We start from the raw sequence: 125,543 nt of genomic DNA, 5'->3' as shown, positions 1-125,543 counted from the left end.
AAGACTTAAAAAGTGGTCGGCGGCGCCCTCTGTTGGCTGCGGCTGCATCGGCTCGCTACAACGGGTCAGGTGCAATCGACATTTCGTTCTGTGTACATTGTTACACAGAATGACAATACAAGGAAATTATTATTATTATTATTATTATTATGGCCCATAGAAAATCAAGTTTCCCAGCGGTAATTGTAAATGAAAGAACTTCCTGCAACTGAAAATGTAAGCGACACATGTTTTTGACCCAGCTCCATACGTGGAGAGGGATTTGTTTTTAAAACGAATATTTTTGCGATTAAGATTTCAAAATCGTATGTCATACGTCAATTGCAGATTGGCAAAATACACGGATGGGCAAAATACACGATCTGTACCGGATTTCTTCTTTTAACGGTACTGGAGAAATTGAAAGAATTTGGCCATGATAACAACTCTTGATTTTGCAATTCTCCAAAATGAAAAGATAGGTAAGCAGACCTTTTTGATTTTCTTTCAGATGTTCATTTCTTGATTGCCCATTCATGCTTTTATTGTGAAACCTCTCAGGAAGTGCAAAGGGACCATTTCTGTCAGTCTGACAGATGGAGCTCCTATATAAACCTGGGTAGAGAGAAGGGGTCTCTGCAACTCTGATCTGATTCCAGAAACATGAAGAGCTCCAGGGGGACTTTCTTAACTTTATGCTTCGTTCCTGTTGTGAGTATCGTCTACATCATGCTTTTTTTGTTGTTGAAAATTGTGGATTTCTACTTCTTTTTGACGATAATTCTTTTAAGAGATAAGCTTCCTCTGACAAGGCTCACTCTAACAGTGAGTTAAATGACATCAAGTATTGGAATATATATTCATAAATATTAAATGAAAAGGATGGAAGGATAGGTCATTCCTGCAGTGCCGGGTTTCTCATGGTTCAGTTCAATTGGTTTCAAGGAGGATATGGCTTTTGGATGATTGATGAGGGAGTGGAAAGAAAAACATCCATTTTATTCCCTTTAGTCTTCCGATCCAAAAATCTCTTCAGGAGACACGCGCACTCTTTCGGTTTTCGACATGCTTTTATTTTTATCATAGACCGTGGCGCGACGGCCGTTTCTACTCTTTCGAGTCGATTTCGAAACTGTCGAAATCATGTTGCCAACGAAACGTAATCTTATACCATCCCAAAAAAAAGATGTGGTTTTAGTTTTTGCATGTGGATTTTAGAGAGACTGTTCAATCTTCGACAAGCCACAATACACAGGTTCTGAAATCATCAATTTCAAGTAAAAAAGTCAAGTCATGTTTATTTGCTTGGCCTTTAATCACAAAGAGTCTTAAAGAGCTGCACAGATCGTGGATTATTGCAAACCACAGACTATTATGACACAATCCCCTGATCTAAAACCTACATGAGGGCAAGGAAAAACTCAAAAACATGTCGAGTCAAGTTTATTTGGGACGCCCTTAATCACAAAGAATCTCAAAGGGCTGCACAGACCACAGATTATTGCAAACTGCAGATTATTATGACACCATTCCCTCATCTAAAACCTGCATGAGGGCAAGGGAAATCTCAAAAACCTCAAGTTAAGTTTACTTGTTTGGCCCTTAATCACAAAGTGTCTCAAAGGGCTGCACAGATCACGGATTAATGCAAACTACAGACTATTATGACACCATCACCTGATCTAAAACCGACATGAGGGCAAGGAAAAACTCAAAAACCTCAACATGTCAAGTCAAGTTATGTTTATTTGTGACGCCCTTAATTACAAAGAGTCTCAAAGGGCTGTGCAGACTATTATGACACCATCCCCTGATCTAAAACCGACATGAGGGCAAGGACAAACTCAAAAACCGCAAGTCAAGTCCTGTTTATTTGTTCGGCCCTTAATCACAGAGTCTCAAAGGGCTGAACAGACCACAGATTATTGCGAACCACAGACTATTATAACACCATCCCCTGATCTAAAACCAACATGAGGGCAAATAATACACATACTATCAACATAAAATATAGGTTATTCATATGCTATAGAGTAGAAGTGTGTCTTAAGCCTAGATTTAAACATTTCCACTGAGGTTGCAGATCCAATCTAATGGAAGCATGTCAATGCTGAAAAGAAGGGGGCCAAGAACTGAACCCTGCGGAACACCACAGGTAACACTAAAGGGATCAGATGTCATTTTGCCCTATTTAACACTGTGCCTCCTATCTGAGAGGTAAGAGGACGGTTCCTGAGAGACCAATCCATTTTTCCAACCGTTCTAGTAAGATATTATGGTCCACCGTGTCAAAGGCAGCAGCAAGAGTGATAAAGCGCCGGAGTCTAAAGCCAGTAGAAGATGATTGGTTACCTTAATCAGGGCCGTCTCAGTAGAGTGGTTAGCCCAGAATCCCGATGGCATGGATTCAAAAAGATTGTTCTGGGATATGAAATCATTCAGCTGCTGTGCCACTACTTTTTCAAGTACTTTAGAAAGAAACGGTAGCTTTGACACAGGTCTATAATTACATAATCTTTCTGCATCAAGGTTGGGTCGTGTCAGTGTAGGTTTAAGAACAGCGGACTTAAAAGACTTCCAGTGTGAACGAAATCACTCAAGTCAAGTATAATGCCACAGTGATACAACCTGTCAGGTTCAGACTTTTCAAATGTTTCACATTTTACAGTTGAGTCTGTTTTGAAGCTGCCAAAATATTTTCAAAGCAAATCGTGATCTCATACAATCCAAAATATTTCTTTGTAGGATTTTTAAAACTCTCTTTTCCTCAATAAAGGAAAGGATAGGCTTTAAGTGTCGGAACCAGAACAGAAACAGGACCCAATCGCGTCACGTTCTCACACGAGCCTTTTATTTTACGGCAAATGGGGAGTCATGCACGTTAGGAAGCCGGTCTGGCGTGGAAAGACAGGAAACCAGAGACCGACAAGTTCGATTCCGATTGCAAGAGTTGATATCGGACAGATGGGGTCGATGCCGGACAGGACAGGACAGACAGGATAGCTAACAAATTAGGATATTGATAATTAACAGGAGAAACTAGAGGGGAACAAAAACTGGAGAAAATAATAAACGGGACAAAAATAGACTGGAACAAAACTGGAAACCGATATGAAACAGGACAAAAATAAATGGGAACAATACCAAACAGGGATCACCAACAGGAAACAGTCAGTGGTGCCGGCTACAGCTTGTTGACCCTGTCCTGTCAATCCCCTTTTGTCAGTCCGTCTGTGAACCTCTGTTTTTCAAGGCAAGCCTTTTTTCGACCCTGACTCACGCCTGTCCCGTTTTTTGGTTCTGTTTGTGTCCCGCTTCGACCACGTCCGCTTTCCCGTCTCGAATTACGATCCGTTTTTTATACCGACCACGTCTGCTCTCCAGCCCCAATTTTCGATCCGTTTTTTGATCAGAACCCACGTCTTGTGGGGCAGAAGTATGTTTGACGGGCTGACAACCAAAGCAAGAGAGCGCTGTGCTTTATATAGACAGAAATCCAATCTCTCAACAAGCAGCAGCTGGCGCCCCACAGGCTGGGCCAATTGGGCACCATGGCAACTGTGACACACACGGGCACGGCCAATTGGGCGCCACGGCAACCATGAAACTAAGGTGTAGTGCTTGGTTTTAAATTCACTTTTGTCTCTATTAAGTATGTGTTTGCAATGCCCAACTGAGTTCAAAGAGCTTTTATATATTTTTTCTATTTCGCCCATCTCCTTCTATCTTACGTTTCCCCCTCGGTGTTTTGGCCACGGGGCGCGTTACGATAGAGTAATTGTAAGATGAAAAACGGATGTTAACACAAACTGGAGAATGCAAACGAGCGCCCCAAACCATGACACATTTCATTGCGTCCGCAATCACAGTTTCTAGTACGCTCGATTTGCTCGGCACGACTCGAGTACGCGAGACGGATTTACCCAGAAACGGACGTTCGCATGCGCGCGTGCTGTTCGTATCGCCATCCGCTACATTTGCTACGTCGCCGAGGTGAATAACGCTCCGCTTGAATTTTTCCCGCTCGCTACTCGGAACGTTGAAGAGCTATCCGGAGAAAAAGGCACGCTCCCGTCATAACAAACAGCCCCTGTGAAAAATGACCAGTCGTTTTGAGAACTCTCCTTTGCGAGTACCGTGTTTTCCGAAACACAGACACTTTCACTTTACCGTATTTTCCGCACTATAAGGCGCACCTAAAAGTCTTCATTTTTTTCAAAAGCTGACCATGCGCCTTATAATACAGTGCGCCTTATTTATGGATCAATATTAAATCGCAAGGTCTCGCAACTTACGCAACAGCCGCCGACTCGATTTTCCCCCGAACGTGGAGTAGTCTGCGGTGTATGCTGGGATTTATATACCGGCGTTTCATTGGCTAACTGATGTGTCAATCATCATTTGAATCGATCGCTATTGGCTAAAGTTATTCGGAGCCTCGGATTGGCTAGAGCGCCAAAAAACAAACAAACCTGAAATTGGCCGAAAAAGATGTGTCAATCATCCGTTAAATCGATCGCTATTGGCTGAAGTTATTCGGAGCCTCGGATAGGCTAGAGGGCCAAAACAAACCCTGCAATTGGCCGAAAAAGATGACTGAATAACATGTTTCATTAGTCTGTATTTGTAAATATTTGACTCTCCTGGATTTACTACACTCACGGATATAAGAGGACCATGGTTGCACATTATTATTGAACACAACGACTTCAGTGAGCTACTCCGGCTATATATTTTCCCAGTATCTTGTTTCAGAGTGATCTCGATGTTTCTGTGGTGGGTCTTTTTTTAAATTCAACTCAATTCCAAGTGTTTAGTGTCATATGCACAGTAAAGTTGCGAGCGAAAAAGAAAATAGAAACTAAGGAATGGTTGGCATTTCTTGAATCCCAAGACTTTAACCTTCCGAACGATATTTGGAAGGATGCATTTAAGTGACATCGTACAGACGCCGCATCCGCATGTGTTCTCGACACGTATTTGCTTCTTTGCAAGCTTTGGGAATGTTAAGGGGGTAAGAAGTTGGACTGAACCATCTGACTGTTTTGTCCACGTTCCCATTGTAGCGCCTTATAATCCGGTGCGCCTTATCTATGGAAGATATAGGACCAAAAACTATTTTTTTGGGGTGCGCCCTATAACCCGGTGCGCCCTATAGTGCGGAAAATACGGTACTTGCGCTGGTTAGAAGACAGAGGAAAAGACTGTGGTCTTAGCTGCCGGTTATCGTCGTGTTGTGTGTACGGGTGCCGGGATTGCAGAAAAAAAACACCTAGTGATTGTAAATTCATGTTTTACAACGGGGCTCTCCAACCTATTTCACACTGTGAGCTAGGTTTTGCCACTTATTAGCGCAAAAGGCACCCACTTTGATATACATTTCCAATATACTAACTCATTTTGTACTACTTACTATGTTATTAGCATAATTATTGGGAATAGAAAAAAAGGGAGATTAAGAAGGAAAAGGAGGATGAAGGCAAAAGAGGGAATGAGGGACAGAGATTGAGAGAGCAAAGGAGACAGAAAGTGAAACTGAGAGCAGGAAAGAAAAAGAAAGAGTGAAAGAGTAAATAAGAAATAGGCAAAAAGAGAAATTGAAAAAGAGAGAGAGAAAGAAGCGTCACCGCCCCCTACTCGTCACCCCCAAGGGGACAGCTCTATTTAGAAAACCAACTCTTTTTGTCCAAAAAAAAGACCTATTTAAAATAGTATTTTAACCAATTTAGATGATAAAAATGATAAAAACCAATAATGATAAACCAACCAAGAGCAATTCATATCATTATAATGAGTTCAAATACATAAACGACTTACTTTCTTTGTTTCGGTCTTCCTTATTCAACTCCATGATTACCCAATACCTCTAGAGCAGGGGTCGGGAACCTTTTGGACTCAAAGAGCCATAAAAGCAAAAAATATTAATTTTATTTTGGGAAAGAGCCACACCATATATTATGAGACAAATTTACTAAATTGCTAAACCCGCACCCCAGACAAAAGCTTAGTCTTCAGCACATTTATTTTTGATGATTTGATAAAAATGATGAAAAGAGAATAATGCCAGAGCCCCTGTCCCAAAATCAACAACCCACTTTAAACTTGTCTCTTTCTTGCAATTACTCAAGATCGGTTAAACTCCTTTTGACCCTTTTTTTCACACATATTGGTTTCAAAACCAGATGCAAGCAGTTATTGTGTAAAAACGTCACAACATTCTGCAAATAGGGAGCCTGATGAGCTGACTTTTGGCGCAGACGGCGTAGGGCGAGAGATGGGAGGGAGTGCTTGCACTTTTTGCATAGCTCCACCCATCCCTCCCACTCACCCAATCAAATGACTAAGTTCTCTTCCGGTGTTTTGGCGTATTTACAGTTCTGTGGATTCATCATAAGGTATCTGAACACTGAACACAGATTATATAGTGAACTTTTATATAAAGGATTCTTTAGCGTTGTACAGCGAACACGAGTTTTTTTTCCCCCTTTTTTTGTGTGACACCTTGACTGTAAATTGTAGTGAAAAACGTGCCCTATATATACTGCGAAGTAATACAGTGTTATTTAGCTTTGATTTGGCTTTGCGTGTACTTGAATAGGATAGACAACTCAAGTTTTGAACAAGATGGAGAAATTTTGCATGCAATCAAATTTGTCTCTGAGCCACAGATACTCATAGAAAGAGCCATATATGGCTCGCGAGCCATAGGTTCCCGACCCCTGCTCTAGAGCCTTGGACACACATTGTTGAAGCAGAACGGCAGAATTCATGTCAGTTTATAGCAGCCCATTCACACTACCAGCAGTATCATTGTGTTGAAAATGAAATAATAATAAGATAAAAGATGTAGAATACAAAAATACCCAATATAACATGTTATTTAAACAGTACTACAGAAAATACACACTTTCATAAAAATAGGGTAATATGTAAATGTGGGTTTGGGGTTTTAATGTGGGCTTTTACTCCCCCGGGTGGAGTTAAAGAGCCTCATGGCATGAGGAAGAAATGATCTCCTCAGTGCGTCCGTGGAACAAGACTGTGACAGCAGTCTGTCGCTGAAGCTGCTCTTCTGTCTGGAGATGATGCTGTGTAGTGGATGTGATGAATTGTCCATGAGTGACCGCAGCTTACTTAAAATAGCACAGAGTACGTGCTAGCAGCAAGATAGCCACTTTATTATAGTCAATAGAATCAACCACAATTTTAAAAAAAACGTATATTAATCGGTGATAGATAGTTTTCCTTTGAAGGTAGAGGAAAAATGGTGTACGAACCTCGGATATTCCTGAGGTCTGCTGAGAAGGCCTCGGAAGCCCCGACGGCCCACCGCTGCTATACGGATTCTCGTATTTCGTTTCGATATCTTGGAAAGGAGCTTACGATGGCGAGTACTCGTTCTCTTTGATTTTGTCGGTGAAAAGACGATCAAAGCTCACTGGTGGATATGTAGGAAGAGCCCAGTGGGGGGTGCACAAGTGCGTGTTCCACCTTTAGGCGGTTCTCTCTCTGTTTTTGTTTCTGCTTCTTGTTCTGATAATGAGTACCACCATGCCCAAGAATATACCCTACAGTCCGGGTTGCCCAAATATAGAAGAAGAGGCGTTTGTAACTGTGTGATTTTGAGCAAAATAAGAGGCCGCATACTGTGCCGGGGAAAAGGAGTTGCCCTTTCATGATTCATGTGGGGTTTTTTGCTTTTTAGCACTCGACAAACCAATTTGACGGATACACAGAGACAACCCAAGGAATAAATGCAAATCAAGGCCTTTTTGCCCCTATGTGAACATTTTTGTTTCCCCTCTTTCAAATCTGCCATTTTGGAGGGTTTTCGAGCATGAATTGCCCGTTTAAAGTCACACAAAAATGACTTCCACCTTCTTCTAAAATGAATGTTCTCACCGTTTGCAATGATGTCAATCGGAAGGACGTTCTCAAGGACAGAACATGATGCAAAATTCTCATTTCTTTGGCTTCCTAACAAGTTTAGCAATTTCAAACACCGTCACCTGATACTGAGAGTATCAGATATCTAGACCACGCCCATAGAGGCGCGATCTGGTCGAGCGTCACTGGTCCATATAAAAAGAATTGGCTGAGCGATAGCCGTCTTCTTTTTCTTTGGCCTGTCTGCCTGTCTGACTGCCTTGCTCGTCTCGAACGATGGCCAGGCCGAGCTGCCGTGTGAGCCTGCTCTGCGGCCTGGAGTTCAACATGGGACCAAATCTCTCCGCAACGCAAATTAGGTGAGGGCTATAGGTTTAACTCCATGTTGGCTGGTTCTTGGGAATGAGCGTTTTTTTTTCTGCACAAGGGAATCTCCCCAAATCGGCTAGTATTATAGCAGAAACTTTCTTTTTGTGCTAGTAACTTTTAGCGGGCGAAAACTCGCATAATCTTTGCCCCCCACCCCCCTTCTTTTTTCTATCATTGATTCTCTGTGTTGCTAAATTGTGTTTGCGGTTTCAAACGGCCTGGTTCATTGATTCAACTTTCTTGGGATTAGTCATTCATATCAGAACTCAAAGAACTCAAAGTAAAAACTTTTTATTATCATTTTAACATCCTTTAGAGTAAAAAAGATTGATGGTGGAGCACAAGCAACACCTAGAGGCACATTTGTTTACGGATTGCAGTAAAGAATAATTTCTTTCAATCCTAACGATTTTCAAAATTAAAGCTAGAAAGATCCATACAGTGGAGTCATTCATTAATTGAATGAATTTAGTTGATTAATTGAGATACTGTGGTGTGACCTGAAACAGGCAATTCTTACAAGAAAATTCTCCAATATGGCAGTTTTGAAACACTTTTGCAAAGAAGAATGGGCCAAAAATCCTTTGCAGCGGTGTGAAAGACGCATCACCAATATTCGTAAATTTTTATTTCTTTTGACGAGGATCAACAAAACTGTATTTTTTAAATGTTGATTCTTTTTATTAAGGCCTTATGTGAAAAAATTGCCCCCTTAATAGCGATAAAGCAATCCCCAAAGTAGGGTACATTTATTAAGGGTAAACTCTTTTTGTGTTTTTTCTGTTAAAAAAACTCAGAGTATTTCATTTTTATTTCATAACCATCCAAACTAAAAAACCAACCCAAGCTTATTTTGTCTTCAACTCATAACGGCAGGTTGTGTGTGAAAACCTAAACATCCGAAAAATGGGATCATTTTATTTAAAGAAAAAAACAATGTTTTTGTGTTTGCCTTAAACAAGCCCCAGTATTCAACATTTTGAGATTAGCCATTCATATCAGTACTCAAAGAACTCAAAGTAATAACGTTGTTTTTTTTTTTTTTTATCAGTGTAGGAAATTCTAGCATCCTTCAGAGAAAAAGGATTTTTGTGTTTGCTTGAAACAACCCCCAGTATTCAGCATTTTGAGATTAGTCATTCATATCAGAACTTAAAGAACTCAAAGTAATAACGTATTTTTTTTTTTATCAGTGTAGGACATTCTAGGATCCTTCAGAGGAAAAATAATTTTGTGTTTGCTTCGAACAACCCCCGAGTATTCAGCATTTTGGGTGTTCAAACTCCCAAACTGGTGGCGATTGTGCAAAGCCCCCCAATAGTAGTGGATAGAACCTCAATCAACCTGACAAAATGGGTCAACCCGGATATGTACTGTATTTTCCGCACTATAAGGCGCACATAAAATCTGATTTTTTTTTAAAAAGCGGACTATGCGCCTTATAATCCGGTGCGCCTTATATATGGATCAATATTTAATTGCCAGGTCTCGCAACTAAGAGAGGCAGCCGCCGACTCCATTTTTCGCGTAGAAGCAGAAGTGCGCTGTACATACTGGGAAATATTAAACAACGATTCTCTTTTATGTGCGTTTGTATAAAGACCCTGAAATGGCTTACAACGCAGAGAGACACGCTTACAACGCAGAGTTTAAACTCAAGGCGATCGGTCACGCAGTAGAACACGGGAATAGAGCAGCAGCGAGAGAGTTCAACATGAATGAATCGATGGCCAAGTAAGGAAGACTAAACAAAGTTTATAAAAGCGAGATGGCCACAGTTAGAGGACACACTTAAACAGTGGGTTGTTGAACAAAGAGCAGCAAATAGAAGTGTCAGTACAATAACTATTCGAATGAAGGCAACAGCGCTGGCACGGGAATTTAACATTAAAGAATTCAGAGGTGGTCCTACTTGGTGTGTGTTTACGTTTTACATTTTACAGTTATTAAGTTATTGCTTTATTGTTATTCTTTTGCACTTGTTATTGTTTTTACGAGTGTCACTATATTGCGATTGCACTAACGTTTCATTTACCATAACAGTATCGGACGTTTTTTTGCGTGTTGACTAAATGGAGGAAAAGTAAAATGTTATGCCTTGCTGTTGTTCAAAGATGTGTCACGAAAATGCTTTACCTCAGTGAAAATACTAAAACGGCTGTTTATTCATTTTGGGAGTGAATGGAGTTGTGAAAAGCTTGTTTGTTATCTATTAATAAAGTTTGACCTATCTGACTGTTTTGTTGCCATTCCCTTTAGCGCGGCACCATCTAATGGTTGCATAACGTAACTACATCTTCTACTGTAGCCAAGTCATGTCACGTTTATTTATGACGCCCTTAATCACAAAAATGTCTCGAAGGACTGCACAGGATTACAATTACAAAATTGCACAATGACCTGATCTTAAACCAGCATGCACTTATAGCGCCTTATAATGGGGTGCGCCTTATGTATGGAAAAAGTTTAGAAATATATCATTCATTGAAGGTGTGCCTTATAACACGGTGCGCCTTATAGTGCGAAAAATACAGTACATACAAATTGACCCAATCTGGGTTATTTTTCCGAAGCACTAGCGAAGTGTATTTTTTTTTTTTTTAAACAGTATTCCAGGGGGAGTCACTAAACCATGGCGTTAAAGAAATTCTGTCTACAGCTTTCATCCATTTCGAAGGCGCCGATCTCGTCTGACATCGGGTAAAAGGACAACGTCCGCCGATTTTCGAGAGACAAAAAGCAATAAAAAAGGAAAAATTCTCTTAAGATTTGGCATCCGTGGATTTTGTACAAAAAAAGTCATTAGTAGATACTTGACGATTCCATTGAAGGGCCCTCGTGACACAAATACTCAGAAGTACTTCGACGTTTCCATTTTGCCTGCAAAAGAATATACTATTCCCTCCATTTCATTCTTCCCAAAACTATCCGGATTCAATACAGATTCCTTCAAGTCGATACGGTTAGAGACCGTCTCCAGTCGATCCGGCTCAATGTCGATTTAGTCAGAAACAAAATCCGATTCCGATTCAGATCTACTTTAATGTCATTCTTGTACACGTGTATGTGATACATCTGACCCGTACAGTTTCCTTGAATGTACAGATATACATAAAATGTTGTATTGAGTTGGAGTAGTGAAGTACTAATAATCTCATCTCATCTCATCAGCCGTACCGCTTATCCTCATTAGGGTCGCGGGGGGGCTGGAGCCCATCCCAGCCATCTCCGGGCAGTGGGCAGGGGACACCCTGAACTGGTTGTCAGCCAATCGCAGGGCACACAGGGACAGACAACTCATTCGCTCATTCACAGCTAGGGACAATTTGGACCGGCCAATTCACCTGAAATGCATGTTTTTGGAACGTGGGAGGAAACCGGAGTGCCCGGAGGAAACCCACGCAAACACGGGGAGAACATACAAACTCCGCACAGGAAGTCTGGAGCTGGATTTGAACCCACGACAGGTTCCCATGACATGAACTGTGCCGCACAACCGCTAACCACTGCGCCGCCGTGCTGCCTAAGTACTAATAATATACCAAATAATTATAGCTATGTACAGTATTATACAGTAGTGCAAAGAGTGCAAGAGGAGCAGCTCACCAGATGTGCAAAATGGGCAGTCAGGTAAACAAGTCACTATACAATAACGTATTTGACGTCTATGGCGTTCAACAGCATCAAATGACTCGGGTTCGATAAAATACTCTCACTTCTATCTATGTGTCACCGCGCTGTACCTGTCCCACCATAGATCCACATTCACGCTGGACTGGATGATGAAATGAAAATGAAATGATGTGCATTTCTATAGCGCTTTTCAAGTCAATGACTTCCCAAAGCGCTTTACATTGTGCTTCACATTTCCCAATAGCGGCCGTGATCTGTGCAGCCATGTAAGGCGCTAACCTGCCCTTGACCTCCGAATAACTTTAGCCAATAGTGACTGATTCAAATGATGATTGACACATTGGTTAGGAAATGAAACGCCGGTATATCAATCCCAGCATACACCGCGGATCACTTTGCCTTCGGGGGAAAATCGAGTCGGCGGCTGCAAGTTAGTTGCAAGACTTTGCGACTTCATATTGATCCATATATAAGGTGCACTGTATTATAAGGCGCATGGTCAGCTTTTGAAAAAAATGAAGACTTTTAGGTGCGCCTTATAGTGCAGAAAATACGGTACAATGAATTCAACATATTTTTCTTTAGTCTGAATTTTAACCAACATCATCCTTTTTATAGTTATGAGAAAATAGAAACAATAACAATAACAAGTATAAAAAGGGGTACAATTTACCTGTAAATGAATGAGTCACAACACAACACGTGGTAAGCTACTCTGCTGGCTTCGATCTCTATAAGGGGAATTAGCATTTTAGCACAACATGCAACGTCCGGCAAAACTAACACAAAAGGCGACAGAAACAAAACGAAAATCAATCCAAACAGCTTGACAACATCAATCACATTACTGTGCATGTTGAGAGATTCGTCAGCTGTGGTTTTAATGTTTAAAATTCACTTTTTGCGGATCGTGTCTTACCGTTGGCAGCGCGTTGTAGACTGCCAAAACCCCCCACTTTCCCGGTCACATGTCAAAAGCCAAACCAAACCTTACCCCATACCAGCAGGTGGCACTGGGAGGTGGGAGTGGATGCAAAATGTTGGTGATGTAGATAGATAGATAGATGGATACTTTATTCATCCCCGTCGGGAAATTCACACTTCCAGCAGTATCCTTGTGTTGTTTATGAACAGGATGGCCTCGGGGTGCTGTGTTAGTAGTTTAGCAACAGCGGAGTGGATGAGGTCACACGCTAGGCCAAAAGTTGGACGTCCCTGCGGCAGATGGAAATCTTTTTGCCCAGGGTGACACCACCTCGGGTTTCACCTAGATAGCGAGTCCGCCTCCTCTCCGCTTCCCGCAGGCTTTTTTGTCTGTCTGTCCTAACAGCGCTGAAGCCGGGTAGCTCCGCGTTAGCATCCCGGATGCTAGCCAGGTTTCCGTAAAACACAGCAAACTGCACTCCCTGTGAAATGCATTATCTCGTAAAATGATTGGAATATATCGATGACATATATAGAGATATTACGCAAAATATTTTTGGGAATCTCCTTCAATCCGTCTTTTCTGAGTCCCGAGGATTCTTCGACAACAGCCGGATCTGGTCCGGAAGGATCCCGGGGCCCACCGATGGTTTAAATCCGGCCCACAGGACAACAGTGAGAGAAGCGCAAGAGGAAAATGAGCTGTAGTTTTATATATCTCCACTGCATGGCACCAAAGCCAGTTAACACATGCAAAACAATTGTGGTAGTATTTCTCAATTTCTCTCTGACCCCCTTTTTTTTTTTATTCCTCCCTCTTTTTCTTTCTCCTGTTCACTCTCTCTTTCTCTCTCTTTTTCTCTTTTCTCTATTTCTCTCTTACTCTCTAACTCTTTCTTTTTCTCTGTCTTACTCTCTATTTTCTCTCTCTAATTTACACTTTAATTCTCTTTCTTTTTATTTTTCTCTTTCTTTCTCACTTTCGTTCCCTTTTTCGACTTCTTTCTCTCTCTCTCACCTCACTTCGTCTCTTTTTCTCCTGCCGACTCTTGCTTTCTGTCGTTTCACTTCTCTTATTCTTTTTATCTTTCTCTTTTTTCACTTTCTTTTTCTCTCTCTATTCATTTCCCCCTTCTTCTCCATTCATATCTCTATTCTCTATCTCCCTTGTTCTCCTGTTCTCTCTTTTTCTCCCTCTCTCTTTCTCTTAAACTTACTAGTCCGGGCCCCGTGAGATTTCTTTATAGCGTTTGTGGCCCCCGGCTAAAACGAATTTGACACCCCTGGGCTAATGGATAGCAACGCCGACAGCAAATCTACATGTCACTCGTCCGTCTTCGTATGGGGCGTTCTTTCGGAGTCACGGAAGTTATTTATTCGGCGCCACCGTCTCTTTGATGGAGCGCAAACTTGCCGGAAGCAATCATGGATTTTCTCCTCTGGGACGAGTCGCTGGGAATGCATTAGGAGGGTGGCCGCGGAGGAAAGAGAAATGAGACATTTCTGAATAAGTGGCGACCGGGGAAAAAAGAACAGAAACATTCCCCCAACCGCTTCCTCTTTTAATGCTGTGAACGAATTGATTCGGTCCTCCAGGCGCTGACCATGTTGCACCCGGAATGCGAGTTCATCTTCCAATTAGAGAAGGACGAGCGCCGATGCCTGAGCTCCATCGCCCAGGAGGGGAACTCCACGGCGCAAGGTGCGTTATCTCTCCAGAAGAATGGTAAAAAGGGACAGTGTGTAGTATTTCGCCTCAAGGGCGGATACAAACTAATTTACTTTCTTTGTTTTCTTTTATCCTCACTGTTAAATGTGAAACTGGAGTGCCACACCCAATTTCGTTGTCAATATGTTCAACCCATTTCGTAACAATGACAATAAAGGTCTATTCTATTCTTATCTTGATTTAGGCCCAGCATTTTTGAGGTTTTGGGGGTACCCCGTAGCAGCAAGGTGGCCAACAATTGAACCAACTCCCACTGGGAGAGACTCGTCCATTTTTTTTCAATCTAAAAGTACTTAAAAATCATGGAATATCTTGGAAACTCTTAAGGAAATCAAAACACCACAGGTCAAATCGGAAAGCTTGTCATCTCAATTCTGTGGAAAAGTACTTGCCCCTGTCAGGTTTTCACATTTATTCAACTGAAATCTGACACCGAAGACACTTCATGTGTCTCGTCTAAACCCTTACAGTTGGAGCATTCGCAGAAGCCGTAGAAATTTAATTAGCCGAACGACGAGTGTCAATTTATTTAGCCCAATGAAAGAGTTGAACAAATCGGAACTTTCTGCCGTGCCAAAATTATAATCGTGTGCAGAGAAAGACAAGGGGGTTCCAGCATTGTCCTATGTTATAACCCATGCTGATGAAATGTTCACGCCCCATGACCAAGCCCTTTGCTGATTGGTTGGCGCCCTTGTTGATGCAAATTTCCCAACCATGATTTGAAGAATGGGAGGAGGCGACATGATAAGTCATTGATATCTGCACAGAATGGAAGCAAAGGCATATTCCAACGCAAAACGCGGTTTACGGTACCCTTCTCTCAGAGTTTGCCCTCAAACACTGAAGTCAGATTTTAGAACAAGTATATTTGAGATTACATAAGATAAAACAGTGTATGAAATAGTATATAACTTCAGAAAGTATTAAGGAAATCAAAATGCAACAGTTAAAATCAGAAAGCTTGTAATCTCAATGCTTCCGCAGAATGTTCCAAGACGTTCAATGTGAGCACTTCGCGACACACATCAAGCCGATGGTCAAGTCCAATTTTACTTACCTACTTACGCCCTTCATCATAAAATTTCTCAAAGGACTGCCACAATGACACCACCCCCTGACCTGAAACCGACATGAGGGCAAGGAAAAACTCAAAAACCTTGAGTCAAGTAAAGTCATGTTTATTTGTGACGCCCTAATCACAAGGAGTCTCAAAGGGCTGCACAGACCACAGATTATTGCAAATCACAGACTATTTTGACACCATCCCCTGATCTGAAACCTACATGAGGGCAAGGAAAACCTCAAAAACCTCAACATGAGGAAAACAAGAAACGTTGAGAAGGGGCCATCACCCTTCCAGGAGGACCAGGTTGCAATACACAAAACACAGTCAAGATCAACAAAAAAACATAGGTAATATGAAAAAATGTCCAAAAAGTGCTTCAGGTCCAGGTCCTGGTCCTCTGACTCATAGTTCCTTCTCCTTCATTCCACCTTTAAGCAGGCAGCTGGAAAAGGACAAAAGAAGAAAAGTATGAGGTCGGCATCAATCATTCGCTATAGAATAGAAATGCGTCTTAAGTCCTGGATGGAGAACAGTCTTGAGCCTGCAGATTTCTTCTTGGCTCTTGGAGTCTCAAGCAGACCAGGATTTTCCGAGTATGAGTTGGAAAATTAAACCATCTCACAAAACGATTTCACCCAAAAATGTTTGAAATCTTGACTCGGCCCAGGCTCGAACTTGTAACCTCCCAGTGTCTGGGGCGAGCGCCCAACCCTAAAATAATAAAATAGCACAACTTTTATCTTACTTCTATTTATTGCTAATAATACACGATAGTTCGTGTATTTTTGGTTAGTATTCGAATCAATTTATTTTTTTTAAACGAATGAAGATCGTTCTACCAACAGGAGGCGCTAAATCATACACACTGTCAAAATGCGCCTTCAATTTCTGTAGACAAAAAGTCTTCCCGGTTGTCCACTTTTATGCAACATGGGATGAACTGTACACGCCCCACGATCGAGCTTCTGGCTGATTGGTCCGTCCCGTCATCGATGACTGAACTGTCATAAAAAAGGGGGTTGTTGAAGTTGTATTGGGATGACAATCAGGCCTAGAACTGACTAGGTCTCCTCATGAGCTAAATATTAACGTCTCTTGTATCTTTGGTGTGTAACTTTGCCAATGGCTAAAATCCCATGGTTTGCAATCAATCTCCAGAAATGTGAAAATACCGACCTACTGTTTTCCCGACGCGTCAGGTTGCGGTGCATTCTGGGACGCGGTGGTGTGCTGGCCCCCCGCCTCCGTCGGGGAAACCGTTCACAGCGCTTGCCCTGATGTCTTTTTCCTTTTCGCAAACAACACAGGTACGTTTTGGGGCTGTTTTCACGTGAATTTTTGACCCCTCGATAATACTCCTGCTCTCCGCGTCGCCGTAAGCTCATTACGAATTCTCTTCTATTCGTTCTATTCGGAAGTCAGCAACTTCAAGTGTGGTCCAAAAGTGGCACCTGGGCCAGCCAAGAAAGGAGAGTTCGTATCGCTCGATCAGCGAGCGGAAACGACGCTAATTATCTTCCCCTGCGCTCATTTGCATATCGTTTGCTTATTAGTTTTGGGATCCAAAAATACCCGCAGCAGTCATTAACATAGAAAGATGGAGGATGACACATGCGTTAGGCCAATTTTGCAAAAATTGAGTAATCCATCTCGTGTCATCGTACAGAAGAGTAATTAATAGGGACAATGATAGGATTATTGTTCATTTATAACTCGTTAACAACATATGTTGAAGCATTACAGAGACCCCTATAGTTGAGTAGTGTTTTCCTTTATTGAGCCGAATCAAAGGGTTGAACAAACCGGGTCTCCGCCTGTGCCAATTTTACAATCGTGTGCAGGAGACATGACGGGGTCTTCCGGGTTGTCCACTTTTATGCCACATGGGATGAACTGTACACGCCCCATGATCGAGCCTCTGGCTGATTGATCCGCTCCGTGTCGATGCAATTATCCCAATCGTTCTTTGAAGCATGGAGAGAAGGGTGATAGGTCATCGCCCTTGCCCCCAGGCCAGGTGATGAGTCATTGTTATCTACACAAACAGAAACCAAAGACACATTCTAAAGAAATCTACTCAAGTCTGAGGTCGAAGTATTTTTGAGTATAAGTGGAATAAAACAGCATATAAAATAGTATATATATATATATATATATATATATATATATATATATAATATGGATATAATGGAGTGTCCCTTTGTTCCCTCCTAGCCATTCTGTGACTAAACTGTCATAAAAAAGGGGGTTGTTGAAGTTGTATTCGGATGACAATCAGGCCTAGAACTGACTAGGTCTCCTCATGAGCTCAATATAAATGTCTCTCGTATCTTTGGTGTATTTTATCCAGAGATGTAAGGTGATAGACCTACAAGATAAAAGTACAGTAACCTTCACTCAAATGATTCAATTTTCAATGTTTTCAGCATTTCATCTAAAAGACTTCTTAACTATAAGAGAAATGTATCGGTCCAGCTCAGGATATAAGAAACAATAAAGCGTCCGGGAAGAAGTTTTTCTCTCCTTTTCGTGGGCTTACGCAAATCTCCGAGTGCCGGCCCGTTTTATAATCTCCTTTTTTTTCACGTAAGGACAAGTGAGCCGAAATTGCACCGACGGAGGTTGGTCCGCACCTTTTCCGCCCTATCGTATCGCCTGCAGCGTGGATGATGACCTACCGGAGGTAAGAACTCTTTTAGTTCGGGATTTGATAACATTATCCGTATCGTACTTAACCTAATAGTTTTTCCCGTTTGTCCCGATAAAAAAAGGAGAAAAAACAACAAAGACCCTCAGAAAACATAGAAAAAAAAACCTGCCTAGAACCATGTTCAAAAACACACTGAAAACGGCTCCGCGGCCCACTTTTGGGTCCCGACCCACAACTTGAGGAACACTGCAGTAGAGTAAATGGAAATGAATGAGAGTGAGAGAGAGAGAGCGATAGAGAGAGGGAGGGAGAGAGTGAACGAGAGAAAGAAAGAGGAGAAAAAGAATGAAAAAAGAAAGAGGGAGAAAGGGAGAGAGACACAGAAAATATGAAAGAGCGAGAGAGACACAGAAGCAGAAAAGAGGACAAAAAAGAGATAAAGATAGGAAATAAAGGTAAGACACATTAAGACAATGAGAGAGAGAGAGAGAAAGAGAACCAAAGACAGGATGGGAAGAGCAAGAGAAAAGTTGAAAGAGAATAAAAATGAGAGATGAAGAGAGAAATAAAGAAAAGAGGCAAAGAAAGGGAGAAAGATAGAAAAAAGAGAAAAAGAGAGTGACACAGAGAAAGTCAAAGAGAGACATGGGAGCAAAAAAAGAGAGAGTGGAAAAAGGAGGGGAGGGAGAGAGGGAGAAAGAAAGGTTTAAAGAGAATAAAAATGAGATAAAGAGAAAAATAAAGAAAAGAGGCAAAGAAAGAGAGAAAGATATAAAAAAAGAGAGAGACACAGATAAAGTCAAAGAGAGACACAGGAGCAGGGAAAAAAGAGAGAAGAAAAAAAGAGGAGAGAGAGAGAGAGAGAGAGAATGAAAAAAGAAAGAGAGAAAGGGAGAGAGACATAGAACATATGAATGAGAGAGAGATACATGAGCAGGTAAAATTAAAAGAGAGACAGGAAAAGAGAGGGGAGACGATGAAAGAGAGAGGGAGAGAGAGACATAAAACAGAGACAGAGTTAAGAAAAGAGTGAGAAATAGAAAAAAGACAGACAGAGAAAAGGAAAGAGTGAGAAATATAAAAAAGGGAGAGAGAGAGAGAGAGAGAGAGAGAGAGAAGAGAGAAAAAAGGGAGACAAATAGAGAACGACAAAAGAGAGAGTAAAAAGGGCAGAAAGAGAAAAGAGAGGAAAGGAAAAGAAAGAATAAAAGAGAAAGAGATGAGAGAGAAATAGCAGAGTGAGACAGAAAGAGAGAGAGAGAGAGAGAGAAAAGAGGTAGAGAAGCAAGAAAGATAAAAGGGTGCCCGGCTTCGGCGACATCAACCGGTCATATTCAAAAGCACAGCTCGTTTTTCTCTCTCCTCAGTGCGGTCTTGCGGGCCCGTTCCGTACCGCCGGCCGCATGATTGACACTCCCACCCCAAGGGATCACAAAGTCTCATTAGCACGAATTAACACCGGGACGAAGAACCCGAAAATGGATTGTCTTTCCTTTGTGTGCAGACGGAACAGACTTACTTTGCCACCGTGAAAGTCATCTACACCGTCGGCTACAGCTTTTCTCTTGTACTCCTCGTGGCGGCCGTGCTCATCCTGCTATTTTTTAGGTACTACACTCCTCAACACACACCACACTTCAGGACCACTTGAAACCAAATCATATTCAATATCTACCGTAAATTCCGGACTATAAGTCGCTACTTTTTTTGGGATGAAAGTTATAATATTATTATTAAAGCTTTGAAAACTCTCTCGGTGTACCGTCTTTCTTTGTAAATATGTGTAACCATGTATAATATGTGTTTGCAACTGTATATTTTTGTCATGTATTTATTTGAGACCCTTGTTCTGATATGTTTTGCACGGGCGAATCAAAAAGAAGGGGCGAAACAAATGCGGGCTGACGGGAAGTGGAGTAAAGATGAGACCTGTTTGTGGACGCGGCGGACAATAGTGGATATATATTTTTCCCACCCTTACCTTTGAAAATATACACTCTTTTCCTTGGATTACTTTCAACGGGACCCGGACTCTGCAGGTCTGCATCACACCTTAAGTACCGGTATCATTTTCCGTTCATTTTGCCGGCTGTGACGTTTGGACTGTGTACTTTGATGAAGGACATTCAGTTTCAATCGCGGGACTTGAAGTCGGGTTTGGGTTAATTTTGTGTTTGTGTTACATGTTTAAATGTGGGCGCATGCGGCTTATATACAGGTGCGGCTTGTGTAAGTACAAAATCTGTTTTCCTCTTAAAACGTGGTGGGTGCGGCTTATAATCAGGTGCGCTCTACAGTCCGGAATTTACAGTAAATCGATATTGACAGTGGTACCTCTACTCTCAAATGTCTCTACACGTCAAAGTTTCAGGTTGCAAAATACTCGAAAGGGAAAATATTAGGATACAAAGTCCAAAATACAGTACAGTACGCGAAACTACCCGGCAACCGGTGCTTATGCATGAATCCCAGCATGCTTTTCGTGTCCCCTACCCGCTCTGTAAACTCTCTACTGTATGGTACTGTTGCGAAGAGCTATCATACAGAACGGACCTCACCAAAGACATGCAGAAGAGAGTCAGAGAGAGAGAAAGAATGAGAAAGAAAGAAGAAAGGAAAGAAAAACAGATAAAGAAAGGAAGAAAGAAAGCAACAAAGCATAGAAAGAAAACGAAAAAGAGAAAAATAGACACAGAAAGAGAGGCAGAGACAGAGTAAGAAAATGGAGTAAGAGAGAGAAAGAGTAAAAGAGACTTAAAAAGACCCCACGAAAGACATGCAGAAGAGTGGACAAGGGGAAAAAACAGAGGAAGAGACTTTTTCTGGTCGTTGAAAAGAAGCGAGAGATAATAGAAAGGGATAAAAACACACAGCTGTGTTTCCATGAGCCCAAATTCAACACATCTATCTATCTATCTATCTATCTCTCCATCAATCAATCAGTCTATCTATCTATCTAGACATCTATCTATCTATATCTATCTATATCTATCTATATCTATCTATCTATCTCTCTCTCTCTCTCTCTCTCTCTCTCTCTGTCTGTCTGTCTGTCTGTCTGTCTGTCTGTCTGTCTAGACATCTATCTATCTACTCCTTGCCTGCTTCCTGTCACACATGCTTTGCACCATCTGAGCCAAATCAATTCATCTTTTTCTCATCAGACCACAGTCAGTCATGGCCTTTGTTGATGGACTTCTTTTCATTGTGTCAAAGTTTTTTTTCTTTCTTGTAACAAACATCATAAAATCTCTGCAGAAAATGAGTTTTTTTTCTCACATTTGTGACATACTCTATTTATAAAACACTGCTTTTTCTTTGTCACTCAACATCTTGTAGTCACTGTAGATGTTGAGACTTGTGTTTTGTGGGTACTGTTGTAGATTAATGGAGTCGGAGCTTGACAAAATGAGGACACATTTGTTTAAGACAGGAAATTCTAGGCTTGTTTCTCCCGAGTTTAGATGTCAGCGAGTGTTATTAATAATAACACATTAATAATAACACCTTTAAGGAGTCTATATCTCAAACTAGAGACTGCCGTGTACTTGTCATCTTGTCACTATCATATATATATTTTCTTCCCCTAGGAGGCTCCGTTGCGCCAGGAACTTCATCCACATCCAACTTTTCCTCACATTCATCTTGAAAGCGGCAGCGGTTTTCATCAAGGACGCCGCCCTCTTCTCCAGCGAAGACACCAATCACTGCACTCTGTCCACCGTTAAGACAAGAGACGACCTTCTCAAACCCCGGACACCAGGAACTGACTTTTTCTGTTTTTTTTTCCCGTCCTCCCAGTTGGCCTGCAAGGCGGCCGTGGTCTTCTGTCACTATTGCGTCATGGCCAATTTCTTCTGGCTCCTGGTGGAGGCGCTCTACCTGACTTCTCTCATGCTCTCTTCATTTTATCGCAGTCGCAGGTTCCTGTGGGGATTCAGCTTACTGGGATGGGGTAAGAAACTAAAATATCTTATCAAATCTGCTAAGATGGAACGTAGGAGTCAACAAACCCTCGCCCCGGTGGCCGACCACTTTTTCAAGAAAAAACCCAAATGTTTGTATTATTCCAATTCCGAAATCTTTGTTCAATTTGGAAATTCCGGAATTTTGGTTTGCAATTTGCCAATCAGAAGCCTGCATCGAATAAATTCGTGCTTCCGTTACAAGGTCGCGCATTTTTATATTATTTTCCAAAGTAGACGCACAGAGAACACAAGAAAAATGGAGAAGTGGTTAGGAATCAAGCCAAAACCTCAGCCCCAGAAGAAAGATTCAAAAGAAGCTAACAAAACTGATGATGCTCCAAAACGTAAACGTACATGAAAAGCATGGTGGAAAGAGGAGTTCACGTGGCTTGTAGCAGATGCACAGAAAACACAAGAAAAATGGAGAAGTGGTTAGGAATCAATAAGAAACTTCCGCCCCAGAAGAAAGAGTCAAAAGAAGCTAACAAAACGGATGACGCTCCAAAACGTAAACGTACATTAAAAGCATGGAGAAAACAGGAGTTCACGTGGCTTGTAGCAGACGCACAGAAAACACAAGAAAAATGGAGAAGTGGTTAGGAATCAAGCCTCAGCCCCAGAAGAAAGATTCAAAAGAAGCTAACAAAACTGATGACGCTCCAAAATGTAAACGTACATTAAAGCATGGTGGAAAGAGGAGTTCACGTGGCTTGGAGCAAACATTGCATGAATGAAAATGAGTTAATTCAGGTACATACTGATGGCAGATGGAAAACAGCAATGAATGTTCTAAGTAGATTTATAATAAACTTCATTTTAGAGTGTTGTTCTGTTCTATATTCTGATGATCAATCCTTAATACTTTGCAACAAGGTTTTTTTTTTTGATGAGTTGTCTTATTGTGTTTCAAGTTGTGAAAAATGGGGCTGGCAAGAATAAGCTAGTATGCGATGCTTTTCAAAATGAGCCCAAAATATTGGTTACAACTATAAATAAGCACAACGGGGTGGATGTGTTATCAGGGTTGGGTAGGGTTACTTTAACTGGATTACTTTCAACTACTTTTGGATGACTCCAATACCAAATATGCTCATAAAAGACAAAAGAAGCTAAATATGAATCAAATGATAACTCACAACACGTGGTAAGCTTTCTCTCCTGGCTTTGATCTCTTTGACAAAACGAACATCAAATGCCACAGAAACAAAATGAAAATCAATCCAAAAAGCTTTTTGCCGTTCCATGTGTTCCGTTACTCCCCAAGCCTGCACAAAATTTACTCATTTTATTCCTATTTAGTTTCTTTTGTCTTTGATTAGCATATTTGCTATTGGAGTCATCCAAAAGTCATTGAAAGTAATCCAGTTAAAGTAACCCTACCCAACCCTGTAGATAGATATACTATATTCATCCCCGTAGGGAAATTCACACTTCCAGCAGTATCCTTTTCTTGTTAATTAACAGATCAACAGGATGGCCTCAGGGTGCTGTGTTGTAGTTTAGCCACAGCGGAGTGGATGACATCACACGCTAGGCCAAAGGTTCGACGTCCCTGCGGCAGATGGAAATCTTTGTGCCCAGGGTGACGCTACCTCGTGTTCACGTAGATAGCGAGTCCGCCTCTTCTCCGCATCCCGCAGGCTATTGTGTCTCTGTCTGTCTCCGGGTACCCAACCCTGCGTGTTATGCTCTCCCTCGTCGGTCAAGCATCCTAAAACATTGGAAAAGGGTTCATTAAAGAGTCGTGATACTTACTCTTCTTCTCCTTGAATGTTTTCCATCCCAAAAATATGATTAAATCAGAGAGTCTTGTGACTAAAACGATAGCTAGTAGATGATTTTTATAGAACTTGTCATGGTTGCCAGGGCGCCCAATTGGCCCTGCCCATCGACACCCGCTAAAACGCATTGACAGATTGCTCCCTGTCACTACTTAAACGCTGTCCTGCGAGTCGCCTTTGGTCGGAGCGTCTGCGAAACTCTGTTTGAATCTCCATTTTTCCTGTGTTTTTTTGCTCTTGTTTTGCTCTCGCCCTGCGAATCTCTATTTTTCCCGCGTTTTGCTCCTGTTTTGTTCTCGCCCCGATCTGTTTGATTTCGACCACTTCCTCGTTCCGATCGATCTACTTCCGCGAGCGACGATCTCCGGATCGATCCTTATGACATTTCTTCTTGCCGGCCATAAAGGTGTAATAGCGCTACGCTGCTTCTGCCGCTAGTGGTAGAAACGCGGTATTGCACTTTTGTCCTCGAGGCGTTAAAACAGTTAATTTCCCGACCTCTATATGACAGTTAGCTTGGATGCTAACTAAACCCGTGTATATATCAAGTTGTGAAAAAAATGTACAGTATGTTCCTTCAGAAGGAAAACACCCGTGTCCAGTTTAAGAATAAGAGATAATGGCGTTCCGCGCCGGGATAAAAGCTAAAGAGGAGTGGAGATTTCGTCGTTCCTCGGAGTGACCGGGAAAGAAGATTACTTCCGAGAGATGGAAGGAAAAAGGGAGAAATTCGCAGTTGCGTTAGGATTAGAGCTACAAAAGACACGGAGGTCTTTTGTGATTTTAAAGGCCGTCGAGAATGGAGGGAAAAAAATCGGAAAATCTCATAGGTAGATTTTAAACGGAGCCCGGAAAAATACCATAAATAGATACCATAGAAAGATAGATAGATAGATAGATAGATACCATAGATACCATAGATAGATACCAACCATAGATATATAGATACTATAGATACCATAGATAGATAGTATCTATATCGATAGATAAATGGATAAATACCATAGATAGATTGATAGATACCATAGAGAGATACCATGGATATATAGATACCATAGATAGATACTATAGATACCATAGATAGATACCATGGATAGATAGATACCATAGATATATACCATAGATAGATATATAGATACTATAGATAGACACCATAGATAGATAGATAGATGGATACCATAGATGGATACCATACATGGATACCATAGGTGGATACCATAGATAGATAGATACCATAGATAGATACCATAGATAGATAGATAGATACCATAGATACCATGGATAGATATATAGATACCATAGATAGATACCATGGATGTATAGATACCATAGATAGATACTATAGATAGATACCATAGATAGATATATAGATACTATAGATAGACGCCATAGATAGATAGATAGATGGATACCATAGATGGATACCATATATAGATACCATAGATAGATAGATACCATAGATGGATACCGTAGATGGATACCATAGATATATACCATAGATATATACCATAGATGGATACCATAGACAGATACCATAGATATATACCATAGATGGATACCATAGATAGATACCATGGATATATAGATACCATAGATAGATACTATAGATAGATACCATAGATATATACCATAGATGGATACCATAGATAGATTGATAGATACCATGGATAGATACCATGGAGAGATAGATAGATACCATAGATACCACAGACTCTGTGGTCTTTTGTGATTTGAAAGGCCATCCAGGATGGAGGAAAAAAATCGGTAAATATCATACGTGGATCTTAAACGGAGTCTGGAAAAATTTTATTTTCTCGGTCGAGTCACGAAATATCGACGTGATCTGAAATTTTCTTTGGCGTTGTGAAAGAAAGGAATCAATAAGAGCCGTTCAAAAAACGGATGTGTGTTTTGAAATGTTGGGGCACAATCGATCGTTTCACCAAGTTTTCCCATTTTTTGGACTCCGCAGGAGTTCCTGTGTTTTTCATCGGATTGTGGATCGGATCCAGGGTGTATTTCGAAGACACAGAGTAAGTTTATTATCCTTCATGTCTAACACATCAAACCTTCCTGTGTGGAGTGTGCATGTTCTCCCCGTGCTTGCGTGGGTTTAGATTAAGGGTTCTATTTTTGTCCTGTTTCTTATTCTCTCCAGTTTTCGTTCCCGTTTGGTTTGTCCTGTTTATTTCGATAGCCTGTTTCATTATGATTCCTGTCTGTCCCGTCCTGTCCGGTATTCTGCTTTTTCGGTCTTTGGCTTCCTGTCTTTCCACGCCAGACCGCTACCTAACATACATGACTCCCCATTTCCCGTAAAATAAAAGGCTTGTGTGAGAACGTCACGCATTTCGGTCCTTTTCCTGTTCCGGTTCTTGACCAATATCACAACTAGATTTATACTACAAAAGAGAGGTGCTAGGAATCAAATGGATTGAACAATTTCAAGGCTGTGGAGTATTTCCAACACTGCATAGTTCACAAAAAAAAAAAAATATATATATATATATATATATATATATATATATATAACACAGTTATAAATTGTTTCTTGTTACAAAACTCTTATCTGTCGTCTAATTTCTGGCATATTGAAGTTGCACGTGGATTGTTAAACCAGAATGACAGAAATCATATCAGTTTATAGCGGCCAGCTGACACAAAAGGTCATAAAAAGTAACGTCTCAAAGTATGTGCTAGTAGCAAGACAGTGACATTATTTGAGCCATCCAAGTCAACAAAAACAAAACATGATTTTGATGACTGTGAGCTGTACAAATCGTTTGGCCCTTGCTGGGGATAATAGTTCAACAAAAATTGACTTTAAGTCGTGTATATATGAGTAGAGGGGTAGGACTTGATACGTTTTCTTCGTCCCGCTCCCTTTCTAGCCATCCTGTTCCGCTTTAAGTTCTATTTCCACCGTCACCGTCTGAAATAGAGAAAGGAAATGAATTCAATTGGAGTGACCTGACCACGTCCGCGGATGTTTCTTCTTCTTGCATCCAGATGTTGGGACATCAACGAGGACTCCCTCTACTGGTGGATCATCAAGGGCCCCATCGTGGCGTCCATTGTGGTAAACGCGGCTCATTGCACACGGACAACACACCTCGCAAACCATGGCGAGATGACTTCATGCCGACTCATTTCCCCATCCGATGAAAGGAATGCAAACAAAGGCTCTTTTGTGGGCGGCAGATGAGCGCCTCCTACGCTCCGTTGCGCGTATTGTGGCGGCCGACCCGCGACCCTCCGGCCTCACCTTCCTTTTTTCGTCTCAGGTCAATTTCGTCCTCTTCGTCAACATCGTCCGGATTCTGGTTCAGAAGCTGAGCCCTCGTCTCATCCAATTCAACAACTCTTCGCAGTACAGGTGACTTCCCTGTCTCATTTCGTCTCTTTCGCTCGAGCGATCGCTGCGGATTGATGCCCGGTAATCGATATGCTCCACATGATGCGGGGTTGGTACGGGTGCTTAAAATCCTTGAGAACGGTTGGATTTGGAGGATTGTGTTTTCAAAATCAGGTGAACTCCTTGAAAATGCTTGATATTGTTGCCATTTTCAAGGAAGTCCCACTCCTGTTTTAATTGTGAGCCTCCACCTAGCACGTTTCATGCTATCCATTTACTAATCCAGCCCCCTGTCAGAATAGATTCTCGACCCTGTTGCCAATAATTGAAAATGAATTTAACACCCAAACATGAACAAAAACGGTTAGCAACACCAGATAATCTCATTACACTCCTGGGCATCGATTCTTAAACATTTGGACTATGGCTCCAATTCTGCATCTGGATATTTAATCTTCATACTCATTAACTCATTAAATGCCAGATGTCCTACTCCAAAGAGAAGTGCCGGTACCAGCCAATTTTTTTCCCATTTTGACTCATTTTTGAAGGCCCTCGCTGAACATTTAGATCTGGAACGTGGTCAGCTTTTTTTATAAAGTTAAAAATCTCTGTTGAAATATTAACTACTCTTCCATATCTTCACTGGCCTACGCGCCATATGGGCTGCCGACACACTCTCAATCACTGGATACAGGAAACAGTACTAGGTAGTAGGGGCTCCCTCGATGTGTGGACAAAGATCTGATGAAAGTCATTCCTGCCGTCTAATAGTGGTGTTTTATACTGAAATCATTACCAGAGGGTTGATCCTTACCAATGAGCTGCACCAAACCCTTTATGGATCCAGTATAATACATGCCGCTTGGAATTATTTTTTCATTTTGGCCATAAAAGTGTCAGGACCAGAACGGAAACAGGACCCTGTCTGCTTCTGTGTTTTTCGTCCCGTTTTTCGTCCCGTTCGACAACTACATTTTAAATGACTTTCTATCCTATGGTTATGGGTTTTAACGCACAAAAATGCGTTTATTGGAGGAATCGACTCCTTGCCCTGAAGAATTCTCGTGCCGGCGTGATGAGGGGGCCCTATCGTGGATGCAGAGCCGGAGCTAAGGTGAAGGCTAAGCGGCTAGCGGCGTTATAAGCCTTCGGTACTGTCCGTAATCATGGAAAATGTGAACTCTCTACCAAATAAGACTGATGAACTGTGCCGGTGAAAAGCATCAAAGCGTACAGGGAGTGCGGTTTGCTGTGTTTTACAGAAACGTGGCTCACATCTAGCATCCCGGACGCTAACGAGGAGCTACCCGGAGACAGACAGAGACACAATAGCCTGCGGGAAGCGGAGAACAGGCGGACTCGCTATCTAGGTGAACACGAGGTGGCGTAACCCTGGGCACAAAGATTTCCATCTGCCGCAGGGACGTCGAACCTGCGTGTGACGTCATCCACTCCACTGTGGCTAAACTACAACGCAGCACCCCGAGGCCATCCTGTTGATCTGTTAATAAACAACAAAAGGATACTGCTGGAAGTGTGAATTACCCTACGGGGATGAATATAGTATATCTATCTACAGGGTTGGCTAGGGTTACTTTAACTGGATGACTTTCAATGACTTTTGGATGACTCCAATACCAAATATGCTCATTAAAGACAAAAGAAACTAAATGGGAATCAAATGACTCCATTTTGTGCAGGCTTGGGGAGTAACGGAACACATGGAACGGCAAAAAGCTGTTTGGATTGATTTTCATTTTGTTTCGGTGGCATTTGATGTTCGTTTTGCCGGAGATCAAAGAGATCAAAGCCAGGAGAGAAAGCTTACTGCGTGTTGTGAGTCATCATTTTATTCCTATTTAGTTTCTTTTGTCTTTTATTAGCATATTTGGTATTGGAGTCATCCAAAAGTCATTGAAAGTAATCCAGTTCAAGTAACCCTACCCAACCCTGTCTATCTATCTATCTAGTTACCGTCATTTCAATAGCGCTTCTAAAAAAAACTCTTTATGTTTTGGCACTCAGGGAGAAGGTTTCTGAAAACGTGTTTATACGTCGTGGCACTGAAGGAGTTAAGCCAATTTGGAATGCAAATGGCGTGCAAATGGATGCTTCCGTCCGATAAATTCACCCGTGTCCCGGTCCGCTTCAGAGAGGCCGAATCGGAATACTTAATGGAAAGGAGCATTAGGGGAAAGTGTTTGGGCACACGGCGTCCATTCTGACAACGGGAACACCGGCACCGGGCCTGTTGAACTGAGCCCCCGTCAACTACTTTTTCCTCTTTGCGCTCCCGTTCCCTTCCCGTCATCCGTATCGGCGGAACGGAACACGTCCTAATAGGGAGGAAGTGTTCCCGGAATACAAATGTAGCACCACATGCTGCTACGCGTCGTAAGCTAACAAGGATATTTGACTAAGTGCGGCGTCCGTGATCCCTTGTTTGTCTATTTTTTTTTCAGTTCTCTTTAAGAAAATCTCATTGCATCATTTATATCGTTAATGAAAGTATTAGGCTCCCGAAAATGTCATGGATTATATTCGATGTTTAGAAATACCGTATTTTCCGCACTATAAGGCGCACCTTAAAGTCTTCATTTTTTTCAAAAGCTGACCATGCGCCTTATAATACAGTGCGCCTTATTTATGGATCAATATTAATTCGCAAGGTCTCGCAACTTACGCAACAGCCGCCGACTCGATTTTACCCCGAACGCCAAGTAGTCCGCGGTGTATGCTGGGATTTATATACCGGCGTTTCATTGGCTAACCAATGTGTCAATCATCATTTGAATCGATCGCTATTGGCTAAAGTTATTCGGAGCCTCGGATAGGCTAGAGGGCCAAAACAAACCCTGCAATTGGCCGATAAAGATGACTGAATAGCAAGCTTGCTAAACTACACCATAAAGAAACATGTTTCATTAGTCTGTATTTGTAAATGTTTTACTCTCCTGGATTGACTTCACTCACGGTTGTAAGAAAACCATGGTTGCGTATCATTATTGAATGTGAGAACTGCGGCTTTATATTTTCCCGGTATCATGTTTTAGAACGATCTTGATGTTGCTGTGATGAGTTGAGTGAATTCAACTCAATTCCAAGTGTTGATTGTCATATGCGCAGTAAAGTTGCGAGCGAAAAAGAAAATAGAAACTAAGGAATGGTTGGCATTTCTTGAATCCCAAGACTTTAACCTTCCGAATGATGGAACGATGCATTTGAGTGACATCGTGCAGACACTGCATCCGCACGTGTTCTCGACACGTATTTGCGTCTTTGCAAGCTTTGGGAATGTTAAGGGGGTAAGAAGTTGGACTCAACTATCTGACTGTTTTGTCCACGTTCCCATTGTAGCGCCTTATAATCCGGTGCGCCTTATGTATGGAAAATATAGGACCAAAAACTATTTTTTGGGGGTGCGCCCTATAACCCGGTGCGACCTATAGTGCGGAAAATACGGTAATCGTCAGTTTACTGCCTGTAAAATCCACAATTGTTCAGAACAGAAAAGTGCCCTTTATTATTTTACCCATGTTTAGCCACGTTAGCTCCCGTTTACAAAACGTCATGCCGGTATTTAAGTTTTTGGACCAGATTTCCTATCCCGACCTCTAAGCTTCAGTTCTTTCGGGTTTCCGATGTCGGTGCTATCGTGACGGTTGTGTCAAAAAAACGAAAAAATTGTTTTTCGTTGACTGTCGAGACAATAAAAATCAAATATTCTTTAGCATCGGAAGGCACTTTAATGGGTACTTGAGATTTGAAATATATACAGTGCCTAGCGAAAGTATTGACCCCCCTGAGAACCTTTAAGGGAATCACCCACCCATATTGTATTGACAATAAAAAAAGTCAAAATTTGGTGTTGCCCCCCCAGTCCTCTCAGCTCCGCCAACTGACTCCAAAATGATCCAATGTGGACCTAAATGACTAACGGTGACAATAACAGAGTTAAACCGTGTGTCATTAAGTCTCAGTTTAAATGAACCTTCTCTGTAATGGGCTCAAAGTTTTCTAGAAACGGACCCTAAAGAGGAAACAGCATTATAAATACTGAAGAACACACCAGGCAGGTCTGGGATAGATTTATAGAAAAGTTCAAAGCAGGAATGGCATACAAGAAGATTTTGCAACATTTGCGCATCTCTCGGATCACTGCGAAAGCAATAATATCAAAATGGAGAGAGCATAAAACCACTGCAACCCTACCAAGACCTGGCAATCCCTTGAAACTTTTGCCTCAAACAAGAAGAAAACTAATCAGAGAAGCAACCAAGAGGCCCATAATCACATTGGATGACCTTCGGGCATACACAGCTGAGGTGGGACAATCTCTGCATAAGACAACTACTGGTATTCGTTGTACTCTGCATAAATCTGCCCTTTATGGAAAAGTGTCAAGGAGAAAGCCCTTTTTGATAGAATACCGTAAAAAGACCCTTATAGAGTTTGCAAGAAGCCACATAGGAGACACATATGACATTCAGAACGAGATACTCTGGTCAGATGAGACCACAATTGAACTTTTTGATCAGAATGCAAGCTATAAGTTGGTGTAAAAATACCACTGTAAAAGACCCTGAAAACACCATCTGCACTGTCAAACATGGTGGTGGTAGCATCAAGCTCTGGGGTTGCTTGTCTTCATCAGGGAATGGGAAGAGAGTTGATGGGAAGATGGACGGCGCTAAATGTGGGGCCATTCTGGCAGAAAATCTGTTAAAGTCTACAAGAAACATGAGATGAGGGTGCAGGTTCACATTGCAACGGGAAAACGACCCTAAACGTAAAGCAAAATATGCCATGGAATGGTTTCAAACTAATCCTATTGGGTATTTGTGGAAAGATCTGAAAAATGCTGTGCAAAACCCATTACCATCAAACCTCAAGGAACTTGGTTGCCATGGCGCCCATTTGGTCTTCGCCATGTGGCGCCAGCTTCTGTCACGGTTGCCACGGCGCCCAATTGGCCCCGTCCATAGACACCAGCTGAAACGTGTTGACAGATTGCTCCCTGTGACTACTTAAACGCAGTCCTGTGAGTCGCCGTTTGTCGGAGCGTCTGCTGAACTCTGTTTTGACACGTCAAGCCCAGAGAATCCCCGTTTTGCCTGTATTTTGCTCTGGTTTTAAGCCCTGCGAATCTCTGTTTTTGCCTGTGTTTTGCTCCTGTTATGTTCTCGCCTTGATCTGTTTGATTTTGACCACTTCCTCGTTCCGAGCAATCTACTTCCGCGACCAACGATCCCCAGATCGAGTGTGCGCTCATTTCTACGTTACGCGATTGGGTTCTGCTTCCTGTTTGCTGTTCTGGTACGTGACACTGTTTTGTAAGGAAGAACGGGAAAAACATTCTCTACCAAGATGTGTAAAACCTCTAGAGACATACCTCTAGAGAATTGCGGCTGTAATCGTAGCAATAGGCGCTTGTACAAAGGGGGCCAACATTTTTGCAACTTTTAATTTTTTACTTTGTCAGCACAATATCAAATGTTGATTGAATGTATTATTTTCTTCATGATCGTGTCTCACATGTTGTTGATTCTTAGAGAATATTTTGTGCCTCAAATATGGCAATATCACCAAAATTTCTTTTGGGGGTCTTGGGGGGGGTCAATCCTTTTGCAAGACAGTATAACTACTCCGTCAATTGCTTTTCGTGTTAGCAAGCTGAACGTTCGGGCTGTCGTTGGGCAACGCGGACTTTCAACTCTCTCCAAAGATTTTCTATGGGGTTGAGATCTGGAGACTGGCTAGGCCACTCCAAGAACTTGAAATGCTTCTTTTGAATCCACTCCTTTGTGTTTGGGATCATTGTCATCATCAAAGCCCCAGCCACATCTCTTCTTCAACACCCTGCTGATGGAAAATGTTCCCCCCAAATCGCTCGATACATGTTCCTTTACACGGAAAAACAGCCCTAAAGTATGATATTTCCACCCCCATGCTCCACAGTGGGTATGGTGTTATTCGGATGCATTTGTTGATTTCACTGGCTAACTGTGGCATTTCCTCGCCAGACGGCTGACCAAGTCCACCCTGTTACTCATCCCTTTGTTCGGCACTCACTACATGCTCTTCAATTTCCTGCCCGACTACTTTAACGTCAATCTTCGCCTCTGCGTCGAACTTTGCATCGGATCTTTCCAGGTACAGTCATCGCTCGTTTTTCGCCGAGGTCACGTTCCGAAAAGGACCAGCGATAGTCCAGACCCGTTAAGTAGGAACCTTTATTTATTTTTTATACAGTAAAACCAAAGAACAAACCCTATTTACAGGCTCAATCATTTGTTTATAGTACAGTATTATCAGTACTATCAGTCGGACCCCAAAATTGCCAGAAATTTGAATGTACACCTTATAATCTCCAGCATCAGACGGTGGATAAAATTGGAAATTCGCGGCTGCAGTCTAACAATACTGCATATGATAACTGTTCTGCCTTTGAGAAACATAGAGTGGTCTTCTAGTGCCCTCTAGTGGTTAACATCTTAAAGTTTGTTGCCAAAATATTTTTAGTGCCGAAACCAGATGTCATAATGTTCATTTATTTTCTGTGAAATATATTTTGATATAAATCTATTCATGTATTTTTTTATACAATCCGTGAGCCTTATAGTCCAGTGCGGCTTATGTATAAAAACATATTTTATAGGTGTACGGATGAGGTTAAATCGGGATTTCCAGAAAACCTCTGATATGAAATATTGCACCGGTGTGTTTTAATAAAGAATGCGACACAAAATAAGATCGGAAACAAAAAAAAGTGCTACAAAGCAAAAGGAAGAACACAAACTAGGGAGACTCAAAGTGGCTAAATAGCACCATTTTTACTCCCATTTTTTCCAAGCCTTACAGGGAGGAAGAAGGAGAAGGGTTAAAAAAAAAGAGGAAAAGAAGAGAAAAGGGGAAAGGGAAGGAAACAAAGCAAAAAAAGTCCATGAAAAAAAAGGAAAAACGAGAAAAAGAAAGAATAAAAGAAACTCAAACTGTCAACTAGCAGGGCGCAAAACTGCTAGTTTAAGTCCCCTGTCTTAAAGGTACGTTGATTTATATTTGACCACTAGATGGCACTGTAACTAACGCAAAAAACAGTGCCAAATGACTTGATAGCATGTAGTTGTTAGCATAACTAGTTAGCATGTAGCTGTTAGCATGACTAGTTAGCATGTAGTAGTCAGCGTGTAGCTGTTGGCATGACTTGTTAGCATGTAGCCATTAGCATGACTCGTCAGCATGTTGCTGTTGGCATGACCTGTTGGCATCTACTCGTGAGCCAGTAGTTGTTAACATGACTCGTTAGCATTAAGTCTTTAGCATGTAGTTATTAGCATCCACTCATAAGCATGTAGCTGTTAGAATGACTCATTAGTATGTAGCAGTTAGCATGACTAGTTAACATGTAGTAGTCAGCGTGTAGCTGTTGGCATGACTTGTTAGCATGTAGCCATTAGTATGAATCGTTAACAAGTAGCTATTGGCATGACCTGTTGGCATCTACTCGTTAGCCAGTAGCTGTTAAGATGACTCGTTAGCATTCAGTCTTTAGCATGTGGTTGATAGCATGACTCTGTTAGCATTTGCTCATAAGCATGTAGCTGTTGGAATGATTTGTTAGCATGTAGCCGTTGGAATGACCTGTTGGCATGTAGTCACTAGCATGAAGTTGTTAGCATGACTCGTTAGCATGTAGCTCTTAATAAATGTATTTTTTGAAATACATTTGTTTATATGTGTTGTCTCACTCGCATCTGCGACGGACTTCTATTTCAGGGTCTGCTTGTCGCCGTTCTCTACTGCTTCCTCAATCAAGAGGTGAGTGCCAGCAGCACCTAGTGGCGACACAAAAAAGGTACAAAAAATGAATCTCTAGGCTCCTGTTCATTTCAATGATCTGTTGTAAGGAATTCGGTCGGAATCACTCTCCACAATTTAAAATCGAATTCCGGGTCTTCCTTTGTTGCCGATGAAATGTTCCCGCCCCATGACCAAGCCTCTGGCTGATTGATCCGCGCCGTGTCGATGCAAATTTCTCAATCCTCCTTTGAAGAATGGGAGGAGGGGTGATAGGTCATTTCCCTCCGGACAGAATGGGGCAAGACACACACTCCAACCCCCCAGGCGAGGTGAGAAGTCATTGTTATCTGCACAGAATGGAACAAAAGGCACATTCCAACGCAAAGTGCGGTTTACGACACCCTTCTGCCCCAGTTCGCACTCAAACACTGAAGTCAGATTTTAGGACAAGTATATTTGACTTTACGTAAGATAAAACAGTGCATAAAATAGTCGTTAACTTGATTGTAGAAATTCATGTTCAGAAACGCCAGCCCAGGCACAGGAAGGGTCTATTAATGTTTATATTTATATTCGGGAATACCTTTAATCGCGGCCCGGGGTCCAACAGCCGCCTCCAGGTTGATCGTTCGAGGCCCCCGCCTTCATATGAAAGTAAAAGGGACAGTAATTCATTAATTGTTCGCCATATGTCGCGGTATTCTGTAATGCCGCCAAAAAAAGAGCGCTAAAAGCACAAAAAAAGAAGACAAAATACAGAGCTTCAAAGTGACCGAAACACACTGTAACTTTTGAAAGAAGAGAAATCAGAAAAAAAAAGAAATGAAAAAGGACACTAAAGGAATAGAACACAAAGTAAAACAAGAAATAAGGGATGTTAAAGAAAATAATTTTCTTTTAAAACAAGTTTTTTTTCCCCTGTCTTTGTCCTTTTTCCCTTGAATTCCTTTCTTTTCTTTTGTTTTTTTCTTTCTTTTTTTCACGGTTGCCATGGCGCCCAATTGGTCCCGCCTGTGTGGCGCCAGCTGCACCTCATTGACAGATTGGCTTTCCTTCTATTTAAGCTCAGTGCCCTCATTTTTCCTTTGTCAGTCCGTCAACGAACCTCGGCCCGGCAAGACATAGGTTCTGACTCGGTCCTGTTTTCCTGTTGGTATTTCCTGTGCGGTATTGTTCCTGTTTTTTTTTGTCCTGTTTAATATCGATTTCCAGTTTTGTTCCCCTCTATTTTTGTCCTGTTTATTATTCTCTCCTGTTTTCGCTCGCGTCTTGTTTGTCCTGTTTATTTTTGATATCCTGTTTCATTATCAATCTTGTCTGTCCGTCCTGTCCGGTATCGACCCCATCTGTCCGATATCTACTCGGGCAATTGGCATCAATCTCGTCGGCCTCTGGCTTCCCGTCATTCCACGCCAGACCGCTGCCTAACGTGCATGACTCCCGATTTCCCATCAAATAAAGGGCTTGTGTGAGAACGACACGCGTTTGGGTCCTGATCCTGTTCTTCGGTTCTTGAGACTTTTGGCCTGTGTTCCTTTTTTGGTTTCTGTTACCCTACTTTTCTTTTTCTTCCCATTTTCCTTTTTTTCCTCTTGTTTATTCTTCTCTATTGTCCATCCCTTTGTATAAAAGCAACTCTTTTCCCGTCTTTTTGCTTTTCTTTGGGTAAAAATGTCTCCGGTCTCCTCGGACCCCGCATGACAGCGCCGCCTACTGGTCAAATATAAAACACTGTCCCTCAACCCAACCTTTGTGGTGTTTGTGTTGCAGGTACAAAAAGAAGTGCAGGCGCATTGGCTCAGGTGGCAGGAAGGGAGTTACGGTGTGGTGTCACCTGTTGCTAAGGGAAGCATGATGGACACACCTTTATAAAAGGACACCCAAAGAACATTGGCTCTGGAAGGTGTTTGTTACTTTGTACTCGTTCTCGCTCTCTGTTTTTCACTAGAAGCGTGACGAGATCGAGAAAAACAACATAGGAAACGGTTAATTTGTTCCGAGGTGAGGAAGTGAAAGTTCCGTATTGCGAGGAACAAAAACCTATGTTAATTGCCCTGAAGATATTTGTTACTTTGTACTCTTTCTCAGTCTCTGCTTTTCACCTGTTTCGAAGGGTGACGAGATCGAGAAAAACAACAAAGGAAACGGTTAATTTGTTCCGAGGTGAGGAGGTGACATTTCCGCATAGCGAGGAACAAAAATCTATTTTAATTGCCCTGCAGATGTTTGTTACTTTGTACTTTTTCTCAGTCTCTGTTTTTCACTTATTTTCAAGCGTGACGAGATTGAGAAAAACAACATAGGAAACGGTTAAATTGTTCCGAGGTGAGGAAGTGAAATTTCCGCATAGCGAGGAACAAAAACCTATGTTAATTGCGCTGAAGATGTTTGTCACTTTGTACTCTTTCTCAGTCTCTGTTTTTCACTTGTTTAGAATCGTAACGAGATCGAGAAAAACAACATAGGAAACGGTTAATTTGTTCCGAGGTGAGGAAGTGAAAGTTCTGTATAGCGAGGAACAAAAACCTATATTAATTGCCCTGAAGATATTTGTTACTTTGTACTCTTTCCCACTCTCTGTTTTTCACTTGTTTCGAAGCGTGACGAGATCAAGAATAACAACATAGGAAACGGTAGACGGTAAACCCCCAGGATATGGCTTTAATTTGATCTGAGGTGAGGAAGTGAAATTTCCGTCTAGCGAAAATCGATGTTAATTGCCCTGAAGATGTTTGTTACTTTGTACTCTTTCTCAGTCTCTGTTCTTAAGCTGTTCAGACTCCTACAGATTTTCATCCAGAATCGCCCTCTTTCGGCTCCATCCATTTCCCATTAACTCTAACGATCTTCCCACTTCCTGCTGAAGAAAAACAACCCAAGGGCATGATGCTGCCACCACCATGTTTGACGGTGGGGATGAGGATTTCAGTGTAAAGTGCTATGTTCCTCATACGCCAAATGTTGCGCTTTGCATTCGGCCCAAAAAGATTTACTTTTGCTCTCGTTTGATCAGAGCACCTTGTTCCACATGTCATTTGTGTCTTTTTTGGCAAACCCTAAGATGAGGAAAATTGGCAAAATGAATTTTTTATTTTAATTTTTTGGGGTCTACCGATGCATTCTTAAATCCGATACCTCACAAATACATGAAGAAAATATATTGTAGTGCGATCCCATTTTTTACTACCGTTGCTGCTTTTTCAAAATAAAATCTCTCCATTTTGAAGCTTTTTTGAGTTGTTTTCAACATTCCGTGTATGCACAAAAGAAAAGAATAAATAAACATGTTGATCAGTACATTTACACTTGTTTTTTCTGTCTCTTAATATACAATTTGATGATTTGGTTTTTAATGACCCAGAATTAATAGAAAATTATATACTACGTCCCTTTTTATAAGCACTTATAGTTTTTATTTCTTTATTTCTGACAAAACTGTCTAATATTCTTGGGTGTGCAAAAGGCGCTTTGAAAGGATTTATTTGCACATATTTTGAATAAAACGATGATATTCTTTTTTGGATGATCGGTTTTGTCGTTCAATATTTTCAAAATCACGTCACGTGATGGATGTTTTGCCACGTGATAAGATGAGTCCGTGAGTAGTCGCTTGGCGCCCTCTCGCGGCTCATTTTGTAGCCATTAAACGCGAATTTCGACGATTACGATCTCTAAAAAGAATTCACTCTTCCATCTTCTGCTTTAAAACAATTTCCAAGATTTAAAGAACAAAAAGCTGCCTCTCTTTTCTTCCCCCTTCATCCCAGCGACCAACTCCATGTCGGGATACCGGTGTTGGGAAGTCTGGTTTTTTGGGGGGGGAATTGGCTTTTTCGGCTCGGCTCCAAAAACGGCTCTTCTGATTCTACTAGAAACACTATCAAGACGACAAAAAGATCAGGCCACTCGTATCCACCGGTGTCCTTGAAAAAGAGAAAGAAACAAAATGAAAAGAGAGAAAAAAAACTAAAAAGGGAGAGTGGGAAAGAGGGTAGAAGAAAAACAAAGAGGAAAAAAAGAAATAGTGAAAAAGAAGAGAGAGAACAAGAAAGAATGTGAGAGGGGCATAAAAAGAGAGGAAGAAATAGAGAGGGGAAAAGAGAAAAAACGAAAAAGGGAGAGTGGGAAAGAGGGTAAAAGAAAAAAACAAAGAGAAAAAAAGAAATAATGAGAAAAAAAGAGAGAAAGAGAGAACAAGAAAGAATGTGAGGGAGGCACAAAGAGAAAGGGAGAAAGAGAGAAGGGAAAGAGTGAAAAAAACGAAAAAGGGAGAGTGAGAAAGGGGGTAAAAGAAAAACAAAGAGGAAAAAAAGAAATAGTGAAAAAGAAGAGAAAGAACAAGAAAGAATGTGAGAGGGGCATAAAAAGAGAGGAAGAAATAGAGAGGGGAAAAGAGAAAAAAACGAAAAAGGGAGAGTGGGAAAGAGTGTAAAAGAAAAGAGAAAGAAAGAAATAGTGAGAAAAATAAAAGAGATAAAGAGAGAACAAGAAAGAATGTGAGCGAGGCATAAAGAGAAAGGGAGAAAGAGAGAAGGTAAAAGAGTGAAAAAACGAAAAAGGGAGAGTGGGAAAGAAAAACAAAGAGAAAAAAGGAGATAGTGAGAAAGATAACGAGACCAAGAAAGAATGTGAGTGAGGCATAAAGAGAGAGGGAGAAAGAGAGAAGGGAAAAGAGAGAAAATAACGAAAAGGCGAGAGTGGGAAAGAGGGTAAAAGAGAAATAGAGAAAAAAAACGAAATAGTGAGAAAGATAAAAGAAAGCGAGAAAGAATGTGAGAGAGGCATAAAGAGAGAATAAAAAAGAGAGAAAACGATGAAAAGGCGAGAGTGGGAAAGAGGGTAAAAGAGAAACTGAGAAAAAAAGAAATAGTGAAGAAGATAAAAGAGAGAGAAAGAACAAAAAAGAATGTGAGAGAGGCACGAAAAGAGACGGAGAAAGAAAGAAGGGAAAAAAGAGAAAAAAATGAAAAAGGGAGCGTGGGAAAGAGGGTAACAGAAACAAGGAGTAAAAAAAAGAAATAGTGAGAAAGATGAGAGAGAGCAAGAGAGAACAAGAAAGACTGTGAGAGAGGCATAAAGAGAAAGAGAGAAGGGAAAATAGAGCGCTATAAATACAGAACTATTAATTGTTAGAGGAATACAAAGAGAGAGAGAGAGAGAGAGAGAGAGCAATAGACAGGGGGGAGAAGAAAGAGAAAAATAAAGATAAATATCAGAAGGAGACAAGGAGAGAGAGGGAGGGGAGAAAGAGTTATAGAGATAAATACAGAAAGGGAGAAAGAACAGTAGAGAAAGAGAGGAAAAAAGAGGCAAAGGGAAACAAAAGTGATAGAGAAAGTGAAATATAGAGAGAGGAAAAAAGTAAGAAAGAGGGAGGAGGAAATAAAGAGTCTGAGATAGAAATAAAGCATGAGAGAGAGGGGAGAAAGAAAGACAGTGACAAAGAAAGAGAAAGAGTGAGAGAAAAAGAGAGAGAGAGAAGGAGAGATAAAAAGATGAAAATGAGAGAGAAAGATTGATAAAGAGAAGGGAGAAAACAGAGAAAAGCGAAGGGACCCGGTTCCTTATTGACGGGGAGCCATTTTCTGTCGTTCACTTCAAAGAGCCGGTTGAAAGAGCCGTTACGTTTGCAAACGACACCTCACCACGGTCTTCTACCCTGAGGCCCGGATGTTACTTCCCCCCCTCGTCGTCGTTCATAAAAGTAGTAAAAAAATCGCTAGCCGCTTCACATTTAAAGGCCAACTTTCGAACATCCTCAAAGCCACAAAATGCACTTTTAAACACATTCACCAGGTAAGTGTGATACGCTCAAATCCTTTTTAGTCGCGTTAACGCTAAAAGATGTCATATTCGTGGCGGTCGCCGCGCTAAACACTCACTCGTTGAATTGAATTGATTGGAAAAAGAAGAAAAACACAAGTCAGAAATGGAAACAGTTTCATTCCGGTCAATCGGGAAAAGAACCCATTTTTAAATGCTCAACTTTGTGTTCCTCCGCTTGTCCGGACATGTTCACTATTATGATTGGGACCAGGGGCGAAAACTACAGCTCGCGGGCCACATGCGGCCCACCAAACGATAATGGTCAATATATCACGAGGAAAGATGGCGGGGAGGAGGATGAAGCCGTCATGAAATCAGCCTAAATTGAAGACATTTTAGCAAAATTCTGCAAAATTGGTGTAAACGAATCACCCAAAGAAGTCTTGAGAAGTGGAGCTTTTGCTCATTTTAATGTCTGCCTCTCACATTTCCGACAGATGGTCAAAAGCGGACGTCATTGGATCGGTTTTATCAAGAAACGCTAGGCATAAAAGTCAATTCATATTTTCATTATTTCTTTTATCTTTGTTTTTTATCTTATGTTTATTGTGCGGTAATTAAAGTGTACCATGTATTAGTTTTATGTTCACATGCTCTTTAATGACGTCTTCAAAAATATGATGCTGTCTGTGGTTTGCAATAGTCTGTGATCTGTGCAGCCCTTTAAGACTCTTTGTGATTAAGGGCCAAACAAATAAACAGGACTTGACTTGATAATATCTTATTCGTACTAATAATACACAAAAAATATTTTGGGGGGTGCCATTTTGGTCCCCGCTGTCCTTTTGTATGTCTGTCACACAAATACTATGACAGAAATACAGCAAAATGATTACAAAACGAAATATCGAATGTTGTGCGTAAAAATAGGGATTTCGTTTATGATTTGGTTTTCGTTCTGATCATTAAAAATACTACAAAAATACTACTACACTAATACTATGATACAACATTACTATTACAGCAGAAATGCTATAAAAATAAAACCATAGTAAGAGTAAACAATACTAGAAAGATACCAGTAAGGAAATACTTCAAAAATACTTTGGGTCACTTTCCTAGAACCAAGGGCGAAGAAAAAGAGCAGGGGTTGCCGCCTCCACTTTGAAATGCCGATGAGGTCATCAATCACCGGAGGCGTGTCCCGTGACCGGCCCAAGCTTCCCGTTGATGCTTTTCAAAATAAAATACTCCGATGGACTGACTGATTAGGAAGCGTGACAAAATAATTCTCGTGACAACATATATACAAAGGCACCTCATGAATCTTTTGATTTGGGAAATGTCTTTTTTTCTGCAGATAAGGTTTTCACCTCCTCGGCATGCTCCTGCCAATCCTGCTGTTGGTTGCCGCGGCAACCGAATCGCCAAACAACACCGAGGGAGTTGAAAATAAAGTCCTCAAAATCCTAAAAGGAGACCATCTTATTGATCAGGTAAGTGATGAACTTTCTTTTTCTCTTTCTGGCTCTCTTTCTCTTGCTCTCTATCTCCCTCTATCTATCTCTCTTTTGCTCTCTCACTTTCTGTTTCTCTCTTCCTGTCCTGCTCTCTGTCACTCCTCTGTCTTTCTTACACTCTTCTTTCTTTTACTCTTTCCTTTTTGCTTCTTTCTTCTTTCTTTCTTTTTTTCTTTCTATCTATCTCTCGATCTCCCTTTTCTCGTTCCCCATTCTCTCTCTCTCTCATTCTTTTACTCTTTCTTTTTCGCTTTCTTTCTTTCTCTCTGTCTTTTTCTGTTTCTTTCTTTCTTGCTTTTTTGCTCTCTCTTTTACGCTTCTGTCTTTCTTACACTCTTCTATCTTTTACTCTTGATTTTTTTCTTCTTTCTTCTTTCATGTATCCTCTCTATCTATCTCTCGTTCTCCCTTTTCTCGTTCCCCATTCTCTCTCTCATTCTTTTACTCTTTCTTTTTCACTTCTTTCTTTCTCTCTTTCTTATGTCTTTATTTTTTATTCTCTTCTATCTTACTCTCTTTCTCTTTCCATCCCTGTCTTTATTTCTGTCTCTCTTTCTACTTCCAATAACTGGTAATAACATGGTAACAACATGGAGATCAGTTCTTTTAGAAGTCATATTAAACTGCTCGAAAAAGGTTGGAGACCCTGGATTAACGTTTCTGGACATTGTTCCAAAACTGAACTATAGATTCAAGTCAAGTCATTTGTATAGCCCTTAAGCACTTCAATGCTGAAAAGAAGGGGGCCAAGTACTGAACCCTGCGGAACACCACAGGTAAGTGGCAGTTGACAGTGAGGCACAGGCTCGCTCGCCTCCCCTGACTCCTCGTCACCGGTTATAATGAAGGCAGCGAGTTTAAAGAACGTAATACTTGAAGCATACTAAATCATTTTCTACCTCTTTTTTTTACAGATTGAGAATCTCATCATGAATTTCAGCACCCCCGCACCGAGCCCCAAGTCTACTACCGGTGAGTAAAAAAACAACCTTTCGTTTATTTACATTCATACTGCATATTAGTGCTGCAACAAGCAAGTCGTCATTGACTATCGAATCAATTAGTCCAATCATTGGATACTGGCGATGTCGGGGACCAGGACAGAAACAGGACCCAATCGCGTTACGTTCCTCACGTTTTATTAAAGGAAAGAGGAAGGGCTGCGTCCGCAATCCGGTGATTGCTGGACGTGGGAAGCAGGTCATTCTGTCATGTCTAGCATGGTCGCCGTGGCGACCAACTGGCCCCGCCCCCTTGGCACCGGCTGTAGCAGATTTTCTAATTTGCGTGTGTGCCTTTTAAGGGCTGGTTTTGGGGATTGCCGGTTTCGGGTTCATTGCATTACTTTGCATTATTCTGTTCTGTTTGACTTGAGGAAACCTGTACTTGCCCGTTCTGAGTAAAAGCCTGTTTTGTGAGTATTCCTAGTCTGAGTTCCTGTTTGCCTGTAAGCCTGTTTTTGTTTTTGGTCCCTGAGTGTTGGATGACTTTTATTTCCTTAATAAAAGTAACTGATCGTTAACGCGAATGAGTTCACACTTCCTGCCTCCCGGTCCGGTCCGTGACACGCTCTGAACACGGAAGCGGAACTTCCGCGGCAAGGGATGGTGGGGTCGGGAACAGCAGTAGCCGGGACAGGAGAGCTCAAGCGGGGTCGGGGTCAGAAACGAGTCGTAAGCCAGAAGAGGAGAGTAGACATGGTCAGGATCAAAAACGGCTCAAAGCTGGGGGACAGACGGGAACAAAAAACAGGCGGGAGGGTCTGAGGTTCACAGACAGACTGACAACAGGGGACAGACAGGACTGGGGGAACCAGAACCCGCAACAGTTTTTTTCTCTGAAATTTAGCATGACGTTATTTTGATGATGTGGCGAATGATAAACACAATAAAATTGGTACATTGAAAAATGCTTCCTTCTATTATGCAACCTGTGAATTTGTCAAATAAATCTCATAAAAATGCCTTATCCAAAACCAATTAGGCACAGTGCTTTGTCAGTAGTGACATAATTCCACAAATACATTTCTGTCCGTTTTTAGGAACTGGAAAACAAATCAGAAACTCAAATCAAGTCAACTCTATTTAATCCCTCTAAACCAAGAACAGGCTGATGAGCAGCAGTCGAACAGCAATGAAACTAAAACGATGTGACTTTTGTGAAGTACGTCTACTTCTGGAAAGAAGTCAAACATTTACAACTCTTTCACAATGTCAAAAAAATTGGCCAATTTGCAAAACGTTTTAGTGTAGTAAAATGGTCGTGTCCAAATGGCCACTTTTGGAAACGCCTAAACATACCCATTAAAAAATGTGTAAAATCCAATATTTACTTTTTCAGATTGGGATGAAATTTGACATGGTACCAGTTAAGGCCTTAAGCTATTGTCTCGCCTATTTTCCAGCTAGGATGCCCATTCCACACTCATCTGCAGGCATTTAATTACAAAAACAATTGCAGGCTTGGCAATTTGCCTCGCGACCTAGTACCTCAGCTTTGTAGCGGGACAGACAGAACTGATAATGAAACAGGTTATCGAAATTAAACAGGACAAACTAGACGGGAACGAAAACTGGAAAGAATAATGAACAGGACAAAAATAGACAGGAACGAAACTGGAAACCGATATTAAACAGGACAAGATAAACGGGAACAATACCGGACAGGAAATACCAACAGGAACCAGGACGGAGTCAGAACCCACGTCTTGCGAAGCAGAGGTTCGTTCACAGACTGACCAAGGAAGAGTGAGAGCACCGAGCTTAAATAGAAGGAAAGCCAATCTGTCAACGGAGGGTCTCGTGAAAAAGCGCTGCTGTGCCATTTAAACGGCTTCCAGTTGCTTTACCTTTTCACATTCCCTTTACAATGGACCACTGGGAAACACTACTTTCATTTTTTTGCACGGACCTCAATAAATGTCCATAATTGATTGGTAATTGTTGAACCAATACAAATTTATAGTACCCTGTTTTGGGGCTAGAACTGAAATACAATTCAATGTATGTGTAGATTTTTTTATACGCAAAAGAATAGATGCAAAATATAAACAACCCCACTTTTTAAAATTTTGTCAACAGTTTTTTGGAGGGGGTTAAATTTGCATATGAAAATGGTATATGCTCAAGAATTTGGCCCTAAGGTAGAGTTGAACACATCATTTTTTTCTTTTTCTTTTTAGTTTATCTTATTTTCTTATTTTATTTAATCTCAGTATTTCTGCAGTCTGTTCCCTTGAAAATAGTTAACTTTGTTTCATGATGAAACAGTCAAAGTTGAAACTTTCATGCCAAACTCTATAGTAAACGGTCTTGGCGCCCTCTGTCAGACCAAAGCGGTACTACAAATCCCAGCGACGCAACGGAATGGTGTGCACTCTTATTTGCATCGATTTAACGTACTAGGTGTCTCATAAATTACTCGATACAACGTATCGATGACCGAATTAGTTGTCAACGCTTTATTTATCGGCTTTATCGATTAGTTGTTGCAGCCCTGCTACAATTCCTCGGTACAAAAAACGCCGTTGCTTGCTATTACACAATCACATTACGTGACATCGATTCGATTTCAATAAATCGTGCGGCCCTATCGCTGACTATTTGGATTTTTCTCGAGATTGTCGACTAATTGTTGCAGTCCCTTCTGTGCATGCTAACATGTTTCCTTTCCGTTAGCCTCTTCTATCACCGTTCCCGAGCTAGCAGCCTCGACAGAGCTCGCCCAATCGGCAACGACGGCTGACACCGAATCGCTCGATACTGCTACGGTGTGTCCCGGCGGCCCGGTCACGCCCGGAGACGGCGCGGATTGCGGGTGCACGCTGTGCATGCCCAAGGCCGGCTGCCCACTTGGCTTCAGTCTTCAGGGAGACGAAGGATGCAAAGGTAAATGTGGCTAAAAGACATTTATGTTCGTCTGGTATCCTGGGTTCACAAGGGGGTTTGAAATGAAACATTTTGGGTGAAGTGCTTGTAAATGCTTGAAATTGTTGCCAAGTTTTTCAACAAGTCTACTTAATATTGATGGCTACACTGCTGTCTGGGGGCTTGACATTGCCATTGCATTTCTTCCCTCGTGATTAACGGCAGCTGGCGTTCGTTCAAACACCATCACCCCCTACGGGTCACAACCAATAGGACAGGTGCATGCTACACCTAAACAGGGTAGGGCGGCAACAACTAAATGATACCGTGATACCGATTGTCAGTCCGTCTGCGAACCTCAGCTTACGCTAGGCAAGCTTTTCGACCCTGACTCTCTCCTGTTCCGGCTCCCGTCTGTTTCCCGGCTCCGACCCATTTTCTGATATCGACCAGGATTTTTGCTCCCCTTTCCCGGCAACTGACCTGTTTTTTCCCGCTCTTGACACCGCCATTGCTCGCCATTTCCGCGTCTGAGCAACCTGCTCCCCGCAATCAGCGATCTACGGATCGTGTGTACTATATTTTCCCTTTCTCCCAATAAAATGAAGAGAAACGCCCGCAGGTGGGTCCTGTCTCCGTTCTGGTCCTGACAAATTGATTATGAAGCGTTAACAACTAATTAGATCACGAGTGTACATGACACTGAATGTTGTAGTACCACTTTAGTCCAGTAGAGGGCGCCAAGGCGATTTTCTACAAAGTTATCTTACATTAAAAAAAATATTTTATTGTTTTCATTTCATCATTGCAAACCAAAAAATATGCATGAAAGTTTCAACTTTGCAGTGTTTCACTCTTTCATTATGAACAAAGTTGTTAGCATGTTGCCGTTAGCATGTAGCTGTTAGCATTACTAGTTAGCATAACTTGTTAGCATTAGCAGTTAACATTCAGCCATTAGCTTAACTCGTTAGCATGCAGCCGTTAGCATAAGTTGTTAGCATATAAGTGTTAGCGTTTATCCGTTAGCAAAATTATTTTTAGCATCTAGCTGTTAGCATTTGGACATTAGCATAACTTGTTAGCATCAAGCTGTTATAACTCATTAACACGTATCCGTTAGCATAATTTGTTAACATGTAGCCGTTAGTATGCTAGCATTAGCATAACTTTTTAGCATGAAGCAGTTAGCATTTAGCAGTTGGCATCACTTTTGAGCATGTATTCATTAGCATTACTCATTAGCATGTAACCGTTAGCATAATTTGTAAACAAGTAGCCGTTAACATGTTACCATTAGCATGGCTGCATGGCCGCTATTGGTGTGTGAGTGTGTGAGTGAATGGGTAAGTGTTAAGCACATTGTAAAGCACTTTGACTTGAAAAGCGCCATATAAATGTAGACCATTTACTGTTTACCATTGATGGGAAAAGAAGTACAGGGATAAAGAAACTAAAATTAAGTCGATAAAATAAATAAAGTAAGACGGAAAATATTGATAGTAGCCATATGTTTGATGCTGGTGGCACGGCGGATGAGTGGTTAGGTCCGCGTCCGCAGCACAGTTCTGAGGTCACGGGATCGAATCCAGCGACCGGCCTTCCTGTGCGGAGTTTGCATGTTCTCCCCGTACTGGAAAATTTAAAAAAAATGGCCTGAAAAGTGCTTGAAAACTTCTTGAATTTGGCCATGAAAAAGGTGTACAAATCTTGGATAAATTGTATATAATGATATCAAATTATGTCTTAAAAAAATTATGTTTTATATTATGTATAAAATTATGTCATATAAAATAATGTGATAGCGACGGACTGCTGTCACAGTCTTGTTCCACGGACAGACTGAGGGGATCATTTCTTCCTCATGCCATGAGGCTCTTGAACCCCACCTGGGGGAGTAAAAGCCCACATGAAACCCCAACCCCACATTTGCATATGACCCTATTTTTATTACAGTGTGTTTTTTATGTAGCACTATCTTAATACTCTATAGATAACCATTATATTGGGTATTTCTGTATTCTATTCCTTTTACTTTATTATTGTTTTATTTTCAACACAAGGATACTGCTGGAAGTGGGAATTTCCCTACGGGGATGAATTAAGTATCTACCTATCTATCCATCTATCTAGACATCTATCTAGATATCTATCTATCTAGACATCTATCTAGATATCCATCTATCTAGACATCTATCTAGATATCTATCTATCTAGACATCTATCTAGATATCCATCTATCTAGACATCTATCTATCTAGACATCTATCTATCTATCTATACATCTAGACATCTATCTATACATCTATTTATCTATACATCTTTACATCTATACATCTATCTAGACATTTATCTAGACATCTATCTATCTAGACATCTATCTATCTAGACATCTATACATCTATCTATCTATACATCTTTACATCTATACATCTATCTAGACATTTATCTAGACATCTATCTATCTAGACATCTATCTATCTAGACAGCTATCTATCTAGACATCTATCCATCTATCTATCTAGATATCTATCTAGATATCTATCTATCTAGATATCTATCTAGACATCTACCTAGACATCTATCTATCTAGACATCTATCTATCTATCTAGACACCTATCTATCTATACATCCATCTTTCTAGACATCTATCTATCTATCTATCTAGACATCTATCTAGACATCTATCTATCTAGACATTTATCTATCCAGACATTCATCTATCTAGACATCTTTCTATCTAGACATCTATCTATCAAGACATCTATCCATCTATACATCTATCTATCTAGACATCTATACATCTTTCTAGACATCTATACATCTATCTATCTATCTAGACATCTATCTATTTATCTAGACATCTATCTATCTATATCTATTAAGCTCGCCAGTACTGTCCTCCAGACTGGGCAGAGAGCAGTCGATGATTTCCTAGGATGTGCTGATGACCCTCTGTTTCGGTGTTTAAAAAAACCCGGATGCAAACGGTATAGATTTCTAAGGCGTGTCCCCTCCGCAGATATCGACGAATGCGCCGGAGAGCCCCCTTGTGGCCCCCACGCCGACTGCAGCAACGTCCCCGGCTCCTTCGCTTGCCGATGTCACCGCGGCTTCTTATTGGCGGCGGGAAGGTGCCAGGGTCCGTCTGCAGAGATGCTGTTTGTGTGTGTCGGAGCGTGATGACCAAGAATTGCCCCGGGCGTTCGGGGTCGCCTGCTAAGCATCGTGATTTCCTGGGTTCGCAGATGCGGACGAGTGCGCCGTCGCCGCGGCGACCGGCCCGAGAGCCTGCCGGGGCATCGCCGAGTGCCATAATACCATCGGCTCCTTCGGGTGCTCCTGTCCTGCCGGATACCTCCTTGACCCGGATGGAGAAAACTGCCAGGGTCAGTGTCTTGCAAAAGTATTGACCCCCCCTTCCCTTTTTCGTTGTTTTGCCTATATCCCAAAATCCCTGAAAATACTAAACAAAATATTTATATTTATGAAAAATATAAACTGTAATTAATTATTGCGATTGGCTAAAAAGAAGAAGACGCTTTCTATTGCCTACAAAGTCGGACCTCGACACCCTCTGCAGCTCTGGAGTCTCTTTGGCGTTTTTTCAAAAATGTACGATCATGGAAAAATATCAGATTCCTGTAGACCAGAACCAGAAGGTAGATACAGTTTTCTGAAATGTCTGCAGAGAATCATGTAATTAAATCATAAAATGCAAACTATCTACATTTATATTTTAAACAAGTGACGTAACTAAGCTGCCCATGCATTGTTGAAGAAGAATGGCAGAATTCATGTCAGTTTATAAAATAACCTATAATGTCCCCTGGGAGTCAACTCATTATACGACCGTGTAAAATATTTACTCCAAAACACATGATAATGCTGACAGATTAAAAAAAAAAAATCGCCTAAAAGCATTCCCGCATCATTTGACGATCCTTATCGTTATTCGCCTGTTTGGCTTCATTACTTCCCTTTAAAAATAAACCGACTCGTCAGATGACTTCCGATCTAGCCTCTGTCCTTTTGATTGACACTGCTCTGTGCCAATTGCTAGCTTTTTTTTACGGTCCTTTGTCTGTCACAACTTATAAGGGCCTGTATTGAAAACAACGTCATGACCCATTCGACTTCAAAAATATTTTGCCAATTTTGACCGATTCGAATTTGGATTGACATATTGGTTAGCCAATGAATTTACAACGTAAATATCCATCCATCCATTCATTATCTGCATCGCTTATCCTCAGTAGGGTCGCGGGGGTGCTGGAGCCCATCCCAGCTGTCTTCGGGCAGTGGGCAGGGGACACCCTCGACTGGTTGCCAGCCAGTCGCAGGGCACACAAGGACGGACAACTCACTCATTCCCACCTAGGGACAATTTGGACCGACCGATTAACCTGACATGCATGTTTTTGGAATATGGGAGGAAAGCGGAGTACCCGGAGGAAACTCACGCAAGCACGGGGAGAACATGCAAACTTCACACAGGAGGTTCGATCTCATGACCTCAGAACTGTGCCGCACACGCGCTAACCACTGCGCCGCCGTGCTGCCCCAACGTAAATATATACGCAAAAAATCAAAATTTGCTAACCTTTTTAGTGTTGTAAACTGGTCGTCTGGAAATGGCCACTTTTGTAAACGCCTTAACATATCTTTGGAAAAATGTGTAAAATACAATGTTTTGATCACAATGTCTCTGTGTCTCCAGACGTGGACGAATGTCTGTCCCTGAACGGAAACTGCTCGCACTTTTGCGTCAACGCCCCGGGATCTTTCCGTTGCCGGTGCCGGTCCGGATACCGGCTCCACGTCGACGGCCGTACCTGCACGGGTAAGTACAGCCCTCGACTCTACCGTGAGTTCCGGACTGCAGGGCGCGCCCCGTGATAAGCCGCGTGCTCAAATGGAAGGATTTTGTCTTCGTACCAGCCGCCGAGCCGTACTTGCCCAAGACACACCACGGGAATTGGTTCCCCGTGCACCAGAGCTTAGCCGCTTAGGGTTAAAGAGAAGAAGGAGGGAGAAGGCCCGACAAATCATTTTAAGAAAGAAAATGAGAGAGGAAGAGCGAGATAATTCCAAGGAAGCGAGAACGTTTGAAGAGAAAGAGAGTTTTGAGAAGGAACGAGAGAGAAAGAGAGAGACAATTTTGAGAAAGAACATCTTGCGAGAGTATTTCGAGAAAGACAGAATAAGAGGGAGAAAATTTCAAGAGATAGAATGTGGGTGAGAGACGAAGAGCAAGATTGGGAGGAGAATATGGAGAAAAAGAATGAGAGAGAAAAGAGATTGTGATAGAATAAGAGCCAGAGAATGAGTAAGACATTTGAGAGATTGAAAGAGAGAGAAAGAGAGAGAGAGAGATGATGCGCTAACTAAAAACTAAGGCTTAAACAGCCATAAAAATGAACTAATTCACATCAATTTCCCACATTTGACAGTGCACACCCATTTGTGTTTTCAATCATCCCCTGAGTTGTTTACGTCACTTGTTTTCAGATCATGTGGCTGTTATTTTTTCCTTTTTATTTGCCAATATTTTTGTCTTTTGGGTTGTTTTTGTTCAGTTGTTTTTTTCCATTTTTGTCTGATTTTGGGGGGTCTTTTTGTCATTTTTGGGGTTCTCGCTGTTTTCCTCGGCGTTGCCTAGAAATAAAAGACAATGGGGCGCACTATATCTAAGCAAAAAAGTAGCGGCTTATAGTCTAGAACAGGGGTCAGCAAGCTTTTCGGTGTGGAGTGCCACTTTCAAATGTCCTTGTAAATCAGTGTGCCACACCAAGATTGATGACTCGCATAATAATTTTTTTAATATCCAACGGAGCTGTCATTTCTCACCAGTCCGAATATACAACATGGATATACATTGAAATAGTATAACTGACCAATTTATCTTCCACTATTCTTGTTCATCATCAAACTAAAAAATGTGGAAAGGTCTGTAGACACCCATGACTCTTCTTCATCAAAAATGAACTACAATCAAAAACAAGTGATAAGGACAGCTAGCATACCATTCATCAATAAAATCTTATTGTAGAAAATATTAGAAATAACAGCAGCAAAGCAGAAGGCTACTTGAATATAAGTGCAGAAATAACAGCTGATTTGGTCGCAGATATCAAATGGTTTTCCGTGCTTTGCAGTGAGCAATGTGATAACTTGGTGGTGGTTTTAGCATTGACAAAGGTCTCCATGGTCTGTGTTTGTTTGCCGTACCTGGACACTGCGTGCTTTAATGTCTCCGCCTGGTCAGCCTTATCTTTGAATTCATGTTTCGTCTCATAATGACGTTTAACACTTGCTGTGCGAGGAGCAGCGCTCCCGAGGCATAATGCGCAAAACAGCACGATCATTTTTTTGCACAAAGCCTCAGTCGTCTGTCCACGCTGGCCGGAAAGAACGAGATGTTTTCGCTAGAGGAGCCGTCACGATTCGTTCATTTATCGCACACGTGTGTTTCGTTGGCTGGGTTAAAACACGGATCCTTCCTCCTCTGCGAGGCGCCGCGCAAACACGCACTGACACACGGAGGGACGCTAATGTAAAGCCTCTAAATAACACGGCGCGCAACGTAAGATATCTAAATTTCTGGTAAAAATGCACATTTTTAAAATATAATCATTATTTTTTTGCCGTGCGCTCGGGTGCCACTGGTTAACCCCTTGCCTGCCACTGCTGGCACGCGTGTCATAGGTTGCTGACCCCCGCTCTAAAATGTTGTGCACCCAGATGTGGACGAATGTCAACTGGAGAACGGGGGCTGCTCCCACACCTGTACCAACTCGCCAGGTGGGCACCAATGCCACTGCCCGCCTGCTCTGCTCCTCGCCTCCGACAACCTCACCTGCATCAGTGAGTGACCTCCCGACATTTTGGAGAAAATAATCTTTTAACTCTTTGACTTTTTACGGTCGGTGCAGACGCGACATCTTGTAAACTGGGAAACGGAGGCTGCCAACAGGAATGCGGCGCTGGAGTCGGAGGCCACGTGCGCTGTAGCTGTCGCCCTGGCTGGAAACTGAAGCAAGACCTCCGAAGTTGTGACGGTAAGACGGGGAATTGGATCGGGGCTGCGGCAACCCACCGATTCAAATCGATTATTTAAAGCGTCGGCAAGGGATGTTTTCGGGGATTCGCGTCGCACGAGTTGGAAAAAGACGTGGATTACATTTCGTCGTGATGATGTGAGGACGGGAGAGAGCAAATTTCAAGAGGGAGAAGGGGAGAGAATTAGCGAGAGAGAGATTTTTAAGGGGATAATTTCAAGAGAGAAAATTTTGAGAGGGGGAAAGATTGAGAGAGAGAGAGAGAGAGAGAGAGAGAGAGAGAGAGAGAGAGAGAGAGAGAGAGAGAGAGAGAGAGAGAGAGAGAGAGTTAGAAGAGAAGGAAACGGAATTAGCAAGAGAGAATTTCGAAGGTGAGGAATTAAGAGAGAGATAAAGAGAGACAGAGAATTTTGAGAGAGGGTGAGAGAGAGAGAATTTCAAGAGAAGGAAAGAGAATTAGCGAGAGAGAATTTCAAGGGTGAGAAATTGAGAGAGAGAGAGAGAGAGAGAGAATCTTTTAAAAGGGGTAAAGAGTGAAAAATAATTGGGAGTGAAATTGAGAACAAATTTTGGGAGATAATTTCAAGAGAGCGAGAGAGAGAGAGAATGGGTGTGAGAATAAGAGAGATAGTGAGATTGAGAGGATGAAAGAGAATGACTGACAAAGGAAGATTGAGAGCACTGAGCTTAAATAGACAGAAGGCAGCAGTCTGGCGTGGAAAGACAGGAAGCCAGAGGCCGACGAGATCGATACCAATTGCCCGAGCAGCTATCGGACAGATGGGGTCGATACCGGACAGGACGGGACAGACAGGTTTGAAATCAAAACTGGATATTGACATTAAACAGGACAAACTAGACGGTAACGAAAGCTGGAGAGAATAATAAACAGGACAAAAATAGACGGTAACGAAACTGGAAAAACAATATTAAATAGGACAAAATAAACAGGAACAATACCATACAGGAAATACCAACAGGAAACAGAACCGAGTCAGAACCCACGTCTTGCGGGGAAGAGGTTCGTTGACGGACTGACAAAGGGAGATTGAGAGCACTGAGCTTAAATACACATAAGGCAGCAGTCTGGCGTGGAAAGACAGGAAGCCAGAGGCCGACGAGATCGATACCAATTGCCCGAGCAGATATCGGACAGGTGGGACGGGACAGACAGGATTGATATCAAAACACTTTGTAACTTACGGAAAGTAAGTTTAAACTGTTCTCTCCTTTTCTCAGCCTCGTGCGCCCCCGTCTGTCGAAACGGCGGCCGGTGTGTAGATGTCAATACCTGCTCGTGTGTCGGAGGGTGGCGGGGGTCTCGCTGCCAAATAGGTAAGATTCCCAGGGGTTCAATCGCTCCTACCAGAGTCTCATAACTTGTACTATTAACCCCTTAACGTTCCTGTTCGATTGGCCTAAAATCCCAATCCAAGACGTAACCGAAGGTAATTGAAAAGCCTGCTATTGGCCAAGAGGGGTGTCAATCAAAAGGTCAGAGGCTAACAACCATATTGGGAATCATTGTACAAGTCTCTTTATTTGCAAAAGGGAATTATGTGGCAAAACAGACGGATTGCAACCAGGAACGTCCGATGATGCAGAAATTCTTTTAGGCGGATTTTTATGTATCATTATAGTGTGTTTTGGAGTCACTATTTTACACTGGGATTCACTGAGCAGTCCTGAATGTTAACAAGTCCATCTCATTACCAGGGAATTTATTGGTGAGCTATCCAGGATTTATAGTTTTGGGGGTATCTCGTGGCGATGTTTCTGTGCTGAATGGATTTTGAAAACATATTTTAAATCCCAAGAGTTTGTACTTGTGGGGTCTTAAAGGTAGACCACTGACGTGCGGGAGAGATATAAATTGGCTAACGGTAGAAAAAACATCAGGCAAAGACTAGTTAAGTTTTTAACCAGCTGCAGCTGGAGGGGGGTGGGGGAGGAGCGGACAATTTACTCGCTCTCGGTTCGCCGGTCACACTCACACTGGGTTACTCCCCGCCTGCTCTGTGTTTTATTGAAATCACAAGATGTGGAAAAGTTCTGGTATGTTAAGACAAAAGACCACCCTCATTATTTTCCCATTTTCCATTATCGTACATTTTTGAAAACAAAAAACAAAAAACGCCAAAGGGACTCCAGAGCCGCAGAGGGTGTAGAGGTCCCGCTTTGTTGGCAATAGAAAGCGTCTTCCTCTGTTTAGCCAATCGCAATGCAGAACACATTGCACGATGGAAATCTACAAAGTAGCCAAATTTGTTATACAGCATGGCATTACTGTAACTCATTTTCATAAATTAAGCATAAATTAAGATATATTTGTTTGAGTATTCATTATTTAAAGTATTATTACCCAAAGTAGTTTGTCACTTTCCATGTGAAAAACACGTATTTTTCAGGATAATGAAAAGAAACAGCAAAAAGATTTATTAAGATTTTTTTTGACATAAAAGCGTTTAAAAATGACAGATTTAGGAAATAACTAAAGTGTCAGGACCAGAACGGAAACAGGACCCAATTGCGTTTCTCACAAGTTTTATTGGAGGAAAGAGAAACGGCTGCGCCCACGATCCGTAGCGAGCGATGGCAGTGTCACGGACGGAAAAAACGGGTCGGTAGCCGAGACTGGAAGAGCAAGGCGTGGTCGGGGTCGGAAGCGAGTCATACGCCAGAACGGGAGAGTAGACGTAGTCTGGGACAAAAAGAGGTCGTAAGCCGGGACAGGAGAGCAGACGTGGGCGGGGTTTAAAACGTGTCGAAGCTGGAGACAAACGGGAGCAAAATACGGGACAGGTGGGAGTCAGGGTCGAAAAAGGCTTGCCTAGTGTTCACTGAGGTTCGCAGATGGACTGACAAAAGGGGACGGACAGGACTGGGTTCAAATACTGACAAGGAGCCAATCAGAACCCGCGGGCACAGCTGAGTCACATCAGTAATCATGACATAAAGAATAACCATTGAGGAGATCATGAACTCATAAATATAGAACAACGATATTTTGCCGTCAGCGTATTGATTTGATTTTCTCTGAAAAGAACAGTTCTTGTCAGAACCAGAACAAATGGTAGACCCAATCGCGTAACGTTTCTCACAAATTTAATGAAATATAGAGGAAAGGCAGCGCCTGCGATGTGGTGCTTGCTGGATGCGGGAGGCGAGCTTCTCACGGAATCAAAACATGTTCTGAATTCGGAAGTGGATCTTCCGGAGCTGGAGATAGTAGTCTAGTAGATGGAAAAACAGGTTAGCCAGGACAGGAGAACAGAGCGTGATTCGGGGTCAAAAAACGAGTCATTAGTTGGGACGGGAGACCAAGACGTGGTCGGGGTCAAAAAAACAGGTCGTAGCAGCCGGAGACAAACGGGGAAATCAGGAACGGACGAGTGGAAAACGGGTGAAAAAGCGGGACCGACGGGAGTCAGAGTCAAAAATGCTTGCCTTGTGAAAACAGAGGTTCTCTGACGGACTGACCACAGGTGAGAGAAAGAACGGAGCTTAAATAGGACGGGGAACCAATCAGGGCTGGCCTCAAACGAGCGGGCACAGGTGAAATGTAATGAGTAATCCTGACGGTTCTTTTATCCCTCGAAATCTCTTTCATTCAGAACCCGTCCGGTGTCAGAAAACGTGTAAAAACGGCGGCGTGTGCGAAGGCCTCAATAGGTGCCGCTGTGCCCAAGGGTTCCACGGAAGTCTCTGCGAAACGGGTGAGTGCACTCTTGGACCGCAACATTCCCGCAACGCGGCACTCTCGGTGTTTCCCATAGCCGGAACAGAAGCAGGACCCAAATGCGTGACGTTTCTCACACAAGCCTTTATTTTATGGGAAATGGGGCAGTCATGCACGTTAAACCAAAACGCCAGTGATTCGGCGATCGTTAGATAGCTGGGATTTGCTCCAGTACCCCCGGGACCCTACTGAGGATAAGCGGTGTAGATAACGCATGGATGGAAATGTTTTTTGTGCGCAGCGGTGATCCCGTCTTGTACTCCTCCCTGCCGGCACGGAGCCACTTGCGGTCCTCTCAACACTTGCTCCTGCCCCGAAGGCACTGCGGGTCCTCGCTGTGAAAAACTGTACGTGCTCTACCCAAGGATACCCTCTGAAAAGCCCCCCCCCCCTTTATTCAGACGAGGTTTTGTTTACGTGCAGGACCTGCCCCGTGGTCACCGCCGTGGTCGGTACGGCCCGAGCTGTGAGAAAGGCGTTCCTAGGAAGTTACGTCGAACGTTGCGGACCTTTTGGGATTCGGCTCTGCACCAAATACAGGTAGGTGTGAAAAAACCAGATCGAAACCTCAATATTAGCAATGTCTGAAACTCGTGAGAAAAAGTTAGCAGACACCAGGGCAGACAACTCTGAAAAGTTGCCTGCCCAACCATAAAAGCTGGAGAGAGGAAGAGAAAGGCCTTGATTTATTTTTGGATAGGACGTCGTTGGGCTTGGCCCCAAAATATGCGCAGAGACGAAATATGGCAGAGAGGGAACGCTCCTTATTGCATCCGCGTTCGAAATTCGTCCGAGAGAGGCTTTTATACTGTGTTCAACAAGATAACGGAATGTTTTTCTCGGAACCGAAAGTATTTTTTCTCGGAATCCAAAGTGTTTTTTCCAACTTGTGATTTCTTATATCAAGATTATCTCATACATCCTGCCAGATGTCTGTTGTCAGCTTGAAGCTGACTTACAGTTAATCCACAACAGTATCTGAGCCTGAATAATGGGCCTGTCAAACAGATACAAATGCTATCTAAAATAAAATAAAATGATAAAAATATATAATAAATAAAAATAATATATAATAAAAATAATATCTATAAAAAAAATGATAACTGTCGAATCCCTCAATATCAATGCCAATAACTGGTCCACCCGCTAACGAATCCACACCTAACAATAAATAGATAACGGCAAATGATGACGTCACGGTTGTCAACCTGATAAAAAAATAAAAGACCTCATGATCATTCCGCATCATGCCAACGGATGAAAAAAAATCCGCCTATAAGCATTCCTGCATTATTTAACGATCATTGTCAAAATCCTTCAGTATGGCTTCATTTCTCCCCTTTGAAAATAAACAGACTCGTCATATTAACTTCACTACTTCCGTTATCCTCCGACCTTTTGATTGATTGATTATTTTTTGCGGCTTTTTGAATCCAAAAGGTTTTCCGACAACTGGTCTAAGATTCTGTTTGTTCCCAACAGGATGAACCAGGCACGTGTGTACCTGCAAGCCTACAGGGTCGGCTACAAAATCCAGTGTCCGGAAAGGAAAGGAAGATGATCAACTTGGATTTCAGAACAAAAACATTCCGAGAATCTCGTGATGGCGGCAAGATGTGGCTTAACACTATAGGTTTTGCCTCTACAATGATATTTTTCTAAAAGGATTAAAAGCTAGTTTTTTATTATGACTACTTTTTTACCACTAAAGCGAGACTATCCGTGGATCAGGCCCGCCAAGGGTTTTAACATGGCCCGCCAGAATACGCTGAGAGAAGCACAAGGGAAAAATGACTTGCGGGTTGCCACCAAAGCCAGACAACACTAGCATAGCAGCTCTATTTCTTTCTCACTCTCTTTTTCTGCCTCTCTCTATTTCTCACTAAAGTTAGTTTTATAGTTTTGTCCCTATTTTTTCTTTCACTCTCTATATGTCTCTCTATTTCTTTACATTCTCTCATTCTTTCTCTACCTGACAATTTTCCTCTTTCTTTTTTTCCCATTTTCTGTGTTTTTCTTTCTTTTCCTCTCAATTGCTCTTCTGTCTCTCTTTCTCTCCTTTCTCTATCATTGTTTTTCAATTCTCTTTCCATCCCTTTCTCACTTTCTCTCTCTGTCTACCTGTCTCTCTATTTCTTTTCATTCTCTCCTTCTTCCTCGCAATTTTTTTCCTCTTTTCTCCTTTTTTCTCTGTTTTTTTCTCTCCCCCTCAGTCTCTCTTTCTTGTTTCTCTCTCTCTTTTCCTCCTTTCTCACTCATTCTTTTTCAATTCTCTTTCCATCTCTTTCTCGCCTTCTCTCTGTCTTTCTTTTTCACTCTTTCATTGTCTCTTTCTGTATTTTTATCTTCCTTTCTGTCGCTCTATATCTTCTTCTGTCTTCCATTATCTCTTCATTTCGTTCTTTCTCTCTTTTGCTCTCTTTCTTACTCTTTCTGTCTTTTTTTCTTTTTTTGCCCTCCCCCTTTCTCTCATTTTCTTAAATCTACTCGTCTGGCCCCCGAGCTTAAACGAGTTTGACGCCCCGTATCCGTGCTGATTTTCGAACGGTCCTACAAACGGAAAACATTTCAAACAGTTAATGATGTTTAGAAATGTTTGGGAGATTACGGTTTTGAATGGCCTGAATACATTAAACGTACTTTGTAAAAGATGCTCGTTGCAAATTCTGGAAAACTTCAGGGTTGCCAGCGTCATCTCCCCCTTCTGTCTTCATCAAAAAGGAATTCCAAATCGGGCTTACAACCTTGCCCTCGGGAATAAATAACCACGGTCAAATTCTTCCGTCGTCGTTATTGATATTTGTTCAACTCAACTCCTAATTCAAGTGCTGACCGCTAGGGTGTTCTGCTGTCCATCATGGATCTCATTCTTCCGCAGAAGCGACGTGACGTCACGTGCAAAAGGTCGAACAAGGCGGTTATTCCCAACAATATTTTTCTGTTTTCTTCTTCTGTTTTTTTATGTTATGTGTTTTTATTTGTGGTTGTTGAAAAGAAAGAAAGAATCACAATAAAATGGAAGTTACAAAAAACAAATGGCGCCTTTGAATGTTTATGTAATACTACTTTGAACCACACGGGAGCAGTAAAAACTTCCGGTTCGCTTCGTGTTACCGGCGTGACCTGAAGCGTCCTCCAAAGAAACCAGACGATTCGCGTTGTATTTACATTAAAAATACAAATATGCTCCTTGAAGACAAAATTATCATGGACGGGGAACCAGACGATGTAAGTAAATGTTTTTTCTTTAATATTTAATCGAATGTGTTATGTTAGGTGAAGCTAGCTTGAGGCTAAGCTTAAGATGTGCTAAGCTAGCTTCATCTTTTCCTTTCGTCCACCTTAAAGTGTATTCGTTTATCTATTTATGAGGGTACAACCGTAATAACTTATCTTTTATTGATTAAAAACAACGATGTAAATATCAAGTGTCAACAAGATGATAAGGAAAGGACGCCAAGTACAGGAATAGTGAACTGAACAATATTAGCTTGAAATTCTTCTTTTCGTGTCACATTAAATAAAATTGGAATCTTGACAAACATTTCTTTCTCACACTCTCTCTTTCTGTCTCTCTCTCTATGTCCCTATTTCTTCGTTCTGACTCTGTCTATCTGTGACTATTTCTATTCATTCTCTCCTTCTTTCTCTCCATCACCATCTCTCCATTTCTTCTCTTCCTTTTTTCATCTTTCTCTTTTTCCTTCTTTGTTGTCCTCTCTTTCTTTCTCAATTCCTCTCTCTTTCTCTCTGTCTATCTGTCTCTCTATTTCTTTTCATTCTCTCATTCTTTCTCTCCATCACCATCTCTCCATTTCTTCTTCCTTTTTTCCTCTTTCTCTCTGTCCTTCTTTCTCTGTTTCCCTCTCTTATTTCTTTCTCAATTTCTCTCTCTTTCTCTCTCTCTGTCTATCTGCCTCTCCATTTCTTTTCATTCTCTCATTTCTCTCCATCACCATCTCTCAATTTCTTCTCTTCCTTTTTTCATCTTTCTCTTTTTCCTTCTTTGTTGTCCTCTCTCTTTCTTTCTCAATTTCTCTCTCTTTCTCTCTGTCTATCTTTCTCTCTATTTCTTTTCATTCTCTCATTCTTTCTCTCATCACCATCTCTCCATTTCTTCTTCCCTTTTTTCTCTTTCTCTCTATTTCCTTCTTTCTCTGTTTCCCTCTATTTCTTTCTCAATTTCTCTCTCTTTCTCTCTCTCTCTGTCTATCTGTCCCTCTATTTCGTTTCATTCTCTCATTTCTCTCCATCACCATCTCTCAATTTCTTCTCTTCCCTTTTTTCCCTCTTTTTCTTCTTTCTCGGTTTCCCTCTATTTCTTTGTCAATTTCTCTCTCTCTCTGTCTGTCTATTTATTTTCCTTCTCTCATTATTTCTCTCCCTCACTTTTTCCTTTTTTCTCTGTTTTTCTTTCTCTCCCTTCTCCCTCTCAGTCTCTCTTCTTTATCTCTCTCTTCCTCCTTTCTCTCATTCCTTTTCAATTCTCTTTCCATCTCTTTCTCACTTTCTCTGTCCGTCTTTTTCACTCTTTCATTGTCTCTCTATATTTTTATCCTCCTTTCTTTCTATTTTCTACTCTCTCTTACTTTAACTCTTCATTTTGTTCTCTTTTGCCCACTTTCTTGCTCTGTCTGTCTTTTTCTCTCTGGCCCCTGCCCCTTTCTCTTTTTCTTCAATCTCCTAGTCCGGCCCCCGAGCTGAAACGAGTTTTGATCCTGTGCAATCTACTCCCAATAATATTTGTGAATTTTCGTTATTTATTGACATCAACTTGACTGAAAACGATGCAGGAAGCTCACTCATGTTCTGCACGGATGCTTGAAATCCTTGAATTTGAATGTTGCGTTTTCAAGATATTAAAAGGGGCTTGAATTTTAGGTGGAGTGCTTGTAAATGCTTGAAATTGTTGCCATCCTTCTTAGATAAGGTGCTAGGGTTAGAAGCCATGTTTTGGGCTTGAAATAAGGGTTTTAAACGTATTTGATGGTTTCACTAGGGTGGGAAATCAAGGTTTAAGCTCCTTATTATGATATAAAACTGAATATAGGGTTACAAAATAGATATAGAGCAATGGTTACGAAGTTAAGGCTAGGAATCGGGGTTTAAGATATGTCAGGGTTAGGGTTGTTAAGCATGTTAGGGTTGTGAACTGAATGTAGGGTTCTAAATTAGATTTAGAGCAAGGGTAACGATTTGAAACGGGGTTAGATATAGAGCTAGGGTGAGGAGCGACGGCAAGTTAGGGTTTTAAACCCTTTTTAGGGCTCCAAAATAAGGTTGGGGCTGGAGTTGGGGTTTGAAACGAAGGTTTTGCTCATTATTCTTTGAACCGGCGCTGGATTTCTTCAATTATTCAGAATAAAATAGAATAGAATAGAATATACCGTTATTGTCATTGTTACAAAATGGGTTAACATATTGTGACAACGAAATTGGGCATGACACTCCAGTTTCACACATTCACAGTGAGGTAAAAAAAACAAGAAATAAACATAGAAGATAAGGTTATAAAACAAGGAGGATTTCAGATCTATTTGTGGCTCTGCAACATACACGATCCCCACAATTCCTTCTTTTGATGGTACTGGAGAAATTGAACAAAAATGCTTAAAAGTGCTTGAATTCGGTGATCCAAAAGGCGACGAACTAGATTACAGGTCGCCAACTTTTTAGAAACTGAGAGTTACCTTTTTGTTACTGATTAGTGCGAAGAGTTACCAATTAGGTATGCATTTCTAAAATGGCAATTTGTATTAGTACTGTTTTATTATTGTTATGTTACTATTGATAGGCTGAGTCAACGGCTTTGCTTAAAGGCACTGACTGAATAACATATATGACAAATTGGCTTGATAGAGAAATGGAAGAATTGATTGTGTATTCAAAGACACTGACTGTGTCACTGACTGCTCATGCAAGTTCGTAATAACCTTTACTAGAAAATCGCAATGACCCATCACTGCCTTTTACTACCCTGATCACCTGTTTTTTTTTTTCAGGAGGAAGAAGAAGAGGCTGAAGATTTGGTGGTATGCAAGACCGGCGATATTGGCGGAAAATGAGACTAGAGCTGTACACAACGAGTGGAATTTTACAATAATTATTAGTATTATTAGTACGGAGGGGAGACCGATAACCGATATTTGGAGCCGATATTCATTTGCTGTAAAAGCTCAAAAATTGGCAAAACACCTTTTTAATAATGCAAAAAAAGGAACGAGGAATATTTGTTATAATGTCAAATAAAACTTGCAGTAAGGAAATTGAACTAACTTTCCCAATCTTTCACTAAAAAACAAACAGCGCAGGAAATGAAATCAGGCTTAGCGGCAACTCACGTAAAGGTACATAAAACCTTAAATAGCTCCTTGATTATGATTCTGTTTATTATTTACAATCAATAAATACAAATTTCAATACAACCCACATGACTTAAATGAACTTTAAACCAAAATTGCATCTGAATTTTAACTGTGAATTGAAAAGTGTGGGCTCTCCTCTTTTAGAGCCAAATTGACAAACATGTTATGGTAACAGCTAATCACTCATCTTCCCACTTGAGTGTGCTTTCTATGCTTTATCAATCACTTACACACACACTTGATTGATGGACTATCGTTATGATAAGAGCTAATATATCGGTCTGCACACGTTTTCCCACCACGGACACAGGCATGACGGGCAAGCTAGCTGAGCTGCCGCTTTAATGTTGTTTTTCCTGCTTCTGTGGCTCCGCCCTGGGTCGCTTATCCAATCGGAAGGCGTAGGGTGGGTAAGGAAGGAGAGAGAGTCTGGGCTGCAACCGAGACTGAATTATTAGCCTGGCGGATAAATGCAGATGTAGTCAGCCGTCAAATTTCCCAAATACCCGTGCTGGTAAACGTGCCCGATAACTAATAAGTGATAATAAGCGAGTGATAATTCTCACTTATTATCACTTAGGTGTCACCAGCTTTGGTCCTCAACTCCTGTTTAGGGTGTTTTGAATGTTTCTGCCCTCTGACACACCCGAATGATAGGATCATTTTAGCAGCAAAAAAACATCCAAAACAGGCTTCATAAGTGGCCCGCAAGGACAAAAGTTGGTGATCCAGTAATACTTCATTACAGGTTGATATTGTTGGAATAAGCCTGTGTGTAATTAAACGATTAATGTCCCAAGTGCTAGTCATAATAGTGTTCCTGCAGATCCTTAAAAAGCCTTCCAAGGCATTCAATTCATCATTAAATCCACTTTTTAAAAGTCTTAAAAATGTAAACACATTCGTAAGATTTATATTCGTTTGAAACTATATACTGAAGAGGGCAGCACGGTGGCGCAGTGGTTAGTGCGTGTGTGGCACAATTCTGAGGTCATGGGTTCAAATCCAGCTACCGGACTTCCTGTGCGGAGTTTGTATGTTCTCCCTGTGGGTTTCCTCCGGGCACTGCGGTTCAGGTCAGGTTGATTGGCCTAACCAAAATGTCCTAGGTGTGAATGAGTGAGTGGATTGTCTGTGTGCCCTGGGACTGGCTGGCAACCATTTTAGGGTTTCCCCTCCCCACTGGTAGCTGGCAACCAGTTCAGGGTTTCCCCTCCCCACTGGTAGCTGGGATGGGCTCCCGCCTCCCTGCAACCCTACTGAGGATAAGCGGATAGTGGGAGTTGGCAAGAGTCCAGAACACGCTCACATTCTCCTTTGCTCTTCCCAACCTGACACCACGAAACAGCAAGGGTTGAGGTTCTCTGCCATGCAACCCAACACCGGTTTACCCCCGCCGCATTATATGAGGTGATATCAGCCGTTTTCTTTTAAATATATAATTTCCTGATTTACTTTCGTGGCAACGTGGCGTGACAACGATAACAGAACTATCAAACCGATGATATGGTTTCGGTCAGACCTTACAAAGCAGACACTTGTCTTGGGTCTACATACAATACACCTAGCAATTTGGATGGAAACATTGACTTTGGACCATGCCCGAAAATGGTCCATTTCATGAGACATGAAGGTTTTTCTCCATGGCTTAAAGCGGTCATGTGTATGAGACACAATGTATTAAGTGCAAGCAATGGTAGTGTTTTTTTTTTTGTTCTATGTGTTTCTTTGTCAACTTCTTCTTAAATTTGATTTAAAAAGTCTTATATTGAACTTGCCTTAAGCTATAGAAACCTCATTAAACTCTATGAATGTTGATGTTAGATAAATGATCCAAGAGATATAACATTTCAAAGCATATCCATCCATCCAATATCTGCACTGCTCATCCTCAGTAGGGTTGCGGGGGTGCTGGAGCCCATCTCAGCTGTCTTCGGGCAGTGGGCAGGGGACATCCTCCACTGGCTGAGGGCACACAGGGACACACTAGCACACCTAGGGACAATTCGGACCGGCCAATCAACCTGACATGCATGTTTTTAGAAACCGGAGTGCCCGGAGGAAACCCACGCAAGCACGGGGAGAACATGCAAACTCCACACAGGAGGTTCGATCTCATGACCTCAGAACTGTGCCGCGCACGCGCTAACCACTGCGCCGCCTTGCTGCCCATTTCAAAGCATATTTGGTGTCAAAAGAGCAATTACCGGAACAAAACCCCCCATCAAATTTCTGTTTGCAGGACCCCCTGGAAAGCATGCGGGAGAAGTGTGCGGAGATCGAGCACTGCGTCCATACTCAGGCTCGCCTGGAGAAATGCGAAGGTCGCGTGAACGCTCGTTCCTCCACCACCGAAGAGTGTACCGAGGAGCTTTTCGATTTTCTCCACGCCCGAGACCACTGCGTAAGTTCAAAAGTCGGGGCTCACCTAGACACGAAATGTAGTCAACGCAAAATATAGGTTAGATAGATACTTGATTCATCCCCGTAGGGAAATTCACACTTCCAGCAGTATCCTTTTGTTGTTTATGAACAGATGAACAGGATGGCCTCGGGGTGCTTTGTTGTCGTTTAGCCACAGCGGAGTGGATGACGTCACACGATAGGCCAAAAGTTCAGCGTCCCTGCAGCAGATGGAAATCTTTGTGCCCAGGGTGACACCGCCTCGTGTTCACCTAGATAGCGAGTCCTCTTCCTCTCCGCTTCCCGCAGGCTTTTTTCTGTCTGCTCTAAAAGCGCTAAAGCCGGGTTGCTCCAGGTATCTCCACGTTAGCGTCTGGGATGCCAGGTTATTCATAAGCTACAGAAAATAAGAGTGTTTAAAGACTAGATTCAATCAGTTCAGCTGATGTCGCATATCTAATCTCAGTGGGCAAAGCATTCCACAGCACCAGGGCCTGAATGGAGAATGCTCTTGAACCAGCAGATTTCTTCTTGGCTCTTGGAATTTTTAGTAGACCAGCATTTTTGGAGTGAAAAGTCAAGTCTTTATTACTTGTTTGGCCCTTAATCACAAGGAGTCTCAGTGGGCTGCAGAGACTACCGACTATGACACCATCCCCTGATCTAAAACCTACATGAGGGCAAGAAAAAACTTAAGCATTAGGAAAATGAAGAAACCTGGACTTTTTCTTTCAAATTAGTCTGTTCTTCTGCCCATTTTATCTCCCTCTTTTGTTGGGCAGTCTCAGATAGGACTCTTTCTTTGCAACCCTTTAAGGCCAGCTTCCCGAAGTCGCCTTTTTACGGTAGATTTTGACACTGGAAGTATTTTAACTGAGCTGTTAGTTGAAGATCCCTTAATAGCAGGGTTTGTACAGGGGCTTGAAATCTTTGAAAATGCTTGGATTTTAATGTTGTGCTTTCAAGGTCAGGAAAAATGCTTGAATTTTTGGCGAAGTGCTCGAAAATGCTTTAAACTGTTGCCATTGCCTTGTGTCTTGGGAGTCTGACTCTAACGACCACGCAATTTTTGAAGAAAAATGAAAAAATAAAGTGCGTGAAAATGACAACGACACGCCTGCTTTAGGGGCTTGTCATTATGGCATTGTCATGTGAAGCGTCACTGACCCCTACTGGTCGTTTTTTAAAATCTCATCTCATTCTATTCTATTCTATTAGCTGCATTGCTTATCCTCAGTAGGGTCGCGGGGGTGCTGGAGCCCATCCCAGCAATCATCGGGCAGTGGGCAGGGGACACCCTGAACTGGTTGCCAGCCAATCGCTGGGTGTTTTTTTCAAATATACAATATTATTAATAGAAAACAAATTATTTAGTCATTAGTAATTACATGTTTTGCAGGGAATCCCAGAAAAACACATGAAATAGAAATTAAAATATTCACAACAGAGATTGAAGAGGTGGGGGGTCAGCCTGTAAGTACTCGGACTATACGCTTCACACTTCATCAAATTGGTGTTTATGGTTGTCGCACCAGAAAGACCCCTCATCCCAATGTTTACTGAAGATACGTCAACAAAGTCTGTTGAGACTTGGATGAATTGATTTGGCTGAGATGGTGTGAATCATGTGTGGCGGCAACCTGGTGAGGGGCACAAACATATGTTTTTGTCACGCCTACTGTCAGGCATGGTGTTGGGAATGTCATGGTTTGGAACTGCATGAGTGGAACTGAAGTTGAGGAGTTGCATTTCATCGAGGGAAACATGAACTCAAGCATATACTGTGAAATAATGGAGCAGAGAATGATCCCCTTCCCCACGGGGAAGTGTTCCAGCATGACAATGAGTCCAAACAGACCTCAAAGATTATCACAGCTTTTCTGAAGGGGCTAAGGGTAAAGGGGATGGACTGTCTCCGATCCAAACCCAAAAGAACATCTTTGTGGCATCCTTGGTGAAATCCATGGCCAGAAAGATGAAGGTCGTTCTGCAAAATCATATTGGTCACACAAATTATTGAACTTCAGGAACTTTCACTTCAGGGTGTACTCACTTTTGTACTCATGGCTATATTTTGAGTTTTTTGAAGGGGGAAATCAATTGACACCTCTATATAAGATTGACACATTTCAGTGTGTAAAAGCGACGTTCCTTCAGTGTTGTTCAAGTCAACATTATGATTAAATCTCTGCAGAAATGCGAGGGCTGAACTCACTTTTGTGACCGAGTGTATATCGCTGGCAGTGTTTTGTTTCGGATCGGTCGCTCTCACTGCCGCAACCCGGGTTGGATTCCTGTTGCTAGGTCTGCTTTGCCACCTTTGCAAGTCGTCTTTTTATTGGCTGTCACTTGAGAAGTTGCTGTTGCGCAGGAGATACTCTCTATTTCAGTTTGTTGGAAAAACGGGTCTGGCGACAACAGTCGACAATGGGACGGATTGATGTCGACTATTTCTATTGAGCCTTATTTCAATCAGGCCTGCGAGACAATGCTGAGAGAAGCACAAGAAAAAAAATAGTTGTAGTTTAAAATATCTCCACTTGATATTGCCAAAGCAACAGGGGCTCTTCTATTTCTCTCTCTCACTCCCATACTCTGTGTCCCTCTCCTTTTTTTTTCTTTCTCTCGAATTTTTTTTTTCTCTTACTCTTTGTTCCTCTCTCTTTTTCCATCTGTTTCTTTCTTCCTTTCTCACTCAATTGTACTCTCTCTTTCTATTGTGCTCTCTCTTTTCCTCTCTTTCTAGTCAAGTCATGATTATTTGTGACGCCTTTAATCACAAAGAGTCTCAAAGGGCTGCACAGGTTATTACACAGACTATTTTTTCAGACTATTATGACATCATCCCCTGATCTGGAACCAACATGAGGGCAAGGAAAAACTCAAAAACCTCAACATGAGGAAAATGAAGAAACCTTGAGAAGGGACCGCACATGTGGCATCCCCTTTTCAGGATTACCTGTAATCATTTACATTTGTTTTACTTCTTTCTCTTTCCATATGTTTTTCTCTCTTTCTCTTGAATCTACTGGTCTGGCCGCCGCAAAAGTTATTTTTCTAGCATGTGGCCCCCAAGCTAAAATAAGTGACACCCTTGATATAAAGTTTATTTAGCGTTTATTACATTAAATGGAAAAAAGTTCAATAACAAAGGAAATAAACATTTTATATCAACGCATTAACACTGAGGAGCGCAGGAAATAACAATGAAATGTACCGTAAATTCCAGACTATAGAGCGCACCTGATTATAAGCCGCACCCACCGCATTTTGGGGGGAAAACCGATTTTGTACATACACAAGCCGCACCTGTATATTAGCCGCAGGCACCCACTTTGAAAAAACGCAATACAAACACAAAATTAATCCATACCCGATACAGTTTAAAAACACAGCCGGCAAAATGAATGCAAAATGATACCGGTACTTAAGATTTAATGCAGACCTGCAGAGTCTGGGTGCCCGTCAAAAGTAATCCAAAGAAAAAGTGTATATTTCCAGAGGTAAGGGTGGGAAAAATATATATCCACTATTGTTGGCCTTGTCCACAAACACGTCTCACCTTTACTCCACTTCCCGCCCCTTCTTTCTCATTTGCTCGTACAAAACATATCAGAATAAGTTTCTAAAATAAATACATGACAAAAATATACAGTTGCAAATACATATTATACATGGTTACACATATTTACAAAGAAAGACGGTTCACCGAGAGAGTTTTCAAAGCTTTAATAATAATATTATAACTTTCATCCCGAACCGTGCCTGTGAAGGGTAGCAAAACGCTACTAGAAACACGCTCGCAACTCAGCAAACAGTTCTGTTAAATAAACATACCGTACTTGTAGTGAGCACGGTAAGCCGTTCTGATGTTCTTCCTTATAGCCGACGTCATCAATATCCTCTTCCTTTAGTCTGGGAAAGAGACTGTCATATAGACGTCGTCCCACGCTCCCTTACTCTAAAACACGCTCGCAAAGTGAAGTTTGCACGCGATAGCTCTGTTTCCTTCTATATCGGACTGCCCGATTGCGTTTAGCTTGAATGTTGCGTCATGTGCCTTTCTTTTTGCAATTTGCATGTTGAGGATATGTCTTTGCTCAATTAATTTGTGCACAAGCTAAAAAGTTGCAGTCTAACTCTTACCTTTTGTACTGGAGCGTTAGAAAAATGACATCAATTGGCCGCATCACTGAATAAGCCGCAGGGTTGAAAGTTTGGGAAAAAAGTAGCGGCTTATAGTCCGGAATTTACGGTATATAATTCTACAAAAGATAAAATGCAAAACAAGTTTAACCTTTTTATATGCTCAACACATTTCAAGTCAACAACACAGAATCCCCCCAAAATGCATATTGACCAATCATAAAGAAAAAATGGGGTTCTCGGAGGTACCCGGCTTTTGAACGGTGGGCAGCTGGCCCCCCTCTCTTTACTTCCAAGAGTCCACCTCAAAGACTCTGCACCCCTAAATGTCCAAACAAAGCATTTGTTTTACCTTTTTCCTCCAAAATACCAGGTGCCTTGTTACTCTTACTAGGTCTCAGGTGGGAATAGGGAGCAGGTGTGTTCAAAATCTGGTCACTGAAAATCCCAAGATGGCACACCATGGCAATGAACTCTCTGGGGAATTGTGGCACTGCATAAGGCTGTCAGTTTACAGTTGTGATTTTAGACGGGGACTTGATCTGAAAAGGCGTAAACAACTGAGAGAAAGCCGAAAACGGCATTAGGTTTGCTTAGGGGATCGTGCCGCTTTTAACTGTCAATAACGGTAACGGCAAAAAAATAATGAGTAACTGACAAAAAAGACCGATTGTCCATCGATTCTTTTATCCTGTTGTGGGTCACCACGGGGCAAAAAGCAGACTTTAACCCCGAACTGTTCACCAAGTGTCTCTCGAGACGGAAAATAATTCACATCGCGTCACGCGACGGGAACCGAACGTACCCTACCTGTAAAAGAATTGTCCGTGACTTCACCTTTTCCATTTTTTGTTTCCAGGTGGCGCACAAACTCTTCCATTCAGTAAAGTGAAGCTCCTCTGCCGATCGGCCGAAGAACAAGACGACTCTCGGCCCGTTTGAAATATTTATTGTATGTATATGAGTACGCTGAAGGTTCCATCTGTATAAAAGAGCAACCGGAAATCGTTATTAAAATGGAAAAATAATGACATTTCATGCGTGTCTTTTGATTTTGAATCCAGAAAAGTCACATTCCAGGTTTTGGGAAATAGGCTTATTGTAACCCGGTGAAACTGGCCTCCAATCCAAAGTCAATGGAATGCTGTCCTTAACCCGTTCGGAGAATAGGGTCTCTTTTGAAAGGTAAGACCCTGAAGTTTTGTCCCAAACTCAAATAATTACTGCAAGTGCTACCCATATTGAGTAATATGAAGGTGTTTTTATTCTCGTCCGATTTTACTTTTTGCAATTAAAGGATTTTATATATTTTGACTATAAAGGATTTTATACGATTGACTAATGCAATGAAGATTTTCACTGAGTGGGCTTTAGTTCAATGTACAAGGTCAGGGCAGGCTGTTCCAAACACATCATATTTTTTCTAGGAAATTTTGATAACAGGACTCTGACGGAGGACGGCAGGCGTTGTTTTGAGAAGCCAGCGGCAGCCTTTCCAGCAGCTCCGTGTTATTGCGCACTTTTTGTGATTTATGGTTTTACGTGTCTGCTTCTATCTTCTGTGTTTTTCGTCTCATTTCACAACTACACTTTGGATGACTTTCTATCCTATCGCACAAAAATGCGTTTATTCGAGGAATCGACTCCTTGCCCTGAAGAATTCTCGCGCCGGCGTGATGAGGGGGCCCTATCGTGGATGCAGAGCTGGAGATAGCTAAGCAGCTAGCAGCGTGATAAGCCCTCGATACTGTCCGTAATCATGGGAAATGTGAACTCTCTACCAAAAAAGACCGACGAACTGGCGTACAGGGAGTGCAGTTTACAGAAACGTGGCTCACGTCTAGCATCCCGAACGCTAACGTGGAGCTATCCGGAGCTAGCTCAGGAGGTAGAGCGCTCGTCTTGGGATCAAGGGATCCCAGTTTGAATCCCGGCTTGTCTGTGTCACATGTCGAAGTGTCCTTGGGTAAGACACTGAACCCCTAATACCCCCAATAAGCAGGTTAGCGCCTTACATGGCTGCAAGGCCGCTATTGGGAAATGTGGAGCACATTGTAAAGCGCTTTGGAAGGTCATTGACTTGAAAAGCGCTATATAAATGCAGATCATTTCATTTACCCGCCTTCAGCGGACAGAGACGCAAAAGCCTGCGGGAAGCGGAGAGGAGACGGACTCGCTATCTACGTGAACACGAGGCGGTGTAACCCTGGGCACAAAGATTTCCATCTGCTGCGGGGACGTTGAACTTTTGGCCTAGCGTGTGACCTCATCCACTCTGCTGTTGCTAAACTACAACACAGCACCCCGAGGCCATCCTGTTCATCTGTTAATAAACAACATAAGGATACTGCTGGAAGTGTGAATTTCCCTACGGGGATGAATAAGGGATCTAGATATAATCCAAACTCAAATAATCACTGCAAGTGCTCCCCATATTGAGTAATATGTAGGTGTTCTCATTCTCGTCCGACTTTTTGCAATCAAATGTCGGCAAATTGAGTTGTTTTTTTGTTGTTGTTGTACATTGAAGTGTTAAACTAACACATTCTAATCTTATTCGAAAATAACTGGGGAAAAAACATCGAAAATAGTAGGAGGCATCAAACGACGCCCTCTAGCGGGGGCCCTTGTATGGCAAGGATGTGCGCATGCGCAGACGTGACTATCCCGTCTCCATGCTAATAATTGACTTTTCTTTTGTAGAAGCGAGGCTTATAAAGTGACACCTTTATTCCGACACCATTTCGTCTTTCTCCGAGCTAAAAGCGGCGCGAAGAGAACGCTGTCCTCCTCTTTTCCTTCGAACTTAACGGAGCGACGAAAATGGAGGCGGTCAGGCAGTTGTTCCCGTGGCCGGAGCTGGACGAGCGCTCGGTGTCCGCCTTCCTCGCCGCCGCCGCCGCTTGCCTCGCCGGGGCTCTGGCGCTCCGCTTTGCCCGCTTCGTCGACGGCCGTCTGGAGGCCAGAAAGAAGAGCGAAAAAGCCAGAAAGTTGAGGGAAAAGAACTTGGGCGAAGCGCAAGAGGCTCTGCTCAACTATAAGAAGATGGTGAGTGGAAAGGCGATGCGGTCGACCCTCGTTTATCGCGGGGGATACGTACCGTGAAGGACCGTAATGTCCATCATTATCCATCCATCCATTAGCTGCACCGCTTATCATCAGTAGGGTCGCCGGGGTGCTGGAGCCCATGCCAGCCATCTTCGGGAAGTGGGAAGGGGACATCCTGCAATGGCAGGGCACACAGGGACAGACAACTCGATCATTCCCTCTTAGGGACAATTTGGACCGGCCAATTCACCTGAAATATTTTTGAAATGTGGGAGGAAACCGGAGTGCCCGGAGGAAACCCACGCAAGCACGGGGAGAACATGCCTGATCTCAGGAGGCTCGATCTCATGACCTCAGAACTGTGCCGCACACGCGCTAACCACTGCGCCGCCGTGCTGCCCCAACGTAAATATGTACGCGAAAAATCAAAATTTGCTAACGTTTTAGTGTTGTAAACTGGTCGTCTGGAAATGACTTTTTTAAACGCCTTAACATACCTTTGGAAAAATGTGTAAAATACAATGTTAAGTTTTGATGGGGAGAACATACAAACTCCGCACAGGAAGTCTGGTAGCTGGATTTGAACCCATGAACTGTGCCACACACGCGCTAACCACTGCGCCACCGTGTCGCCCATCCGTAAAGTTTTTTTTTTTTAAACAGTCATGACACAACGAAATAATAGAATAGAATATACCTTTGTTATCATTGTTCCAAAATGGGTTGAACATATTGTGACAACGAAATTGGACGTGGCACTCCAGTTTCACATTTAAACGTAAGGATTAAAAAAAACAATTTAAAAAGAAAATTTACACAAGAAAGTGTGGGCAAAAGATATTTACATCGGGTTGCATTATACTCTGACTAAAACACAGATTTTACAAGCTTATAAGAATTAGAATCATCTTTATTGTTATCGAAATCAACCTTGTTAGGATTAGACATGGCATTCAGGGTAATCTATGTACTTTCAAGACTTTGAAGAGAAAAAAGACAAATAAATATTAGGATGAATAGGCAAAAAAACCAACAACATAGCGCCTAGAAAAAATGGTCCAAGTTATAAGAATATTAAGAAGAAGCCATGTAAGACGCTATCCTGCTTATTGGGGGTATTAGGGGTTCAGTGTCTTACCCAAGGACACTTCGACATGTAACACGGACGAGCCGGGATTCGAACTGGGATCCCTTGAACCCAAGACGAGCGCTCTACCTCCTGAGCTACTGCCGCCCCATCAATGATGGTAAAACTTTATGCACCAAATGATTTGGTAAATATCTGGCAAGGGACCCCTGAGAAACACATCAACTACAATAAATGTGTAAAACACAAATTAATTTGAGCTTTTTACATACTGAGCACATTTAAATTCGGACAACAACATAATGTGCCTGAAAATGCAAAACAATAAAGTAGAAATGAAAACTACTAACTCTTTAGTGCTATGAATACATTTCTTCCTCATGCCATGAGGCTCTTGAACTCCACCCGGGGAAGTAAAAGCCCACATGAGACCCCAACCCCACATTTGCATATTACCCTATTTTTATTACAGTGTAGCACTATTTAAATACTCTATATCAACACGTTATATTGGGTATTTCTGTATTCTACTTCTTTTATTTTATTATTTTATTTTTCAACACAAGGATACTGCTGGATGTGTGAATTTCCCAAAGGGGATGAATCAAGTTCCTACCTACCTACCTACCTATTCCCCTATTGGCTATGTGTCATCTGCAGCTAACTTTAGCTTTCTCTTATTGGTTATCCTCTTCCCGCATGATGGCGTGTCGGCTCCTCCCTTGGGCGTGCCAAGGTAGTTGTTTTGTGGCCAACAATCTCTGGTCGTCCTGCGTCAGCACACCCAGGCCTCCTGTTATCAGAAATGTCCTAGACAAAACATCTTCCACACAGCCGGCCTTGACCTTTTATTGTACATTGAACTAAAGCACAGTCAGTGAATATCTTTATCGCATCAAACTGAATACATGTAACTTGTAGTCAATCGTATAAAATCCTTTATAGTCAAATGTATGAAATCCTTTAAGCTAGCTATCATCCTACATTTTTAGCTATTTAGCAAGCTAGATACCTCGCTTTTTACATTTTTTTGCATGCAATCAAGCTAATATTTTCTTTTTCTGCTAGTTATCCCGCTAAATTTTGGCCTTCTTTCTAGCTAGCTAGCTTTGGTCTGGCTATTTAGATGTATTTCACTCTTAGCTAGCTAGCTCCTTTATAGTTCTTTACCTGAGTATGAATTTTACATTATTTTAATTTTTCATGTTTGGCAGTTGGATTCTATGTAAACCAAGTTACATATTTACCTTTTCCATATTTAGCTTAAAATATTCCCAATCCCACAAAATAAATAGCTGATGATATATTTGACTTATTCTTTGAGCTCTGTGCAGCCCTTTGAGACTTTTTGTGATAAAGGGCGTCACAAATAAATGACTTGACTACTTTCTTATTTATCTACCGTATTGAACTCCATTATCAGCCAACAGCTTTAAAGCCGTTTCCTGGAATTTCCTGTCCAAACATATGTGTCCTCATGATGTCGATAAGCTCCGACTTCATTATTCTACAACAGTTTTGAGTAGGTTTGGCGTAGCCAATTGTTAAAGCAGAACGGTTTACTGCACCAGATAGGAACAGCTCTAGATGGCCCAAATGATGTGCTAGCAGCAAGATTTCAGTCATCAAAGCCAACGATTGATTCCGTCTTGTTTTCCCCGCAGCATCCCCAAACGGATTCCTCGCTGATTCTCTCGTTGTCCCTGACGGAACTGCGCCAAAAACTGCAAGAAGGGCTGCTCTTACCAGAAGAGGTTTTTTATTCCTACCTGGAAAAGGTCCGGTATGCCGCCCCCACACTCTTTTTTTCGTTTTTTTGAACCCGAAGAGTCTGGATGGCGAGTGCCGTCGATTCCCCAAAAACAGTCTCCTATTTCGTAGCGGCACCGGGGATATACAATACAACTTTTACTTATATCTGTACATTCGAGGAAACTCTCGCACTTTCTGTCTCTCTCTTTCTCTCGCTCTGGCTCTCTTGCTTTCTCTTACTCTGGGTATCTCTCCTTTTATTTTCTCAATTTTTTTCTCTGCCTCTTCTTTCTTTTTCTCTCACTCACTCTCTTTCATTTCTCTCTTTGTTTCTCTCACTTTTCTTTCTTGTATTCCTTTATTTATCTCTCATTTCTTTCTCTCTTTTTTCTCCTTTTCATTCTCCCTTTCTATGTATTTCTCTCTCTTCTTTGCTCTTTCTTTTTTTCTCTCCACTTTTCTATCCCTCTTTATCTTTCACACATTTTTTTATTTCTCTCTGGTTTTTAAGTTTCTCTTTCGCTCTTTCCTTCTTTTATCTCACTATCTCTCTCACTTTCTCATTCTCTTTTTCTTTCTTTCTCTCTCTCTCTCTCTTATCTCACTCCTTTTCTCTCTCTTTCTGTCTGTGATTTTCTCTTCCTTCATTAGTTGGAGCTTTCTCTTTTTCTCACTTTCTTTCTCTTTATTTTGTTTTTTTGTTTCTGTCCTTTTCTCTTTCTTTCTCTCTCTCATTTTTTCACCCTTTCTCCTTCTATTGCTCTCTCTTTTTCAATTGTGCTCTTTCTATTTCTCTCATTCTTCTGCCTTTTTCTGTCCCCTACCCTCTATATTTCTTCCTCAGTCTGCCTTGATCCCTCTATCTTTTTCTCTCTCTTTTTCTAGCATGAGGCGCTCGTTGACTCTCGAGTTGTTTCTGTGTGCTATTTCAATCGGCTCGATGATCTGAACCCTTTGCGAGTGATACATGTGCCAAACAAACACAGAAACCAGGAAGTGGGCAAATGCTTTTTTTTTACGGCAGATTCATTATTGCTAGTAAAAGGAGAAAGAGAGAAAGCAACAGAGAGAGAGAGAAAGGGGAGAAAGAAAGAGATAAATAGAGAGAAGGAGAAGAAAGGGAAAAGAGAAAGACAACTAAAGGAAGGAGATAGAAATAGAAAGAAATGGAAAAAGAAACAGAAAGCAGAAGAAAGTATAGAAAAAAAAAATTGGAGCAAGAAAAAAAGAGAAGTAAGAATAGGGTTAAATAGACTTAGACGAAGAATGAAAGAGAAACAGAATAAAAAGGATAGAGACTGTAAAAATCGAGAGTGAGAGAGAAATAGAGGTGGTAAGAAAGAAGCAAAAAGAGTAAGTAAGAAAGAGAGAGATAAGAAGCGCAAAACAGTGAGTGAGAGTGACAGAGAGAGAATGAGAGAGATAATGAGAGAGAGAGAGAGAAATAGAGGTGGTAAGAAATGAAAAAGACTAAGTTAGAGAGGGAGAGGTAAGAAGCACAAAACAGTGAGTGAGAGAGTGAGAGAGAGAGAGAGAGAGGTGGTAAGAAAGAAATGAAAAAGACTAAGTAAGAGAGGGAGAGGTAAGAAGCGCAAAACAGTGAGTGAGAGAGAGAGACAGAGAGAGAGAGAGAGAGAGAGAGAGAGGGAGGGGTGGTAAGAAAGAAATGAAAAAGGCTAAGTAAGAGGGAGAGGTAAGAAGCACAAAACAGTGAGTGAGAGAGATAATGAGAGAGAGAGAGAGAGAGGGGTGGTAAGAAAGAAATGAAAAAGACTAAGTAAGAGAGGGAGAGATAAGAAGCGCAAAGCAGTGAGTGAGAGAGTTAATGAGAGAAAGAGAGAGAGAGATAAATAGAGGTGGTAAGAAATAAACAAAAAAGACTAAGAGAGGGAGAGGTAAGAAGCACGAGAGAGAGAGAGAGAGAGAGAGAAGGGGGGTGGTAAGAAATAAATGAAAAAGACTAACTAAGAGAGGGAGAGGTAAGAAGCGCAAAACGGTGAGTGAGAGCGATAATTAGAGAAGGAGAGAGAGAGAGAGAAAGAAACAGTACAAAAAAGAAAGAATACAAGAAAAGAAATAGAGGTGGTAATAAAGAAACGAAAAAGAGTAAGCTGGAAAGAGAGGGATAAGAAGCGCAAAACAGTGAGTGAGAGAGAGATAATGAGAAAGAGAGAGAGAGACAGAAATAGAGGTGGTAAGAAAGAAAGAGAGAGAAGTAGGGATAAAAAAACTAAGAAAAATCATCCGACTAGAAGATCCTATTACGGCCACCTAAGCTGCCCTCGGGCGGCAGTTTGGAGACCCCCGATGATGTCATCCGACAACTGTTTCCAGGCTATCCTGGTGGACAAAGATGTGAACTGCTGCGCCACCTTCCTGTCGGAGAGTTTGGAGCAGGTGAAGAGGCCCCGCCCCTTCCGGCCGGGACCCTTGTACGGCCTTCCCGTCAGCATCAAGGATTGCCTCGCCTACAAGGTAAACTCCCGGTCGGGACGCCTGCTCGATATCCGGGCAACCTCGGGGTGTCCGGCTCCAAAACGAGCAAAGGGGTCGTCGTTACCGTCTTGCTCGCCCGTCTCGCTCTAGGACACGGGTGTCGAACGGGCGGCCCGCGGGCCGGATCAGGCCCGCTAAGGGATTGAATCTGGCCCACCAGACAACACTCAGAGAAGCGCAAGAGAAAAAAAAGAATATGTCGACTTGATGTTGCCAAAGCCAGGTGCCTCAAACAAAGACACTGTACTTGGATTTATTTCTCTCTCTCTCTCTTTCTTTTCCACCCCTTTTCCCCCACTCTCTCTTTCACTCTCTGTGTCTCTCTTTTTCTCTTCCTTTGTTGCTCTTTGTCTCTTTCTCTCTCTTTTAACCTCTTTTGCTCTAACTTCCTTTTTTACTTTTCTCTCTTCCTACCCTTCGTGCTTTCTTTTCTCTTTCCTCTCCTTCTGTCTTTCTATTTCTCTTTGGAATTCTTTCTTCCTCTCCCTTTCTTTTTCTCCTCTCTCATGACTTTTTATCTTTTGTTTCTCGCGCTCTCTCCCTCTCTCTTTTTATTTGTCCGGCCCTCTCTCCTTTTCCCTCCCTCTTTCTCTTATTTCTTTATCTCCCTTTTTCTTTCTCTTGAATCTACTTGTCTGGCCCCCGACAGAATGTTTGTTCTATCGTGTGGCCCCCCGAGTTAAAATGAGTTTGACACCCCTGCTTTAGGAAGTTGTCATGGGGTTGTCACCGCCCCCTAGCGGTCACGAATGAGAAGACAACTCTATTTAGAAAAACGGCTCACTGCCAGCTCCTCTGATTATTAGTTTTTTTTAGTGATATATTATCAATAATAGTAAAACATGATGCATTCAGTCATTGGTAAAAAAAAAGACTTTCTTGTCAATCACTTTCAATACGACTCGCAAGAAAACACTGGGAGAAGCGCAAGAGAAAAATGAGCTGCACTTTAAAATAGGACCACTTGATATGTCACACAGACTAGGCAGCAGTAGTCGTATTTCTCTCTCTCTCGCTCTTTCTTTTTCCCCCTCACTGACTGGGCTTTTTCACTCTTTCTTTTTCTCTCCATTTTCTCTCTCCCATTCTCTACCTTTATTCTGTTTCTTTCTCACCCTCTCTCTCTTTTCTCCTTTTGTTTTTCTTTCTTTTTTCTCTTTCTCCTACACTCGTTCCTTCTTTTTTCTCTCTTTCTCCCTTGAATCATTATTTGTCATTCTTTTCTCTCATTCTTTTGATCTTTCTCTCACTCTTTCTCATTTTCTTTCCCTCTTTCTTCTTCTGTCCCTTTCTTTCCCTCTCCTTTTTCCTCCGTCTCTCTCTTTTGTGCTCTCTCTATTGTGCTCTTTTTTTCTCTCACTCTTTCTCCCCTTTTCTGTAGCTCTTACATTTTCACTCTCTCTCTCTCGCACTCTTTCTTTTTGCCCTCACTAACTGGTCTCTTTCACTCTTTCTTTTTCTCTCCATTTTCTTTTTCTCTCATTCTCTCCCTTTCTTCTGTTTCTTTCTCACCCTCTCTCTCTTTTCTCTTTTTGTGTTTCTTTCTTTTTTTTCTATCTCCTATACTTGTTCCTTCTTTTTTCTCTCTTCCTCACTTCCTTTGTATCTCTCTTTATCTGTCATTCTTTTCTCTCATTCTTTTGATCTTTCTCTCCCTTTTTCTCATTTTTTTCCCTCCATCTCTCTTTTGTGCTCTCTATATTGTGCTCTTTTTTTCTCTCTCACTCTTTCTCCCCTTTTCTCTAGCTCTTACATTTTCACTCTCTCTCTCTTACTCCGTCTCCGTCGTTCTCCCTCTCTCTTTCTCTTAAAGTCCGGCCCCTGTGAGATTTATTTTTCCTAGCATGTGGCCTCTGAGCAGCTTAAATGACTTTGACGCCCCTGTTTTTGTTAAAAGCCTAGCTGCAGGAATTTTCACCAGCCACAGGCTCTTGATGCCAGACTTGGGGAGACCGGAGAGCAGGGCATCACAGTAACAGAGACGGGAGGTCACAAAGGAACAAATTCTAATCCCCGCATCAGACTGGGACAACACAGGGCGAATGTTACCAAGATGGAGTAAAGCTACTGTTTCTAAAACATCCAAATCTGTATTTGTAAGTAGTTTTCGAAAGATTGATTGTAATTATTAACAAACTACGTTTTATTTGCCGACTACAATGAGTTTATGAGCACATACCTCCGTTGGAACTCGGCAAGATGAAGTCCAATTGGACGCTGACCTTTTTAGTGAGCGAGAGTTTTATAAAGCGTAACAGCCATCAAAGTGATGACAACAGTCAAGTTACTCATTGACAGATTGCTTTGAAATCTCTTTGTAGCCAAAATGAATCCGTTATCGCCTTATCTATCGTAAATTCCGGACTACCGGGCGCACCCGGTTAAAAGCGGCGAATTTAAGGAAGAAACTCGACGCGCCGGATTTGAAGACGCAGGCTTAATAAAAAATGGATTTGTTTACGTCCATTTCCCAAAAATCCCTGGGGAAATGTCTAGCACGCTAAAGTAACACGCGAAAAAGACACGCGTCGCTGTCCATCTCAGTCAACTAGCACAGCAGTCAAAATGAATGAAGACTGGCATTGGCCTATATGACGAAAAACCTACTCAAAACTGTAGCAGGATAATGAAGTCGGAGCTTATCGACATAATGAGGACACATTCGTTTAGACAGGAAATTCCAGGCTTGTTTCTCCAGATTTTAAATGTCAGCGATTAAATTACTTGTATTAAGTTAGTAACTATGGGACAGCACCCTCCACCTTTGCTATTTCTCCCCCTGCTGGTAAACAATCATAAAACTGCTCATCTGAGTCCACGAAAAACTTATAATAGCGTTCTGTTTTGCGATGTCATAAACAGGATGAAACAATGTACATCGAATACTATGTTGGAATGCGATCGTTCAAAGTGATGATTAGTCGGACGCGGCACTGGGCGTGAATCGAAACGAAGGACCTTCCAGGTTGCCTTGACAATCATTTGAGTCGCGTTGATTTTTATAGCCCTTAATCACAAAATGTCTCCCATTTTTAAGCTCTCTCATCCCTCGCACTCATGACAAAGTGATAGAGAGGAGACCAAGTAGTGATACTACATAAAAACATTATTCACGCACTAGATACTCACAAAGGATAACGGCTTCAGTTTTCCGCTCGATAATTTGTCTCCTGCTGCCACGCTAACATTTTCGATCAACCGACACTAATTGATTCCAAGCATTTTTTTTTCATTTTCCTTACGCTGAGGTTTTGGAGTTTTCCCTTGCCCTGATGAAGGTTTTAGATCGGGGGATTGTGTCATGGTGGTCTATGCTGCCCTTTGAGATATTTTGTGATGAAGAGTGTCTCAAATAAGCAGGACTTGACTTACAGTGGCTTGCGAAACTATTCGGCCCCCTGGAACTTTTTCCACATTTCGGACTTCAAACATTGAGATATAAAAGTGGAATTTCTTGCAAGCGTCAACAATAAGTGGGACACAATCAAGAAGCGGAACACACTTTATTGGATATTTTCATCTTTTGTAGCAAATAAAAAACGAAAAAAGTGCAAAATGATTTATCTCCTTTACTTTCAGTGCAGCAAACTCTGTCCAGAAGTTCAGTGAGGATCTCTGAATGATTCAATGTTGATCTAAATGACCGACGATGATAAATGGAATCCTCCCATGTGTTATCAAGTCTCTGTATAAATGCTCCTGCACTGTGATGGTCTCAGAGGTCTGTTTAAAGCGCAGAGAGCATCGTGAAGAACGAGGAACACACCAGGCAGGTCCGAGATACTGTTGTGGAGAGGTTTGCAGCTGGATTTGGATCCTAAAATATTTCCCAAGCTTTAAACATCCCAAGGAGCACTGTGCAAGCAAAAATATTGAAATGGAAGGAGTATCAGACCACTGCAAATCGACCAAGATCGGGCTGTCCCCCTAAATTTTCAGCTCAAGGAGAAAACTAATCAGAGGTGCAGCCAAGAGGCCCATGATCACTCTGGATGAACTGCAGAGGTCTACAGCTGAGGTGGGAGAATCGGTCCATAGGACAACAATCGGCCGTATACTGCAGAAATCTGGCCTTTATGGAAGAGTGGCAAGAAGGAAGCCATTTCTTAAAGCTATCCATAAAAAGTCTTGTTTAAAGTTTGCCACCGGTCACCTGGGAGACACACCAAACATGTGGAAGAAGGTGCTCTGGTCAGAGGAGACCAAAATCCAACTTTTTGGCAATAATGCAAGACGTTATGTTTGGCGTAGAGGCAGCACAGCTCATCACCACTGTCAAACATGGTGGTGGCAGCATCATGGTTCGGGCCTGCTCTTCTTCAGCAGGGACAGGGAAGATGGTTAAAATTGATGAGAAGATGGATGGAGCCAAATACAGGACCATTCTGGAAGAAAACCTGATTGAGTCCGCAAAAGACCTGAGGCTGGGACGGAGATTTGTCTTCCAACAAGACAATGATCCAAAACATAAAGCAAAAGCTTCAACGAAATGGTTCACCAAAAAACATATCAAGGTGTTAGAATGGCCAAGTCAAAAGTCCAGACCTCAATCCAATTGAGGATCTGTGGAAAAGAACTGAAAACTGCTGTTCCATCCAACCTCACTGTTTTGCAAGGAGGAATGGGCCAAAATATAAGTTTCTCCATGTGCAAAATCGATAGAGACAGCTGTCATCGCAGCAAAAGGTGGCGCTACAAAGTATGAACTCAATGGGGCTGAATTATTTTGCACACCCATTTTTTTCGTTTTTTATTTGTTAAAAAATGTAAAAATATCCAATAAAGTGTGTTCCACTTCATGATGGTATCCCACTTCTTGTTGATGCTTCACGAGAATTTCCAGTTTTATATCTTTAAGTCTGAAATGTGGCAAAAGGTCACAAAATTCAAGGGGGCCAATAGTTTCGCAAGCCACTGTATCTAGTAAAAGCAATACCCTGTCCCCTTTTTATCACGTTGTCATGTGCGCAAGGGATGGGAGATCTTAAGATCAGCATGTGACCAGGCTGTTGTGATCGTACGGGCTTCTGAACTTTAGTCGGTTTTGATCCGAGAATGTTTTTATCGCTCTCCCGCGTATACCAGATTCAAGATTGTTTTTATTGTCGGTATCATAAAACGCCAATGACATTTCCTTTTCGGTGTACAGTGTTGAGAGAGAGAGGAGAGAGAGAGAGAGAGAGAGAGAGAGAGAGAGAGAGAGAGAGAGAGAGAGAGAGAGAGAGAGAGAGAGAGAGAGAGAGAGAGAGAGAGAGAGAGAGAGAGAGAGAGAGAGAGAGAGAGAGAGAGAGAGAGAGAGAGAGAGAGAGAGAGAGTGTTCAGAAGAGGATAGAATAAAATCAACGATACATGTGCAAAAAGGTTTTTGTTTGGTTCTGACAGTTTTATTGTTGTTTTTGAGTTTCTTGCCATGCTTCTCGCTTCCTGCGTTTGGGTCCACCCTGAAATCAAAACAGTTTTAAATAGAGTCCAAATGCAAACCCACACCCTGAAAAAGATTGTAAAAAATTTGAGCGCGTCTTAGAGAGACACGTACGTGAACGCGCAACAAAAGCAGCCTAACGGGGGCTGCAATGATGATTCCGGCCAGTAGGTGGTGTCAACAAGTAGAACATTTTGAACTTATCTACCTTTTTTAATTTGAGCCTGTGTTTTTTAATGAAGTGCGCTTTGTAGTCAGGAAAATATGGTCATGTCTTTGAATGAATGAATGAATGAAAACTTTATTCGAACATTAAAATAAAAACAGGACAAAAACAATAACTCGACAATATATATTCCCTACCCCTTCATCTTCTCTATTACATACACTAGGGGGTGTCAAAGTCATTTGAACTCGGGGGCCACACGAGAGAACAAACATTCTGTCGGGGGCCGGACTAGTAGATTCAAGAGAAAGGAAAAGAGAGAAAAAAAATAAGAGAAAGAGGGAGGGAGGGAAAAGGAGAGAGGGCGAGACAAAGAAAGAAAATGAGAGAGAGGGAGAGAGCGTGGGAAACAAAAGATAAAAAGTCGTGAGAAAGGCGGAAAAGAAAGGGAGAGGAAGAAAGAAATCCAAAGAGAAATAGAAAGACAGAAGGAGAGAAAAGAGAAAAGAAAGCGCGAAGGGTAGGAAGAGAGTAAGAGAAAAGAGAGAAAAGGAAAAAAGGAAGTTAGAGCAAAAGAACTTAAAAAGACACAGAGAGAGAAAGAGACAAAGAGCAACAAAGGAAGAGAAAAAGAGAGAGACAGAGAGTGGGAGAAAAGGGATGGAAATGAGGGAGAGAGAGAGAGAGAGAAAAAAATAAATACAAGTACAGTGTCCTTGTGAGAGGCAACTTTCTTTAGCAACATCAAGTGGACATATTTCAACCTGCAGCTTGTTTTTCTCTTGCGCTTCTCTGAGTGTTGTCTGGCGGGCCGGATTCAACCCCTTAGCGGACCTGATCTGGCCCGCGGGCCGCCTCTTCGACACCTGTGTTCTAAACGCACTATTCCCAATCTCTCGCATCACTCATCCCATTTTCTTGTCTCGGTTTTTTGTATTTAAATTTGAAGACGTGAATCGTTGGACGTTGTTTGATCTGGTCTTGTAAATTGTTCCAAAGTTGGACTCCGCACACAGACACACACATACTTTTCCTGGTGGTTCTCACCACGGTCACGTCTTTCTTGATTTCCTCCAGAATTACGATTCCTCTTGCGGCATGGTCTCCTACCTCGACCGTCCGGCCGCGGAGGACTCCGTGATCGTGGAGGTCTTGAAGAGACAAGGCGCCATTCCCTTTGTGAAAACCAACGTGTCCCAATCCATGCTGAGGTAATCCTTCCTCAAGACAAAGAACAATCCCCCTTCGTCCGGTTTTTGACTTTTCCCCGCGTCCCCCGAAAGTTACGACTGCAGTAACCCGGTCTACGGTCAGACGAGGAACCCGCGAAACCTCCGGAAAACCAGCGGCGGTTCCTCCGGCGGCGAAGGCGCTCTCATCGGGGCCGGCGGATCCGTCCTGGGCATCGGCACCGATATCGGGGGCAGCGTCCGGATCCCGGCCGCCTTCTGCGGCATCTGCGGGTTCAAACCCACCGCCGGACGATTGAGGTCTTTCGGTTTAGCGACGTTTGGCCAAAGTGTCGGTCCTCCCAGAACCTTCTGCCATGTTGCCAAGTTTCAAGCTAGCTAAGGTAAAAAAAACAACATTTTTCGAAGAATCTACAACATGTAAGGCACCATCGTGAAGAGAAAACTTACTTACATACTTAATTACCTACCTATTTACCCACTTACCTACCTACTTACTTACTTACTTACCCACCTACGCACCTACCTACTTACTTACTTACTTACCTACTTACTTAATTACCTACCTACTTACTTACTTACCCACCTACTTACCCACCTACATACCCACCTACTTACCGACCTACTTACTTACTTACTTACTTACCTACCGACCTACTTACTTACTTACTTACTTACTTACCTACTTACCTACCTACCTACTTACCTACCTACCTACTTACTTACCTACCTACTTACCCACCTACTTACTTACCTACTTACTTAATTACCTACCTACTTACTTACTTACCCACCTACTTGCTTACCTACTTACCCACCTACTTACCCACCTACTTACCTACCTACTTACTTACTGACCTACCTACCTACTTACTTACCTACCTACTTACCCACCTACTTACTTACCTACTTACTTAATTACCTACCTACTTACTTACTTACCCACCTACTTGCTTACCTACTTACCCACCTACTTACCCACCTACTTACCTACCTACTTACTTACTGACCTACCTACCTACTTACTTACCTACCTACTTACCCACCTACTTACTTACCTACTTACTTAATTACCTACCTACTTACTTACTTACCCACCTACTTGCTTACCTACTTACCCACCTACTTACCTACCTACTTACTTACTGACCTACTTACTTACTTACCTACCTACCTACCTACCTTCTTACCTACTTACTTACCTACCTACCTACCTTCTTACCTACTTACTTACTTACTTACCCACCTACTTACTTACCTACTTATTTACCTACTTATTTACCTACTTACTTACTTACCTACTTACCCACCTACATACCCACCTACTTACCTACCTACTTACTTACTTACTCACCTACTTACCCACCTACTTACCGACCTACTTATTTACCTACTTACTTACCTACTTACCTACTTACCTACTTACTTACTTACCTACTTACCTACCTAACTACCTACTTACCTACTTACCTACTTACTTACTTTACGATGAAAAAAAATGAAAACCGATTCAAGAATATTTTCTCTCGGTTCAGCCAACTGACTCCAGACCTGATGATTTTGACCTAAATGACTAACAATGACAGCCTGAGTGTCATGCAGAGGTCTGTGAAGAGAGACACTGGAGAACAGACAGTACGATGAAGACCAAAGAACACACCAGCCGGGTCCGGAATAAAGTTGTGGGAAAGCAGGAATGGGATACAAACATTTCGCAACATTTTGACATCTTCGGGAGCACCGTGCGAGCGATGATATCAAACTAGAAAGAGCATGAAACCACTTCAAAACTACCCAGACCTTGCTGTCCCTTTAAACGTTCGGCCCAAACAAGGAGAAAACTAATCAGAGAAGCAACCAATAGGTCCGTGATCGCATCGGATGACTTACAAGCATACACAGCTGAGGCGGAACAGTTTGAGCATAAGATAACTATTAGTCATACTTTGCACGAATCTGCCCTTCATGGAAAAGTGGCCCAAAAAGCCCTTTATAAAAGAATACCATAAAAAGGCTCTTTTGGCATTTGCAAGAAGCCACATGGGAGACACAAAAACATGTGGAACAAGATGCTGTGGTCAGATGAGACCGTGATTCAACTCTTCGGGCTGAATTTGGCATAATAGTAACACCCTGAAAACACCATCTGCACTGTCAAACATGGTGGTGGCAGCATCAAGCTCTGGGGTTGCTTGTCTTCATCAGGGAACAGGAAGATAGAGTTGATGGGAGGATGGACGGAGCTACGTTTGGTTTCTTTTCACGATGGTGTCTCACATGTTGTCGATTCCTAAGAAATAATTTTGAGTTTTTTCAATCCATAAATTCGAAACCTGAAATATGCCAGTATGTTCTAGGTGGGGGCAATACTTTTGCAAGGCACCGTCGCAGTTAAACTTGCTCAAAATGTCTCGTTTTGTGCTTTAGCAAACGAGGGTTGGCAGGCGTCTCTCCTGGGCAACGATCAGGTGAGTAACGGTGTGGTGTCCTCCGTCCATACGTGTGGATCGTGTTAGGGTTTCCTGGACCTATTGAATGTCCTTTGGTCGTCTTCCGGATTTTCGGACGTAACGGCGCACCAACATACCCGATGGATCGTTATTTGCTCAAATTTGGATCAAGAGTTGCACATCTTTTCTCGAACAAAATTTATATTCCCTGACCAAAACGACCCCACTCATGAAAGGGTGTAGGTACGGGTAGGCCCTGCATCCAAGGGTTTGATAGCCCTAACCCTTGTTAGGAATTTAATATCAAAATGTAGCGTTTACCAAATTGTTCAAATGAGTTATCTGACTCCATGAACCAAACACAACCTACATTCGTCTAACAATGCGCGCTCATTTCTCGATGGGGGCAGATTTAATTTCTTAAATCATTTAACTAAGTGAACTCCCTCGAATTAGCCGAATTAGTGTCGCTCGAGTCTCTGTCCAGCCTCCTCTCTCGATCTTCTGCCTTTCTTTCTCTCACGACGTTTTTTCCGCAAGCTGGTGTGCCGGCTCCTCTCATGGGCGTGCCAGGAAAGCCCCCACGTAGGGTACACCCCCTCGCCTCGATGTCTGAAAAACTCATAACAGCAGAGCGCTTATCAAGACAATGCCTGACGTCCTTCGTCAGAGTCCTGTTATCAAATTCCCCAGCCATAACCTGAAGCCCACTCAGTGAAAATCTTCATTGCACTTGATAAATGTAACTTGTATTTAATCGTATAAAATCCTTTATAGTAAAATGTATAAAATCCTTCACCGTGAACTCTTTCTTTTTATTAAATCTCTTAGGTCAGGAAAACAGATCTGCTCTAAAGAGTGCGGATATCAAAGAACAGAAACGTCATTGGCCGATAGTGACAAGTCAAGTCCCATTTATTTGTGACGCCCTTATTACAAAATGCAGCTTTTTCTTTAGGCACAGTACAAAAGAAGGACTGCACAGGTTGCAATGTCAATATCCCTGGTGGGAACGCAACATGGGGGCAAGGAAAAACTCAAAACCTCAGCACGAGTAAAATAATGTTTAGGGATTCTTCTAGCTTTAATTTTGAAAATCTTTACAATTGAAATGTATTTATTCTTTAATGCAATTGGCAGACAAATTTGCCTCTAGGTGTTGCTTGTGCGCCACCATAAATCTTTTTTTCTCTGAAGGATGCTAGAATTTCCTACACTGATGAAAAAAGTAACTTACTTTGAGTTCTTTGAGTTCTGATATGAATGACTAAACCCAAGAAAATGGATTCAATGAATAAGGCCGATTGAAACATCACACGCAATTTATTAACACAGAGAATTAACGATAGGAAAAAAAGGCGAGGGGAAAGTGCCGGAGATTATGGCAGTTTTCGACCGCTGAAAGTTACTAGCACAAAAAGAAAGATTCCCGTTATAATGCTGGTCGATTTGGGGACAGAAAAAAAAACATCTCATTTCCAAGAACCAGCAAACATGGTGTTAAATCTGAAACCATCCTCTTGGCGCGGCCGTTGTGAGAGACCAACCGGCCGGGCAGAAGAAAAGAGGACGAGCTATCGATCAGCTCCTTTTTTATACGGACCAGTGACGCTTGACCTAATCATGCCTCTTTGGGTATATCTGAGACTACCAGGATCGGATGACGGTGTTTGAAGTTGCTAAAAGAAGAGATAAATTTGCGTAATGTTCTGTACTTGTCCCTCTAATTGACATAGTTACGTAGGGCTTCCATTTCAGCCGTCTGGTCGACGATGAAGTCAATAGTACATCGTGGTCAAAACGATAATAGTCAAAATAACGACCTGGCATCCTATGCGATCTCTTTTGCACTACATTCACATACACACACACACGCCAGAAAGTACATTTCTCGTTCTCCCCCATCTTAATGTGTGAACTGTATTTTTCAATGTTTAGCATTCAAAGCGGAGACATCATTTTGCTGTAATCAGTCATTTGAATGCAATTGTTAGGCTTTGGGGGGTGATGGACCCATGTGGGGGAGGCGGGAACTGGGAACGAGAGGTGCTCAAAACAATGATTTTGAACAAAACTTGGACCAAAGTAACAACTGAACAAAGGGGCACGGAACAAATGACATGTCTACAAAAAAACCTGACAAAGTTCAAATAAGAAAGGAAGATCAAAACTGGAAATGGAAACGGCAACGGGCAAAGTAACAAAGTAACAAACAAACTTGGCACTGCGGCGGAATGAAATGATAATGATTTGCGGATCAAAATGTCCTTTTTAACAGGTTCGGGATAACTGGGCACAGGTGTGTGATAATGGGACATACCTGTGTCCAGTTCAAACCCAGGTTGGGGCCCTCTGGTGGTCGGATGTATGTCAGAACCTAACTGCAAGCAGCGAATTGCATATTTTTCTGGTGTAAACAGTGTCGTCATCTGCCGGCCCCATGGCCAAGGACGTGGACAGCCTGGCTTTGTGTATGCAGGCGCTGCTCTGCGATCACATGTTCAAACTGGACCCCACTCTCCCGCCCATCCCTTTTAATACGGAGGTGAGTCCTAGCCTCATTGTCGCTTGCTCAATTTTAAGAACCAAACTCTGTTGTGTCTTTGTACAAGCCGCACTCGATTTTAGAAACAGGAGAATTTGAAGGGACTCATACATTTGGTTAACTTGTGAGTCTCACTAGTACCTTGCTCTTTATTTTTTGGCATCTGAAACGTGGCAAGACGAGCACATTGATGGAACCATAGATTTAGAGAAGAGAAAAAAACAAAGTGAAAGAGAGAAGAATAAGCATGAAAAGAGGAGAGGGAAAGACGGAGTGAGGAAGGCAGAGAGAAAGTGAGAAAAAAGAAGGGAAGCGAAATAGAAAATGGGAGAGAGAAAAAGAGGGTACAAAAAGAAAGAAGGAAGAAAGAAAGAAAGAAGGAGAAAAGAAAAAAGGAAGAGAGAAAGAAAGGGTGAAAAGGAAAGAGAATAGAGATAAAAATGAAAGAGTGATAAAAAGAGAAAATGAAGAAATAAAGAAGAAAAGAAAAAAGGAAGAGAGAAGGAGTGAAAAGGAGGAGAGAGAATAGAGAGAAAAATGAAAGAGTGATAAAAAAGAGGAGAAAAAGAAAGAAAAGAAGGAAGAGAGAAAGAAAGAGTGAAAAGGAGAGAGAATAGAGAGAAAAATGAAAGAGTGATAAAAAGAGGAGAAAAGAAAGATAGAAGACGCGAAGAAAAAAGGAAGAGAGAAAGAGAGGGTGAAAAGTAGAAGGAGAGATAAAAATAAAAGAGTGATAAGATAGAGGAAAAAAAGGAAAGAGAGCAAGAAGGATGGAGAAACAGATGAAGAGAAAGAAAGTGAAAAGGAGAAGGAGAAAGAATAGAGAGAAACATGAAAGAATGATAGAAAGAGGAGAAAAGAAAGATAGAAGACGCGAAGAAAAAAGGAAGAGAGAAAGAGAGGGTGAAAAGTAGAAGGAGAAAGAATAGAGAGAAACATGAAAGAGTGATAAAAAGAGGAGAAAAGAAAGATAGAAGACGCGAAGAAAAAAGGAAGAGAGAAAGAGAGGGTGAAAAGTAGAAGGAGAGATAAAAATAAAAGAGTGATAAGATAGAGGAAAAAAAGGAAAGAGAGCAAGAAGGATGGAGAAACAGATGAAGAGAAAGAAAGTGAAAAGGAGAAGGAGAAAGAATAGAGAGAAACATGAAAGAATGATTGAAAGAGGAGAAAAGGACGAAAGAAAGAAGAAGAAAAGAAAAAGGAAGAGCGAAAGAGAGAGTGAAAAGAAGGAGAGAGAATAGAGAGAAAAATGAAAGTGTGATAAAAAAGAGGAGAAAAGAAAGAAAGATAGAAGACGCGAAGAAAAAAGGAAGAGAGAAAGAGAGGGTGAAAAGGAGAAGGAGAGATAAAAATAAAAGAGTGATAAGATAGAGGGAAAAAAAGGAAAGAGAGCAAGAAGGATGTAAAACAGATAAAGAGAAAGAAAGTGAAAAGGAGAAGGAGAAAGAATAGAGAGAAACATGAAAGAATGGTAGAAAGAGGAGAAAAGGAAGAAAGAAAGAAGGAAAGAAAAAGGAAGAGAGAAAGAAAGAGAGTGAAAAGAAGGAGAGAGAATAGAGAGAAAAAGGAAATGGTGATAAAAAGAGGAGAAAATGAAGAAAGAAAGAAGAAGAAAAGTAAAAGGAAGAGGGTTTAGAAAAAGAGTGAAAAGGAGAAGGAGAGAGAATAGAGAGAAAAAGGAAATGGTGATAAAAAAAGAGGAGAAAAAGGAAAGAGATGGAGAAACAGATCGAGAGAGAGTGAAATATTACTACAGTGGCTTCAGGAACGGTGCTTGGCTGGCATGACTTATCAAGCGGTAACATTTCAAAGCGCGGCTCATTTTCCTCCGGCGCTTCTCTCAGTGCGGTCCGAAGGGCGGGATTCAAACCCGCGACGGGCCGTCTGACACTCGCTCTTGAATCCTTTCAGACGTACGAGAGCAGGAAGCCTCTCCGGATCGGCTACCTGGAAAGCGACGGCATCAACCTGCCGACGCCGAGCGTGATCCGAAGCCTGAGGGGAGTCAGGACTTTGTTGGAGGAGGCGGGACACACTGTGAGTCAAACCCAAGACTAAATAGATTCCGCTTCACCCATTACCGTTATTTTCACGATCCGTGAATCCTTTTACTTCACTTTATTCGATTCTGGTGCCGGCGTGATGGGGGGGCCCTATCGTGGAGCTAAGGCTAAGTGGCTAGCGCCGTTACAACGGTACCAAATAAAACCGACCAACTGGCTGTGAAAAACATCAAAGCGTACAGGGAGTGCAGTTTGTTGTGTTTTAGGAAACTTGGCTAGCATCCGGGATACTAACGTGGAGCTACCCAGCTTCGGCGCTGTTAGGGCAGACAGACAAAAAAGCCTGCGGGAAGCGGAGAGGAGGCTTTTGCAGGAGGTGATGTAACCCTGGGCACAAAGATTTCCATCTGCCGCAGGGACGTCCAACTTTTGGACTAGCGTGTGACCTCATCCACTCCGCTGTTGCTAAACGACAACACAGTACCCCGAGGCCATCCTGTTGATTTGTTAATAATCAACACAAGGATCCTGCTGGAAGTGTGAATTTCCCTACGGGGATGAATAAAGTATCCATCTATCTAAACATCTACCTATTTAGACATCTATCTATCTAGACATCTATCTATCTAGACATATATCTATCTAGACATCTATCTATCTATCCACACATCTATCTATCTATCTAGACATCTATCTAACTATCTAGACATATATTTATCTATCTATCGATCTAGACAACTATCTAGCTAGACATCTATCTACACATCTATCCATCTATGTATCTAGACATCTAGACATCTATCTAGATATCTATCTATCTCTCTAGACATCTATCTATCTAGACATCTATCTATCTACACATCTATCCATATATGTATCTAGACATATATCTATCTAGACATCTATCTATCAAGACATCTATCTAACTAGACTATCTGTTTATCTATCTCTATCTATCCAGACATCCATCTATCTAGACATCTATCTATCTAGATATCTAGACATCTATCTATCCCTCTATCTATCTAGACATCTATCTATCTCTATCTATCTATCTAGACAACTATCTATCTATACATCTATCTACACATCTATCTGTCTAGACATCTATCTATCTAGACATCTATCTAGACATCTAGACATCTATCTAGACATCTATCTAGACATCTATCATCTAGACATATATCTGTCAATCTATATCTAATAGGATAGGAAAAGAGTGCAATTCAACAGAATATTCTGTAATAAAAAAAACAAGTGTTTGTCAAATTCACTAGACAATAAACAAGAAAAAAATAGAAATATACACACCTGTAAACATGTAAGCTACATAGATATTATAATATATATATATATATATATATATATATATATATATATATATTATTTTTTGACTTATACAATAAAAAGAAAGAACAATACATTTCATTTTATGTGCTGCATTTTTGTCTATCCACAAAAGAAATATATCATAAATGTAAACCCACTTTTCTCGGTGAAATCTTTAAATATGAAAAACGTTCCCATATGTAAAATATACTTAAGAATTCGTCCCTCATTATTAATAATTTTCCTTTCAACTTATTTTCTGATTTTTTTTTTTAGCTGTACTTCTACAGCACATTCTGTTCCCTTGATGAATCAAACACTAGATATTTGAAACATTCGTGCCCATTTTGTTTGAAAAGGATCAAAACGGTCTTGGCCCCCTCTGCCAGAGCAAAGTGGTACTACAACTCCAAGCGTCACCATGAAATTTGCACGGATTTATCGTACTCTGTGGTTCAAAACTCACGTTCGTATCGATGCGTTGGTGCAGCCCCAGCCCTTTGAATATGTTGTCCTCATCCTGTAGGTGGTGCCGTACAGTCCTCCGAGGTTGACGGACGCCGTCATGCTCGCCACCAAAGGGATCTTTGCAGACGCGGGGGCCACGCTGCTTCGAAAATTGTGAGTCTGTTTGTTCCATGGGCATCACCTGCCCAGTTTTTTTGGGGGGGGGGGGCTAAATTCAAGCACCCCTCAAAAATTATTGTTTTTTTTTTTTTAATAACTCTAAGATAGATTTAACTATCATGAAATATGCTACATAGAAACAGAAATATTCCACTGCTTTGAAATGGTTCAGTCCATTTCATTCCTAGCACTGCATCCTAGTATTTCTGCAGTATTTGTCTAGTACAATTTTTGTAATATATCTGTAGTATTACTGTAGCTGTATTTTTGGCGTATAAGTTTGCAGTACAATACTGCTGTAGTATCACTGTAGTTTTTTTTTTTGTATTTTTGTAGTACTTTTGTAGTCATCATTTTGTAGTATTGCTGTGCTTTTATGTTTGTAGTATTTCCATAGCAGAATCTTTCTAGTATTTCTGTAGTATTTTTAAAATATTAGTCTACTTTTATTCTGTAGTAAATTTGTGTACTCTATCTAGAATTATTTTAGTTGTATTTTTGTAGTATTTCTTTATTTCTTTTAGAATATTACTTTACCTTTGTTTTGGAGTATTTCTTTAGTAGTATTTATGTAGTATTTCCATAGGATCAGTTTTGAAGTATTTCTGTAGTCATAATTGGTAGTATTACTGTAGTTTTTTTATAATATTTTCATAGAATATTTTTAGTGTATATATACACACACATATATATATATATATATATATATATATATATATATATATAAAATGTATTTTTTGTAGTATTAGTTTTATATTACTTTTATTTACTTTCATTTTGTAGTTTTTCTACAGTAGTATTTTTCTATTATTCCCATAGTAGTTTCTGTAGTATTACTGTAGTTGTATTTGAATAGTACTTCTGCAGGTGAATTTTGAAATAGTTCCATACTAGAATCTTCATAGTATTATTGTATATAATGTATATAAATATATTTCACCTCCCTTTGTGTCTTCCTGAAACTTTTTTCATGATCAAACATGTTGGGAAAAGCCCCAGGGAGCCACTAGGGAGCGCCAAATAGCAGGTTTAGCAGGTGGAGAGGTCCGAGTGTGTTGGCCATCTAAAGCATCTTCCTCTGTTTAGCTAACAGGAATGTAGAAGGCATGAGGCACCATGAAAAATGGCAATAAGTCAACCGCCATACAGCAAAGGAATTCCTGTCCCGGCAAAAATTCCCGTTCCCCTCACTGTAAGCTTTTCCGTTTCCTACTTTTTAGAAAAGGTTCCCCGCTCGATCCATCGCTACGGCAGCAAGTCTTTGCTCTTTGTGTCCCCAACTGGCTGAAGAAGGCCCTCGTCTTCCTGATGAGACCTCTGGTGAGTCCGTTGGCCCACCGAGGCCCCTTTCTTTCTTTGCGGCTTTTTCTTGAGGCACAGTACAAAAAACAAACTCACAAAACGGCTGTACAAACATGTGATCGAAGGGAGTAGGCCAGGGGTGTCCAACTCATTTTAGCTGAGGGCCAACGGAAAAAAACAATCTCACAGGGGCAAGACTAGAAGATGAAATAGAAAGAGGGAGAGAAAAAGAGAGAGAGAGAACCACGGAGAGATGGAGAAAGCACAATAGAGAGACCATGATACACAGAGAAGGATAAAAAAGGTAGAGAGAGAGAGAGAGACAGAGAGAGGGAAAGAGAGATAGTTAGAGAGAGATAAAGACAGGGAGAGCGAGAGCGATAGCTAGGAAGAGATAAAGACAGGGAAAGGGAGAGAAATAACTGGGGAGAGATTAAGACAGAGAGAGGGAGGGATAAAGAAAGGGAGAGAGCAAGAGCAAGGGAGGAAGAGTGAGAGAGAGAGAAAGAAAGAAAGAAACAGAGTGAAATGGTGAAAGAGAGAGAGAGAGAGATAAAGAGAGATAAAGACAGAGAGAGGGAAAGAGATAACTAGGAAGGGATAAAGACAGGGAGAGGGAGAGAAATAACTGGGGAGAGATAAAGACAGAGAGAGGAAGGGATAAAGAAAGGGAGAGAGCAAGAGCAAGGGAGGAAGAGTGAGAGAGAGAGAAAAAAGAAAGAAACAGAGAGAGAGAGACACGGAAAGATGGAGGAAAGCACAATAGAGAGACCACAATACACAGACAAGGATAAAAAAGGTGAAGAGAAAAAGAGAAAGGAGGCGGGAAAAAGGAAGAGAAAAAAATTTAGGAAGAAAAAGTGAGAGAGAGAGATGAAGAGATAGACAGAAAAGAGGGGAAAGAACGAGAGAACTTAAAGTGAGAGAGAGAGAGAGAGAAAGAAAGTGAGCATGGAAGAAACTGAGAAAGATAGAATGAGATAGAAAGAGAGAGACAGTGAGAAAGAGAGTAAAAAAGATTCACAAAGAGTGAGAAAGAGAGGGAAAGAAAGTGAGAAAGACTGACAGAGAGAAAGAGAAAAATAGTTATATCAAGAAAAGGATAAAAAGAAAGACATAAGGAGAGAGTAAAAAAGAGATGAAAGCACAAGATCAAATGAGAGATAGAAAAAAGAAGGCTTGAATAAGAGAAAGAGAGGAGATAAAGAGAAACAAAGAGGGAAAAAGGACAGAAAAAGAAGAAAGAAAGAGAGAGAAATACGGCTTCAATTGCCTGGTTTTGTCAACATCATGTCTAATCATCACTCTGAAACTTTTTCTATTTGAACCTTAACTTTTTTTATTACATATAAACTTCAATGTCTTTTTTAGATCCCCCCCATCCTTAAATGATATTCTCCTCCAACATTGAAAATAAGGAGTTTTCTCTTTTCCCATCCAACTTTCATTTGTCTGCAGTCTCCACGCGGTTCCTGGCTCCTCGAAGGCATTACCGGAGTCGGGTGAGAATTTCCAAGATTTTTGGGGCTAAAAAGGACAAACCGCAGCCATTCTCCTTTCTCTGCCGATCTTCCAGATCCATTACAGAGCTCTGGGATCAGCACACTGCCGTGCAGGTACGACTCTATTACCTTCCGTCTCCGAATAAAACACAAAGTAAGAGAGACGAGCGACGCCGCTATTTTCTCATGAGGAGATGCTTCGCGGTCAAAGCTTCTCTTCTCTGGTGAATGGTTGAGCGGTTCACGAGGTGATAAGAGTCTTTGAAGCGAGAAAAGCATTTTACTCCACTTTTGGAACCCTTTGAAATGAAGACAATTCATAGTCCAATTCTTGTTTTAACATTGTAGTGAAAGAATAATAGCATTACTCTGGAAGTAACTATCTATATACTCTCATAGAAGCCTACCCCCTGAAACTTGACAATAGCCACATCATAAAAGAATCGAAGAAAACGAGTACACCAACCTGCGGAAGCGGTTCACCCTTTACATCTTTCTCGGCTCGTGCAATCCCCAGAGCTTGTGAATCGACGCTTGGTTGAGGGACTCCGTATCTATTTTGGCTTCAAACTACTCCAAGATCTCCTTCTCCATTTCTGGGTACTGAAATTGAGCCGATAGCTGAAAAGTCACTGATGTGAGGGAACGGATAAAACCAAAAAAGAAAAATAAAGAAAACCCAAAATGCACGACGAGGGACGTCCTGAAAGATTATTCAAATCGAGAGCATGTCTAGGGACATCCTGAAAGGTAAGTAATACCCCAAAAGCATTTCGAGGGACATCCTGAAAGGTAAATAAAACCAAAAAAGCTAGACCAGGGACGTCCTGAAAGGTAAATAAAACCAAAAAGCTCGACCAGGGAAGTTCTGAAAAGTAAAAAACTAAACAAAAAGAATGACTAAGGACGTCCTGAAAGGTAGATAAAACAAAAAAGCTAGACCAGGGACGTCCTGAAAGGTAAATAAAACCAAAAGAATGACTAGGGGTGTCCTGAAAGGTAAATAAAACCAAAAAGCTCGACCAGGGACGTCCTGGAAGGTAAATAAAACAAAAAGAAGCATGTCGAGGGACATCCTAAAAGGTAAATAAAACCAAAAAGCACTACTAGGGACGTTCTGAAAGGTAAATAAAACCAAAAAGCTCGACCAGGGACGTCCTGAAAGGTAAATAAAACCAAAAACAATGACTAGGGGCGTCCCGAAAGGTAAATAAAACCCCCAAAACGAAGCGGGGAAACAACTCATGGTAAAAGCCGTTCCTTCTGTTCTGGTTCAGGACTACACGAACGAGACCCTGGCCGAATGGCGCCGGCGCGACATGGACGTGCTGCTGTACCCCATGTTCGGACCCGCCTTCAACTTCTCCTACTGCGGCAGGCTGAGCTGTACGCCGGCGTCCCGAACGGTAGGTTTTCGGCCCGGTTCCGTCTCATCCCAGATGTCTTCTGCGTCCAGTTCCTCTGGCTTACACGGCCATCTACAACCTGCTCAACTTCCCCGCCGGCGTGGTCCCCGTCTCCGTGGTGACCGCCCAGGACGAAGAGGAACTCGGTCGGTACCGAGGTCTTCACCGGGACCTGTGGGACAGACTTCTGAAACGGGTAACGCTTCCTTAAAGGCGCCTCACCGTACGAATTCTTCCCGTCCGATCCCGACTCCTTCCTGTACGCGTTTACGTTATCGGATAGGAGCTTATTTATAGCTCCTGAGAAAATCTCACTCATTAGTCACCCAAAAAAATCATTTTCATCAAAATGAAATTGCACCTCAATGACTCGAATCAAGTCCTGTTTCTTTGTTTGGCCCTTAATCACTAGAAGCCTCAAAGGGCTGCACAGACCACAGACTATATAGACAGCATCCCCTGATCTAGAACATGCATGAGGGCAAGGAAAACTTAAAAACTTGTCAAGTCCTGTTTATTTGTTTGGTCCTTAATCACAAAGAGTCTCAAAGGGCTGCACAGACCACAGACTATTGCAAACTACAGACTATGTAGACACCATTCCCTGATCTAAAATCGACATGAAGGCAAGGAAAATCTCAAAACAGGTCAAGTTAAGTCATCTATGTTTGTGACACCCTTAATCACAAGGAACCTCAAAGGGCTGCACAGACCAGAGATTATTGCAAACTACAGACTATGTAGACACCATCCCCTGATCTAAAACCGACAGGAGGGCAAAAACTCAAAAACATGTCAAGTCATGTCTACTTGTGACACCCTTAATCACAAGGAGTCTGAAAGGGCTGTACAGACCACAGACTATGTAGACAGCACCCCCTGATCTAAAACTCAAAACCCAAGGTCATCCCCCTTCCAGGTTGAGCAGGCCGCAATGGACGCCGCAATAAGAAATAATACACAGATATGGAATCCCATTATTAAAAACTAAAAGCTCAGGAGGTAGAGCGCTCGTCTTGGGATCAAGAGGTGGCAGGTTCGAATCCCGGCTCCTCCGTGTTATATGTGGAAGTGTTCTTGGCCAAGACACTGAATCCCTAATGCGCTATATAAATGCGGTCCATATGCCATTTTTACATTTGTTTGTATGCTATCTGGCTAAAATTTGAACTTTTTCAAATTTGGCCTCCTTTTTAGCTAACTGTCTAGCTTTGATTCTAGCTCTCCTTTAGCTGTTTACCTTTTTAGCTAACTATCAAGCCGCTTTTTAGAAAACTATGTAAGCTAGATTTTTACATTGTTTGCATGCTATCAAGCTCACATTTGACCTTTTCTCTTTTGATAGTTATCAAGCTACCTTTTTAGCTATTTAGCAAGATGTCTAGCTAGCTTTTTACATTTCTTGCTAATCTTTTTAGCTACTTATCAAGCTAGATTTTAGCCTCGTCTTGCCTAAGTAGCTAGCAAGCTTTTTTCTTTTACTTTCTTTCTGATGATTCCATGACTTTTTACTCATTAACTACCTAGCTAGGTTCCTTTTAGTCTTATTTCAGCTTTCTAGCTAACTATCAAACCACCTTTTTAGCTGTTTAGAAAATGTATGTAAGCTAGATTTTTTTGGCTAACATTTTAGCTTTTTTGTTTTGATAGTTATCAGGCTATTTTTTAGCTATTTAGCAAGCTGTCTAGCTAGCTTTTTACATTTCTTGCATGCTATCAAGATAACATTTAATCTTTTTAGCTAGTTATCAAGCTAAATTTTAGCCTCGTTTCTACCTAAGTAGCTAGGTAGCTTTCTTTTTTAACTTTCTTTCTGACGATTCGATGACTTTTTATTCGTTTAGCTATCTAGCTAGCTCCCTTTTAGTTATTTTTTCCCGTTTAGCTTTCTAGCTAGCGATCAAGCCACCTTTTTAGCTGTTTAGAAAACTATGTAAGCTAGATTTTTTACATGCTATCAAGCTCACATTTTATCTTTTTTGTTTTGCTAGTTATTTAGCTATTTTTTAGCTATTTAGCAAGCTGTCTAGCTAGCTTTTTACATTTCTTGCACGCTATCAAGCTAACGTTTAATCTTTTTAGCTAGTTATCAAGCTAAATTTTAGATAGTTTCTACCTAAGTAGCGAGTTAGCTTTTTTTAACTGTCTTTTTACTCGTTTAGCTATCTAGCTAGCTCCTTTTTAGTTATTATTTTTCCCGTTTAGCGTTTCTAGCTAAATATCAAGCCACCTTTTTAGCTGTTTAGAAAACTATGTAAGCTGGATTTTTTTTGCATGCTATCAAGCTCACATTTTTGTTTTGCTAGTTATCACGCTACGTTTTTAGCTATTTAGCAAGCTGTCTAGCTAGCTTTTTACATTTCTGGCACGCTATCAAGCTAACATTTAATCTTTTTAGCTCGTTATAAAGCTAAATTTTAGCTTAACTGTCTTTTTACTCGTTTAGCTATCTAGCTAGCCCCCTTTTAGTTTTTTTTTTCCCCCGTTTAGCTTTCTAGCTAACTATCAAGCTGCCTTTTTAAGGCATTTAGATAGCCATTTTCGAAAGTTCGGTCGGAGATCGAGGAAGGAAACCAAACAAGATGCAATCCTTTTCTCAGCCAGCAGGCGGAGACGGCTAAGGTGTTTTTTGTGCGCAGGCGATATCGGGGGGCCAGGGTCTCCCCATGGCCGTCCAGTGCGTGGCCCCCCCCTGGCAGGACGAGTTGTGTCTTCGCTTCATGAAGGAAGTGGAGGAGCTGGTCGGACGGAACCCCATCCAGTGAGGCCTCAAGTAGAGCTCCCTCTAGTGGACACTTAAAGGGACAGTGTGGAAATTGGACTACTGAATCTCACTCCACTGCAGGGGTCCCCGACCCCATTGAGTCTGGGGCCGCTGAAGCTACGATTCAGCCAAATTGGCTTTTCCACAAAAACATGCCGCCCTTTTCTTAAAGGGACAGTGTTTTATATTGGTCCACTAGATGTCGCTGTCGTGTGGAGTGCAACCGAGGAAGACTACAAACTACAGATACCGAAAGGAAGCAAAAAGTAGCCTTTTTCTTCTGGATTTTCCAAATAGCGAAGAAGAAATAAGAGGGAGGACGAAAAGGAAAATGGGAAAATGAAAGTGAAAATGGAAAGATGGAGAAAAAGAAAGAAAAAGGAAATTCCTATTTTTTCCATTTTTCTCTTTCTTGTTTTATCCTACTTATCTTTCATTTTTTCTTCTCTTTTTTCATTTTCTCACCTTTTTTCTTGAGTTGCACTTTGTTTTAATTCTCCTTTTTATTTTTGTTTCCTTTTTTTCCCTCAAGATTTACTTTTTGTCCTATTTTTTTTCATTTTTCTCTTCTCTTGTTTCATCCCTTTTTTCCTTTTTTTTTATTTCACTTTTTTCTTCCTTCTATTTTGATTCTTCTTTTCCTTTTTTCTTCTATTTTACTCTTTGATGTGTGTTTTCTTGTCTTTTTCATTTTTTTCCTCTCTTTTCTTTCTTTTTTCTTTTCTTTTTTTCTTGAGTTTTACTTTGTTTTAATTTTTCTTTTTTTTCCCCAATATTTACTTTTAGTATTTTCTTCTCTTGTTTCATTCCTTTTTTCCTCTTTTTTCTTTCCCTTTTTTAATTTCAGTTTTTTTCCTTCCTTCTTTTTTAATTTCCTTTTTTTCACGAGTTTTACTTTTTGTCTTCCTTCTTTTTTTAATGTTCTCTTCCTTTCTTCTTAAATTTTACTCTGTTGTGTGTTTTTTGTCTTTTTTCTTTTTTTCTGCTCTATTTTTCTTCTTTTCAGTTTTATTTCTTTTATCTTTGCATTCTCGTTTTCTTCTTTCTCTCCTTTTCAAAAGTAATATTTTGGTCCTTTCCGAATACGGCGACATCTAGTGGGAGAAACCCTACTTACTGTCCTTTTTTAACTTTCATATAGTTTGAGACTCACCCTCTCATTTAAATAACACCTTCACGTGACAAAAAACACAGCCGAATAAAGAAATGACCAAATGCATCAATAGATGAATAAATTGCATTGAAGTCATGACTGGATACCGTATTTTCCCAACTATAAGCCGCGCCCAATTTGGGACAGAAATGTGAGAACCCCGGAACACGGTGGACGAAATGGGTATTGCATACAGTCATTCTAGATTCTAGTTTACCAAACAAATTCAGACAGTAGAAGGATGTCCGACGATCCATCGAGTTTGCTGAAATGCCAATATTAACCACCAGGGGTACGAGTGAACTCCGTTGAGCTATTTTAGCATATCTCGTTACCGCCCGACTTTACGCCTAGTGCGTTCTTCACCGACGAATTTTAGAGAACGAAGAAAACGACAACATCAGCGCCAATGAAATTTTGACTGTTTCACATTGTAAAGTAGGCTTAAACGTATTTGCTCAAGGTGTGTACTTCTAATCAGTTTGATGTTCCTTTTGGCGTCTCTTAGTCTTCCTGTCTTTGTTTAAAGGTGTTGGTACTTTACCAGGGGGTGGTCTTTTGTCTTTGTCTCAACATACCAGTACTTTTCCATGTCTTGTGATTTCAATAAAACACAGAGGCAGACAGGGAGTGGACCCAGAGGGAGTGTGACCAGCGAGCCAAGAGTGAGTTAATTTTCCACCCCTCCCCCCACTCCCTCCAGCTGTAGTTGTTTAAAAACTAAACAAGTCTTTGCCTGAATTTTCTTCTACAGTTAGCCAATTTTCATAGCTCTCCCACACGTCAGTGGCCTACCTTTTAGACCCCACACACATATCAGAACGGAACGCAGTATGCAAATCCCTGTTTCCGGCACCCTCAGTCAATATAGCGCCATCACCAGATAAGCTTGAATGCGTTTGCGTAGTTCATCTCTGCCACCGTCTAGTGGTAAAGTGTCAGCGCTCTCTCCGTCCATACCCGGGTTCGATGACTGTTGCGTCAATTGGCTGGAGCGGGCCCTCTTTTGCAGCCCGGGAGTTTAGAACTTAGAGGCTTAGCACGTACAGTGGCTTGCAAAACTATTCGGCCCCCTTTGTGAGCTTTTGCCACATTTCAGACTTCAAGATATAAAACTGGAATTTCTTGTGAAGCATCAACAATAAGTGGAACACACTTTATTGGATATTTTCAACTTTTTTAACAAATAAAAAATGAAAAAGTGGGTGTGCAAAATGATTCAGCCCCATCGAGTTAATACTTTGTAGAGCCACCTTTTGCTGCGATGACAGCTGTCTCTATCCACATGGAGAAACTGATATTTTGGCCCATTCCTCCTCGCAAAACAGCTCGAGCTCATTGAGGTTGGATGGAACAGCGGTTTTCAGTTCTTTCCACAGATTCTCAATTGGATTGAGGTCTGGACATGGCCTTTCGAAAACCTTGATATTTTTCCATTGTAGCTTTTGCTTTATGTTTCAGATCATTTGTCTTGTTGGAAGACAAATTTCCATCCCAGCCTCAGCTCTTTTGAGGACTCTGTCAGGTTTTCTTCCAGAAGGGTCCTGTATTTGGCTCCATCCATCTTCCCATCAATTTGAACCATCTTCCCTGTCCCTGCTGAAGAAGAGCAGGCCCAAACCATGATGCCGCCACCACTATGTTTGACGGTCGGGATGGTGCGTTGAAGGTGATGAGCTGTGCTGCTTCTACGCCTAACATAACGTCTTGCATTGTTGCCAAAAAGTTGGATTTTGGTCTCCTCTGACCAGAGCACCTTCTTCCACATGTTTGGTGTGTCTCCCAGGTGACCGGTGGCAAACTTTAAACAAGACTTTTTATGGATAGCTTTAAGAAATGGCTTCCTTCTTGCCACTCTTCCATAAAGGCCAGATTTCTGCAGAATACGGCTGATTGTTGTCCTATGGACCGATTCTCCCACCTCATCTGTAGACCTCTGCAGTTCATCCAGAGTGATCATGGGCCTCTTGGCTGCACCTCTGATTAGTTTTCTCCTTGTATGAGCTGAAAGTTTTAGGGGGACGGCCCGATCTTGGTCGATTTGCAGGGGTCTGATACTACTTCCATTTCAATATTATTGCCCCTTGTGATGATTAAAGCTTGGGAAATCTTTTTGTATCCAGATCCAGCTTCAAACCTCTCCACAACAGTATCTCGGACCTGCCTGGTGTGTTCCTCGTTCTTCACGATGCTCTCTGCGCTTTAAACAGACCTCTGAGACCATCACAGTGCAGATGCATTTATACAGAGACTTGATGACACACGGGTGGATTCCATTTATCATCGTTAGTCATTTAGATCAACATTGAATCATTCAGATATCTTCACTGAACTTTTGGACAGTTTCCTGCACTGGATCGTTTTGCACACCCACTTTTTTGTTTTTTAATTGCTATGGAGGAGGAATTTCAGGGAATGGAACGGCAACCAGCTCTTAAGATGCTTTATTCATTCTTGCTTTCTCTTTCTCTTTTATTTTTTTTTATTTGGAACCATTTTCTTTTTTTAAAAATTAAATTTTTTGATTGAGTTTTGATTTTGTATGTATTTGTAACAGTTCAGGCAGCACGGCGGCGCAGTGGTTAGCGCGTGTGCGCCACAGTTCTGAGGTCATGAGATGGAACCTTCCTGTGTGGAGTTTGCATGTTCTCCCCGTGCTTGCCTGGGGTTTCCACTGGGCACATTCCAAAAACATGCATGTCAGGTGGATTGGCTTCACTGAAATCTCCCTGGGTGTGAATGGGCCAGTGAGTTTGACTCTGTTCCCCCGAAAAATCCAAATTTGTTTGGTTTTTCATTGAAAGTTTTGTTTTTGGGGAAAAACGATTTCTGACTGTTTCACGGACAAAAGAACTCCCGGACGATCCTCGGTCAAGAAAAGGTCAAGGAGAAGAAAAGAAAGCGGACAGCGGGTGAAAAATCGAAAGTGGTACGCTACGAAAGGATTTGTCTTCTTTTCCCCCTCATTGCTCTCGCTCTCATCTCGCTTAAAGCTCCATTTGGCATACGACTTCTCGATGTAGTTATTAGGACGCGGCCGTTCCCGTCCCGCCCTCGGCCGCGTCCGCTTCCTGCGCTCCCGGAGCCGATCGGCCCGTCGATTAGAGCGCCAAACGCCTCATTTTCACAAACCTTCGAAAAGCATTCTCTCCCCCGCCGATCTTGGCTTTCTCCCCGACTAACCTGGGATGATTCTGTCCTAATGTTCCATTTCAAGACCGAGGCGCACGCGGTCGTTAGGGACCGCGGGGTAATAGGTGACCCAGCGGGGGCCATTTTGTATTTGCTTTTGCTTTGATTGAAGGAGGTGCGCTCGTTCAACTGAGAAGCCTAGAAATGATTTTAAAGGGACAGTGTGTCATATTTAGTGCCTCCTTCATTCCGATGGATTCAAATGTGGGAATGTGGATGTTGTCACTCAAGCACAGGGGTGTCAAAGAGGCGGCCCGCGGGCCGGATCAGGCCCGCTACGGGATTGAATCCAGGCAGGCGAGACAACGCTGAGGGAAGCGCAAGAGATAAACGAGCTGCACGTTGAAATGTGTCCACTTGATGTTGCCAAAGCCAGGAGCCTCTCACAAACGCTGTACTTGTATTTCTCTCTCTCTCTCTCTCTCTGTCTTTTTACCTTCTTTTGCTCTCTTTTTTCCTTTGCTCTTTCTCTCTTTTAATCTCTCTCTTTCTCTTTACCCCTTTCTTTGATCCTCTGTCTCTTTCTCTCTGTGTCCTTTTACCTTCTTTTGCTCTCTTTTTTCCTTTTCTCTCTCTTTTCTCTCTTGCTTTTTTCTCTTTCTCTGCTTCCCTTTCTTTCCATTTTTTTTCTCTTTCTTCTTATCTCTCTTTCTCTCTCTCTCTTTCTCTCTCTCTCTTGGTTCCTCTGTCTCTTTCTCTCTGTCTTTTTACCTTCTTTCGCTCTCTTTTTTTCTCATTCTCCCCTTCTCTCATTCTATTTCTCTTTTTATCTCTTTTGTTCTCTCTTTTTCTTTCTCCCTTTCTCTCTTTCCTTGTCCCGCCCTCTCTCCTTTTCCCTCCCTCTGTCTCTTATTTCTTTATCTCTTTTTCTTTCTCTTTTATCTACAAGTCCGGCCCCCGACAGAATGTTTGTTCTATCGTGTGGCACCCGAGTTCAAATGAGTCTGACACCCCTGCTCTACCATGTGTTTTGAGTTAGTTTGATGATTGAACCCAGTAAAGCCCTTTATAAAGAAAAAAAAATCTCTTGCAATATTTTTCTGGACCTTTCAGATATTCTTGTAGGAGACCTCCGATGTCACGGTTGCCATGGCGCCCAATCGGCCCCGCCCGTGTGGCGCCAGCGGCGGCTCATTGACAGATTGGCTTTCCGTCTATTTAAGCTCAGTGCTCTCATTTTTCCTTTGTCAGTCCGTCAACAAACCTCTGCCCCGCAAGACGTGTGTTTTGACTCAGTCCTGTTTCCTGCTGGTGTCTGGTGTTGTTCCCGTTTATTTTTGTCCTGTTTAACATCGGTTTCCAGTTTCGTTCCTGTCTAGTTATGTCCTGTTTATTATTCTTTCCCGTTTTCGTTCCCGTCTAGCTTGTCCTGTTTATTTTCGTTATCCTGTTTCATTATCTATCCTGTCTGTCCCGTTGTCTAATATCGGTTTCCAGTTTCATTCCCGTCTAGTTTGTCCTCTTTATTTTCGATATCCTGTTTCATTATCTATCCTGTCTGTCTGTCCTGTCCCGTATCGACCCCATCCGTCCGATATCAACTCAGGCAATCGGTATCGATCTCCTCGGCCTCTGGCTTCCCATCATTTCACGCCAGACCGCTGTCTAACGTGCATGACTCCCCATTTCCAGTCAAATAAAAGGCTTGTGTGAGAAACGTCACGCGTTTGGGTCCTGATCCTGTTCTGGTTCATGACATCTGATGCAGAAATGAAAGAGTATTTAAAGATTTTTTTTTCCAAATGTTGCCGTATGACATCATAGGGCCAATTTGACAGTTTCGGAGCAGGACGTATATGGGCCTCGCCCCAAAACATACACAAAAGAGCAGAAAGTTGACGGAGAGGGAGACGTCGTTTATTAAGATTCATCAGCGTTCAAACAGCGTTCTCCTTCGTCTAAGAGACAATCAGCTTTTTTATACCCTGTGTTCAACAGGATCGGCCAGCGATGACGTGTTGTTTTCGTCCTCTTTCGATTCTCCAGAATGATGCGATTTCCTCGAAGACAGTTGGAGAAGTCGCCTTGACCCAGCCAACTTCCTGTCAGTTTCGCCAGCTGTTCTAAATCAGAGTGTTATTCTCTCCTCAATTCTATCGGCAAGCTCTGACTTAACTATTCCACGACAATAGGAACGATAAAGGGTTCAAATCTGCGTTCGTGGTGCTCTCTGTCGTCCGGATTTGACGACATTCGTTTTTTTTTTTAGCCTTCGCTGGGTATCAGCGCTGTAGTGGGAGGAGGCAAGCGGAGGCGCTATTGAACAGCATCCGTCCATCCAGCAGATTTGGCCCGCCGAGTTTTTTTCCCCCTCCGCCGGCGAAAAGGATTTAGAAGCGAGCCGGCGAGGATTCCGTGACTCGACAAATCGGTGATCCGCTCTCCGTGGGCTTTAAAGGCCCCTAACCCAACTTTCAAAAGCTTACCCTTCGGACAAGGGACGGCCTTTCTTCGGGTGGGTTCCGCTTTGTCCCCCGCCCTTCCTAGTTTTCCCGGTCTCGCCCCTTTCCATGCACTTGCGCCTTGTTGGGGTTTTCCGTTCTCCCCCTCCGAGGTCTTGATTGGCCCCGGGCAAATTGGTTTACGTGGCAGAGATAAATGCTCTGCAAATGCGCTTAAAGTGCAAAAAACGCAGACGCGGCGTGTCGGGATTAAAAAAAAGAAGAGCGTCAAAGGGAGAGCGAGCGAAGCCTGCGGACAGAGTCCGTCTCGGGCGGAAACCACGGGAGGATTTGCTATTTGAGTCCTAAACTCTAAGACCCGCCATGGTAGCTCTTGTCGCCCAACAATCGTTCCCAAGTCGTGTTTGGTGAAGAAAAGTCAAGTCAAGTCCTGTTTCTTTGTTTGGCCCTTAATCACAAAGAGTCTCAAAGGGCTGCACAGATCAAAGACTATATGGCAAACTACAGACTATTAAGACACCATCCCCTCATCTAAAACCCACATGAGGGCAAGGAAAACTCAAAAACTTCAAGTCATGTTTATTTGTATAGCCCTTAATCATGCGGGTCACTGACCCACAAGAAATATAACCATAGGCAAATGGTGGATGCTATAGAGCGGATGCTAACGAATACATGCTAACAGATAGGTGTGCAGCTAGGAAAGTGTTGGACTGGCAGATCCATCACGACTCTTACAATTGCCTCAGGGATTGTCTAGTTTTCTTTATATTTATGACTCCAAAACATTGTGCTGAATCAATTCCTTTAAAGCTTAGCACTCTGTGTTCCTGAATCCTAGTATTCTGTAGAGACATATATTTATGTATTGGGTGTAACAATAACTTTTGTTTTGTTGAAATTCTTGCGGATATACGTTTGTATAGGTTGTGTATAAGTGTCCTGCAATGACGAGTCCAACAGCGCCACCTGCAGGTACGGGGTAAGGTTTAGTTTAGCCTCTGATTTGATGACCGGAAGGCGGTTGTTGTTGTTGTTGAGACACTCAAGGCGCCTAAGGTAATCCTTAGTAGCGCTATACTCGCTCGTGGGGGGCTCCGTAGTTCTCCGAAGGAGAGGGGGCTGCGACTGTCCTGTGCCGCCAGACCTGACGGGGTGCGACCCAAGCAAACCAAGCAGACCAAGCCTCTGAAGTCCTTAGTACGTTGTATGGGCAGGTAGTACAGGTGATCGGGGTGCGGTCGCAGCGAACGGTTCGAAAGCACCACTGGCATTCGGACCGGGGGCCAGGGTTGCTCTCCAAGTCGCCCGCCCTAAGAAGAACAGAGAGAGTGTAGGAGAAAATACAGGTTCGATATCTTTTAAGTCTTCTTACGTGATTTAATAAAGTACACCGAGGCTTGCCATGAGGGGGAGCTCTTTATTTCGTCATCCCAAAGAACTCAGAGAACTCCAGACATAACAATGCTTTTATCGCTTCAGTTTGAGTACAACCCAAAAGGCGGCCCTAGTCCTCAGTAACAACAAGGAAGATGCTGTCGTACCCTTATTAGGACATGTTGTTGGCCTCAGTTTGCTCAGAGAGTCCTTGAAGGTCCCAAGGACCTTCCCGAAATGATGTCAACATTCTGTCACACTGTAAGCAAGTCTTTCTACATTTCTTTCTAAATGTATGCAACTCTATTCTACAAATGCAAGTCTATTTTCCACAACAAGAGGAGAGTAGAAGAAAGAGAAAGGGAGGGACAGATAGAAAGAGAGAAAGACAGAGTAAAACGCAAAAAGGGGGAAAAGAGAGTGAGAGAGGTGGGGAGAGAGTAGGAAAGAGAGGGATAGAGAAAATGAGAGACAAGAGTGTAAAGGGGGAAGAGAGAAAAGGAGAGAGAAAGAAGGAGAGAGGACCAAGAAAGAAAGAGAGAGCGAGTCTGAGTGCATTGAGTTGGATTCCTAAGGCTCCCCCAGGAGAGAGCCCTTCGCAGGACACCGCGGGAAGGTTCCTAGTCTTTGTCCTGCGGCGGATGTTGTTAGCATTCTCCGGCGCGCTGCTAACGTAACTGAAATAAAAGCCTCATCGTCCTTTTTATGTATTTGTGAAAATAGAAATAATGACAATAACGAGTATAAAAACAGGAACAATTGACCCGCAATGAGCGACACAACATACACACGCCACGGGGTTAGCACCTCCGCTGGTTCTCAACATCAATAAGAGGAATTAGCATTTTAGTACACCGTATGGCAAAACGAACCAATGGCCACGGAAACAAAACGAAAATCAATCCAAACAGCTTGACAACATCGATGACATTACTGTGTATGTTGCAAGATTTGTAAACCTTACCCCATACCAGAAGGTGGCGCTGTTGGACTCGTCATTGCAGGACACTTCTACACAAACTATACAAACATATTTCAGCAGGAATTTCAATAAAAGAAAAGTTATTATTAAACAAAAAAGTCCAATTTCTGTGTTACTTGACTTTAAAGTCGCTTAGTTTAAAACAGTTCAAACCGGTTAAAAAATCTATGCCTGCATGACACAGGTGCCAAACGGGCGGCCCGCGGGCCGGATCAGGCTCGCTGAGGGATTGAATCCGGCCCGCCAGACAACACTCAGAGAAGTGCAAGAGAAAAACGAGCTGCAGGTTGAAATATGTCAACTTGCCAAAGCCAAGTGCCTCTCACAAAGACTCTGTACTTGTATTTATTTTTCTCTTCGTCTCTCTCTCTCTCTCTTTTCCACCCCTTTTTCTCCCACTCTCTGTCTCTGTCTCTTTCACTCTCTTTGTCTCTCTTTTTCTCTTCCTTTGTCGCTCTTTGTCTCTTTCTCACTCTGTGTCTTTTAACCTCTTTTACTCTAACTTCTTTTTTTCTTTTCTCTCTTTTCTCTTTCTCTCTTCCTACCCTTTGTGCTTTCTTATCTCTTTTCTCTCCTAGTGTCATTCTATTTTTCTTTGGATTTCTTTCTTCAGGTCCCTTTCTTTCCCCTTCTCTCACGACTTCTCTTTTTATCTTTTGTTTCTCACGCTCTCTCCCCTTCTCTCTATTTTTCTTTCTCACCCCCCCCTCGCTCCTTTTCCCTCCCCCGTTCTCTTATTTCTCTCTCTCTCTTTTTCTTTCTCTTTAATCTAGTAGTCTGGCCCCCGACAGAATGTTTGTTCTATCGTGTGGCCCCTCGAGTTCAAATGAGTTTGACGCCCCTGCTGTATGATATAGTAGTATAATACATAATACGTGGGTTGGGCAATGCAAGGGGACCCACCCCCTGACACGCCCCTGGGCGTGCCCCCCAGAAGCCCCTAGACGCCAATTTTCAGCTTGTTATCGGGCTTTGAGAGCGCTCGATAACAATCCAGGTGATGGGAATCACCTGGACGGGAGCAGAGAAACCTCCAAAACATGCAGGATGTGCTGCTCTCCAGGACCGGGTTCGCCACCCTAGACCGTCCACCCACCGGGGTCACAAAACTCAAAGGGAAAACCGGGTTGGTGAGTTATCAATCTTTATTCTTTCCCAAACATTTTCCACGATCCGCTGTTGTCTTTTGTAACTGCGAGTCCTCCTTCAAGAGCTTGCCTCCCTACATTCCTGATGCGTTCCTTTTGTGTTACAAAGTTTCACTGTCCTTACTGCTTATTTATGATGCTCACACGCCATCCTGCCAACAGCATTATTCACTTCGTTTAAACCTGTTTTCTGTCTAAACCAGGGGTGTCCAACTGCTTTTAGCCGGGGGCCACAAATGCTATAAAAAAATCTCACGGGGGCCAGACTGGACTGGTAAGTTTAAGAGAAAGAGAGGGAGGGAAAGAGAGCGATAAACAGATGGGGAGAACAAGGTAGACAGAGTAAAAGAGAGAGCAGAATAGAGGTATGAATGGAGAAGAAGGGGGAAATGAATATAGAAGGAAAAAGAAAGTGAAAAAAGAGAAAGATAAAAAGAATAAGAGAAGTGAAACGACAGAAAGAAAAAGAGTCGGCAGGAGAAAAAGAGACAAAGTGAGGTGAGAGAGAGAGAGAGCGAGAGAGCAAGACAGAGAAAAAGAGAGTGAGAGAGAAATAGAGTAAGGGGAAAAAGAGAGGGTGAACAGGAGAAAGAAAAAGAGGGATGAATAAATAAAAAAGAAGTGAGACAGAGAGACATGGAGAAATACTACCACAAGTGTTACCTGGCTTTGGTAACATCCAGTGGAAATATTTAAAACTACAGCTCATTTTCCTCTTGCACTTCTCTCACTGTTGTCTTGCAGGCCGGATTTAAACCATTGGCGGGCCTGATCTGGCCCGCGGGCCGCCTGTTTGACACTTGTGGCCTAAACCAATCTATTTCTCTTTGGATTTCTTTCGTCCTCTCCCTTTCTCGTGACTTCTCGTTTTATCTCTTTTGTTTCTCACGTTCTCTCCCTCTCTGTCTTTTTCTTTCTTTGTCCCGCCCTCTCTCCTTTTCCCTCCCTCTCTCTCTTTTTTCTTTCTCTTTTGTCTACAAGTCCGGCCCCCGACAGAATGTTTGTTCTATGGTGTGGCCCCCGAGTTCCAATGAGGTGGACACCCCTGGTCTAAACCAATCAGATTTGTTTCTTGTATTCATGTGATCTCGCTGAAGCCAATCCGATGTGTTGTTCTATGCCTGAGTTTTTCATGTGCATTGAAAAAGGAATCCCCCTCTCCGACCTCCTCGCTCGAAGCCCCCCCCCCACCGAAACCGCCCTAGAAATCATTGTGTCGCGGTACCCCCTTTTCCCTGGCCCCTCCCTCCCTCAACCCCTTTATGGTCCCACTAAAGGTCTTAGTGCGGCGGAGAAGGAGGCCCGTCACCGAGAAAACCCCGGCCGTTGAGGAAGTGACGGGCGGGCGCCACGGAATCGGATCCCGATCCCGTTTCCGGCATTCGTCGCGATTCCTCCGAGCCGCGGAGCGGGAAAATCCTTCCGACGCGATACGCATCAAAGAGCTCCCGCCGACCTTCTTCGGATTAGCGCGCTAGCGCACGCTTGCGTTAGCCGCCGCCCTACCCGGGGACTCCAAATGGACCTCCTTTTTAAGAGGGTCTGAAGTGCGGACGCCAAAGACGGTTGAGTCTTGAGCAGGGGTGTCCAACTCATTTGAACTCAGGGGCCACACCATAGAACAATTATTCTGTCGGGGGCCGGACGAGTAGATTCAAGAGAAAGAGAAAAGAGAGAGAAAGAAATAAGAGAAAGAGGGAGGGAAAAGGAGAGAGGGCGGGACAAAGAAAGAGAGAGAGGGAGAAAAGCGTAAGAAACAAAAGATATAAAGTCGTGAGAGAGGGGGAAAAGAAAGGGAGAGGAAGAAAGAAATCCAAAGAGAAATAGAAAGACAGAAGAAGAGAAAGGAAAGTGCAAAGGGTAGGAAGAGAGAAAGAGAAAAGGGAAAAAGGAAGTTAGAGCCAAAGAAGTTAAAAAGACACAGAGAGAGAAAGAGTCAAAGAGCAATAAAAGAAGAGAAAAAGAGAGAGAGTGAAAGAGACAGAGCTAGAGAGTGGGAGAAAAAGGACGGAAAAGAGAGAGAGAGAGAGCATGAGAAACAAAAGATAAAAAGTCGTGAGAGAGGGGGAAAAGAAAGGGAGAGGAAGAAAGAAATCCAAAGAGAAATAGAAAGAAGGAGAGAAAAGAAAGCGCGAAGGGTAGGAAGAGAGAAAGAGAAAACGAAAAAAGGAAGTTAGAGCAAAAGAGGTTAAAAGACACAGAGAGAGAAAGAGCAACAAAGGAAGAGAAAAAGAGAGACACAGAGACAGAGAGTGGGAGAAAAAGGACGGAAAAGAGAGAGAGAGAGAGAGAGCATGAGAAACAAAAGATAAAAAGTTGTGAGAGAGGGGGAAAAGAAAGGGAGAGGAAGAAAGAAATCCAAAGAGAAATAGAGAGACAGAAGAGAGAAAAGGGAAAAGAAAGCACAAAGGGTAGGAAGAGAGAAAGAGGAAACGAAAAAAGGAAGTTAGAGCAAAAGAGGTTAAAAGACACACAGAGAGAAAGAGCAACAAAGGAAGAGAAAAAGAGAGACACAGAGAGTGAAAGAGACAGAGACAGAGAGTGGGAGAAAAGGGATGGAAAAGAGGGAGAGAGAGAGAAATAAATACAAGTACAGTGTCTTTGATCGAGGCACCTGGCTTTGGCAACATCAAGTGGACATATTTCAACCTGCAGCTTGTTTTTCTCTTGCGTGTCTCTGAGTGTTGTCTGGCAGGCCGGATTCAATCCCTTAGCAGGCCAAATCTGGCCCGCAGGCCACCTGTTGGACACCTTTGAGTAAACGTGTCTCATTGATGGAACAAGGAGCGCCCATCTAATGTGGTTAATAGTCCGAGCGAGCCTCAATGGCGACTTAGTCCGGCTTGTTAGTTACCTTCTCATTCGTCTAAGAGACAATCAGCTTTTTGCTACCCTCTGGAGCAGACACATCTCATCCAGGAATTGACAATGTTTTTGCAATGCTTCTCATCAAAAGTCGCCGTGACCCAGCCAAGTTCCTGACAGCTTGTTCCAAAACAAGCCGAATGATATTACTTTGCTGATATTTAAACTTGGGAGAAACAAGCCAGGAATTTCCTGTCCAAACAAATGTGTCCTCATTATGTCGATAAGCTCTGACTTCCACAACAGAGTGCCAAAATGTGAAATTACCTTTTGTTTTCATAGACTATTGTAGAGGGTTTGGCTCCTCAGTCGGTATCCATCCTCAAGGAGGGCCTCACTTCTTAGTGTTGCTTCCTGTATCCAGCAATTGAGAGTGAGTGGAGGTTCATACGGCGAGTAGGCCAAGTGAAGCAGCGTGTCAACGTGTCCCAATCATTTGATGTAGTTTACAAGTCCGAGCGAGCCTCAATGGCGACTCAATCTGGCTTGTAACCTTGTTGAGTGCCATACAACATTAACTAAGCGTTAAAACATATAAAAACATGTTTTTTGGTTTGTTTTACCTTTAAAAAACTTTTAAGGGCAGCTCATCAAGCCTCTGGGAATGATTTCAGTTTTTAAAAATCATTGTTAGATGGCAGGAGTGGCTTTGAATGGATCTTTGTCCACATATCAGGGAAGCCCCCACTCATTTTTTCCACTATCTAGCAATTGACTGTGTAGGTGGCCCTATATGACGATGATGTAGTGAAGCAGTGTGGTAAGGAAAGTCAAATTAGAAGTACAGACAGTTATTATTAAACTTATTTTTTTGTTTGTTTTATCTTTAAAAAAACTTTTGAGGGCAGCTCATCAAGCCTCTGGGAATGATTTCAGTGTGAAAAATCACCGTTAGATGGCAGGAGTGGCTTTGATGGGATCTTTGTCCACACATCAGGGAAGCCCCCACTCATTTTTCCAGTATCTAACGATTGACTGTGTAGGTGGCGACTATGTAGTGAAGCAGTGTGGTAAGGAGAGTCAAATTAGAAGTACGGACAATTAACACTTCTTTTTGGCATCGTCAGGGCAGAGAGGGATGACGTTTCGTGCACGTCCGCGATCGCCATGGTGACCGAAACGAGAAACCTCAAACGCTGTAAAATGGCCATCGTTATTTCATATTTGAATGTGCACATTTTAAGAATGTAGGTCAGTAGAGAGAAGGTCTCGCCGGAAAGGAAAAAAAGAAAAATAGGTGCGTGAACATTGCTGACGGCACAAACCCTTTCCCTCTACTTTTTTATTTTGATTTTATTTTTTAATCTTCTTCTCTTCTTCCTTAATCCATCCAAGATAGGTAATCTCTGTTTTCATTTTGGGTGCGGCCGAACCCGACACAGTGGATTGAGGGAGGGGGTGATTCTTCTTCCGGGGGGGCCAGGGGGTTATGCCGGGGCTGCATTTATCTGCCCCCCCCCACCCGTTTTCGTTCGGGATTAGCTTCCCCGCGGCGGCACAACCAGCGAATTTTTTTTCTCCCGTTTTGTCGGGAATTATTTTCGGGTGGCCGCATGAAAAGAGCAAACGGGGAACGAGGTGGGGCATGAGTATGTGCGGCACACCTGCTTGGTGGAGCGGCAAACACAAACGGTTTGTCGGTCATCAAAATGCTTTTTGGCACTTAAGTAGGAAAAAGAAACGGAGGCCTCTGGTTTTCACGCATACGGTGCCTTGCAAAAGGATTGAAAAGTAGGAGTTGCGAAAATGTTGCCCCCTGCCCCCCTTAACACTTTGTACAATCTCCACTTACAAAGCAACTGGAGCTGTATTTCTTACTCTCTCTTTATCTGTCTCCGCCCCTCTCTTCTTCTCTCACTTTCTCTTTCTGTATCGCTTTCTTTTTCTCTCTTCATCTAATCTCTTTATTTTATTCTTACTTCAATTCCCTTTTTCTCTCTCCCTCCCAATCTTACTTTCTTTCTTTTTTTCCTCTCAAATTTTATTCTTGCACTTTGTTTCCCTCTTATCTCTTTCTTTTTCTATTTCTTATCTATTTCTCTCTCCATTATTTTCTTCTTTTATGTATTTATTTTGATCTCTTTCTTCCTCTCTTTATCGCTCTCTCTCTCACTCACTCTTTTTTGGGAATTTTCTCTTTCTTTTTTCACTTCCTCCATTTTTCTTCCTCTCTCTCCCCCCTCTCTTTTCTTTTTCTTTTTTACCATCTCTCTCTCTCTCTCTTCTCCCCCTTTTTCTATTTCTCTCTCTCTCGTTGTCTCATTTTTCACTTTCTCTTTCACATTCCCTTTCTCAAGCTCACTCTTTTTCTCTTTCTCCTTTTCTCTTCTCACATTATTTTTCTCTTTCTATTTCTTTCTCTTTCTCTTCTCTCTCTTTCTCACCTTTTTTATTTTCCCCTTCACTTTTCTGTTTTCTTTTCCCCTCTGTTTGCCCGCTTTCTCTTCCTCTCTCCTTTTCTCTCCCCTTCTGTGTATTGTAGTCTGCCCCTTCTCTTTTGTTCATTCTCTCTCTCTTTTTCTTCTCTTTTTTCTCTCTTTCTCTTTTATCTTTTATCACCGTGAGATTTTTTTTCCTCCAGAATGTGGCCCCCCAACTCAAATGAGGTTGTCACTCCTTCTCTAAAGGATTTAGGAATGTGCCTGGCCATTCTAACGCCTCTAATTTTGTGAGTTTGAAACCATTCCATTGTCAATTTTGAAGGAAAAAAAACAGAGCATGATACTACCACCACTATGCGTGACGGTGGTCTCATCCTTAGGATTTCTTCGCGTTGAAAAAGGTTATATTTATAATTTCATATATAAATCTTCATCCCTAAAAAATGGAGCAAAAAATAGAAAATGGCTGCAGGCATCCTGTCCAAAAAAGAGGAAAGGCACTTTTTCTTCCGTCGGGCTCGATTTATTTTTCTTACATTTCACAGATAAACGACTCACTTTGTTTTAAACAATCAGAAGATAAACATTTGTATCTACAAATATCATACACGTACACTTAGCCTGCTCTTATTTGTTTGTGGTTAAAGGGACAGCGTGTAGTGCGAGCGAAATCGAGTGCTAAGAAGGGCAAGGGAGAATACAAACCACAGAAACTCAAAGTGACCCAACTGCACTATTTTTTCCTTCTTTTTTTAAGGTACTTTTCTTTCGATGTTTTTGCTTATTCTTTAAAGGTACCGTGTGTGATATTGGACCACTAGATGGCAATGTATTGTCTAATGAGAGCACAGTGTAGCAGCAAGATGCCAGACCAACATGGTACTGTACTAGGTAGGATTCCACTATGGATATATTGCTATGATAGTTCATGTGTTTTTGCTTGATTATTGAAATCCATAGTTTTTTTTGTACCACTAGGAGGCGCTAAATATTCCACACTGTCCCTTTAAGCCAGTGGTTCTCAACGGGTGGGGCCGGCCTCCCCGGGAAGAGAGGTTTTCTTCTTCCAAGGGGGTGCATGAGAGAAAAGAATTGAGAAGCACAGCTTTCAGTCAATGTGGATGAATGAATTGATTTGACCACTAGGGGGTGCTCAAAAATACACGCTGTCCCTTTATGGCAGGAAGTTTTGACAGCGTTTGTAGATTTCGTTTGGATGGACGTTGGCTCTCGTGTCCTTTTTCTCCGTTTTGCTCCGTCGGGACTCTCAAAGTCGTTGGAGGTGCTCAGGGGGCCACGCCAGTAGGTTCGAGAGGAAGAGAGAGAAGGAAAGAGAGATGAAAAGAAAGAGAGATGAAAAGAAAGGGATAGAGAGAAGGAAAGAGAGAGAAAAAGAAAAAGAGAGAGAGATGAAAAGAAGGAGAAAGAGAGACAGGAGAGGAGAGGAGAAGTGAGACAAGTAGAGGGAGGGAGCACATTTCATTTTTGTTTCTTTCTTTCTTTTCTTTCTTTCTTTCTTTCTTTCTTTCTCTCTTCCTGTATCCCTCTATCACTCTTTTCTCTTTTTCTATCTGTCTCTTTTTCCCTCGTCTATATATCTCTTTCTTTCACACTCCTTTCTTTCACTTTCTCTCTCTCTCTCTCCCTCTGTCTATCATTCTTCTCTCCCTATCCCTCTCTTTCTGTCTCTCTTTATCTCTCTCTCTCTCTCTCTCTCTCGTTTTCTCATTTTCACTGTCTCCCTTCTCTTTGTCTTTGTTTTTCCCTCCCTTTTTCTCTTTCTTTCAGTATCTCACTGTCTTTTTCTCTGTCCCTTTTTCTTCTTTTCTCTCTCTGACTCTCTTGCGTTCTCTTTTTTTGTTACTGCCTGTTTTCTCCTTCTTCTCGTTCTCCGTTTACTCTCTCTTTCGTTCTTTTTCTCTTTCTCCTTTTCTAGCCGCGCTCATTTTCTTCCTCTCTCCAATCTCGTGGCGCGGCCCCCCGCGATTGGGCCCCAGGGGTCAAGCTTCTGGCCTTTCAGTTGGGGAGGGTGTCCAAGCCCAGGGAGGCGGCGTGCTGCTTGGCCCTCATCCGCAGGTTCTCGATGCTGCTGGTCTTGCTGCGGAGGCCCCCGGGGGCCGGACCGCCGGGGGCCAGACCGCCGGGGGCCAGCGCCGGGGGGGGCCCGCTCCAGACCCGCTGGGCCTGAGACAGGCTCTGGTAGTAGGACGGGCAGGGAAGCGGAGCCAAATGGGACCCGGCGTTGACCCCCAGGTAGGGCAGCGGGGGAGGGGCGCTCATCTCGAAGGACGGGTAGGCCACCTGCGCAAAACCGTAGCACCGTTAGGACAAAGGACTATTACGAGTGAGAAAGAGAGAAAAAAAAGAGAGAAAAAGAGAGAAAGAAAGAGAAAGACACAAAGAAAGAGAGAGAGAGAGAGAGAGAGAAGAAAGAAAAAAAAGGGAGGGAAAAAGGAACAGAGACAAAATCATAGAGAAAGAGAGAGAAAGAAAGAGAGAAAGACTCTGAGGGACAGAGATGGAAAGACAGAAAGAGAGAGAGAAGGAGAAAGAAACAGAGAAAAAGAGAGCACGGGAGAAAAAGGAACAGAGAGAAAGAGGGCAAGAAGGAGAGTGAGAGAGAGAGAGAGAGAGAGAGAGAGAGAAAGAAAGCGAGAAAGACACAGAGGGACAGAGATAGAAACACAGAAAGAGAGAAAAGGAGAAAGAAAAAATGGAGGGAAAAAGAAACAGAGAAAAAGAGAGCACAAGAGAAAAAAACAAAGAGATAGAGAGCAAGAAGGAGCGAGAAAGAAAGAGAGAAAGACTCTGAGCGACAGAAATGGAAACACAGAGAGAGAAGGAGAAAGAAACAGAGAAAAAGAGAGCATGGGAGAAAAAGGAACAGAGAGAAAGAGAGCAAGAAGGAGAGAGAGAGAGAGAGAGAAAGAAAGTGAGAAAGACACAGAGGGACAGAGATAGAAACACAGAAAGAGAAAGAAGGAGAAAGAAAAAAGGGAGGGGGAAAAGAAACAGAGAAAAAGAGAGCACAAGAGAAAAAAACAGAGAGAAAGAGAGCAAAAAGGAGAGAGAAAGAAAGAAAGTGAGAAAGACACAGAGGGACAGAGATAGAAACACCGAAAGAGAGAGAAAGAAGAAAGAAAAAAGGGAGGAAAAAAAACAGAGAAAAAGAGAACACAGGAGCAAAAAATAGAGAGAAAGAAGGAAAGAGAGAGAAAGACAGAGAGAAAGACACAGAGGGACAGAGATAGAAACACAGAAAGAGAGACAAGGAGAAAGAAAAAAGAAAGGGAAGAAGAAAGAAACAAAGAAAAAGGGAGCATGAGAAAAAAAAAAACGAGAAAGAGGTCCCTAGTGGTAGCCTCTGGGACTGCATGCACGTGAGGTAGATATTTATTTATACAAATATACAAAGTGTGTGTGTATTCTTCCGTGTGGAGGTGCTTGTATAAAGCAGTATAGTGGTACCTCTACTTACATTTGCTGCCTGGCAACCAGTGCCTATGTCTGAATCCCAGCATGCTCTTCGTGTCCCCCTCCCGCTCTATAAACAGTCTACTCTACGATAGCGCTACAAAGAGCTCTTATTCAATCCCAACGGAGCCCACCAAAGACATGAAGAAAAGTGAACAAGAAGAAAAGAAGAGGAAAAGACTTTTTCTGGCCAATGAAACAAAATAAGAGATAATAGAAAGGGATAAAAAAGGGAAGCTTTTGAAGGATGCAGCCATCAATTCAGTAGCGAAATAGCACAAAGTTTTAGGATTTGTGGAAAGAAATCACCCAGAAAAAGGCATATCGCCTATTATGATGACGTCTCTTCCGACCGATTGTAAAAGCAGACGTCGTTGGATCAGTTTTTCAAGAAATTTCAGGTGAAAAACTACTTTGTTATTTCCTTTATTCTTTGTTTTTTACATGATGTGCTTCTTGTTTGATGTTTCGTTGTGCGGTCGTTCATTTTATTTCAAGTTCTGATGTATTTTTTATGATTTATTAGAAAAATATAGATCATACTTTTGCTGGGCTAAGAACAGATTTCTACTTACAAATGTTTCAGGTTACAAAGCGATTCCCGGGACCATTTCAATTCCCGAGTAGCGGTACCGCCGTATTACTGCGTGACGCGTTCGGGGACGAGCGGGAGGGTGGGAAAAAAACGATTCGCCCCGGTTTACCCACCAGATTGTTGGTGGCGGCCATGTGTTGACGAAACTGCTCCTGCAGCCGGAAGAGGCTCAGGGGCGAAGACGCGTAGGAATTGCCTTGAGACGCTAAGATAGGCGGACTCAGCCGGGAATCTGAAAAAGACGGAATAGGAGAGGGGGAAAGGAGAGAAAAAAAGAAAGAGAGAAAAATAAAGAGAGAGAGAGAGAGAGAACAACGCAAGAGACAGAGAAGAGGAGAGAGACAGAAACAAGGAGAAAAAGTCCGACAAATAAACAGGGAGAACACAATAGAAAGAACGCAAGAAAAAAGGAGAGAGAGAAACACATAGAGGAAAAAAGAGACAGAAAAAGAAAATTAAAGAAAGAAAGAAGGAAAGAGAAAGGAGAAAAAGAAAGAGTGGGCATTAGAAAGAGAGCGAGGAAGAGTGAGACCAAGTGAGAAAAAAGAAGGGAAGAGCAAAACAGAAATATAAAAAATGAGAAAAAGAGAGAGTGAGAATGAAAGAGAAAAAGAGATAGAAAGATAAAGATAGAGAACATGAGAGACAGCGTAAGAGACAGAGAAGATGAGGGAGACAGAAACACGGAGAAAAAGTCAGACAAATAAACAGGGAGAACACAATAGAGAGAATGTGAGAAAAAAGGAGAGAGAAACACATAGAGAGAAAAAAAAGAGTAAAAAGAGACCGAAAAAGAAAATTAAAGAAAGAAAGAAAGAAAGAAAGAAAGAAAGGACAAAAAAACAGAGAGAACAAGAGTGGGCATCAGAAAGAGAGCGAGGAAGAGTGAGACCATGTGAGAAAAAAGAAGGGAAGAGCAAAACAATATAAAAAATGAGAAAAAGAGAGAGTGAAAATGAAAGAGAAAGAAAGAGAAAGATAAAGAGAGAGAGAACATGAGAAACAGCATAAGAGACAGAAAAGATGAGAGAGACAGAAACATGGAGAAAAAGTCAGACAAATAAACAGGGAGAACACAATAGAGAGAACGCGAGAAAAAAGGAAGGGAGAAATACATAGAGAGGAAAAAAGAGACCGAAAAAGAAAATTAAAGAAAGAGAAAGGAGAAAAAGAGAGAGTAAGAAAAAGAGAGAACAAGAGTGGGCATTAGAGTCTTTTTTCCTGTATACTCTTTTTTTCACCAACCCTCTTCAACTCTCTCTCTCTCTCTCTCTCTCTCTCTCTCTCGCTCTCTCTCTCTCTCTCTCTCTCTCTCTGCCTATGTCCTCTTTTTTCTCTTTATCTGTCTTTCATTTCTTTTTTCTTTTCCCTTTTTCTCTTTTGTTCTTTCTCTCTCTTTCTCTTCTCTTTGTCTCTCTCTTCCTTTCACTTCTCTTTTTGTATTTATCTCATTTGTTTTCATCTCATCATCAAACTATTTTTACTCATAATACTATTTTGCAATGCTTTGGCTCAACGCTTTCACATCTTGATTTATTACGTAGTCACGGAGCATTATGGGAAATAGTCCTGCCGAAACAACAGGGATTTGTCGTAACAGAGCATTATGGGAAAAAGTTCAGCCCAAACAAGGTTGTTTGAAATGGCACTGCAAGTTGGAATCATCTGATGATGAGATACATGCCCACAAGTTGCAGGCCAGGACTGCGTGCTTTCACCAACGTGATCTGGGTTCGATTCCCACGGCAAATGATGTTGGTTACGGTGTGTAACGTGCATTTCAATTTTGATTTTGTTTTTGCCTGGAAAATGTTTTTCTTGCAAATTTAAAATCCTGCGCTGTCTTCTCTCCATATTCTGACTGCCTACTATACTATAAACTCATCATTTATTTTACAAAGGGAATTGAACTTGGTCTCGTCAGACCGCGGCCGGTCCTACCTGAGGCGGGACTGAGTCGCTTGTAGAGCGGCGAAGCGCCTCCGCCGCCGCCGGGGTGGGAGTCTCGGTGGCCCCGCCCCTCCTCCTCGCTCCTCCCCCTCCCGGCCTCCCCGTTGTCCTCCGACGCCGACTCTCCCTCTGACGCTTCGGGGGAGGTGACGTTCACCTCCGTGCTCGTCTTGGGGGCTTCCTGGGAGGGAGGGGGCGTGGTTTCCTCGGCAGGGGGCGTGGCCTCGGCGGGGGGTGCAGCTTCCTCGGGGTCCTCAATGGGGGTCTGCTTCTGGAGTTGTTCCTTCTGGAGGCTTCGCTGCTTCTTGCGAAATTTGGCACGTCGGTTTTTAAACCAGACCTGGAGGTGACAGGCGCTCGCTCCGTCAGTCTCTTCCGTGATTGGCCGACGAAAAAAAACAAATTTTATGCTTTTCGTTCGCTGTTAGTTGTGTTTTTCATTCCTGTCCTGCCGGAGCCCCCTAGTTCAAGGGTGTCGAGCATGCGGCCCGCGGGCAGAATCAGGGCCGCCAAAACTTTTAACCTGGCCCGCGAGACAACCATGAGAGAAGCTCTCTCTCTCTCTCTCTCTCTCTCTCTCTCTCTCTCTCTCTCTCTCTTTCTCAATTTCTCTCTCACTCTGTTTCTATATCTCTTTTTGCTTTCATCCTGTCTCTCATTTTCTCCCTCCTGCTCTCTCTATCTATCCATCTATATCTCTTTCTTGCTCTCTTTCTTTATCCCTTTCTCTTTTTAGATCTCTCTCTCTTTTCTCTCTTTTTATTCATTTTTCTCTTCCTCTCTCCTTTATTCTCTTTCCCTCTCAATCTCTCTTTCCTTCTCTCTCTTTATTCATTTAGATCTTTTTCTTTCTCTCTTTATGTCTCTTTCTCTTTTTGTCTCTATATCTTTTATCTCTTTCATTCTCTTTGTATTCATTTTTCTCTTTCTTTCTCCTCTTTTCTCTTTCTCACTCACTCTCTCACTCTTCTCTTTTTCACACCTGCTCTCTCTTCATCCATCTATATCTCCGTCTCTCTCTCTTTCTTTCTCCCTATCTCTTTTTTATCTCTTTCCTTTTCCTATATCACCCTCTCTTTCTTTCCCTCTCTCTCTTTATCCATTTAGATCCCTTTCTTTCTCTTTTTATGTCTCCCGCTATCTTTTTAGAGCTCTCTCTCTCTCTCTCTGTCTTTTTCTTTTTCAATACCTCTCTCTTTCTCACTTTTTAATTCCTTTTCTTTCTTTCTCCTCTTTTCCTTTTCTCTCTTTCTCTTTCATCTCTCTTTCACACCTCTCTATGTATCCATCTATATATCTGTCTTTCTCTCTTTCTCCCTTTCTCTTTTCTATATAACCCTCTGTTTCTTACCCTCTGTCTTGATCCATTTAGATCTCTTTCTTTCTTTCTCTCTTTATGTCTCTCTCTTTCACTCTGTCTGTTTCTCTTGTTACATGCTAGTAACATTTAGTGGATTGATTGAGTCGGTCGTAGTATTTAGTCCCACTTTTGAGCGGAAGTACAATTTGGGCAGAAAGATGACGAGAATATTTTTGCATATTATTGTTTTTTACTTTTCCCCTATTTTCTTTCTGTTTTTCTTCTGTTTCTTTTTTTCCTAACATTTTACTCTTTTTTGCCTTTTTTATGGTCTCTAGTTTCCTTTTTGTTTGATGTGTTGCTTGCTTTTTTCTTCCTTTTTACATGTTCGCCCTGTTTTTTTCTCTTTTTCCTTTTTTTCTTTTCTTTTATTTCTTTTTTAATTCTTGTCTTTTTTCGTTTATCATTCATGTCTTTTTTATCCTCATTGGCTTTACTTTTACCCTTTTTCTTCCATTCCCCACCCTGCCTCTCTCTCACGGCACAAGAACTTGAGCTCGCACGCACGCTTTCTTTCATGTACTCGATCTCGTCCTAACACTGACTTCAAAATACCGCGCTTAAAACACCGCAGAAGGAACTCGCGAATGAATTTGGCAGCTTGAAGGAAAAATCGTCCAGCGCTTACCTGAACTCGGGCCTCGGGCAGGTTGGTGCACATGGCCAGCCTTTCCCTCATGACCACATCCGGGTAGTGCGTTTTCTGGAAAGTCTTCTCTAGCGCCTCCAACTGTTGGGCGGTGAAGGCCGTGCGGCTTCGGCGCTGCTTCCGATGCTGAGAACCGTAACGGGCTTCCAAGATGATGTCTTCAAACGGGCAACCGTTAAGAGAGGAAAAACAAAATGCGTGGCACGTTTAAGTGGGGTCCGCAAGGAAGTTTAGTCAAAACTTGGTTCTGATTTGAGGAGTGTCGCCTTCTGATGTAATTGTGTTACCGTAGTGTAACGCTATCTCTGATCATTCTTTAGTTCCATTTAAGGTGCTGGCTCAATATTACGTTAAGGAAACCAAAGGATATAGAAGGCACAATTACTGCCCTGCAACATCATTTGCCCTCTTGGATCTTTTACCGGGGGTAACGAAGTTGTGTCCTTTATTGAAGTGCTCTGTTGACTCACTTACGAACGGTTTAAATGCTGCTGTGGTAAGTGTCCTGGATTCTGTGGCGCCCCTACGGCATACGTCTCGGCCAAAAATTGTTTACTAAAAAAAATGAGATCACTTAAACAATGCTGCTTGAAATTTGGACAAAATGGCGCACTACCAAGCTTAAGTGTTTTGTGAGAACTGGTGCGACAGCTTCAACCCTTTTCTCTAAGGGGAATTACTGCACATAAAAAGAACCTCCAAATCCGGTTTGACACTGTTGCATCCCTCACAAGGCAACAGATTATTGCAGATGACCTAAATATCTCATGACTTTAGCGTCTTCTGTCATCTGAAAATTCGAAGCACCCAAGAAGAGATTTGTGATGACCACGTTAGGTTCCCTTAAACAACCCGATCTCGACTGGGCAGGAAACAGAAAACTTCTTTAATACCTTTCCGCTTTCTTGCCAA

At 42.1% G+C, this 125,543-nt stretch overlaps 5 protein-coding genes across 9 annotated transcripts in view; 4 read left to right on the top strand and 1 right to left on the bottom strand.

Annotated features, from left to right (window-relative positions):
• The first annotated feature begins 593 nt into the window (after positions 1–593).
• ghrhrl (growth hormone releasing hormone receptor, like) lies at positions 594–38,444 on the top strand. Of its 3 annotated transcripts, XM_088349231.1 has the most exons (13): positions 594–690; positions 14,389–14,494; positions 16,790–16,897; positions 18,182–18,273; positions 19,745–19,848; positions 21,831–21,963; positions 22,042–22,195; positions 25,962–26,022; positions 26,999–27,068; positions 27,274–27,365; positions 33,371–33,500; positions 35,124–35,165; positions 36,918–38,444. In XM_088349231.1, the coding sequence occupies exons 1-13, from the start codon at positions 643–645 to the stop codon at positions 37,017–37,019; spliced, it is 1,242 nt and encodes a 413-aa protein (XP_088205357.1). In that variant the 5' UTR covers positions 594–642; the 3' UTR covers positions 37,020–38,444. The 3 variants fall into 3 exon arrangements, with proteins under 3 accessions (XP_088205357.1, XP_088205355.1, XP_088205358.1); XM_088349229.1 differs by having other exon boundaries at positions 21,831–22,195; XM_088349232.1 differs by lacking the exon at positions 16,790–16,897 and having other exon boundaries at positions 21,831–22,195.
• Positions 38,445–40,798: 2,354 nt separating this feature from the next.
• On the top strand, positions 40,799–58,785 carry LOC148356041 (uncharacterized). Of its 2 annotated transcripts, XM_088349806.1 has the most exons (14): positions 40,799–40,943; positions 42,274–42,409; positions 43,348–43,405; positions 46,111–46,320; positions 49,323–49,442; positions 49,549–49,689; positions 51,021–51,143; positions 53,045–53,167; positions 53,236–53,361; positions 54,601–54,696; positions 56,976–57,077; positions 57,342–57,447; positions 57,524–57,640; positions 58,583–58,785. In XM_088349806.1, the coding sequence occupies exons 2-14, from the start codon at positions 42,296–42,298 to the stop codon at positions 58,659–58,661; spliced, it is 1,515 nt and encodes a 504-aa protein (XP_088205932.1). In that variant the 5' UTR covers positions 40,799–40,943; positions 42,274–42,295; the 3' UTR covers positions 58,662–58,785. The 2 variants fall into 2 exon arrangements, with proteins under 2 accessions (XP_088205932.1, XP_088205933.1); XM_088349807.1 differs by lacking the exon at positions 56,976–57,077.
• A 1,400-nt stretch (positions 58,786–60,185) lies between these two features.
• Positions 60,186–71,047, top strand: LOC148356040 (cytochrome b-c1 complex subunit 6, mitochondrial-like). Of its 2 annotated transcripts, none has more exons than XM_088349808.1 (4): positions 60,186–60,328; positions 63,103–63,132; positions 65,708–65,869; positions 66,002–66,139. In XM_088349808.1, exons 1-4 carry the CDS (start codon positions 60,284–60,286, stop codon positions 66,038–66,040), a joined length of 276 nt encoding a protein of 91 aa, XP_088205934.1. In that variant the 5' UTR covers positions 60,186–60,283; the 3' UTR covers positions 66,041–66,139. The 2 variants fall into 2 exon arrangements, with proteins under 2 accessions (XP_088205934.1, XP_088205935.1); XM_088349809.1 differs by lacking the exon at positions 66,002–66,139 and adding an exon at positions 70,874–71,047 and having other exon boundaries at positions 60,190–60,328.
• A 1,639-nt stretch (positions 71,048–72,686) lies between these two features.
• faah (fatty acid amide hydrolase) lies at positions 72,687–102,352 on the top strand. Its single transcript, XM_088350309.1, has 15 exons — positions 72,687–73,062; positions 75,814–75,927; positions 78,236–78,376; positions 85,063–85,196; positions 85,269–85,475; positions 87,603–87,643; positions 90,046–90,170; positions 92,082–92,207; positions 94,029–94,123; positions 95,350–95,449; positions 96,890–96,933; positions 97,008–97,047; positions 98,211–98,319; positions 98,390–98,535; positions 100,979–102,352. Exons 1-15 carry the CDS (start codon positions 72,838–72,840, stop codon positions 101,102–101,104), a joined length of 1,773 nt encoding a protein of 590 aa, XP_088206435.1. The 5' UTR covers positions 72,687–72,837; the 3' UTR covers positions 101,105–102,352.
• A 14,758-nt stretch (positions 102,353–117,110) lies between these two features.
• The window catches only part of LOC148356038 (diencephalon/mesencephalon homeobox protein 1-B-like), a 16,956-nt gene continuing 8,523 nt past the window's right edge, over positions 117,111–125,543 (bottom strand). The window contains exons 3-6 of the mRNA XM_088349370.1: positions 124,611–124,789; positions 122,614–122,962; positions 120,786–120,904; positions 117,111–118,904 (exon numbers count right to left, since the gene is read on the bottom strand). Coding sequence (XP_088205496.1) covers positions 118,620–118,904; positions 120,786–120,904; positions 122,614–122,962; positions 124,611–124,789 — 932 coding nt within the window. The 3' untranslated portion in view covers positions 117,111–118,619. The remainder of the gene's footprint in view (positions 118,905–120,785; positions 120,905–122,613; positions 122,963–124,610; positions 124,790–125,543) is intronic.

The sequence above is a fragment of the Urocampus carinirostris genome, chromosome 12 (genome assembly GCF_059441175.1).
Source record: "Urocampus carinirostris isolate Australia breed hairy pipefish chromosome 12, RoL_Ucar_1.0, whole genome shotgun sequence".
Classification (NCBI taxonomy): Eukaryota; Metazoa; Chordata; class Actinopteri; order Syngnathiformes; family Syngnathidae; genus Urocampus; species Urocampus carinirostris.
Note: the sequence above shows the minus strand (reverse complement) of the source record. Positions and strands in the feature narration are given on the sequence as shown.

What these genes read in the sequence shown, in the direction of transcription:
- ghrhrl (XM_088349229.1), top strand. Translation starts at nt 643, where the DNA reads ATGAAGAGCTCCAGGGGGACTTTCTTAACTTTATGCTTCGTTCCTGTT. An exon ending in CTTTATGCTTCGTTCCTGTT is followed by an intron (nt 691 to 14,388) that starts GTGAGTATCGTC and finishes TCGGTCCTCCAG; the next exon opens with GCGCTGACCATGTTGCACCC. An exon ending in CCTTTTCGCAAACAACACAG is followed by an intron (nt 16,898 to 18,181) that starts GTACGTTTTGGG and finishes TTTTCACGTAAG; the next exon opens with GACAAGTGAGCCGAAATTGC.
- LOC148356041 (XM_088349806.1), top strand. Translation starts at nt 42,296, where the DNA reads ATGCTCCTGCCAATCCTGCTGTTGGTTGCCGCGGCAACCGAATCGCCA. An exon ending in GAGACCATCTTATTGATCAG is followed by an intron (nt 42,410 to 43,347) that starts GTAAGTGATGAA and finishes TTTTTTTTACAG; the next exon opens with ATTGAGAATCTCATCATGAA. An exon ending in GGGAGACGAAGGATGCAAAG is followed by an intron (nt 46,321 to 49,322) that starts GTAAATGTGGCT and finishes TCCCCTCCGCAG; the next exon opens with ATATCGACGAATGCGCCGGA.
- LOC148356040 (XM_088349808.1), top strand. Translation starts at nt 60,284, where the DNA reads ATGCTCCTTGAAGACAAAATTATCATGGACGGGGAACCAGACGAT. An exon ending in TGGACGGGGAACCAGACGAT is followed by an intron (nt 60,329 to 63,102) that starts GTAAGTAAATGT and finishes TTTTTTTTTCAG; the next exon opens with GAGGAAGAAGAAGAGGCTGA. An exon ending in AAGAGGCTGAAGATTTGGTG is followed by an intron (nt 63,133 to 65,707) that starts GTATGCAAGACC and finishes TTCTGTTTGCAG; the next exon opens with GACCCCCTGGAAAGCATGCG.
- faah (XM_088350309.1), top strand. Translation starts at nt 72,838, where the DNA reads ATGGAGGCGGTCAGGCAGTTGTTCCCGTGGCCGGAGCTGGACGAGCGC. An exon ending in TGCTCAACTATAAGAAGATG is followed by an intron (nt 73,063 to 75,813) that starts GTGAGTGGAAAG and finishes TTTTCCCCGCAG; the next exon opens with CATCCCCAAACGGATTCCTC. An exon ending in AGGATTGCCTCGCCTACAAG is followed by an intron (nt 78,377 to 85,062) that starts GTAAACTCCCGG and finishes GATTTCCTCCAG; the next exon opens with AATTACGATTCCTCTTGCGG.